Source organism: Dama dama, chromosome 14 (assembly GCF_033118175.1).
Source record: "Dama dama isolate Ldn47 chromosome 14, ASM3311817v1, whole genome shotgun sequence".
Taxonomy (NCBI): domain Eukaryota; kingdom Metazoa; phylum Chordata; class Mammalia; order Artiodactyla; family Cervidae; genus Dama; species Dama dama.
The window spans coordinates 66330951-66452846 of record NC_083694.1 but is presented as its reverse complement, the minus strand read 5'-3'; the positions used below and the strand labels follow the sequence as shown (position 1 = coordinate 66452846).

At 43.7% G+C, this 121896-nt stretch overlaps 1 long non-coding RNA gene across 3 annotated transcripts; it reads left to right on the top strand.

The window, feature by feature from the left end:
* The first annotated feature begins 929 nt into the window (after positions 1-929).
* LOC133069675 (uncharacterized) lies at positions 930-79261 on the top strand. Of its 3 annotated transcripts, XR_009695919.1 has the most exons (4): positions 930-1095; positions 2791-2892; positions 3339-3453; positions 13500-13947. It is a non-coding gene; the product is annotated as an uncharacterized LOC133069675 (long non-coding RNA). The 3 variants fall into 3 exon arrangements; XR_009695920.1 differs by lacking the exons at positions 3339-3453; positions 13500-13947 and adding an exon at positions 79025-79261; XR_009695918.1 differs by lacking the exon at positions 3339-3453.
* The last annotated feature ends 42635 nt before the right edge of the window (positions 79262-121896 follow it).

The following is a 121896-nucleotide window of genomic DNA, read 5'->3' as shown; positions in this document are numbered from 1 at the left end:
CCAGATCATCAATGTTAGCATCACCTGGGAACTTGTTAGAAATGCATAGTCTCGAACCTTATCCCAAATCTCAGCAATCGCTTTCATTTAACAAGCCCTTCAAGGTGATTCTCATGCACAGTGAAGTTTGAGAACCACCGGCTTAGTTCATTGTCAGTTTATCGCCTGTGCTTTGCATCAACACCAACATCCTTCCCTGTGGTGTGTGTTTTGAGTTTGATGACACTTCCCAGCACTTAGCTTATTTCCCAGGAGGCTGGTCCAAGGAGTTTTTGCATCAATGGGAGCAGATGAGAGCAGAAGATAGATAATGAAGAGAACAAGGGGGAAGGGAAAAGGCAAGGGGAATAGCCAACTGGGTGAAGAAAACATCAGAGTAGGGGGCAGAAGGAGGCGTACGTGGTGGGCAGTGATCTGGTATCCCACAGAGACTCAGCCCCTTCTGTCGCAGTTCTCTGGATTGAAATAACTCATCCACTTAACAGAATAAACATTATCATTGCAATTCTTTTGATTACTTGCTGTATGTTGTTGGACTATTTGCTTATTCTTAAGCAGAGCCACAGTGGAAATGTAGTATTTAGACCTTGCATTGTTCAAAATCTCAATGTAAAGAATCTAAACCAAGATTGAGGAAGACACCAAAAGTTCCAGGCAAATTTGGGAGGGTCGCAGAGCCGCTCACTGTTCTCTTCAGAACCGAGGGACTCAGCTGAGGACACTCTCTCTGTAGACTTGGTTTTGCCTTTTGAAAAGGGGCACCAGGCTTCACAGGAGTAAAGAGAAATACATTAGCTGTTCTCTGAAGGCTCTCTGTGTGTGTGTGTGTGTGTGTGTAGAGGTGGAGGGGGGCGTGAAGGGGATGGGGGTGACCCACTATTTTCCTGTTTTTCACTTGAAGGCTCTTTTTGTTTATAAGGTCTCAAGGTTATTAGATGAGATAATAAAGTATATCTTGACCAAATATATATTGACCATGTGTATGCATCTGCCCGATGTTTATATAATTTCGTGTTTTCAGGCGGTGGGATTTCAGTGTCGGCAGTTGCTTCGTGTGTCTCTACGTTCTTGCTGTGGCCGGACTCAGTCTCAGTGGTAAGGTGCTAGCCTTTTTCAGAAGTGACACTGCTGTTTAGGCCACCATTGATAGAACAGGCTTTGAAGAATTTTTTTCACTGGTAGATAGAAAAGCATTAGTCACTCAGTCACGCCCGACTCTTTGCAACCGCATGGACTGTAGCCCACCAGGCTCCTCTGTCCATGGGCTTCTCCAGGCAAGAACACTGGAGTGGGTTGCCATTCCCTTCTCCAGGGAATTATCTGATCCAGGGGTCGAACCTGAATTACAGGCAGATTCTTTACCATTTGAGCCACTAAGGAAGCTCTGGCAGACAGAGGTTCCCCCAACACCTCCTCCTCACCACTAAATTGTGAGCAGAGGCACCACCACGTGATTCTACTTCCTGAATACGGTATCAGATGAACAGAAAACAGCCAGTGTGCCCCTAAGAGAAGCAGCCCTCCCGCTGGCAGATGTCCTCTGGGGCTGTCTCCCAGTCTTCTGACGGTAGAAGGTGGGCTCTTTCCACCACATCGACTCTCATTCTCTTGCTCCTCCAACCTGTATTTCAAGCCTAAGGCCCTGAACGCATCCTGATGGACATGATGGGGGAAAACGGGGCGCTGGGTACAATTGGGGATTTTTAAGAAAGAAGAACCACTGCCTCCTTTTTCTTCTCACCTCTCATTTTGGACCCCAGCCTTTCCTCATGCAGCCCAACCCTCCTGGGCCATACCTCCACCTCCCAGGACTCCAGCAGGATTCGAAGCTTCACTCGGGCTGGTATCACCTTAGCATCAAAAGTCACTTGAAGGCAAAGGGCTGTTTTTTGTCTGCACCCCGTTCCTGTGCTCCAACGACTCCCCCCACAACCCCCGCCAGCCCTGATCACACCTTTCTGGATCGAAAGGATCCCCTGAAGACGGCCAGTCTGAATCTCGCCCTGGCCATTTCTTTGGCTTTGCCGGCGCGGGTCGGGCTTGGCACCCAGAAAGCAGAAAGCAGTAGCCATCCTGGTGTTGCCACCAGTCCCCCAGCTGCAGATCGAAGCCCCATCCGGTGGCTGGTCTCCGCTGTGGGCTCTCACAGTGCCCGGAGCCCGGAGAACGTGGCTGCCTGCTGCAGCTGTCTCCTTTCGAATCAGCCACCCCCACTCCCCAGGTGCCAAAGCAGCTCGCTGGGTTTAGAATGCTCCCCGTCTCTACCTCTCCCGCCCATGGCAGCGTTGGTAGCAGCTTTCCAAGGAGTCTTTTGTTGTGGAGGCTCTAAATCCATGGTAGGGAAATTACCAAGAGACTCTTCCACAGCCTGCTCGCCCTCCCCGCGCCCCGTCTCTTTCTTTCCTTCCTTTGTCTCCTTCCGTAGCTGAGGTCAGAATCCCTAGCCAGACTGAGAACATGGTTGCGATTCCAGGACCCAGATGCCAATATGTGGCAGCATCTGGCTTATTGGCAAGCGTCGCCGGCAGTTGTGCTGGCTGCTTCGAGGCCTGTCATGTGGCTGAGCCTGCTAATGGGGGCCCTGTCACAAAACGGAGTTTCTTTGAGAACATGGTGTGGACCAAGGAGCCCCCCAGAAAACAATGAGCTGCACTGCAAGGGCGTGGATTATTGGGCAGGGCGGCTGCAGACTAGAGCTTTGATGCCGATCCTAGACCTGTTTTGCAGAAATCCCTGTCTCATGTTGTTGGAGTCTGCTCCTCCTGTAACCTTACCTTCTTGTGCTGTTAGTGTTTCAGGTGCCTTAAGGCATGGAGCTCCTTGAAAGAGAAACACAAATCACTAAAAATGTTGAGATAAAATCCTGCTCCTCAGAGGCGCCTGTTTGGCACGGTGAGTGCATGATAACAGCTTGCTTTAGAAAGGTGACATTTCTGCTGAAGGCTGAATAATAAAGCATGCATTTTAAAAACTCAGCTCTTCCCTGTCTTCTGACGCTTGACTTTTGGAGTGAAGGCCATTTCTTCCATGTGAAGGGTCCTTCTGGAGGCTATCCTCTCGAGTCCCAAACATGGGCTGATTAACTTTTGTTATCGCTGATGCGGCCAAGGAACTCTTTAAATTAATAATCCCATAATAGGGCTGTTCGTGCTTTTTTTTCAAGATGCAAGCACTGAGTACTCAGAATGTGTCAAGCATTATGTGAGGCCCTGAAGGGCAGAGACAAGGATGAAGAGCAGCGCAGAGTCGCTGCCCACCCCCCAACCCCAGGATGCAGGCCGTGGATGACCAGATCATATATGCTTCTGTTGTTTCATTTCTTCCCCCACCACCTACAGAACTGAACAGGGCGGTGATACGCCCTGTGTTTTACAAAGGGAGGAACTAAAGTCCCTAGGAGTTGCCTTCCCCGTTTGGCGTGGCAAGCTATTAAGAGCTGTGAATGAAAACCAGGTAGCTATACTTCTGCTTCACTAATAAGTGTGTGTTGGTTTCTTAGGGTATAAACACCTAAGGGCAGGGACTGTGTCTTTAACTTTTTGCAATTGTGCCCCCAATTAGCAGCAGCCTCAACTCATCCATGACCCTGTCTTCATACATCTCAGCTCAACACACACACACACACACACACACACACACGCACACGCACACGCACAGACACTCTAATACAGGGACAAGCTGAAGCCACGTTCTTCCTGTGACAGGCTGAAGGAAGGAATCAAGAGGAAGTACAAAGCAAAAATTAGCTGCAATTAAAAGATGGTGATAATCCCGGCAAGTTGGTGGTGATGATGGCAGTAGCGTACTGCTGTTATAACCCCACGTAGAGCCATAACAGAGCAATTAGATTGGCGAAGTCAAAGATTCATGGACGACATTTACAACAAAACTAGGTAACAAGATACCTGGTACCCCAGAATGCAAGCAGCTGGGGACAAGATACCAGGAACCAGGAGACTCTCATGATAAGTAAATTCCTGTGGGAAACAAAAGGAAGCAACAGTGTAGCCTCTGAGGGGACCAGAGAACAGGAGATTGCCAGCTAGCCAGCAGGTGCTCACGGGGGACTCAGTGGGCCACACCGAGAACAGCAGCAGCAGGTGAAGGCCTGCTGCAACATCTGGTAAATGCAGAGAGCTTGCAGTACAGAATTGACCTGCCGGAGCGGCCTTCTAGTCCAGGACCCTGCAATGAGGAGAAATTGCTGGGAATGGAATAAAAACTGAGCAGAGTAGGGACAAGAGAAAGATCCAGTTCAAAGGTGAGGAAGAACAGCGGGAAAATTGCAGAAAGCAAGATGACATACTTAAAAAAAAACAAACCTTAACAAAAACAACAGAAGGAGCTCTGTGAAGTTAGAGCCTTTGAAAGTTTAACCTGCTTCCTTCTCATAGTTTAAGAAAACTAATTTCACATAAAAATACACAACAGAAAATAATCATGTCCCATACGAAGTTGTAAGAAAAAGAATTAGGGCTAGAATAAAGTCCTTAGAGACAATGAAAGCATCCCAGAAAGACATTCTCACAAAAGAGATGAAAATTTACAATTTCAAAATGAACTGAAAGACGATTATAATTAAGAAAATTATATGACATGAAAGAATGACAGAAATCATAAGTAGAATACTCAGAAATGAGGTGACAACTCAGGAAAGACTTAGAGGTAAAAGAAAAAATTATTTCAGATATGAAGACTAAAGTAGGAGGACCAAAAGAGTGCATAAACATGACAGATAATACCTTAAGAGAAATATAAAATGAAATGAAAAACTGTAATTAAAAAAAATTAAAACATTTTAGTGCAGTTTCAGGTTCATGGCAAAATTGAGGGGACATTGCAAATTCCCTAATGCCCTTTCCCCCACACATATGTAGCCTCCACCAATGTGAACTTCCCCCACCAGACTGATAGATTCATTACAACTGATGAGAGTGGTTTGGCACATCATTACCACTCAAAGTCCAAATTAACATTATGGTTCATATTTGGTGCTGCACTTTCTATGGGTTTTGACAAATGTATAATGATGTGTATCCATCATTATGGCATAAACAGTATTTTCACTGCCCCCCAAATGCTCTGTGCAACTGCCTATTTATCCCTCCTTACCTCCTCCGACTCCTGACATCTGATAACCACTGAAGGTTTTACTGTCTCCATAGTTTTGCTTTTTCTAGAATGTCATAGATGGAATCATACATGATGCCAACCTTCAGATTGGCATCTTTCACTTAGTGATATGCTTTTAAGTTTCTTCTGTGTCTTCATGATTTGATAGTTGATTTCTTTTTAATCCCTGGAGAAGGAAATGATAACCCACTACAGTATTCTTGCCTGGAGAATGCCATGGCCGGAGGAGCCTGGTGGGCTACAGTCCATATAGCCCATGGGGTTGGAAAGAGTCGGACATGACTAACACTTAATACTACACTTCTTTTTAATGCTAAATAATTTCCCATTATCTGGATGTACTATAATTTATTTATATATTCATCTGATGAAGGGCATCTTGGTTGCTTCTAAGATGGTTGGGCCATCATGAATATAGTTGCTATCAATATCCATATGTAGATTTTTGTGTGGACGTAAGTTTTCAACTCATTTAAGTAAATATTAATGAGAATGATTGCTGGATTGTATGGTAAAAGTATATTTCGTTTGGTTAAAAAACAGATGGTCTCCCAAAGTGGCTGTACCTTTTGTGTTGCCACCAACAATGAATGAGTTTCTGTTGCTTTATATCCTCAACATCACTTGATATTGTCAGTGTTGCAGATTTTGGCCATTCTAATATGTGTGTGGTAGTATCTTATTGTTTTAATTTGCATGTCCCCAATGACACATGATGTGGGGCGTCTTTTCATATGCTTATTTGCCATCTGTATATTTTCTCTAGTGAGGTGCCTGTTAAGGTTTTTGGCCCATTTTTAAACTTGGGTTTCTCATTTTCTTGTTGTTGAGTTTAAGAGTTCTTTGAATATTTTGGAGAACAGTCCTTTATCAGATATGTATTTTGCAAATATTTTCTCCTAGTCTGTGACTTGTCTTCTTATTCTCTTGACATTGTCTTTTGCAGAGCAGAAATTTGAAATTTTAACAGAGTCATAAGCTTATTAATTACTTCTTTGATGGAACGTGCTTTTGGTCTGGAATCTAAAAAGTCATTGCTGTACCTAAATTCATCTAGGTTTTTATTCTATGTTATAGTCAAGAATTTTATGTTTTTTTGTTGTTGTTTTATCTTTAGGCCTGTTATTCCATTTTGAGTTAATTTTTGTGAAGGATGTAAGGTCTGGGTTTAGATTCCATTTTTTTGCATGTTCAGTTGTTCTAGCACCATTTGTTGAGAATATTTCTTTGTATTGCTTTGTCCGTGTTTCTACTTCTGGGGTCTCTACTTTGTTCAATAATCTATTTGTCCATTCTTTCATCAATACCACACTTTCTGTTTTTTCCCCCACACTTTCTTCATTACCTTAGCTTTACAGTAAATCTTTGAATTGGGTAGTGTCAGTATCTAACTTTATCCTTCAATATTGTGTTGGCTGTTTTGAGTCTTTTGCCTTTCCATGTAAACTTGAGAATGAGTTTGTTGATATACACAAAATAACTTGCTGAGATTCTGATTGGGATTGCACTGAACCTACAGATCAAAGTGGAAAGAACTGACATCTTGATGATATTTAGTTTTCCTATCCATGAAATATCATAAACTATCTCTCCATTTATTTAGTTCTTTGATTTTGTTCATAACAATTTTATAGTTTTCCTTGTACAAAGATCTTGTCTTTTTATTTTTGTTCAACGTATACTAAAGTATCTCATTTTTTGAGGGTGCTAATGTAAATGGTATTGTGTTTTTTAATTTAAAATGTCAGATTTTCACTGCTGGTATATAGGAAATTGTACCCTGCCACATTGCTATAATTGCTTATTAGTTCCAGGAAATTTTTTTTTGGTGGGTGGGGGGGTCAATTCTTCCAGATTTTCTGCATAGACAATCATGCCATCTGTGAACAAATACAGTTTTATTTCTCCTTTCCAATCTGCATACCTATTCTTTCCTTTTCTTATATTTCCTTATATATTTTCTTAAATTTTCTTTCTTATATATTCCTTTTCTTATATTTTCTTATATATTTTCTTAAATTTTCTTTCTTATATATTCCTTTTCTCATATTTTCTTATATATTTTCTTAAATTTTCTTTCTTTCTTATATATTCCTTTTCTTATATTTTCTTATATATTGCATAAACTTAGAACTTCCAGAAGGACTTTGAAAAGGAGCAGTGAGAAGGGATATTCTTGTCTTTTCCCTGATCTTAGTGTGAAAGCTTTGAGTTTCTCACCATTAAATATGTTAGCTGTAGATATTTTTTTTAATAAGGAATACCTTATTTGCTTTCATCTCTTTTTTTTGTACTTTTAAAAAATGGAAGTATAGTTGATTTATGGTGTTGTGTTAGTTTAAGGTATATACCACAGTGATTCAGTTACATATATATGATATAGTATGTAAAAAATATCTATATTCTTGTTCAGATCCTTTTCCCTTATAGATTATTAAAAAATACTAAGTATAGTTCCCTGTGCTATACAGTAGGCCTGTGTTGGCTATCATTTTATATACTGTAGAGTGTATATGTTAATCCCAGTCTCCTAGTTTACCCCTTGCTATAGACTTTTTTGTAAATGCGCTTTTTCAAGCTGAGGAAGCTTCTTTCTATTCCTCCTTCTCTGAGAGTCTGTATGAGTGTGGGGTAGATTTTGTCAAGTGGTTTTGCTTTTTTTAAAAGATGCACTTTTATTCATTTACCTTTAAGATTTTTGAAATGATTCATTTATTTATTTCTGACTGCGCTGGGTCTTTGTTGCTCTGCGCTGGCTTTCTCTAGTTGTGGCGAGCAGGGCTTCTCTCTAGTTGCAGTGCATGGGCTTCTTATTGTGGTGGCTTCTCTTGTCGCGGCTTAGGTGCTCCACGGCACGTGGCATCCTCCCAGATCAGGGATCGAACCCGTGTGTCCCGCATTGGCAGGTAGATTCTTTACCACTGAGCCACCAGGGAAGCCCCTCAAACGTTTTTTCTTTATCCACTGATACGATCATGTGATTTTTCTTTTTCAGCCTGTTGGTATGATGGGTTCATTTATCGATTTCTTTTAAAAATATTTATGTTTTATTTTTGGCTGTGCTGGGTCTTTGTTGCTGTGCAGGCTTTTCTCTGGTTGCAGAGAGTGGGGGCTACTCTCTAGTTGCAGTGCAAGGCCTTACCGCGGTGACGTCTCTTGTTGGTAAGTGCGGGCTCCAGGCACGTGGGCTTCAGTGTTTGTGGCTCCCCGGCTCTAGGGTGTGGGCTCAGCAGTTGTGGCACGTGGGCTTAGTCGCTCCTCAACATGTGGGATCTTCCTGGATCAGGGATTGATCCTGTGTCCCCTGAACTGGCAGTTGGGTTCTTGATCACTGGACAACCAGGGAAGTCCCCGTTAATTGATTTTTGAATATTATTAATTCCCTCAATTTTTGTTTGAGGGTCTTTTTTAATCTTTCACTTGTGAATGTTAGTGTCTCAGGATGCAAATTTCTAGTCCGATTGTTTTTCCTCTGTACACGTTAAATATTTCACTCTGCTCTCTTTTTGTTTGCGTGGTTTCTAAGGAGAAGTCAGATGTGAATTGTATCTTTGTTCCTCTAGATGTAACTTGCTGGATCTGTGGTTTGATGTCTGACATTAATTTGGGGGGAATTCTGTTATTAGTGTTTCAAATATTTCTTCTGTTCCTTTCCTTCTTCTCCTTCTGGTATTAACATGACATGTACGTTATACCTTTTTTAGTTACCCCACAGTCCTTGATATTCTATTGTTACCCACCTCCCCACCCCCCACCCCGATCTTTGTTCTCTTTGCTTTTCTGTTTTCGAGGATTCTCTTGATACTATCCTTCAGCTCAGAGATTCATTTGTCAGCTGTGTCTAGTCTACTAAGAAGCCCATCAAAGATATTCTTCATTTCTTTTAGTGTTTTTGTTTTTATTGCTAGCATTTCTTTTTGGTTCTTTCTTAGGATTTCCATGTGCCTGCTTACATTGTCTATCTGTTCTTGTATGTTGTCTTACCCATTACCATCCTTACTATATTAATCATGCTTGTTTTAAATTTGCAATATGATAATGTCAATGTTTCTGTTCTGTTGCTTGCTCTGTGACTTCAGATGGTGGTTTTTTTTTTTCCTTTTGGCATGCCTTGTAATTTTTTTCTTAATAGCCAGACATGATATAATGTGTAAAGTGGCCTGCTGTAAATAGGCCTTTAGTAATGTCGTTGTGAGGTATGGAGAGAAAGGAAGCACTCTACAGTCTTATGCTTAGGGCTCACTCTTTTAGTGAAACTATGCCTCTGGATTGTGAACTTCATGGAGTTTCTTAGTTTTTTTCAACCCCCTTAGGTAGGACAGGGTGGTTAGACTGGAGTTAGTATTTCCATTCTCCCACATGGAAGACTAGAGGAGACTGAAGTTGGTTATTTTCCTTCCCCAGATCAGTTAGGCTCTGATAATATCCCAGCAGATTATGCTGGGGTTAACTAGTTTCCCCCAAGGAAAGTCTTGTTAAGAAGAACAGAATGCCATTGTATATTACAAAGTGGTTCCTTTTTTGCTCCTTGCTGGGAACATGAAAACACAAGGGACTTTTTCTCTGGTATGTACTATGGAAACCTGGTTGAGTTTCTGGAGGTAAATCTCATGGTGTTGTGGGGACCCCGATAACTGAGTTCCCTAGAGACTTTAAATCTCAAGCTTGTCCACACTGAGCTCTATCACTTTGTCAATTACAATTCAGATTTTCTTACCACAACCTTGATTCCCACCTGTGAGTCTTCCGTACGTGAATTTCTGCTCTGGTAAGCCATGACTCCCTTTATTCACTTGTCTGTCTCTCCTGTCTTACAGAGAGCAGTTTCCCTGTGTCTTTGCCCATCTCTTACAAATCTAAGAAGAGTTGTTGGTTTCTCACTCTGTATAGAATTTTACATGCTCTTAGGCTAGAGTGGTGACTTCTAAACTCCTTATTTGTGGAACTGGAAACTGAATGCCAGAAAATTTTAAAAAATAAAAAATTTAAGAGAGAAAGTGATAAAAAGGGTGCAAGAAAAAGTCCCAAATATTGAAGTGGGCAAAGGAAATAGAATATATGGTTGGTAGAAGATCACAAAGAAAATCAAAGCAAGGCAACTGAAGTGTAAAAGCTCATTCAAGAAAACTTTCTTAAAAGTTAAAAAAAAATTGAAGCTGAATACAGAAATAGCACACTGCATACCTGAGAATGGCAAAAGTATGACTAACACCAAGAAAAGGAAAAAATCTTTTGAGCTTCTAGAAGAAAAAGTGCACATGACTTACAAAGGAGACAAGTTTATCATTAATCACTTCTCAACAACAGTGTTTTATTGAGGGGGAGAAATGAATCAACATAGAGTTGACCCTTGAACAAGGCAGATTTGAACTCTGTGGATCCACTTATATGTGTTTTTCAATACTAAATACTACAGTACTCCACCATCCGTGGTTCTTTGAATCTGCGGGTGTGGCACCATGGACATGAAGGAACTGTGGATATGGAGTACCAAATATAACTTATACCTGAATTTTCTACTGTGTGGAGGGTCAGGTCCTCAACCTTTGTGTTGTTCAACCTTTGTATTTAAAATTAGGGAAAAAAGAATGAGCCAAGGATTTTACACCCAACAAAGCTAACATTTAAGTATAAAAGGCACAATAGTTATCAACATGTGAGTATTCACAGAGTATTGTTTGCATGAGCTTTTCCTGAAAAATCTACTAGAGAATATATTGTAGATGACTGAGGTGATGAAAAAGACACCAACATAAAACTTAAGCATTAAATAAACAGATGCTTGTAGAATTAGGACTAAGGGGGAAAGTGTATAGTGTATAATGACAATATTTTCTGACAGTGTAGATGTAACAGATCTGTTTTTTACTGGGGAAATAGAAAATATACAAAAATTTTAAAATATTTTAATAATCATATTGGTGGTAATATTACTGCTGTCATTCTGAGATTGTTGCTGTGTAACATGGGATAAAACAAATCATTTTGAGATGTTCTAAGTCTATTGTGCTTTTTGTTTTTAAGAACCAGAATTCTCAGAATGGATGAAAGAAGATTCCAATGTTTAGAGAAGTGGCTAGGTAAAAGCTCTGTAGTTTTGAATTTGAATAGAAGGTGTCAATATGCATTTATGAGATTTTTTTTTCTTTGAATTAATAGTATTTCCTAGTTTATTCCACCGAAAAGTCCTAGAAAATATGTCTAATTTAGCAAAGAACAACTCTAGCACTCAGACTCTGGTTCTGAAATACCATTTTTCTACAAAATAAATTAATCTTAGAGAAATAAGTCTGAGGTAGAAAATTTGTGAAATGAAACTGGAACATCTTTTATAACAAGGAAACTATAAAAGACTTCTAGGATCATGTCAAAAAGACACAGAGCCTCCCACTGGCCAAAGATGGAACAATTTGACCTTCAATGTTGAGAAAAATTGAAGCCCATCATGTATGTTTAATCCATGATTTGATAATGATATTAAAAACAATTATCTTCAGAGAATTATAGAGAACTAATTAATTATCTTGTAAACTAGGAAACAAAGGAAAAGAATCAAGCATTTACACTGATTTTTGTATGAACGATATCTCTGGGTATATCCACATATTAAATGAGGGACAGAGTTTCTTACAGAGTTGTTCTAGCTACAGAATGAAAAAGAAGCAATAAAATTAGATTATCACCCTTTTGTAACCCTCAATGGATGGATACAAGAATTAAACATCAATGGCTGCTAAGATTATGAAAAGAAAGACAACCAGACATTTTGTGACTCTTAATGATGTTGCTAAACACCACCTGTAGTCTTCATGAAGGGGTCCAAAAGTGGTCTGATACTTAACTGGACTGAGCTTGCCATTTGCTGGGAACACAGAAGTCATAGGAATGTGAACTTTTCCATAAGTATGTAGTCAGCAGGGGCTTCCCAGTTGGTTTAGTGGGTAAAGAATCTGCCTGCAATGCAGGAGATGCAGTTTGATCCCTTTGTCAGGAAGATCCCCAGAAGGAGGGCATGGCAACCCACTCCAGTATTCTTGTCTGGCCAATTACATGGACAGAGGAGCCTGGCAGGCTACAGTCCATGGGGTCACTAAGAGCTGCACATGACTGGAGCGACTGAACAAGCACATCCATATAGTCAGCAACGTCAAGACATTGGGAACCTAATATGTCAAACTTTCTGAAGTCTTCAACAGATAATTTATAAAGATATGAAAATGATGGAGATGAATGGAGATATGAAAATGCTAGATGAAAAGAAACATACTGAAGTTTTTAAGGGCACATCTAAACAACAGTATCTAGAGATACACGTTTAGGTGATAAAATGATTCTTTTAAATGCAAAGAAATTAAAATTATAACAGGATAACTGTTCCTTTGGGGGAAGGGAGGGATTATGATTGGGTGGGGTGCATGGAGGCACTTCTTGGGGATATTTCATATATTATATGTGTGTGTGTGTGTGTGTGCGCATTCTGTGCTTAGTAGCTCAGCTGTGTCCGACTCTTTGCAACCCCATGGACTGTAGCCCACCAGGCTTCTCTCTCTATGTTCAAGATTCTCCAGGCAGGAGAATACTGAAGTGGGTAGCCTATCCCTTCTTCATGGATAATATGTATATACACACATAATATATACACACAAATATACTACATAAATAAAAATAAAGTTGCTATTTCTATTTATATATTTTTCTATAAATGTATAAATAGAAATAGAGGATACTGGCTACCTTGTCCTTTTACTAGATGTAAGTTTCTACAGAGCTTCTGCTAGTTTTCATCACATTAGAAAAAGGCAGTGCTTCCTTGGGCATTTACTGCTATTGGCCAGTAAATACAAAATATATAATAATGACTATGAATGAAAAGTGCCTCTTTGATGGTGCTTTTGTATAATGTACAACCTGCGCAACATTATGAGATGGCCTCGAATCTCTGTTTCAGGTTCATCTCTGTTCAGTATTGTTACGGAAAGGGATTTTTTTTTTTTCCAAACATCCTTTTGGTTTTTGAGGGATTTTACTTCAGTGCAATTTAGCAATCCGTTGGGATAGACAAAGTGCTATTCTAGCTAATATTTCAGTGTTAGAAAGGTTTAAGAGGGTTGAGTGGCTGTGGAGGCAGGAAATTTGATGGTATTGTACCCCTGCTCTGGTTAGCACAAAGGCGAGCTCTAGACCCCATCTTGGCCAGGTCCAGAACTTGATTCATCATAATTCATCAGGTTCAGGGGGGTAGATCCACATTAGCAAAGGTTCAAAAGATTGTGATATAAATCAGAATGTCAGCTGATTAATTTCCTATCATAGTAACTGCTAAATGAATGAGGGTACTCACGTTATCTCTATTTTCTCCCTACTAGATAAGTACGTTTGAAGCCAGGAAGTTATGTGGTTTGCAAAGTGAAGTGGATGATCCTAATGGTTGGTGACATTCTCATCCCATTCTGGTCCACCCCCGTCTACTCCAGGGAGATACATGCCAGCTGGACCAAAACACTTGTGTCAACCGTGTCAGCATCGTGCAGTGTACACACTTACAAATTCTTGCTTTCTAGTTTACCTTTTCCTCGGCTCCACATAAAGGGAGAAAGGAAACACCTTCACAGTCAGAACATCTAGGTCAACCCTAGTGACGGGTGACACGGCAGCTGGAGCAGCCTGCTTGCTTCACGTTTAAAGAATTTCAGGTAAATGCATCTAACAGACTTGGACACAAAGGGGAACCAGCAGTGGTTCCTGGTCTTAAGTAGCTTATAGCCTGGTAGGACCAGATTCAAACATTCTTTGCCCATTTCTACTTGGCATATCTCTACCTGTCTACTATCTGTCTATAGTATGTGTGTGTGAGAGAGAGATGGAAATCAGAGAAAGCATCAAAATAAACCTTAGTTTATTTGGCCTGTGTCTGAGCAATGCGAGATTCAGATTACTGGGTCTCTGTCTAAATAAAGTTTTATTGGCTTTCTTTTCTTGGGCTTCTGTGTAACAGGACTGAACTATGCCTGAACTCAATCTATAAATTTTCCTAGATGGGATTCTGATTTACTGGGTCCTTTTGGAGGCAGGCCTGTCAGGTAGAAACTTGCTGTCTGGTCATGTATTTGAAGAAATCACAGTAATTTCCTCTGAGGGTGACAGGCACTGAGGAAGGGGACCAAATCTCTCCACGCTTCCTTTCATAGTGTAGGTCTGTGTGGTTGAGTCTGGCTGCTCTTGTTTCTTGGTGGTTGTTTTTTTTTTTTTTTTAAATCCAGCCTGGGACAAGGAACTATTGGTGCTGCTCTAGGTTTCTGGGCTTATCCTGCTCTGAGCTCAAGTGACCATGATGTGCAGCCCTCTCCTGTTCTTCGAACCCATCAGCCACGTGGCCACTATAGTATCTTCTCACATGCCTACCACCTGGTCTGCAAACAGAGGGTTTAAAATTAAGTGTGCTTTCTGTCTTGGAATTTTGAACTAATCTTTAGAACTCAAATGAGGAGTTGGCTATGACAGTGAAAGAATTAATTTGGAGAGTTGGATGCTTAAAAAAAAAAAAAAAAAAAAAGACTTAAAAGCCCCATCCGTTAAATATATTGGACCTGAAATGGAGATGATAGTGTGTATTTTGGATTTAAAAGAGTTTTGTAAAGAAATTTCTTTTCCATGAGTTTTTTGTTTAATTGCCTGGCAGGGTGGGAAATCCCAACACAACAGCATGGAACTGGGGCATGAAAAGCAGCAAGTGAAACGGATTTATGAAGCCCATAAATAAAAATGAAACTCAGTTCATTGTCCAAATTGAGTGGAAAGGCACAATCTATCCCAAGTCTGATAAGTAGAAGAATGGGACACACATAGAGGAAGTTCTTTCCATTTTAATAAGGCCAAATAAAGGTAACATTACTGAGGAGCTTCAGAAAAAGAGACATTTCCTTTTGCCAAACTTGACCAAGGAGGCATGTTACCCTTCTCCATGCTATGGGGGAAAATTGCACACTTTTCCAAAAAAAAGTACAATTGACTGCATGTTTAAACAGTGCCCCCAAATAAGCATTTTCCTATAAAGGCAAGAACAGTGAAAAGAATGAGAAAAAGCAAAGACCAAAGAGGCGGTCAAGGTAGGAGATTTTCATACTTCTGGAATTTGAGGCATTGCCAGCCTATTACTGTCCTCTCCTAAGAAGCACATTGGTACTTCACTGTTCTTCAAAGACTGTTTATTCCTGTAGAAATGGATCAGATAAGACAGAGGTGAACATCAGCTGTGAACAGCTATAGTTTGAAAAAAAAGTATGATGGAGAGTGCTTGTAACTTGAATGGCAGGATATCTGTGCTCTGTGGCTCATCAGTGAGGCATGGGCCACAGTCTGCTTCCTACTCCTCTTTGATTACCAGCCCCTGCTTATCTTGTATGTCAATTCAGCCTGTTTTCTTTCCAACTAAATTTCTGTGTTTTTTAGATTTTTTTTTTTCTTTGTAGCTTTTTGCTGGTCCATTATCAGCCTCTTCCTGGGCCTGGTTGTGACAAGGGCAGGTATACCAGTTGGTTGGTATAAGTTAAGAACCCAATCACTAGTCATAAAACTAGAGGGAAGCCAGTGGGCTTATAAAGACATCAAACCCAGGCATGAAATTACCATCTTTAACATGGAACTAAAAACTCACTCATCAATCATTTAATAAACATTTTGAACACTTGTACTACTCATCCTGCTAGGCATTTACATGATTCAAAGATAAATTAGACCTGGCTCCCGCCCTCAGTAATCCCATAGCAACGGGCAGAGTCCTCATTTCCTCCCTCAGTGTTCATCAACACCCCCAGGCCACTCCAAGAAACATTCAATCTAGGTAAAAATGGCATGTTTGCTTTGCAAATGTGGCTTCCAGACAAGTTCTCTAAGCTCCTTCCAACTGGATTGCTCCCTAAACCTGTCTTATAAATAGAAATTCTGAAGCTACACTGGGAGTGCACTGAAAATACACTCTGGCAACTAAAGGGCTGCATAATCAAACCATCTCTTCATCCATCTCTTTATTCATGCACAATTCAAGGCTGAAGAAGACCAGTAGATTCCCTCCCACTTTTTTGTGCAAACTTTTGGGAACATGGTGTTACCTTTTGCACACTGGAGAGAAACCACCCCTCTCTGGGAGATGATGAAATTTCTTCCACTGTTTCCTTTCACCCTTTAGCTTCAAGAATTGACTCTACAGCAACTTAGCCCACTGGATTGAGAACATGTCCAATGCAGACTCCTGGATTTGACCTTCCTTGTTTGGTGTTCTATCCTTGGATCACTAAAGACTGGCTGGGAGGAGCTTCTCACATGGTGAGAATTTGACTACTTAAATTACTGCAAAGAGAAGAACTTTACTGGTAGATAAAGCAAGATATGTACCAGTGAAATAGAGGAAGAATCTTCACTGAAAATTGGAGTCCAGAGAGACTAAAGTCAACCTGTTTACACTGAATAAGTGAAAGGCACTTCTTTGCAAAGGATCAGAGTATTTTGACTACAAGAAAGAGGTTCCCTGTTATGTGAAGGGGAAATTCCACTGGGCAGAACCCTCCCACACCATTCTGCTTTCGTGATCTGATTTTGAGTTCACCAAGGAGCCTTCTGATTAATAACTCAGCTTTCTTTCCTAAATACATTGATATTGGGAAGAGGAGACATGAGAATTCCAAGCTCTATAAGAGACTTTCTTAACTCCTCTGTTAAAGATTATAAATTAATACACTGGTTTATTGGCTAATTATATGTGAATTTGGTACAAATATGTTCATCTGTAAGAAAACCTGGTTGGTGAGGTGGGGATCCATCTCTGGAACATGTTGCCTGAGGTGCTTGAGAACCCTTTTCCTGTGACCACCCTATGGCATCTTCCTAGGTGCTGCCCAGAATCCAGTATGCTCCCCATTACTTTTCACTCAAGGAGGAGACTGTCCATCAGACTGTGTGCTAGTTAGGTTGTGGGCTTTACAGGTTTTATGTCTTTCTCCTCCTTACCACCTTAAGATAGGCAATAATTTCCTAAAAGGAAGTGGAGTTGTCAGTAGTAGTATGCAAATTAACATAATCATGAAGAAAAAAAGGAAGAACTGCAGACCCTCTTAAATCATGGTGGGGTAACTGTTTGGATTTGCTGATGTAGACTTGACCAATGAGTACTCCTTATATAGTGTTCTTTGCAAAAGAGGGAAAAAGAGAGAAACCTCACCATTAAAATCAGGCCAACCTCCTCTTTGAATAACTTTGACACAGATGAGGGAAAAACCAGAAGGAAAAATTTGAAAGTTTACTTCAGGTTGAGAATTTCTAATTCTACCACTTTTGTGTGTGTGTTGTTGTTTGATAGACATGACAGCATCTCCTCATTATTATGGAAAATATAGGGTTGGTGGTAATTACTATCTGAATATGAATGGGAGCAGAAGTGGGCATAGCCTGCACTGGCCTTTCTTTGACAAGGTATAACTTTCTTCTGAATTTCTGTGTTAATTAATGCTTATTTAAAAACCACTTTAATTGGTAGTAAACACCTCAACTTTTTGTACTCATTAAAATGCAGCCATTGATGTGTGATGGATTTTTTTTTTAAAGCTTAATTAACTTTCCTTCTGTATATATAACCTATAATAATGACAAACATATTGGGAAAAAAATTACCCCTGCTTTTCCCCCCTACTCTCCCTACCCCCATTATAAAGACATTTTTAGCTATGGATGCCTTACTTTGTTAGGATCAGATGCCATTAACTTGGCATTTTGGAGAAGAGTAGGTGGCAGGAAATCAAAGCTTTTTGAGACATTGGTCATTTCTAAACCAAATATTCATGTTTCCACTGGAGAAACAGGCAATTTTTTTTTAAGTAAAGAAAAAGTTAAAAAAAAAAAAATCAATATTCTAGATGACTCAAGACTTACCTTGAGTAACTTTGCGGAAAACATAGAATTCTAACGATGTTCTTGGAAATCTTTTCTTAGAGTGGTTATAATTGTGTGTGCGTTAGTCTCTCAGTCATGTCTGACTCTTGGTGACCCCATGGACTGTAACCCACCAGGCTCCTCTGTCCATGGAACCCTCCAGGCAAGAATACTGGAGTGGGTAGCCATTCCCTTCTCTGGGGGATCTTCCCAACCCAGGGATTGAACCTGGGACTCCCACATTGCAGATAGATTCTTTACAGTCTGAGCCACCAGGGAAGTAGGCACTGAGTAATACATGCCTACCCTCTTTCATTAGGAGAAGTAATTACTGCTAAGATAATATAATTGCCTTAGAGAAAAAGCCTTAATAGTCTCACTACCCTAACACAACAATGATTTTCAATTGTTCATTATCCCCTCGCATTCTTTGTCCACAAGAGTACAAAGTGGTCAAACAGTAAAACCACAGTCAGCAGGTATAGAAGGAAGTTGACCAGAGCATCAGTAAGATGGGAAGAAGTAGAGGAATGAAGAGGAATAGATTTGTGGTTTAACAAGCATTTTACATTTAACAAGCATGGGAAATTTGGGTTTTATCAAGAATTGGGGACCAACAGCTACAGGGCCATGACATGTGAGGACCACTACAGGAAATTTTTAGTTACTTAGAGTCTCTTAGAATTCTTCTTCTTTGTCAACAGGGAGAGTAAGTCTTATCATTTGATCAGATTGATTTGTTCCCTCAAATTATCTAACTCCTGTCAAATTGCAGTCTCAGACCCATTAGTGAGGACTGCTGTCAGAATTCTAATATTTAATTTAATTTAATATATACAAAATACTGTAATATGTAGTTAATATAAAACTGCTAATGATATATTTTACAGTCTTTCTTCTCATACTGTCTTCAAAATTCAGTTTAGATTTTATGTATTTTAAAAAAACTTATTCATTTATTTATCTTCGGCTGTTTTGAGTCTTCATTGCTGCGTGCTGGCTTTCTCTAGTTGTGGCGAGTGGGGGCTCCTCTTTGCTGTGGTGCACAGGCTTCTCGTTATGGTGGCTTTTTCCTTGTTTCAGAGCATGGGCTCTAGGCATGCAGGCTTCAGTAGTTGTGGCACACAAGCTTAGTTGCTCTGTGGCATGTGGAATCTTTCTGGACCAGAGATGGAACCCATGTCCCATGCATTGGCAGGCAGATTCCCAACCTCTGAACCACCAGGGAAGTCCCCAGTTTAGATTTTAGATTTGTAACACATCTCAATCCAAATACTAATTTTTTTTCAGATGCAGAATTTTCAATAGTTAATGGGAAGCACAGTCCTATCCAAACAATCAAGTTATTGGTAAAATATTTTCTATGGCTTCAGTTTTTTAATTTAAATGATTTAGAATTGAATAAAATGATTATTTCAGTTCTTCGGTAGCAATAGCCACATTTCAAGAGCTCAATAGCCACATGTGCCTTGTGGCCATTGGCTCGAAGGTGGCTCTGTTGGGTGGAGTCCCACCCAGATTCAAGGAAAGAAAATATAAATCCCACCTCTCAATGAAAGAAGGAGCAAAATTTTTTTAAAATGTGAGAACAGAAATATTGTGACAATCTGCTCCAAGTTCCGTTGGTTTATTCTCCATGTTTCATAGTGAAGACTTTCCTCTAACACCTGTTTACTAAAACCAAAGCCCTTAGAGTTTGGTTGCAAGGTCTGTGTGTGGGGCCAGACTTATCTGTTGGTAGACGTCACTGAAGGGTGATTGACGGGAGCAGGTCATCTTACTCGGGATGCATCCCAGATCAGCATCTTTGATTGTGCTTCTTAGTTCGGGTTCTTCAGAGAAGAATCAGTTTCCTTAGTGTGTATGAGCCTAGCTGTCAGCCTTCACCTAATGCCATTGTGTCAGTAAAGCATCTCACCTCTTCCTTCTGTAGCGCCTGGTGTCTTCATGAGAGCCACTCTGATCTAATAGTGTGAAAATTAAATCTCCCAAATTCATGGAGTTGGGGAGGAGTGATCTCTGGGTTGCCCCAGGTAGGACTGGGGAGCAGCCAACTCTCCCCTCCTAACCCCACCCCTCACCCTGCCTCCTGAGGAAGGCCCCTGAGCCTCCCTGGACCTCTACTGTGAAGCAACCCCATTTTGGGGCCTCCTCTCTACAGGCTCTTAGGTGTCATATTTTTCCACTGCACTGAACCAGTTATCACTCATGCATCTAACCTTCCATCCCCAAAATGTTTGGAAAGAGTTGTTGTAAACTGTCTTCTCCTCTCCTGTTTTCTGTGTCTTTTGTTCCTTTGCTCATTATTTTAACAGGGTATAGGGGGAAAGCAGAGGTAGATTTAAGGAAGTAAAGCTCCAATGTCCTGCTAATACATGTGACAATGCCACCAGAAAGAATGTCAGGCCGTTTGGTTCCTCAGAACTTCTGGATGCTGGGTTCAACAGTTGTGCTACTTTTGAAACAGACTCAAAGACTTAGACAACAAACTGATGGCTGCCGGGGGAGATGAATGGAGGGAAGGGATAGTGAGCGAGTTTGGGATGGACGTGTACACACTGCTATATTTAAAATGGGTAACCAACATGGGCTTGCTGTATAGCACATGGAACTCTGCTGAATGGTATGTGGCAGCCTGAATAAGAGGGGAGTCTGCGGGTAGAATGGACACATGTTTATGTTACGACTTAGTCCCTTTGCTGCTCACCTGAACTATCACAACATTGTTTGTTAATTGTCTATAACACCAAAATAAAATAAAAAGTTAAAAAGAAAACAATTTTGCTGCTTTTAAAATTAAAATTTAGCATGACATTTCACTATAAATTACAGTCCATATAATGGCCAGTCAAGAAGTATTCACTGGGCAGCTGCTGCTGCTGCTAAGTCACTTCAGTCGTGTCTGACTCTGTGCGACCCCATAGACGGCAGCCCACCAGGCTCCTCCGTCCATGGGATTTTCCAGACAAGAGTACTGGAGTAGGTTGCCATTGCCTTCTCCCACTGGGCAGCTAGTAGATGCCAAACATTGTCATGGCCCTTGGAGTGCAGGGGCAAACAGGGCAGAAAAGGCATGTAGTTCAGTGCTTCTCAAATTTTTGTGTATGCACATCACCTGGGGGTTTATTGAAAATGCAGATTCTGTTTCAGTAGATCTACAGTAGGGCCTGAGATTTTCCCAATAGATAAGCCTGTCCACCCACACAGAACTTCCAGTCAGCTTCTGAGCACTTCATTCTCAATATGAACGGACATTAGAAGAAAGTCCCTAGCATGCAAGATGTTTCCTTTCATTACGAACTTTGCTCAGGAGTAATATGCCCTGCTCATCTATGCTTTTACAATGTCTCTGCTTGGCCAGAAGTTGGCTAATGGCCATTTATGGGTTTCTACATCTGTTTGCCAACAAAGGTCTGTCTGTTCAAGGCTATGGTTTTTCCAGTGGTCATGTATGGATGTGAGAGTTGAACTGTGGAGAAAGCTGAGTGCCGAGGAATTGATGCTTTTGAACTGTGGTGATGGAGAAGACTCTTGAGAGTCCCTTGGACTGCAAGGAGATCCAACCAGTCCATCCTAAAGGAGATCAGTCCTGGGTGTTCATTGGAAGGACTGATGCTGAAGCTGAAACTCCAATACTTTGGCCACCTCATGCGAAGAGTTGATTCATTGGAAAAGGCCCTGATGCTGGGAGGGATTGGGGGCAGGAGGAGAAGGGGGAGACAGAGGATGAGATGGCTGGATGGCATCGCTGACTCGATGGACATGAGTTTGAGTAAGCTGAGGGAGTTGGTGATGAACAGGGAGGCCTGGCGTGCTGCAATTCATGAGGTGGCAAAGAGTTGGACACGACTGAGCAACTGAACGGAACTGAACTGAACGTCTGTTATATTCACCGGGTCCTAGGACTGGAAAGGACTTAAGAAGTGATCTAAAGACCCATTTGTAGTGCTTATATTCCTGTTGTTGTTTGCTTATGAGTTAAGCCTCAGCTGTTAAGATTGTTGGATCATGTCTTCATAGTGAGCACCCAGCGGAAGGGTTGAGGTGTGCTAGGAGATTATCACGCCAACTGCTCTCACTGTGGCTCCTCTGCACAGGGCACAGGTTTGACCGTAGGCGCCCCCTCTCTGCCCCAGGGGTGTTAGAGCCCCTCCAGACACCTGTGACTAAGACTCGGGCTGGGAGAAACCCAGGATCAGAGCTCCTGTAGGTATTCAACTGAAAGTGGTCAAGCAGGAGATGGCAAGAGTGAACAACATTTTAGGAATCGGCAAACTAAAATGGACTGGAACGGGTGAATTTAACTCAGATTACCATTATATCTACTACTGCAGGCTAGAATTCCTTAGACGAAATGGAGTGCCCATCATAGTCAACAAAAGAGTCTGAAAAGCAGTACTTGGATGCAATCTCAGAAATGACAGAATGATCTCTGTTCATTTCCAAGGCAAACCATTCAATATCACGGTAATCCAAGTCTATGCCCTGACCAGTAATGCTGAAGAAGCTGAAATTGAATGGTTCTATGAAGACCTACAAGAACTTCTATAACTAACACCCAAAAAAGATGTCCTTTTCATTATAGGGGACTGGAATGCAAAAGTAGGAAGTCAAGAGATACCTGGAGTAACAGGCAAGTGTGGCCTTGGAATACAGAATGACGCAGGGCAAAGGCTAATAGAGTTTTGCCAATAGAATGCACTGGTCATAGCAAACACCCTCTTCCAACAACACAAGAGAAGACTCTACACATGGTCGTCACTAGGTGGTCAATACTGAAATCAGATTGATTATATTCTTTGCAGCCAAAGATGGAAAAGCTCCATACAGTCAGCAAAACAAGACTGAGAGCTTACTGTGGCTCAGATCATGAACTCATCATTGCCAAATTCAGACTGAAATTGAGGAAAGTGGGGAAAACCACTAGACCACTCAGGTATGACCTAAATCAAATCCCTTACAATTATACAGGAAGTGACAAATAGATTCAAGAGATTAGACCTGATGTGCAGAGTGCCTGATGAATTATGGACGAAGGTTCATGACATTGTACAGGAGACAGGGATCAAGACCATCCCCAAGAAAAAGAAATGCAAAAAGGCAAAATGGCTGTCTGAGGAGGCCTTACAAATAGCTGTGAAAAGAACAGAAGCAAAAGGCAAAGGAGAAAAGGAAAGATATACCCATTTGAATGCAGAGTTCCAAAGAATAACAAGGAGAGATAAGAAAGCCTTCCTCAGTGATCAGTGCAAAGAAATAGAAGAAAACAACAGAATGGGAAAGACTAGAGATCTCTTCCAGAAAATTACAGATACCAAGGGTACATTTCATACAAAGATGGGCACAATAAAGGACAGAAATGGTACGAACCTAACAGAAGCAGAAGATATTAAGAAGAGGTGGCAAGAATACACAGAAGAACTATACAAAAAAGATCACGATGGTGTGATCACTCACCTAGAGCCAGTCATCCTGGAATATGAAGTCAAATGGGCCTTAGGAAGCATCACTATGAACAAAGCTAGTGGAGGTGATGGAATTCCAGTTGAGCTATTTCAAATCCTGAAAGATGACACTGTGAAGGTGCTGCACTCAACATGCCAGCAAATTTGGAAAACTCAGCAGTGGACACGGGACTGGGAAAGGTCAGTTTTCATTCCAATCCCCAAGAAAGGCAATGCCACAGAATATTCAAACTACTGCACAGTTGCAGTCATCTCACACACTAAGAGAGTAATGCTCAAAATTCTCCAACAGGCTTCAACAGTACATGAACTGTGAAACTCCAAATGTTCAAGCTGGATTTAGAAAAGGCAGAGGAACCAGAGATCAAATTCCCAACATCCGCTTTCAGAAAAATACCTACTTCTGTTTTACTGACTATATCAAAGCCTTTGACTGTGTGATCACAACAAACTGTGGAAAATTCTGAAAGAGATGCAAATACCAGACCACCTGACCTGCCTCCTGAGAAATCTGTATGCAGGTCAGGAAGCAACAGTTAGAACTGGACATGGAACAACAGACTGGTTTTAAATTGGGAAAGGAGTACGTCAAGGCTGTATATTGTCACCCTGCTTATTTAACTTATATGCAGAGTACATCATGAGAAATGCTGGACTGGATGAAGCACAAGCTGGAATCAAGATTTCTGGGAGAAATATCAATAACCTCAGATATGCAGATGACACCACCCGTATGGCAGAAAACGAAGAAGAATTAAAGAACCTCTTGAGGAAAGTGAAAGAGGAGAGTGAAAATTTGGCTTAAAACTCAACATTCAGAAAACTAAGATCATGGTGTCTGATCCCATCACTTCATGACAAATAGATGGTGAAACAATGGAAACAGTGAGAGACTTTATTTTTTTGGGCTCCAGAATCACTGCAGATGTTGACTGAAACCATGAAATTAAAAGACGCTTACTCCTTGGAAGAAAAGTTATGACCAACCTAGACAGCATATTTTTCCAGTAGTCATGTATGGAGGTGAGAGTTGGACTATAAAGAAAGCTGAGTGCAGAAGAACTGATGCTTTTGAACTGTGGTGTTGGAGAACACTTTTGAGAGTCCTTTGGACTGCAAGAAGATCCAATCAGTCCATCCTAAAGGAAATCAGTCCTGAGTGTTCATTGGAAGGACTGATGCTGAAGCTGAAACTCCAATACTCTGGCCACCTGATGCAAAGAACTGATTCATTTGATAAGACCCTAATGCTGGGAAAGATTGAAGGTGGGAGGAGAAGGGGACAACAGAGAATGAGATGGTTGGATGGCATCACCGACTTAATGGATGTGAGTTTGGGTAAACTCCGGGAGTTGGTGATGGACAGGGAGGCCTGGCGTGCTGCAGTCCATGGGGTCGCAAAGAGTTGGACACAACTGAGTGACTGAACTGAACTGAACTGAGACAGCATATTGAAAAGCAGAGACATTAACTTTGCCAACAAACGTCCATCTAGTCAAAGTCATGGTTTTCCAGTGGTCATGTATGAATGTGAGAGCTGGACTATAAAGAAAGCTGAGCGCAGAAGAATGGATGCTTTTGAACTGTGGTTTTGGAGAAGACTCTTGAGAGCCCCTTGGACTGCAAGGAGATTCAACCAGTCAATCCTAAAGGAAATTAGTTCTAATATTCATTGGAAGGACTGATGCTGAAGCTGAAACTCCAATACTTTGGCCACCTGATGCGAAGAACTGAGTCCTTGGCAAAGACCCTGATGCTGGGAAAGATTGAAGGTGGGAGGAGAAGAGGGCAGCAGAGGATGAGATGGTTGGATGGCATCACCGACTCCATGGACATGAATTTGAGCAAGCTCCAGGAGTTGGTGATGGACAGGGAGGCCTGGCATGCTGTGGTCCATGACTGAGTGACTGAACTGGACTGAACTGAGGTATTTAATATTGGTAGCTTGTTTCTTTTTGTATCTATGTCCGAATCAGTGGACATGAATTTGAGTAAACCCCAGGGGACAGTGGAGGATAGAGGAGCCTGGTGTGCTGTTGTCCATGGGGCCACAAAGAGTTGGACATGACTCAGCAACTGAGTGACAACAACCGTGTATGTTTTTTTGCATGTTTCCCCTCCCACTAGATCTTTTGCATATTTATATTTTAAATATATATTTATACATGTGTATTTCTGTATATATTTTTCCCCTCCTGCTAGATCTTGGATGCTTAAAAAATTGCCCAAGTTCTAGAAACAGCAATGTCACCCGGAAGCTTGTGAGAATCCCAGGCCCTACCCTGGGACAGAATTTGTAATTTTCATAAGATCCCTTGGTGATGTGCAGGCATATTTAGGAAGTTTGAGAAACACTACATGATGTGGCTTTTCTGCTTTGTTTACCTCAAATGTTGGGCAGTGATGGCGTGTGATGGCGTGTGCTGGCTGTCCAGGAAGTACTAGTCAGCTGGTCCTCAGCAGGTCAGGCGGCAGCGTGAGCAGAGGGGTCTCCATGCCATGAGCTCCTGGTGAACTCGAAGATGGGTGGAAGAGGAGAAGGTAAGGAAAAATCTTTGCTTGGTGCCTGGGAACTCAAACCTATTTGGAAGCCCCAGGAACAACATCCAGTGTTCCTTACACGATTCATCTCAAAAGTTTCCAGACTGAAACTGACCTTTGAGATTCCTCCCATTCCTAAAGCACTTCTGGAAACTCAGTGCCATCCCAGACTCCTTCCAGCTCTGAGGGGTCTGGGACATTAGGGCGGATTTCACACCTGCTTGGCTGCCGGAACCCCGGCCTGTGATGCAGCCCTAGGGCGGGCGGCCTCTTCACCATACAGGGCTGGGTGTCTCCTGACAAAGGTCAGTGTAGGATGGGCCAAAGGCCTGGAGAATCCAGCACTTTCCTCCCAGCCATGCTGAACTATTTTATGAACCCCTGGATTTCAGAAGAGCTAACTTGAGGATAGTCTTATATTACCAAAAGGTTTTGTAAATAATTTAACAACAAGGCTCTGAATAATGTTTTGTATTTAATTAGTATATCAACTGAAAAAATAAAAATAAAACACCCCTTTGATGGAGCTATCATGTTGCTCAATAAAGACAATTGTTTAGGATTGTATTTAGGCAGTATAGAAGGTTGAGCCAAAGCTTTCCTCACCCTAGAACAGACCCTGGAATAATTAAAATCACTGAAGTCCTGATACAAATTTGGTTTGTTTAAAATAAAAGTTTTCCTCTAATTTAAAATCATATATATTCATTAATAAGAACGTGAAGGGCACCGCGTCCCTCCCACCTGCCCGCCGGCCGGGTTTGCGGCGCCCCCCCCCCGACCCAAAAAAAAAGAACGTGAAAATGTAGACACTTTCAAAGAAGAAATAAAAAGAACTCATCACTCAGAGATAGTCAGTGGTAACCTTTTTAATATATTTTCTTCTAGTCTTTTTATGCATATAATGTGTTGTTATATAAAATTGAGATGATTCTGTTTAGAAGGTTTTGCATCTTTTTGTTTATCTAACATATTATAAGCTATTTTCACATCCTTTGAGACATTCTTTGAAAACATCATTTTGCTTTACCCATGATATTCTCTTACATGGTTATTCTGTTTTTGTTGTTGCTGTTTTCTTAATGACTCTTCTTTTGCTGATTACTTAGACTATTTCCAATTTTTGCTGCTACTAATAATGCTATAGTCTTCTTTCCTGGAGCCTCTTTGGGAAACAGTCTGAAATCATGCAAACTCTTTACTACTAGATCAAGTTAGAATTTAAGATATACTTTGCAATATACTTGCCAAACCACTTTCTAGAGTAAGGTTCCAGAAACTTACTCCTGGAGAAAGTTGCTCTGGCTTTATGGAACTAGTTGCTTGAAAAGTGCAGAGTCAAAAACCCCAGCTTCAATCAGTTGAGAGTTCTGCTTAGCTCAGTTTGACTCAGCGAATGGGAGGCTGTGCCCATAGCTGAGCTTGAGGGAGGCATGGAAACAGAGAGTAGAAGTTAGGAGTGGCAGCTGGGGGCTCAGTTAGATGGCATCAGCGTTTCTGATGTCTTGGGTAAGGCAAATCCATTGCCAAGTGCGTCACCGCGGACTTCCTGGTAATGGATTCTTCTGGCTATCTTTCCTTGTCCCTGCCAACTCCCCTCTTCAGAGTCCCCAGCCCTTTCTACCTTCACCTCTGTTCTGCTTTGCTCTTCCATCAACTGTTTTTTAAAAAAAATATTTATATACTTGTTTGGCTGCTCCAGGTCTTAATTACAGCACATGGAATCTTCAATTTTCTTTGTGGCATGTGGGACCTAGTTCCCTGACCAGGGATCAAACCTTAGCTCCCTTGATCAGGAGCACAGTCTTAGTCACTGAACTACCCAGGGAGGTCTCTCATCAACTGTTTTGACCTGTAACTTTTGAGAATCAGGTTGCTGCTCTTAAATTGCACTGGGGTGAGATTAGGGGACAGGTATTCCATCACAACTGACAGACCTCATCATTACTGTTTTAGGATAAGCTGCTGCTGCTGCTGCTAAATCGCTTCAGTCGTGTCCAACTCTGTGCGACCCCATAGACGGCAGCCCACCAGGCTCCTTGGTCCCTGGGATTCTCTAGGCAAGAATACTGGAGTGGGTTGCCATTTCCTTCTCCATAGGATAAGCTAGGTAATGCTATAGTAACCAGTAGCGGCAAAAGCTTAGTGACTTTACATAATCAGGTTTCTTTCTTACTCAGGTGGCTGTCATTCAATGGAGTATGACCTAACAGTCCAGCCTGCTTGGATTTTATGGCACCTTGATATTAAAACATGATTTCAGGATGACCAAGGCAAGTGATGAGTACACAGAAAATTGAGCATCATCTAAGTGCTTCAACCTGGACGTGACACAGAGTGATAGCTTTTGGGTCAAAACCAAGCACATGACCTCACCTGATTACCTGGGGTTAGGAAAATGTGATTGTCTATATGTTCAGAGGGGAAAGAGAACTGGAAATGTGGGTGAGCATCATGATGTCTATCTGAATTACCAAAAGAGAGAGAGAGAGAGATCTTAAAATACAGTCCAAACACAGTAATTAGAGAAAAACATCATTATTAAATATGTGTAAGCAGCACCGATAAATAATGACTTATGAGAGCATCTATTATATAGGTTTTATATTTCAAATAGAATTTGTTGTTTACAAATATGTGAAGCTGTATGCCCCACAGTGAGAACAACATAAAATTAACTTGGATGTCATTATGGAGCTCAAAGTAACCCAGGAATCTACCTATATTTTCTATACAAATTGCAACATTTAAAGGGAGGGCATTATGATTTAGCTAATTGTGAGGGGACCACAGGCATGTTTTAATCTGTGTGCCATGCTATTTGACTGGTAAACTTCTTAGAACTCAACTGCTGCGCTGAGCAGGACTCTAAGTCAGCCTCTAGGCTCAGGGAAGAAGAGGGCAGGAATCCATGCATTCAACAGATATTTACAAAGCACTGCTGAGCGAGCTCTCCTCCGAGTGCCAACGCCTGCAGCTCACGTCGAGCTATCAGCATCCTTTAGTGGTGTCTGTCATGGGATGCCTGCGTGCACACACACGTGTGTGTGTTTATGTGTGTGTGTGTCTTGTGGGTCAGGGAAGTGGAGGCATGTTATTGTCTACATATTTCTGTCCCTGAGCTAATGTGACTGTCGTTAGTGCCACATTAATTCAAGCAGTAGAAGTAATTGCTAATCGGCTCTCTCTCACATGCACTCTCATGAGAAGGATGTAAGTTTTGAAGTGCTTTCCCCTGATCATGAGGAGTCCCACAGAACTAACCACATGCTTCCTCCCTGTGACATGCGTTTTCAAGGAAAATAAAGGTGTTAATGGAGCACCATCTCCTTTTATGTTTCTCTTTCCCTAGCTTACTCCTCTGGATGCTAAGTAAAACTTTATTCTTATTAGGTCCCAGATTCCATTGCCTTACACAGAATTTTCTCTTGTCTTAAAATACTTAAACTAACAAATGGGAATGATACAAACATCCCTCCTCTGCTTCCTCTAAGTTTTTTTTTTTTTTAATTCACCCAGGATGGATGCCACCTTTCCTCATCAATTGCTTTAGGGGAAGTAGTGTTAAGACCTGCAGGATCTCCAAAGGGGCTCATTCTTGGCCAGGACTCTGGGATGGGTTCCCCATAGAATCTGTACTATGAAACTCAGGTGAAATAGTAAATACGGGACAACAGAGCCCCAGCAGGACCTCCATGGTCAGTTCACCAGTTCCTGTCTCTCTCTGCTCCCATCAGTATGCCTCTGCTGACTCCCCCAGCCTCTCAAATTCCAGAGAGCACGGGACTTGCTTGGGACCTTCTCATGGTGCTGTGGGCAGCAAGTCAATACTGTGTCAGCTCTGAGTAGTAAAGGGCTTTATAATGACCGTGGGCTAGTGCCAAAATTTATAAAGAAAAAAGAATTTATTTACAAGGGAAAATAGTAAGTGCATTGGTCCACATTTTTCTTCATCCTTATTATCTATGTCTATATAATAAATATGATAAGTCTAGGGACAGATTTTCCAAAATATTTTCTCACTTGGAGGTCATGGAATATTTTGGGTCTTAGTTATGAAATACAGACTTAGTTGCCCCAGAGCATGTGGAATCTTAGTTGCCTAACCAGGGATCGAACCAGTGTCTCCTGAATTACAAGGCAGACTCTTAACCACTGGACCACCAGGGAAGTTCTTGCATGGAATATTTAATACTCATAATTATAATACACACACATAAAGATTTGCAGTGTTAGTCACTCAGTCGCGTCCGACTCTTTGAGACCCCATAGATTGTAGCCTGCCAGGATCCTCTGCCAATGGGTTTCTCCAGGCAAGAAAACTGGAGTGGGTTGCCATTTCCTTTTCCAGGGGATCTTCCCAACCCAGGAGTCGAACAATGGTCTCCCCCATTGCAGGCAGATTCTTTACTGTCTGAGCCACCAGGAAGCTAGGTATTAAAATGCCACGCTTGTCTGTTAAATGACATTTCAGACCCATTATGGGAAACTTTTAAAGCTGTCTTATTGGGGTAAGGATCCTTTTGTTTTCTGAGTATTCATTATCTGAGTCCGCAGTTGCATCTGGAAGGAAAAGCCAATCTAACAAAGAAATTCTTGGTAATAATGTGAACACTTACAAAGTCAGTCTTCACTCAAACAACCCTCCCTGTTTAACAGTGGAGTTTTAACCCTGCCCATGGGGTCAATATCTTTAACATTTTTGGCTCTCAGTTCATCTCAGCTAATTTCAGGGTATTGGAAACATTTGACAACCCTAATGCAAACAAAAAATAAATAGACTGCAGAGTGAAGTTGCAAATCTTGCAGGGGATCCAACTTTTCACCAAGTTGTTGTTAGCCACATGGAGCAAAGCCTTTGATGATGGAGACCTGGTAGAGCTGGATTAATTGAAAATGGAAGAAGAGACAATTGAAAGGGATGATGACAGTACAGGTATTTGAAAAGAGAATTATTTGTGCCATAAAAACACAGACGTCGTACCTGAGTATTTAAAAAGGATCTGCTTTATAGTCTTACTTAATGTCAAAAATGAAGTGAAAAATGTCAGAGTCCCCAGGAAATTCAGACATTTTTAGTCTAGCCATCTCACTTTTGAGATGAAGACCCTGAGAGGGTGTCCAAGGTCATGCCGGTGGTGATGGAGCAGGACTGGACCGCGGGGTCCGCTGACCTTGCCGGTTCTTCCGTCACTCCAGCCAGCCAGTCTGCCTCCTTCTCAGCCCCCACCTCCCACTCACAAGCAGTTCCTGTTGGCCTCTCGTTCAAAACACTCCTGGAGTCTGACCACGTCCCGCCCCCCGAGTCTCTCCCCTAGATGGCTGCCGGGGCTTCCTCACTGGCCTCCCACTGCCTTCCTTGTCCCTGTGATGTCTCCTCTCCACACAGCAGGCGTCATGATCCTTTTAAAGCGGGTAATAACCTACACGAGAAAGGAATCTAAAAAAAGAATGAATACATGTATATGTATAACTGGATCACTGTGCTGTTTCACCTGAAACTAACACATTATCAATCAACTAGACTCCAATAAGCTTTTTTTTTTTAAACAAAAAAGGTAAAAAGAAGAAAACAATAGGTCAGACCTTATCTCTCTTGAGTTCTGACCTTCCAGTTGCTTCTGATCTCCCTCAGAATAAAATACCAGGTCCTCCCGAGGTTATGAAGCCCAGTCACGGCTTGCTCTCTGATGTCCCCCATCTCACTCTCCTCCTGGACTGTGTTCCACGCCCCCCCGGGGTTTTTGTCCTTCCTCAACTCCCCAGGCTGCCTCCCTGCTCAAGACCTTTCCACTCCTCTTCCTCTCCCCAGAAGGATGGCTGTTCCCCTAGAGATCTCACTTCTTTTCAGTTCTTTTTGCATGTTCTGAGCACCCGTCTCATTTTTTGACGGGGAGGGGGGCTGCTTACTTTTTAACTTTTATTTTATATTTAGAGCATAGATTTTAGGAGTATAGTTAGGAGTCTAATTGAGTAACAATGTTGTGTTAGTTTCAGGTGTACCCCAGAGTGGTTCACTTATACATACACATATATCTCAGACTTCCCTGGTAGCTCAGATAGTAAAGAATCTGCTTGCAATGCGGGAGACCCGGGTTCGATCCCTGGGTTGGGAAGATCCACTGGGGAAGGGAATAACTGTGTATGCATATATGTACATATGCATATATCTATTTTTTCAAATTATTTTTCCCATCTAGGTTATTATAGAATATCGAGTAGAGTTCCTGTGTGATACCGTAGGTCCTTGTTGGTTATCTGTTTCAAATACAGCAGCGTGCACATGTCCATCCCAAACCCCCAAACTCCAAAACTCCCAGACTTATGGTTTATTCCTACAGAGACAATTTATGGTTACCAGGGCAGTGGGGGGGAAGGGCGGGGGAGGGCTAGATTGGGAGTCTGAGCACCCGTTATAAAAGAGCACTTCAGGGCTTCCCTGGTGGCTCAGTAAAGAATCCACCTGTCAGTGCTGGAGACACGGGCTTGATCCCTGATCTGGGAAGATCCCACATGCTGTGGAGCAACCACGCCCGTGTGCCACGGCTGCTGAGCCGGTGCGCCACGGAAAGGGACGCTGCTGCCCTGAGGAGCCTGAGCGCTGCAGCCCGGAGTGGGCGGGCGGTGGCTGCGTCTAGAGAATAGCCTGTGCTCAGCACAGCCAAAAATAAAGAAATAAATACGACGATTTAAAAATAAATAAGTAAAAGAGCACTTCACATTGTCATCCTCTTCTCCGAAATGTTTCTTCATTGGGAAGATGATCGAGGCCTGACATATATACTGATATGTCTATTACCTGCCTTCCCACATCAGAGCTGAAGTTCTGTGTTCACTGTAGGCTTTTAATCTATGCACCAGGTGCCTGCGTCCCCTTTGTTTGCAGACACTGTTAGAACACGGAAGCTGCTGGGAGATGCTAAATAAGTACTCCTTGGGTAAACAAAGAAATAAGCTGAATGATGAAGTAAGTTATATTATCTGTACTGAGGTTACATACAGGAAAATTGTTTTAAAAGTCAGACTGTTTGCCAGATTTCTTCCCCCAAGAGCATTTCATCTTGCGCTGCATTTATCTGTCCCTGTGCTATTTGACAGGGTGACGCCTCACCTTGGGAATTGGAAGATCATCAGGTACCTGCTTTTCAATATTTTGGTGAAGAAATAGGGGCAAAATGACTCATTTGGAGCTTCAGGATCACAGACTTGCAAGGGCATTGGGGGTCCTGCTTACCTAGAGCCGTTGGGGCTGGGAAGAAATCACCGTACTCACATGGCTGAGGACTTTTTAAAAAATTAAAGTGTAGTTAGTTTACCATGTTGTGTTAGTTTCAAATGTACAGCAAAGTGGTTCAGTTGTATATATACATATGCATACATACATCTATATATACAACTACTTCTTCAGATTCTTTTCCATGATAGGTTATTACAAGATAAATAGTTTAGTTCCCTGTGCGCTGCAGCAGGTCCTTGTTGTTTATTTTATATATAGTAGTGTGTATATGTTAATCCCAAACGAGGATTAAAAAAATTTTTTTTTAAATTTAGAATATCAGCAGCTGTTTAGGTCAGAGATTACCTATGTAGTTTCTAGGCATTTGACCCTTTTTGTTCTCCTGTATTTTGCCAGAAGGAAGAAGGGCTCTTCCCCCTAAGTTGTCAGACTTCTAGTGAGAAGAGAGGTTGAAATTCCTGTTCAAAATCAGCTTCCTTGGATTTCTTTTCTTATTTTTTTTTTTTTTTTTTTTGGTGGGCATGGGGTTGGTGGTGGACTGGAGAGTTGGGCAGAGGAGGGAAGCTTGCATGTTCAGAGGAGTGTACTGTTTGGGGGCATTCATTTTCAAAGTTTGGAAAACATTTAAGGACTGAGAATTTTCTTTCTTTAATTATCAAATTAGTGTGGGATAAAGGAGGGAATGTGTGAGGTGAGGAGATGGGGAACTCAGCTCAGCTGAAGGAGGTTAGGCCAGATGTTAGGAAAAAGCTCCAAGAGAGGCGGGTGTCGGCGGGGGTGGGGGAAGCAGGGGTGTCACCCTCACTTGGAACAGTTGGGTCACTCTCTTCTCAGGGGTGAGGGTGTCTGGGAGCAGAAGGTGACTCAAGGTGACCATTTAGCTTTTATAACCCTGGATCCTGGGTTATTCCATCAAATTTCAGGGTCAGCAATACCTAACTCACTTTGATGGCAATTGATCTGACAAATTGGCACATGGAAGATTTTCAGCAAAGAAACATCTATGGTATTTCCCAAGCACAAAATCAGCTTGGGAGAGTTTGGAGAATGGTGCTAAGACTCCAGCTCCTGCCCTTGGCATTGCCCCATAAACCCTTGCCTATATTGCTCTGCAGCGGGGAATTTCCTTGTGCTATCGAATGAAAGCGAGCTGGCCCTCTCTTCAATCCTCCATCCTGATGGAAAGACGAGGGAGCCTACTAACCGCCATCTCGAGCAGCTTCCCCAGCCCCACAATGTGAGGACAGGGTAATGATGTCCAATTTTGCACACTTCAGATCCATTAGTAGCAATTACCTTTCTCGAGGTGTTTTGAGTTAGTTTTAACATAGCATTCTTACAGTTGGTGGATAATGACAGTAATAATGTACACAACATTTTCAAGTCGCTGTTTTTAGCTACAATAACACCATTAGTAGGTCTATTTAACAGATGCATTTCATGCTAAAAGTTAAGGTTCCGATGATTTCTTTCCCTTCCCCCAGGCAAATCTCCATTGCTATTTTATTCAGTGGAGATTTTTTGCTCCAAATTTTCAGCAATATTTTATTCTAGGTCTTCCTATTGAAACGAGATGGTTGTGTAACTGGTTTGATCTAGAATGATTAATTGTTTTAGCTGTTCTTTTCATCATATGCAAGCAAAACCCGAAAATGGGAAATGTGTGTGTGTTTCCTGAAACTCCTTTGGTAAATCTATGAGAGAGGAATCATGGCTCAGCGGGTAAAGAATCCGCCTACAATGCAGGAGACACAGGAGACGCAGGTTCAATCCCTGGGTCAGGAAGATCCCCTGGAGGAGGAAATGGCAACCCACTCCAGTATTCTTGCCTGAAAAATCCCACGGACAGAGAAGCCTGGCGAGCTGTAATCTGAAGGGTTGCAAAGACTTGAATACAACTGAGCAACTAAGAACATAACAGACACACAAGAGAGATGACTAGGTTTTACATGGTGCCTTCAAGGCAGAGGGATGACCACTGAGCTGCCCAAAGAAGTCTCTCAGAAGGCCAGGAAGTCAATCTATTCTAGTGACTCCATCAAGGACTGTGTGTGTGTGTGTGTGTGTGTGTGTGTGTGTGTGTGTGTGCTAGCTCTTCTGATAATCCAGGCTGTGTTTACTCCTCCCTTCCTCTCCCACCTCCTGGAAGCCATCTCTGATCACCCCAGTCACCAGAGAACTCTTTTCCTCTCAAGCCCTGCATCTTTGTCATCTGTAATCCATTTCGGACACCCGTCTACACCGCCTCCTTCCATCCTCTCCTCTTACTGTGTTACTTAGTCTCCATTTTGCAGTTGGTCATTCATGTTTTTCATCTTCCTGCATTAGATCCCTTGGCTACCATAACAAAGTGACACCAACCAAGTGGCTTAAGACAACAGAGATTTATTCTGGAGGGTAGAAATCTGGATCTAGGGAGTCGGCAGGGCCGTGATCCCTCTGAGGTCTCGGGAAGAGGACCCTACGTGCCGCTTCCAGGTTTCCTGGGCTTTTGGTGGCACAATTCCAATCTCTGCCTCTGTCTTCGTGTGTGTTCTGTCTGCTTGTCTCTGCCTTTTTACATGACCTTCTTTTTCATAAGGACACTAGTCATATTGAATTAGGAGCCCACCCTAATAACCTCATCTGAACTTGATTCCATTTGTAAAGATCTTGTTTCTAAATAAAGTCTCTTCCACAGATAACAGGGGTTTGGATTTAAACATTTCTTTGGGGGGACATGATTCAACTTGTAGCACCCCTCAAGTAAATTGTAACCTTCTTAAAGCTTAGAGTATTTGATGTACTCCCTGAAGCAGTGTTTCCTAAAACCTTGGCTATGGAACAGAAATCTTTAGGTTCTTGATTAAAGAATGTCCTATTGTCAAACATGTTAGAGGTGCATGATAGCAAGAGACGCTGACCTGGGGGCTAAGATGCCTGTGAGCTTATTAAAGGAGCTGAGAAATCTTGCTATAGAGACACTTGCTCAAGTAAAACTTATTTACACTAGCTTTTTGACCACAGGGACTTTTTTTCCCCTTCAGGTTTCTTCCATTAACAGCAATGGAAACTACTTTGGGGGAATAAAGCCCCTTTGAATCTTTTTTCTACCATATGAATTGCCCCAAATGAAGTTAAGTAGAATATTATGGCATTCAGTTGAGTAATGTTTTATATAATATCAAATGGGCACTAAAGAATAGGAACGATTTTAAAAGACTCAATTCTGAGTGATACTCAAATTCAGTCAAAAGTTGGGCAGAAAGTCTGTGAATCCCCCTGCTTAGGGCTCAGTCCACTCACCTGACCCCTGCATAGTGCGTTTCTGCATTTGAAATGGGGACAAGCATAGACCTTAAAAAACATATACAGTGCATAATTACTATTTGAGCCCAGTAATTCAGCCAGGAAAATCAATGAAGTCAGTGAGTCCCTATGCTATTCTATGCTTTCAATCACAATGATTTTAAATGATGTGATGGAATGGTGAGCTGCCTGAGGAAAACTTGATTTTCTGCTTATATTTAAAGGAACATAATGATGATCATTTCCCAACAATAATTTTAAAAAGTCCTCTTTTGACACTTTCAATACCATGTGAGCTCTTTCACTCATCTTTTTTGAAGAAGTAATCAGGTGGGCTTTTGAGCAAACTTTTGATGGTTGTATCTTTTCCCTCTCTGCCAAATGGTGTGTTGTGTGGGGGGTGGAGTAAAAATCCATTTTGATACTAGCCTGGGCAAAATCTAATTAGGAAGGTCAGTCTTATGGCGGAAATGTCACACGTTGTATTGCAGAGTCAAACGAAAATTACTTTGGAATCATGAATGTGTCCCGGATTAAGATAAAACTGGCATATTTATCACAAATAAATACATGAGAGGTCTCTTTCAAAAGAAGTATTGTTTGTTTTTTAAAATATACAACTTGGAATTGATTACAAGTTCCCTTTAAATAGTAAACACTCCTGGTGTATTTCAGTTAAGATTTATTTTACAGGTATCTGAGTTCCACACGACTTTTTGGATTATATCAGATTCATAGAGTGTTTAAGAGCATGGACTTTGGAGTCAGACAGACTTCTGTTTAAATACTAACCGAATTCACTCCTTACTACTTTTGCAAGTTTGTGTAGATAACTCACTCTGAGCACTTCAGTTTTTTTTTAAATTTGTATTTGCATTTTATTTCTTTTTTTATTTTACTTTTTTAAATTGTATTTGCATTTTATTTTTTATTTTTTTTCCCATTTATTTTTATAAGTTGGAGGCTAATTACTTTATAATATTGTAGTGGTTTTTGCCATACATTGACATGAATAAGCCATAGATTTACATGTATTCCCCGTCCCGATCCCACCTCCCACCTCCCTCCCCACTCCATCCCTCTGGGTCTTCCCAGTGCACCAGGCCCGAGCACTTGTCTCATGCATCCAACCTGGGCTGGTGATCTGTTTCACCATAGATAATATACATGTTTTGATGCTGTTCTCTCAAAACATCCCACCCTCGCCTTCTCCCATACAGTCCAAAAGTCTGTTCTGTACATCTGTGTCTCTTTTTCTGTTTTGCATATAGGGTTATCATTACCATCTTTCTAAATTCCATATATATGCGTTAGTATATTGTATTGGTCTTTATCTTTCTGGCTTACTTCACTGTGTATAATGGGCTCCAGTTTCATCCATCTCATTAGAACTGATTCAAATGAATTATTTTTTTTAATCTATAAAACAGGAATAACAGCACCTATGTCAGATGGTTGTGGTAGGGACTAAATTAGGTGATGTACTTAACGCTGTGTTCCTGGTATGTGAAGAGTTCAGTTTAATGCCAGCTGTATACACGTATGATGTATATACAAAGCTTAGCTCATTGCTCAATATCCTTATAATGTAGCTGCTCTATTATCTGCTATCTTATAATAATTTATAATTTTCATCATTTAAGAAATACTTATGAGTGTCTATTATGTGCCAGGCACTACTGAAATTACTGGGGATATAAAAAAGGACAAATAATTTCCTGTCCCCTGTCTTTCTTTTTTTCCTAACTCTAGTCTTTAGCATCCTGCTATGCATTATCCTCTTATACAAAGATGCCCATTTCCCCCGATGGCAGTGTCTTAGCTTAGGCTGTTGTAACAAAATACCATGGTATTAGGTGGCTTTAAGAGAAATACATTTTTATTTCTCACAGTTCTTTCTAGAGGTTGACAGTCCAAGATGAAGGTGCTGGCAAGGTAGGTTTTATTCTGAGACCTCCTCTCTTAGCTTGTAGATTTTTGCCACATCCTCACATGTAGGGAGACAGATAACTTTTTTTTTTCCAATAAGGACACAAATCCTATCAGATCAGGGCCCCACCCTTAGCATTTAACCTTAATGGCCTCTAAGACAGCTCTGTCTCCAAATACCCTCACACTGAGGGTGGGGCTTTAAAATGTGAATTTGGGGGGAACCCAAAGATTCAGTTAGCAGAAGGAAAGAAATCTTAAAAATTAGGGCAGAAATAAATGCAAAAGAAACTAAAGAGACCATGGCAAAAATCAACAAAGCTAAAGGCTGGTTTTTTGAAAAAATAAACAGAATTGACAAACCATTAGTAAGACTCATTAAGAAACAAAGAGAGAAGAACCAAATTAACAAAATTAGAAATTAAAATGGAGAGATCACAACAGACAACACTGAAATACAAAGGATCATAAGAGACCACTACCAGCAGCTCTATGCCAATAAAATGGACAACTTGGATGAAATGGACAAATTCTTAGAAAAGTATAACTTTCCAAAACTGAACCAGGAAGAAATAGAAGATCTTAACAGACCCATCACAAGCAAGGAAATCAAAACTGTAATCAAAAATCTTCCAGCAAACAAAAGCCCAGGACCAGGTGGCTTCACAGCTGAATTCTACCAAAAATTTAGAGAAGAGCTAACACCTATCTTACTCAAACTCTTCCAGAAAATTGCAGATGAAGGTAAACTTCCAAACTCATTCTATGAGGCCACCATCACCCTAATTCCAAAACCAGACAAAGATGCCACACAAAAAAGAAAACTACAGGCCAATATCACTGATGAACATAGATGCAAAAATCCTTAACAAAATTCTAGCAAACAGAATCCAACAACATATTAAAAAAATCATACACCATGACCAAGTGGGCTTTATCCCAGGAATGCAAGGATTCTTTAATATCCACAAATCAATCAATGTAATACTCCACATTAACAAATTGAAAGATAAAAACCATATGATTATCTCAATAGATGCAGAGAAAGCCTTTGACAAAATTCAACACTCATTTATGATTAAAACTCTCCAGAAAACAGGAATAGAAGGAACATACCTCAACATAATAAAAGCTAGATATGACAAACCCACAGCAAGCATCACCCTCAATGGTGAAAAATTGAAAGCATTTCCCCTGAAATCAAGAACAAGACAAGGGTGCCCACTCTCACCACTACTATTCAACATAGTGTTGGAAGTTTTGGCCACAGCAATCAGAGCAGAAAAAGAAGTAAAAGGAATCCAGATAGGAAAAGAAGAAGTGAAACTCTCGCTGTTTGCAGATGACATGATCCTCTACATAGAAAACCCTAAAGACTCTTCCAGAAAATTACTAGAGCTAATCAATGAATATAGTAAAGTTGCAGGATATAAAATTAACACACAGAAATCCCTTGCATTCCTATATACTAACAATGAAAAAACAGAAAGAGAAATTAAGGAAACAATACCATTCATCATTGCAACAAAAAGAATAAAATACTTAGGAGTATATCTACCTAAAGAAACAAAAGACCTATACATAGAAAACTATAAAACATTGATGAAAGAAATCAAAGAGGACACAAACAGATGGAGAAACATACTGTGTTCATGGATTGGAAGAATCAATATTGTCAAAATGGCTATTCTACCCAAAGCAATCTATAGATTCAATGCAATCCCTATCAAGCTACCAACGGTATTTTTCACAGAACTAGAACAAATAATTTCACAATTTGTATGGAAATACAAAAAACCTCAAATAGCCAAAGTAATCTTGAGAAAGAAGAATGGAACTGGAGGAATCAACCTGCCTGACTTCAGACTCTACTACAAAGCCACAGTCATCAAGACAGTATGGTACTGGCACAAAGACAGAAATATAGATCAATGAACAAAATAGAAAGCCCAGAGATAAATCCATGAACCTATGGACACCTTATCTTTGAAAAAGGAGGCAAGGATATACAATGGAAAAAAGACAACCTCTTTAACAAGTGGTGCTGGGAAAACTGGTCAACCACTTGTAAAAGAATGAAACTAGAACACTTTCTAACACCATACACAAAAATAAACTCAAAATGGATTAAAGATCTAAATGTAAGACCAGAAACTATAAAACTCCTAGAGGAGAACATAGGCAAAACACTCTCCGACATAAATCACAGCAAGATCCTCTATGACCCACCTCCCAGAATATTGGAAATAAAAGCAAAACTAAACAAATGGGACCTAATGAAACTTAAAAGCTTTTGCACTACAAAGGAAACTATAAGTAAGGTGAAAAGACAGCCCTCAAATTGGGAGAAAATAATAGCAAATGAAGAAACAGACAAAGGATTAATCTCAAAAATATACAAGCAACTCCTGAAGCTCAATTCCAGAAACATAAATGACCCAATCAAAAAATGGGCCAAAGAACTAAACAGACATTTCTCCAAAGAAGACATACAGATGGCTAACAAACACATGAAAAGATGCTCAACATCACTCATTATTAGAGAAATGCAAATCAAAACCACAATGAGGTACCATTACATGCCAGTCAGGATGGCTGCTATCCAAAAGTCTACAAGCAATAAATGCTGGAGAGGGTGTGGAGAAAAGGGAACCCTTTTACACTGTTGGTGGGAATGCAAACTAGTACAGCCACTATGGAAAACAGTGTGGAGATTTCTTAAAAAACTGGAAATAGAACTGCCATATGACCCAGCAATCCCACTTCTGGGCATACACACTGAGGAAACCAGATCTGAAAGAGACACATGCACCCCAATGTTCATCGCAGCACTGTTTATAATAGCCAGGACATGGAAGCAACCTAGATGCCCATCAGCAGACGAATGGATAAAGAAGCTGTGGTACATATACACCATGGAATATTACTCAGCCGTTTAAAAGAATTCATTTGAATCAGTTCTAATGAGATGGATGAAACTGGAGCCCATTATACAGAGTGAAGTAAGCCAGAAAGATAAAGAACATTACAGCATACTAACACATATATATGGAATTTAGAAAGATGGTAACGATAACCCTATATGCAAAACAGAAAAAGAGACACAGAAGTACAGAACAGACTTTTGAACTCTGTGGGAGAAGGTGAGGGTGGGATGTTTCGAAAGAACAGCATGTATATTATCTATGGTGAAACAAATCACCAGCCCAGGTTGGATGCATGAGACAAGTGCTCGGGCCTGGTGCACTGGGAAGACCCAGAGGAATCAGGTGGAGAGGGAGGTGGGAGGGGGGATTGGGATGGGGAATACGTGTAAATCTATGGCTGATTCATATCAATGTATGACAAAACCCACTGAAATGTTGTGAAGTAATTAGCCTCCAACTATTAAAAAAAAAAAAAAAAAAAGGACACAAATCCTATCAGATCAGGGCCCCACCCTTAGCATTTAACCTTAACGACCTCTAAGACAGCTCTGTCTCCAAATACCGTCACACTGAGGGTGGGGCTTTAAAATGTGAATTTGGGGGGAACCCAAAGATTCAGTCCATAACAGGAAGGAAGTGACATATTAAGAGTTCAGTTTTTTTTTAAAAAAAAACAGAATGGAGAGTATGCTTATTTAACTAAAATAAAATCTATCACCCCTCTCTTAGGAGAAACCAAGCAGTTGCCATCATTTTTCATACTGAGGTGTAACTTAGCAGAGTTGCTCTAGATGTGGTGGTAACATCTACCGGGGGACCAGGACCACACCCCAAGGGTCTCCGGGGCATGCTTTTTACCAGGCCGCACTATGACATGAGATGCTTTCAGAGGAGACAGTTCCCGCAGGTCCTCAGGGCCGTCCCAGGCACTGTGTGTTCTGTGCGCAGGCTCCCACCTAAGCATGGGAACAAGGGCTAAGATGCAGCAGATTCCTCTCGTCAAGCCCTGTGCCCTCGTGGCCATGCTGGCCTGGAGACGTGTGCCCTTTGCTCATTCATACAGAAGCACCCGTGGGCTGACAGCAGTCTCCTTACTGCGTGGGTGTGACTGGACATTGGACAGCATCTTCTCTGTCCTCAGGAGAAATTTCCCTCAGGGAGAGGATCAGAAATGGTTGTGCTTCCCTCGGGCTCCTGGTTGGCTTTGCGTTATAGGCACTGACCGCTATACTTTCCTCCTCCCATGAGAAAGATCGGAATCAGGCTGCAGGCCCCCCTCTAGTGGGTAGGTGGGATTTCACAGAATGCCTCCCACGTGCCATGGGCCCTTCTCCCACGGGATTCCTGGTCTCTCTGGGAGCTACGGGTGGGGTGGGACATCTTATAAAGTTGTTAATTTGAGACTGCGTTTTATGCACTACTCTGTCTGAGTCATACAATGAGTTTTGGTTGCTTCAGGAGATTATTATAAGTTTTCCTTCTTTCCACATATATTTGTTAAGTATCCTACTGTGTGCTGGTCACATAGTAGGGGTGAAGAAGACAGGCTAGGGCTCTTACCTTCAGATGCTTGTATGCTAACTAGGAGGAGGCAGTAAAGGAGTCAGATGATAACGGACTGGAACAGTGCCCTCCGGGAAGCAAGCAAGGTGCTGTCTTGAAAAGTTACTGTGTGTGTGGAGGGGTCAGGTGGGGCACAGGGAGGTTCTTTAGCCAGAGAAAGTAGGCTTTCTAAAAGAAGCCCACCCCACACACAGTTGGAGGAGGGAAAGGCAACCCACTCCAGTATTCTTGCCTGGAGAATTCCATTGACCGAAGAGCCTGCTGGGCTGCAAGTCTGGAAGGTCCAAAAGGTCAGACACGATTGAGTAACTAACATACCACACACAATAACTTTTCGAGACAGCATCTTGTTTTCTTCCTGGAGCTTACTTCTAGAATGGGGGTGAGGGCTTCCCTAGTGGCTCAGATGGTAAAGAATCCAACTGCAATTCATGAGACAGACCCAGATTGGATTCCTGGGTCAGAAAGATCCCCTGTAGAAGAGAATAGGAACCCACTCCAGTGTCCTTGCCTGGAAAATTACATGGACAGAGGAACCGGGCGGGCTATAGTTCATGGGATCACAGAGTCCGACACCAATGAGCGACTAACCCTTTCTTTTCACTTCAGAATGGGGAGAAGGGATAGTTATGGAATTTGGAATGGACAGGTACACTCTGCTCTATTTAAAATGAATAACCAACAAGGTCCTACTATATGGCACAGGGAACTCTGCTCAATGTTATGTGGCAGCCTGGTTGGGAAGGGAGTTTGGAGGATATTGGATACATGTTTATATATGGCTGAGCTCCTTCACAGTTCACCTGAAACTATCACACTATTAATCAGCTATCCCTCAATATAAAATAAAGAGTTAAAAAAAGTTAGAAGGCTTCTAAAAGAGTATTAATTTAGATAATGTAAGTTATGTCCTTTGCTTGTTGCCTGACACCTGGTAAGCCCTTAATTCATGGTAACTGCTATTGTTAACTGTCTCCTTGCCCCCATTGTATGCTGCTCCGTGCACAGAGGCAAGAGGAAACCCTCACCAAGTTCGAAGAACTGGTGATGGCTTTGCAGGAGCACCAGCACCGGAAGGTCGGGGAGCTCTGGTTTCTTATCCCTGAGCATGTCTTTCCCATTTTTCCATCTTGAAAGGCCGGCCTTCCTTGTTGGCCTGTCCTGAGTAGCTTTGCTGGACATCTCAGCTTGGGTTTGTCATTGGAGCCCTCTCTCCAAACCATCATCCTCAAGCATCAGTCTACTGCAACTGCCCAGTATCTTTCGATCTGTATTTTCCTAGTTAATTTGGTGGGCCAAAAAGTTCATTTGGAGTTTTCCTTAACAGTTTACGGCAAAACCCGAGCAAACGTTTTTGGCCAACCCAATGGCACAAGTTTCAATTCTTGTCTATTTTTAACTGAATGCAATTAAATCCTGAATTAATATGGAGGCAATGAATTAATTGCCCCAGAAGGCCCTTCCTTGACAGATAATACTCAGTGTTCAGAAGAGTCGTTCAATAGGTTGAAATATATCTCCTCTAACTCACGTGTCTGAGCACTCTCTAGAATAGCTGGTCTGTCTGGTGGAAGAAGAGGGAAGGATTAGGGCCTGAGGGGCCCGACGCTGGGAATTCTGGTGAGTCTAACAAGTGGGTTTCGCTGTACTCGGAGGAATGGTGAAGTACTGGAGCTAAGCTTGGGGAAATACCTGGAAAAGTGGAGGGCCTCGTCTTGCCCACAACTCGAGGCCTTCCCTGGGTTACCTAAGGGAATCCACTTACGACTCTATTACCCGGTAAATTAGGAGAGCGATTCAGTCAGGTGTATTTATCATGAAGAGAACTGAAGATAATTAATACACTGCATTGAATGCAAATTGCACCCACAGCACTTATCTCATTTTCAATTAGCACAAATGTTACAGCACTGCAGGCTTGTTATGGTTTTACCATGGGCTGGGTAATTAATTTCTGTGAGCCACATAGCAGGCACCTGGTAATGCCGTTTATTAATAAATGTCACCCCAGGTATCGGTTTGTTAGAAGAGGTAAATAAATGGAATGCGCAGTTGTCTGCCCTGTGCAAATCTATTTTTACACCTCGCTGAGTCTTTTCACTTGTTTGTTTATTGACTAGAGTGACTACTGGGATTACAATTGCAAACAAAGGAAAATCCCCACCCTTAATGTGGCCTCAAGGGGGGATTCCTTTTTCTTCTCCCTCAGGGATGCTGAGGCTTGTGAGCCAAGTGGTCTGGGTTGTAGATGAGTTTCTGTTGCTTCAGAAACATGTTCCCAGAGGAGACCCGTGGTGGGAAATGGGGGAGGGAAGAGTCAGAAAGAAGACACACCTCCTAGGCATCCTATCCACCCTCCCTCCCTCATCTGACCAGAGACTCTCACACGGCAGCGCTGGTCACACTTCCCCATTTGAATCCTTGGGGAGTAAGAGCTCTTACAGGCTTCCCCAGTGACTCAGCGGGTAAACAATTTGCCTGCAATGCAGGAGACTCAGGTTCAATCCCTGGGTCAGGAAGATCCTCTGGAGAAGGAAATGGCAACCCACTCCAGTATTCTTGCCTGGGAAACCCATGGACAGAGGAGCCTGGTGGGCTACAGTCCATGGGGTTGCAGAGGCAGACATGACTGAATGACTAAACATGCACAGGCCCCTTTATGGAGCCCCCCGTCTCACCTCATCACTGTCCCCTTTCTCTGGTCTACTTTTCATCTATACTCTTCGCTACCAACCCCCTGCCGTGTGGGCCTCTGACGTGAGAAGTTGGATGGAATTTGGAGGCTTTTGAGAAGTGTGGCTTGTTGAACCAAAATCTCCTATTTCTCTGAGCTTTTCCATATATCTCAACTCTGTTGAGATAAAAGCCTTCTCTTTCCATATTGGCAGGTGACATTAGGTTTTTTGGTTAAAAAAAAACAAAACAACACCCAAAGTAGCAGATCCTGACGGTATATCTGACAACAGTTCAGACACTATCCAGAGCTGGAGGGTGATTGACTCAGACTGTTTTATCGAGTCTCTTGTGATGACATCAGTTTTGTCCAGTGAACAGTTTCCTCTTTTTGTCCTTAACCAGTTGCAACCTTAGTGGGAAGTTAGCTATACCCGCCCTACATTTTGAATCTTGTGGTTCCTTGAGTTCTCTGGAGGGGCCCTAGTGTGAAGACCCACTGTGATTTGCTTAACTGAGTTAACACATGTAAAGCGCTGGCCACAATGCCTGGCTTGGTAAATACCCAAGGACTTGGCTTCAATTAGCAAGATTGTTGGTATCAGCACTGGTTATGTTGTTTCGTTCACTCCAGCCACCTCAGAGGATTTAACTGCCTTCAGAGCAAGGGTCCTGTGAAGAAAGCTGAGCACCGAAAAATTGATGCTTTTGAAGTGTGGTGTTGGAGAAGACTCTTGAGAGTCCCTTGGACTGCAAGGAGATCCAACCAGTCCATCCTAAAGGAGATAAGTCCTGGGTATTCATTGGAAGGACTGATGCTGAAGCTGAAACTCCAATACTTTGGCCACCTGATGTGAAGAACTGACCCATTGGAAAAGACCCTGATGCTGGGAGGGATTGGGGGCAGGAGGAGAAGGGGACGACAGAGGATGAGATGGCTGGATGACATCACTGACTTGATGGGCATGAGTTTGAGTAAACTCCAAGAGTTGGTGGTGGACAGGGAGGCCTGGCGTGCTGCGATTCATGGGGTCGCAGAGTCAGACACGACTGAGTGACTGAACTGAACTGAACTGAACTGAGAGCAAGGGTCCAACTCTTTGTGACCCCTTGGACTGTAGCCTACCAGGCTCCTTCGTCCATGGAATTTTCCAGGCAAGAATACTGGAGTGGGTTGCCATTTCCTTCTCCAGAGCAAGGATCCCCAACCCCCGGGCCAGGGACTGATTTTGGTCTGTGACCTGTTAGAAACCCAGCCACAGGAGACAGCCACTTGGCAGGAGACAAGTGACTGGGGGGTGAGTGAAGCTTCATCTATATTTACAGCTGCTCCCTGTCACTGACGTTACTGCCCGAGCTCTGCCTCCTATGAGATCAGGAGCGTCATTAGTTTCTCATAGAAGAGAGAGCCAAGTGGTCTGGGTTGTAGATGGGACTGTCTGGTTGCAGGAAAACAAGCTCAGGGCTCCCACTGATTCTGCATTATGGTGAGTTGTATAATTATTTCATTGTATATCACAATGTAAGTGAAGTCGCTCAGTCAAGTCCGATTCTTTGCAACCCTGTGGACTGTATAGCCTGCCAGGCTCCTCTGTCCATGGGATTCTCCAGGCAAGAATACTGGAGTGGGTTGCCATTTCCTTCTCCAGGGGATCTTCCCGACCCAGGGATCGAACCTTGGTCTCTGACACTGCAGGCAGAACTTTTACTGCCTGAGTCACCAGGGAAGCCCATTAATAGCGATGGAAACAAAGTGCACAGTAAATGTAATGCACTTGAATCATCCTGAAACCATCTCCCACCCCCACCACCCCTTCCAGGGAGAAATTGTCTTCCTTGAAATCCGTCCCTGGTGCCAAAAAGGTTGGGGACCACTTCCTTTGTTTCCTTAGAAACTGGAGGGAGGCCTGGGAGTCGAAGGGAGCTTTAGTTTTGAGGTTTCATCTTTAAATTGGGCCCTCAAGGAAGGCCTCTCTGAGAAGGTGCCGTTTGAGCAAAGATGTGAGGGAAGTTGAATCTAGTTCTTGATGTCTGGGAAGGAGATTTCTAAACAGCAGGTAAAGCAAATGTGAAGACTCTGAGACGGGTGTGGGGGGTATGGCGGGGGTGCAGCGGGGGTGCTGGGAGCCCCAAGGAGACCAGTAAGGCTGCAATGGAATGAGAGTGAGGCTATGGCAGGGGAGGGAGCCTCTGAAGGTGGTGTGGCTGGGTCGGGCAGGACTGTGCGGGCTTCTGAGAACTTTGTGTTTTACTCTGGGATAGGGCACCACGGGGAGATACTGAGCAGATGAATGACTGAGGTTTTAAAGGAGTTGCTCTTGCTTTTGTGTTTAGAAATAGACTGTAGAAGGACAAGGGCAGAAACAGAAAGGCCAGAAAGGAGGGCATATTCATTTCTTACCACTGTTGTAACACATTATCACCAATTCAGTGGCTTAAAACAACATATGTATATTATTTTACCGTGACGGAGGTCAGAGTCCTAAAATCCAGGTATGAGCAGGACTGTGCTCCTACTGAAGGTGCCAGAGGGAAATTTACTTCCTGGACCTTTCCAGCTTCTGAAAACCACCTGCATCTCTTGGCTCTTGGCTTCTTCCTGCATCTTTAAAGTCTCCCAGTGTCTTGTCTCTCACAGCATCTTCCAGTCTCTCTCCCTCTGACATCTGCTTCCACTGTTGCATTTCCTTCTCTGACTCTGACCCTCCTCTTTCCCGTATAAGGCCCGCTACACAATCCAGGATAATCTCCCTGCCTCAACATCTGTAAAGTCTTTTTTGCCACGTAAGGTTGCATATTCACAAGTTTTGGGGATTAGGACATGTTCATCTTTTGGAAGGCCAGTATTCTAACTACCTTAGAGGTGAATGCATTAGAGTGAAGGATGAAGATGGTTTGGACAAAGGTAGTGAGAAGCATTTGGACTGTGGTGATGTATCAAGCTGCCTTATAATTTGGGTCAGTTTCAGCATGGAAATGTCCATAATTCTCTGGGCCTATGGCATGGGTACCCCCTTTCTCATTATCATTTCAACTGACTTGGTGTGTATTCCTCATCCCAATAGTCTGCCCAGAAACAGGAACCATAGATGATTGTGGGGGGAAGGGACTTAAGAAGCTATCAAATCCCATTATCAATTTATAAATTAGTGCTTTGTCCTGGACCCAGTGAAGACAACTTGGACTTTTTTTTTTTTTTTTACCACTTTATCTGATTATATTACCACTTTATCTGATTATTCTTTTATCCACTCATCAGCATTTTCTGGACATCTGTTGAGTGTATACCACTCTGCGCTCTGTAAAAGTAAAAATAGAAGATGTAAGAGTCATGGTCCTTATCCTTGGGAGATAAGGATCTGTTTGCAGTCTATCTGGAAGGAATCAGGGAATGATTATATGTGCTTTCTTGATAGCTCAGTTGGTAAAGTATCTGCCTGCAATGCAGGAGACCCCCGTTTGATTCCTGGGTTGGGAAGATCCACTGAAGAAGGGATAGGCTACCCACTCCAGTATTCTTGGGCTTCACTTGTGGCTCAGCTGGTAAAGAATCCACCCGCAAGGCTGGAGACCTGGGTTTGATCTCTGGGTTGGGAAGATCCCCTGGAGAAGGGAAAGGCTACCCACTCCAGTATCCTGGCCTGGAGAATTCCATGGACTGTACAGTCCATTGGGTAGCAAAGAGTCAGACATGACTGAGTGACTTTCACTTCGCTTCACTAGGGAATAATTATAGAACTAAATATAAGTGAGTAAAAAATGAAACACAAGATTTATGCATCAATGCCAAAGGAGTGGAGAGGCTTCTTGGAAAGAGTAACAGGTGATGGATTTTTATTTTTTAAGTGAGAACCAGTCAGAGAATTGCCAGATTTTAATTTGGCTAAAAATGGACACTGGAAAAAATTTACCCTTTTGTATTGCTATCATTTCATAGTAGGTAGGACATCCAAGATATAAAAAGGACATGCTCTCAGAATAAATGGAGAGTCCATTGAATTAAACATATTTAGTTTTACACAAATTCAATGCTTTGTCTTTATTTTTCTTCTTTCAGTGAGGGTCATTGTGGATTGGCACAGGACTCTAAACCTCGGTCTAGAGACAAAAGGCTGTTTGGTTGCTTGTGGTTTGGAGTTCTGACTTTACTGGGTACAATTATTCTGCTGTATTTCTTTGGGCTCTGCCTTCAGAGAGTGGGTGACCAGATGTCCAGGATTCACTGTCTTGGTTGTGGATCTTCTCAATCCTTGTCACTGCTCACTGACTCCATCACCAGAGGGAGGCTTGGGAGGCAGAGGAAGGAAGAGAAATGCAAACTTGTTTGTGTTGTGGTCATCTTGTGAGCAAGCGGTTGGCTCCAATGATAATCTAATTTTGCACTGAGATCTGGGGATCCTCTATGGCTTTCAGTCATCATGCTTCTCTTAGTTCCCTGGGGCTACTGTAACAAATGACCACAGACAAGGGGGCTTAAAGTAACACAGACCTACTCTCTTGCAGTTCTGGAGGCTGGATTCTGATATGAAGCTGTCAGCAGGTCCATGTTCCCCTTGAGGGCTCTACAGTAGCCTTCCTCGCCTCTTCCTAACTTTTGGTGGTTTGCTGACAATCCTTGGCTTCCAGCTGCATCCCTCCAATTTCTGCCTCTGTTGTCACTTGCCGTTCTCCCTGTGGGTCTGTATTTGTATTCAGTTCAGTTCAGTTGCTCACTCATGTCCGACTCTTTGTGACTCCATGGACTGCAGCACACCAGGCCTCCCTGTCCATCACCAACTCCCTCAGCTTACTCAAACTCATATCCATCGAGTCGGTGATGCCATCCAACCATCTCATCCTCTGTCATCCCCTTCTCCTCCTCCCTTCAATCTTTCCCAGCATCAGGGTGTTTTCCAGTGAGTCAGTTTTTCACATCAGGTAGCCAAAGTATTGGAGTTCCAGCTTCAGCATCAGTCCTTCCAATGAATATTCAGGACTAATGTCCTTTAGGATGTACTGGTTGGATCTCCTTGCAGCCCAAGGGACTTTCAAGAGTCTTCTCCAACACCACAGTTCAAAAGCATCAATTCTTCGGCACTCAGCTTTCTTTATAGTCCAACTCTCACATCCATATATGACTACTGGAAAAACCATAGCTTTGGCTAGATGGACCTTTGTTGGCAAAGTAATGTCTCTGCTTTTTAATATGCTGTCTAGGTTTGTCATGGCTTTTCTTCCAAGGATCAAGCATCCTTGCCCAAAAAGTTTGTTTAGGTTTTCCATATCTTACAGAAAATGCAAACGAACTTTTTGGCCAACCCAACATTTGTCCCCTCTTCTTTTAAGGACATTAGTTGTTGAGTTAAAGATTCACTCTAATCCAGTAACATCTCACCTTAACTAATTACATCTGCAAAGACTCTATTTCAAATTGAGGTCACATTCTGAGGTTCCCATGGACATGAATTTTGGGGACACACTGTTATAAGCTGAATTGCATTCCATCAGAACTCACCTGTTGAAACCTTAACCCCCAGTATCTCTGAATATGACTTTGGAGATAAAGCCTTTAAAGGTAAAGTTAAAATGAAGTCTTGTGGGTGGACCCCAATGTAATATGATGGGTGTCCTTATAAGAAGAGGAGATTAGAGATGGTAGGAGTGTGTACACAGAGAGGAAAGATCATGTGAACACAACAGGAGGGGGCTGTTTACAAGCCAATGAAAAAGGCCTAGATCTTGGACTTCCAGCCTTCAGAACTATGAGAAAAGAAATTTTTGTTGTTTAGGTCACCTGGTCTGTGGTATTTTGTTATGGCAGCCCAAGCTGAATTACATAGACAATACTCAGCCCAGCGCAAGGCCTGATATCCTGTAGTTTTAGCTTAGATAACCCACTGTATGATGGAGGGATCCCAAAATAGATTTCAAGATGCCGGTGCCATATGTGTACATTTTGTTGTCATTGGCTCTGTGTCTGTTCCTACCTATGCAATAGATACGCGGCACTGAGAGGGTGGGTTGGCGGGAGAGGATGTAAGGACTTTTCTACAAGATGTTGTAAGATGTAGGCATCCAGATAGGATAGGAGGCCACTGTCCCTGGAGAAATTTTGCTTAGGGAAATTATGGATTTGCCACATTGGAGTTCTTCTTAGTCTCAAGTTCAGCCAATATGTGTACATTTTGGAGGGGGGAGGCAGAAATGTGAGGGGAGTGTCGGGGTGAGACAGGGCCTCTAACGACACCAGTTTCCCTGCTTCCAGCCTCATTATCCCTCTCCGGGGACCTCAGTCTCACCCAGGCCAGCCCTGCCCCTTTTCTGCACCCAGTAAACATTGCCGGTTAGCTTTCTCATGAATATGGATTTCCATCATCCCTCACTAGGGATAGATGTTGGGGGCAGAGCTGTTGATTACATTTCCAGCCAATCATTGCCCATTAGCAGGAAAGAGCGGTGGGCATTATGCCTCTTCAGTGAGGAGCCATTTGCATTTGGTTGGGCCCTGCTTTCTTTCTGAGCATCCACGGACCCTCAGCGCACTCAATTACTCCTGCATCCGGCTCTTCCTCTGTGATGCACTTTTGCTTTCTAAGTGTCTTGATTGGATTCGCCAGATAGCTTGGTGCTAACTACAGCTGTTTAGCATATCCCTGGGTGGAGGATGATAAGGATATCAGGGCTTGGGGTGGCTGTAAGCAGCAGGAAACAAATACCTTTTCCTTTCCCTTTCTACCCATACTTCTCCCTGTTCAGAGGGACTAAGCCGAGCAAGCGGTGGGGTACAGCGCTGGTACATGCTGCCTCTCTTTAGGAGAAGGCTGGAGGCCCTTCAGTGCACAGTTCTCTGCCTAGTGCCCTGGCCCTTGGGGATTTGGTTTCCTGGCTGCATTCTGTGGGGTGTGGCTCAGATAGATGTTGAATTTCCCTCACTACTTTCACTTCTGAGAAAGAGGGCATGAGTTGGCCTAAGGAGTGGCCATTGGGAATAGAGTTTTCCCTCCTTTTCTAGATATCCATCAAAGTCATTGTCCAGATGGGAAAAATGGAGGCTTGACCCATGGGACAGGCATTTTCACAGTCTCTTCACAAATCCTCACAGTCAGTAACATGTGAGGACAACTGGGAATGACAGAGGGTCTCTTTCTTTTGCAGGATCGTGTTATTTCTAACCTCCTTCTGCTGCCCACGGTCTTCTGGAAAACCCTTCTTGGAAGTCAGGAATGCTTCTCTGCTCCTCCTAAGACTAGAGCCATGTTCCCTCCGTCCTCTGGGCATCACCTGTGTGCCCCCCTGCCCTCGGCTCCTCCCTCTGCTCTATTACCAGAGATGCTGTTTTGTTTTCTTTTCCTCCTTTGTTTTGCCTCTTCGAGAAAATGAAAGTGAGCACCTTAGAAAGAGAGAGAGGGAGCCAGAGAGGGAAGAGACAGTGGGCACCAGATGATCTGAGAATGATAAAGGAAGGTTACCTGTGTGTTTGTCAACAAGATGAAATAAATAAGAGCAAAAAAAAAAAAAAAAAAAAAAGACAGCAGTCAAAGGCAATCAAATATGTATTTAATTAAAGCAAACATAAAAATAAAAGTTACATGTTGAATCAATAAACAGCACTTTTTTCTACATGCATTTTGAACAAGACAGATCAGAATCTTGCCTGATGAAGACATAATGTGTCATAATAATTAGGAACACAGACAAAAGAACAGCTAATCAGCATGCAAATGTATGCAGTTCTGGTGATTCAGATGAGGCAGGTTTCTACCTCTTTTTTGCTTGATTCATCTTCATTGCTAATCATCTGAAGGCTGCCAAATGTTCACTGACACTAATGTATTATAGGTCAAGAGAGGCAGGTCTTCACCTATTACCCCCCCAAACAATATGCTTCCCTTCCCTGTTTCCTCTTCAGGATTTTCAGCAATCACTGCCAGATGCAATCAGACTCCTTGAATAGGAGCAACTGAGGCTTGTTTGTGGCTCGGATTCATTAGAATCAGGAGGCTGAAGAAAGGAATAAATTACTTAATTGCACAAAAAAGTTGCAGCCAAAGTGATGGTGAGAGAAACTGATTGTGTAGCTACGCATTAGGCCACTCTTGGAATGGGGCGTCTTAGAATAGCTGGTAGTTTGGCCTCGCAGATTCAGACAGATTTGGGTGTCCTCCAAAACAGATGGCTCCACATACCATCTATTCTTCTCTTTGTCAGGTTTTACCATTTATTTGATCTTGGTCCCTCTCTGATGCTGGTTGTATGAGTTGTAACACAAATATGCATTCAGATCATATCCACGTAGTCTGGCCTCTCCCAACTTTTGTTCTTCATCTTTTTTTCCCTTTCTTTCTTTCTTTTTTTTTTTTTTAGGAGATGATCAAGTTGAATAAAACCTTTGTTGTTGGTCTCCTGAATGCTCCTTCGCACGAAAATGCAGGAAATGGGGAGATTGCAGAGACCTGGGGTGCAGGGATGGGAGGCCAAGAAGGAGGGAGGCATTGCTCAAATGGGGCAAAGAAAGAAGTCATTCTATTTTGCAGCCACTTTCTCGCTTCAGACCAGCTCTTAATCTGCTAAAAACAAAAACAAAAATAAAAAAAAACACAACACTATTAATCAGTGTGGTTGATAGAAGCCAAGGGAGATGAAATAAAGTGCTGTGAAAAGTCTCACTGATGCTTCCTTGCTTCTCTCTGACACCCTGGCCTGTGCTTCCAGCCCTGGGGGCCTCTTCTCAGGAATTCCACTCAGGTTCCTGGTCATGTGGACAACTTGTGGGTGGTCTTCTGGTTTTGAAGAAGGAGCTTCATTTTCTCTGGGCAGCTCCTGCATTGCTAGTAGTTGTGTATCTCTGTGTGTACATGTGTGTCTGTGGCAAGGAGGGTGTTGGAGGAAGGGGCTGATGCAAGCTAAGAGGCCCTGGCAGCTCAGAAATTGGGGGAAAAAATAATTATAATTGATTTCTATTGGGAGGAAAAAAGCATGCATTAAGTGAGGGGACTTTTCTGGTATTGCTGAAAAATTAATTGGCGAGACTGATTTACCCAGGTTCGTTCTGACACTTCTTCCCTAATCTCCCTTTGCTCTTGCTGTTTCCCTCTGCTTGACAATCCCTTCTTCCGACCTTTCCAAGCCCGAGTCATCTCCTCATGTAGGTCCCGGCACCAGTCTTGTTTTCAAAGAGACTGGCTTTGTCCTCCAAAGGTCAGTTAGCAGTCACCCGTCCACCCACATATCTATCTCATTACCATGTTTGTATTTGCTTTATACTGATAGTTTTACTGTGGTGTTTAGTTGCTCAGTCATGTCTGACTCTTGCAACCCCATGGACTGTAGCCGGCCAGTCTCCTCTGTCCATGGGATTTCCCAAGCAAGAACACCGGAGTGGGTTGCCATTTCCTTCTCCAGGGGATATTCCTGACCCAAGGATCGAACCCAGGTCTCCTGAATTGCAGGCAAATTCTTTACTGACTGAGCTATGAGGGGAGCCAGATAGTTTTACTACTCTCTGAAATTTATTGGTATAAAAGTTGTTTACTTATTTATTGAACTTCACTTTCATGTCTATTATCTGTTGTCTCTACTAGACAGTGGGTTTTCTGAGGGCAATATTGTTTGTTTTAATACTGTTTCCCCAATGTCCACACCTTCAGAGGTTGTTTGAGACATACTTGTTCTGTAAACAAATGATCTCTGAAAGTGTATGTGGCCTAGAGGTCAGATCATATTAACCATCAACTCTCAGAGGTTGAAAAGTGAAAGTTAGTCACTCAGTTGTGTCTGCATCTTTGTGACATCATGGAATGTAGCCGTCCAGTCTCCTCTGTCCATGGAATTCTCCAGGGAAGAATACTGGAGTGGGTAGCCATTCCCTTCTCCAAGGGATCTTTCCAACCCAAGGATCGAACCTAGGCCTCCTGCATTGCAGGCAGATTCTTTACCATCTGAGCCATCAGAGGTTACTCATATTATTTTCTGGAACTGTGACACATCATAGAATTTGCTGAAGGCAAAAATGTGGACCACTGAGCTCCTTTAGTTATAAAAGGCATTTTGCCAAATCCCCTTTTTTTAAGCCTGGTGCTCATTTGATGGGTAAGCAAAATAGTGACTTCTTGGAAAGCAAAGACATTTCTTTTCCTGAATTCATGGTCTGTGTTATATCCACTCAATGTGAGCTGGGAGTCAGCCATCTTTGCAGTTCTGCTTGGATCTCTGGGTGTGGGAGTACCACTGAGAGGAGGTGAGGATGGAGTCGGGGAGGGGAGAGAAGGAGAGATGAGAAGGGAAAGATCCGAGACAAGGAGGGAGGAAGCCCCTCCGGTCTTGACATTGCAAGTTTAGAGACACTGTGAATGGACCCACATGGCTGAAAGGCTGGGTGAAACTCTTAAGTTGGTTGATCTCTGCTAGTGTGTGGACACAGGCTAACAGCTTTTTTCCAGGAGCTGAATAAGCTAAGAGTCACGAGAGAAGGCATTTCCTCCTCTGATTTGATCACACCCTTAAAAAATTCCTATTACACAGACCAAGATTCCAGTCACTAAGAGTTCCCTCTCCCAATCCTGAGCCCCTTATCAGGGCTGGTTAGGTGTTAGTTGGAGCTATGTGAAAGAGAAGTTCTCCACACCTTTTATTTTTTTATTTTTTCAGTTTTACAGTACCATTACAAACAAAATAAAAGTGAAGCAAGTTCTTTTTCTGGAACTTGCCAGGACTGATAGGAATGGAGGTGAAATTCATCTTGGGATGTGTTTTCCTTTTTCTGTCTTACAGATGGAATGATTCCTTCCCAGGAATCTCAGTGAGGCATCTCTCAATAGCCTTGATCTGGTCTCCATCTTCAGGGAACACATGGGGTCACAGAGTCAGTGGGAGTGGTGGGTGGAGTGGGAGGTATGTCCTGAGGAAGCATTTTAAATTTTATGTGGGGTTGGCAGGGAGAAGGCCAGAGCTAGCCCCCCAGACCTTTTAATCCCTTATCGCAAGGGCCCCAACTCCATGCCAAGAACTCCACTTTGGGAGAATGGCAGTCTTCTTGGAGGGAATCTCTTGTCTCTGTAGGAAGCCAGCAGGCAGAATGGACACCACCAGATACAGCCTTCTGTAGCCAGTCCAGAGGCATCTGATTATTCAGTGGATTTTTTTTTTTTTCTTGTCCAAATAAGCCTCATATCCCTTCATCAGAACAAAGCTGAATTTTCCCACTCTCCGGCTGGCGGAGATAGCTGTCTTAGGCTCCTTGGAAAAAGCTCCATGGTTACCTTTCTTTCCCTTTTCCTTAGATCTTTTTGTTTGTTTGTTTGTTTTCTTTCTCTGAAAGTGAGAAAGACATTCTTCTGTGCCTTGGCAGACAGCTGTCTGAAGTCCTTCCTCTACTGGGGTCTCACCGTTGGACCCCTGGCCCCTCCCGTCATGCAGGCGACAAAAGCTCCTCCTGCCTCCCTTTCACACACCGTGTCTGAGGGAAGAAGCTGGTCTCCGTGCCAGCGAGTGAAACCTTGGCACCCTCTCAAAGGGACCTGAAGTGAGAAGGGTTCAAGAGGGAGGTCGCTTTGTATGGAAAAGCTCCCGGCACGGACCTCTCCACCAGCCTGTCTGAGGGCCTCCCGTGGGGGCACCGGAGAGATGGAAACCCATTCACACTGGGCATTGTGTCCACCCTGGCTCCTTCTGCCACTGCTTTAACTTTAAACAGGCCAAAGAAAAAGATTCCCATGGGACATAGGAGAAACCTAACCCCCCCACCCCCCGCTCCCCACAATGTATCTGCTCTTGATTTGGGAATTCAGTCTCAAAATGCCTCATTTCCCCGAAACACCAAGTTAGTTCACTGACCCTCTCTCTGGGAATGCCATACCTAGCTGGCCTCTCTCTTCACATCTCAGGTTAGTAAACATTTATAGCCAGACACTGGCAACCAGATTATTAAATCACCTTCCTGTTGGAGTCCAGTAGGCAAGAGAGAAGGAAGTGGCAACTCACTCTACTATTCTTGCCTGGAGAATCCCATGGACAGAGGAGCTTGGCGGGCTACAGTCCATGGGGTCTCCAAGAGTTGGACATGACTGGGAGACTGAACCACAGCAAGAGAGGAGAGACATGTAGCGATGAACCTCCAGGAAGCGTGACAAGGGCCAGAAGTTCCCAGAGAGCAGCTCCTGGGCCTGCTCTGTGTGCAGCTGGGGTCATTATAGGCTCATTGATTCTGATGACCGATGGCCTCACCCTCCTTGGTCTCAGGGGTAGGGAACTTGATGGTAAGACCCAGGTGGCATGACTATTGGGAGATCATAGAACCAGCCTGAACCTCTTCTCATTCCACTCATACAGGGTGGTCACCAGTTTGGAGAGTAGAGAAAGAAATTGTCAAGAGATCAGGCAACAGGGTATTATCTACTTTCCTCTCCACTGTCTCGCTTTGTCTTGAGAAGGTGAACAGTGAGCACTCTGTGGTTTGAGTATCCAGCTGTTGGGTTGCAATGTTTTCTTTTTCTCCTGGGAGAAGAACTTTTCAAGGCATCAGCAGCTACCTTGAGAAGAGCTAATTGCTAAAGCAAGACATCAGATCTCTCCTAAGAGTTCACAAAGAAAACTACTGGAAAAGTAGAATCAGAACGTGACTTTTTTTTTTTTCCTTGGCACGTGGAAGAAGGAAGCGAGAAGGAGGTGGTGGTGATTTTTTTTTGGTCATTTAAAGAAAAAATAAAGAGAAATGAGTGTTTAGCCATTGCTTTGTTCATAGTAGGAAGTGGACAATTGTCCCTCACTGGGTACTGATGTCCTGACACATGTGACTCATGAACTTGTGTGTCTGCTTTAATGATGGATTGAGGATTCAGGCCTGAGCAGAAGGTTGGGCTTGATGAATTCTCAGTCTACCTGGTAGCTCAGCTGGTAAAGAATCCACCTGCAATGTGGGAGACCCTGGTTTGATTCCTGGGTTGGGAAGATACTCTGGAGAAGGGAAAGGAGACCCACTCCAGTATTCTTGGGCTTCCCTTGTGGTTCAGCTGGTAAAGAATCCACCTGCAATATGGGAGACCTGGGTTTGATCCCTGGGTTGGGACGATCCCCTGGAGAGGGGAATGGCTACTCACTCCAGTATTCTGGTCTGGAGAATTCCATGGACTATATAGTCCAGGGGGTCACAAATAGTCGGACACGACTAAGTGACTTACACTCACATCCAGCTCGTAAAGTTGGACTTGTCCCTTGCATGCCCACTCTGGGCAAAGGGGACTGCTTCTCCCAGCTGTGGGAGGAATTTGCTCTAGTTGGAGCTGAAAATACAGACCAGGAGATGGGAGCGAAGTGATAAGCATGTTGGGTGGCGTGGTCCAAGCCACTTCCAGTATCCTCTGGTCAAGTATTAACTGAGCAACTATTAATATCTATTATGGGCCAGGCCCAGCGCCTGTGCAGAAATAGTGGGGAGAAGGAGACAAGAGAGGGCAGATAGAAGGCCTGTGTGATGAAGCTGGCAATGCTGGAACAAGGACCTTGCCCCCCTCCCCTCGGGGCCCCAGGGCATTGCTCCCGCTCCACCTCTGTTAACCTCTGTGGGGGGGAAGGCTAGGACAGGCATGGTTGTGTCCCTGGGCAGGGAGGTTGGTGGCGCTGCTATTATTTGGCCTTGAAGGAGGCCATGTCTTTTGTGTAAAACAGGTGAAAGGCTGCGGTCCTCTTGTGTGGCAGGGCCAATGTCGCCCTGAGATTCTCTGCAGGCTCCCGAGGAACTTGCATGGGCCAATGAACTCCCAGCCTCTCTCTTGGCCTCCTCCCTCACTGCCAGCCCAGCCTGCTTTTGTTTTGACATCTTTTGACTCTCCTCTCCATGTTTCCTGTTTTCATGTCTTCCCCCTCTGCCGTATTTTTCCTGTGTCTGTTTGGTCTCCCAGATGTTGCAGGCACTGGTTATTTTGGTAGCTATCAGGGCATCACAAGATCTAAAAAAAAAAAAAAAAAGACAGTGGAAAAATCCTATATTGGAAAAACTTTTTTTTCCATACATGTATCCCAGGTTGCATAATAGACCATTCCAATGTTTCAAATGCACTGCTTAGGTGGTGTTGTCATGGCAGAGTCAATCAACTGAAATGTAGTACATTCAGTTAAAACGTCCACAATGCTTTCATAATATGCCACTTTCATGGAGCAGCCCATAGCACCCCACACATAGTTGGCTCTCACTGAACATTGGCTGAATTAAATTTATTAAGCACTGGGCCCTTCCTGGAGATATCTTCTTAAGTGTGATAGTTCATGGTCCTTTTTCGTGGTTGTTTTTCCACAATAGTAAAAGATGTTTATAGTTTTCACAATCAATACATGGTCCTTTTTAAATAGGAAAAAAAAGATCCATCAATTCAGCACTCCAGTCAGATGGCAGCGGAGACCACGCTTGCCTGTATATGCAAAATAGAAGAAATGCCACAGAAGACATATGCTGCTCCAATGGGGACTCTAATAGATCTCTGGCACCAGGACGGCCAGCCGTCCCTGGGAATTTGGCCTGAGAAAGGCCTATAGGAAGAGCCTCATTAGTTGATTCTGTGTGGGCCAGATCCTGGAGGCAGGTAAACTGTTTCCTTAGATGCCATTTAGTCGGCTCCTCTGCGGGTGGCTGTGGGCGGCCCAGCGGAGCTGCGAGTTCCTCTCCGTGTAGAGGGTGTGTCTTCTCTCTGTCCTGACCAGGCCACACTCCTGTCCAGAGGGCTGACCTCAGATGGGGTGGCAGGACCACTAGACACCATGCGTTCATGCCACTGTGGAATGGATCCAGTGTCATACCTGACATAATGTGTTAGTCACTCAGTCGTGTCCGACTCCGCAACCCAATGGACTATAGTCTACCAGGCTCCTCTGTCCGTGGAATTCGCCAGGCAAGAATACTGGAGTGAGTTGCCATTCTTTCCTCCAGGAGATCTACCTGACCCAGGGAATGAACCTGGGTTTCCTGCATCGCAGGCAGATTCTTTACTGAGCCACCAGGGAAGTGACAAAAGCAAGTAACAAGCGACAAAAAAGACACTGGATTTTGCACCACTCCATGGATGAGGTAGAAGTGGCATTTCTTGGTTGCAAAGGAGCTCACGTCTCCAAGCAGACAAGAGGCAGAGCTGAAAGTGCAGGGGCTGGAAGTCAGGGCCTAACAGTTCTACCTGGATTTCTTCCTGACTTTAAGCCATCACCCATACCCAATCAGTGGGAAAGTCTTAGTGATTCTACCTCCCAAACTGTGTTTTTTGCTTTCCATTTCACAGTCAGAGGTGGAATGTAGGCCTACTCTTAGGCTTGTAGTTAAAGAGAGATAGCCGTTACAGCATTTCTCCCTATGAATGTGTGTAGACCCTTGAGGCTGTACAAGAAACTTGGGAGAGGGGGTCTACCAACTAATTCTGCACATTTCTTGTTGTATTTGTGATCACGGTTCCTGGTGTTTATTTCATTACATGGAGAGCTATATTTTCTAATATTGAAACACTGAATTAAGTGGAGTGGATGTTATAAATTAAGGGAAAAGCCTGATGTGTCATCTGTTAAGAGTATAAGACTTGCTTACCCATGTAGTGATTGTCTCATGTTCAGCAAAAGTATTCATGCCTGTTATCTCCGTATACACAGGGGACTTAAACTGATCTGTGTTGAATAGCTGTGTTGAATTGTCTTGTGAGATGCTTGGGGTGAGATTTGGGGGGTGTGTGTGTGTTTTGGGTGCTTGATTTTCTGCAGCTTCATGAAAGGTAAAGCTGTAGGAATGTTTCTGTACTCTTTTCTGATATTTCTGTGATGTTTCATGTTTCATTTTTGCAGCAAGGACTGGGTTTTTTTGTTTGTTTTTTGTTTCCTAATTTTTAGATTTTTAATTGGAGGATAATTTCCTTACGATATTGTGTTGGTTTTTGCCATACAACAATGCAAATCAGCCGTAAATATACATACGTCCCCTCCCTCCTGAGCCTCCCTCCAGCCTCTACCCCATCCCCCACCCCTCAGCTTGCACAGAACTCCCGATTGAGCTCCCTGTGCTATACAATACAGCAACTTCACACTAGCTATCTAATTTACATATGGTAATATATGTGTTTCAACACTACTCTCTCAATTCATCCCACCCTCTCCTTCCCCGACTGTGTCTGCAAGTCTGTTCTCTATGTCTGGGAAGGACTGGCTTTTTAATGGTGATACACTGGGAAACTTCAACATCAGGCTTGGGACCTCCTGGGCTCCAAAGGGGAAGCAGGCTGAAGACTCCTCTGCTTTTTAGGACCATCTTAAAAATAGCATTTACTGAGGTCAGGCCCCTGTTTAAAGTGCTTCATGTGAGTTAATTCCTTTAATCTGTACAACCACCCCATGAGGTAGATGCTTTAGTTCTCATTTTATGGATGAGGAAACTGAGACACAGAGAGTTTGATTAACGTGCCTGAGGTCACACAGATGGCTTCAAATGTCATCAAATTTGGAAGCACCTCTATTAAGTTTTTCTTATATACTGTTCTAAAATACTCTATGAATTGATGTTTTTAGGAGTGTCCTGGGAGACATTCCTACCTTAGGACCACTAGCAGTAAATATACAAGGGATTGCAAACCACACGAACTTAACCCATAAAACCCAAACTTAAATGTATCACCAACTCAGCTTTCCCTGCACTGAATCCCAGAGATGCCTGTACCCATCCTTTACCACTGGAGGGGAAGTTAGAACCGGGGTGACTGAAATGAGGGAGAACTCTCAATGCTCTGGCTAAAACATGCTACTTTTGGAAAATTTATAAAAACATGTGATGACGTCAACCTCCTTGCAAGGGGCTCTCCTGTGGCCTTTGAGAGTGATCTGTGTGAGGGTGGGGCCTGGAACCTTATGCTCATTAACTTTACAATAAATTTGCTCCTGGTCAAAATATATATACAGGGTACACACATACACACAGATGGTGACAGGATGATTGTCCAAATGTGTTCGATGGCTGTCTTCTGACAATCCTATTGTGTATTGCCATGATGAAAGTGATATATCACTTGGAGATGATATGAAAAGCTATGCTTGAAACCCTTCGTAAAGCTGAGTCTTGGATCAAATGACTTCCCCACCACACCTCTCCCTGTGACCACAGTGTTAGGAATTATTGTCCCCATTTTGCACATGCAGGAGCTGAGGCTCAGAGAAGCACAGAATGAAGAACCGGCTCTGATAGTCACTTTTACTCACATGAACTAATGATGGCTTCTATAAAAAGCACAAATAAGGATCACATTTCATGGCCTCAAGAGGATGGTATAGCAGAGAGCTTATTGCTCCTTAGGGGAAATTAAGTACATAATGATAGGTTGTTGTATTAGGATTAGTTTTGGCTGTGAGTGGCAGAAATCCCCTAAATAACAGTGGTTGAAATCAGATGGATGTTTATTTCTCACCCATGTGAAAGTCCAGGTAGGTGGTCCATCATAGTCGGGGGTCAAGTTCCTTCTATTTTACTGTTCCGCTATCCTCCACATGTGACTTCTGACTCATGGCCCAAAATGGCTGCTATAGCTCCAACCATGAAGTCCATGGTCTAGCCAGCAGAAGAAAAGATCAGAAGGAAGACAGACTTCTTTTCAAGTATATGTGCTGAGAATTTTGTGTTATACACAAGGATACAGTTTCCACCCCTTTCCAGGACTTGGTCCTATGACCACACCAAGATGCAAAACAGACTTAGAAGTGTAGGTTTTATTCTGGGCAAGAGTGTATACAGATAACACTGTGGGAAAAGGATAGAAAGAGGGCAACTGTTTTTATGTACAACTGTTTTATGCTGTATTTTGTCATATTTTGCTTTTTATCTTCCCAAGAAGATTGCATTCTCTTTAAAGGCAGGAATTCTGTTCTATATACAGCCACAGATTCAAAGAGATATTTCAGCATGTGTAAGGCCATTGAGATCAGTGATTCTCAAACTTCTTTTTATCAGTATATTTCCTTTTTCAGAAAAAAGTTTTTATGGGACCCCAAAATGTAAGACATAAAAGCAATAAATTATTTAAATAAATTTCTTAAGTTCAAAGTTATAACATTTTCATGTTTTAAAATCAACAAGATCTTGAGTTAAAGCACCAAAGGTATCTAATGTGCTAATTTTCGGTATGTGATATATTTGAGTGTGTGTGTTTTCCACTGGTTTATAAAGTCCACTTTTAATAACGAAATGCAATACAATATTTTCAGAACCTCTTTAAACTTGAGCTTGAAAACGACAAATCTAGCTCCAATTCTCATTGTATAGCAAGTGTTGTAAGGTCAAAATCAAGTTTATGAGTCAGCAAGTATGAGCTGGGGTTCCAGCACTGTGCCAAGTGCCAAATGCTTCTCATTAAATCCCTCTATGTCAGGTAGGAGACAGTTGGGCACAGAGAGGCTACGTGATACGTATTTGTTGTTAGAGAAAGCTCTTTTTAAAAAGATTAATTAATGTGATTTTTGTTGCACTGGATCTTCGTTGCTGCCTGCAGGCTCTCTCTAGCTGCAGGCCAGGGCTACTCTTTGCTGCAGTTCTCAGGCTTCTCACTGCAGCAGCTTCTCTTGCTGAGGAGCATGGGCTCTGGGGCATTGGGCTCAGTAGTTGCCACATGTGGGCTCAGGAGTTGGGGCACACAGGCTTAGTTGTTCCACAAGTGGAATCTTCCCACACCAGGTATCGAACCCATGTCCCCTGCATTGGCCAGTGGATTCTTATCCACTGTACTGCTAGGGAAGTCCAAGAAAGATCTTAATGATGGAGCATGTCCAATTAAGGAGGGTCACAGAGTCATCATTTGATGTGGAGGGAATGACAATGCCTAAGATTTTTGATGCTTTACATATTTACAAAACACTTTTATGTCCCTTCATTTTATCCTCTCAAAAACTTTCCAACAATTAAGGTAGATATGATTCCTGTTTCACGGATGAGGAACCTGAGGCTGAAGAGGAAACACAAGGCAAGTGAGTGATGGAGCCAAAAGTTATCAACTCCAAATGCACATCTCTTGTTCTAGCTGTCACCCTGCTTATTTAGTTTTTCTGACACTTACTGCCTTTTCCTGGGTGGCACACCTCTGGGGGATACCATGGGCTTCCATAGACTATGCTGCAAATGGTGTCTTTATAATGACAGGGGTAAACTCTGCCTCCCCTTCCCGTGTAAGTCCCGCCCTCCTCATTCTTCCTGGCTTAATATAGGGTGGGGTTCAGAGTTCCATTGCAGCCGGCCCATGTACGAAAGCAGCAAGTGCAATAGTGGACTAAGATCTGATCTGAAGCCCGAAGACTTGGGTTTGAGTCTCACCTTCATCATTAATGCTGTGTGGCCTTGGAGAAGTCCCTTTGTCTCTCTGAGACTTAGATGTCTCCTCTGTAAAACTGGGGATGCTCTATCACCATTTAGATTTTTGTTGATAATTCTACGTACCCAGCTCTGAGTCTCCACACAGCACCAGCACTGACTACATGCTGGGTCCTCACTACCCCCATCAGCTTCTGGAAGACACAGGCAGCAGGAGCAGGAAGTGGAGTGGAATGCAAGCTGGCTGATTTTCCCTCCACGGGATGCTCTTAGGGGGTGATCATTAACCCCCACACCATTTCTTCCAGCATCTCCTGATCACTACAGTTTTTGATTTTGATGCTGTTCTTGGTGAAGACTGGAGCCAGCTGATTGGTTCCTGGAATATAGTGTATATTCATTCCACAGATATTTGTTAAGAGTCTGCTACATGCCAGGTGTATTCAGATGGGTGGAGATGATAGAACTCCACACAAAATGGATCAAGTTCTTGCCCTCATGCAGCTTACAGTCTTGTGGGGGAAAGGAAAACAGACAGACAAAAAGCAAAGAATCACAGAAATATGTAATTACTGTGTAAGGCAGTGACATTTTTCTGAAGGCAAAAGAGCAGAGAAAGGGGTTAGTGAGGGGTGAGGCTCTGTGCATGTGTTTAAATGGTGTGTGTGTGTCTGAGAATGTGTGTGCAGGATGGTTGGGAAGCCTTACCTGGGAAGGTGACCTGAATTAAGGGGAGTGAACAATGTGGTTATCTGGGGGAAGAGCTGAGTTCCTAGATTCTTGGGAACCATTCGCTTAATGTTAAAGAAATAATTATTCATTGATCTTGGGCTTACTCTGTTTAAACCCCACCTTGCTTTCTCATACTCTAATACTTTGGCCACTTGATGCAAAGAACTAACTCATTGGAAAAGACCATGATGGTGGGAAAGATTGAAGGCAGGAGGAGAGGGAGATGACAGAGGATGAGATGGTTGGATGGCATCACCGACTCAATGGACATGAGCTTAAGCAAGCCTCGGGAGTTGGTGATGGAGAGAGAAGCCTGGCGTGCTGCAGCCTGTGGGGTTGCAAAGAGTCAGGCATGACTGAGTGACTGAACTGAACTGAACTGCTTTCCCATGAACTGTCAAAGTCCAGATGCTTCCAAAGTTCTTTCCAGCAGGAACCTGACTCTCCTCTGCATCTGACTGTCTCCTGGCTTCCCATATGAAATCCCTTCTCACCACCTTGCTTTGGCCTGGCCTAAGAGGCTTGAACTGAAGAGGCTCCGTGAAGTCTTGGGTGTTATTATTGTGCTTTTATTGTAGCCTGCACCTCATAGGTTCACATACTTTGTTTCCCTTTCATTCATGTTTGCTCACTTTGCCTCTTCAACTGCATCTCAGTGGTTTGGAAGGGAGCTGTGTTGGACTGCACCCTGCAGGTCTACCAGGCCTGGACCAGCCCAGGTTCAAACCAGAAGAAAGATGAGGAGTCAGCAACAGAGACAGCAATGATTTAATGGATGGGGGAGCCTAACATCTGAAGCAAGGTCCTGGAGCGACACCCCACTGTGTACGGTGGACGGCTGGCAGGACATGGCAGCAGTCTTTGCTCCCAGGGCCAGGCGGAGGTCATCAGTTATAGGGTCAAAACTGACATCAGGTTGGCTCATCGGTTACTAGGGAAACCAGCAGAAGGGCATGCCCCTCACTAGCCCTTTGATCAACATAGAGGAGAGCTCTGATTTAAAGTTAGAATAATCACTAGCTGCAGCCTGGGGCAAGGATGTAAGAAGGTCTGTCACATGAGTAGGGTACAGGTGAAACAGGCATTGGTCAAGCAGGGAATGTCCAGAGATCAAGACAACAGCCGTCTTGAATGGTCTGACCATCTTGCTGTCTTTACTTCTTCTGGACCCCCTGTGGAATCTCCCACAGTGCAAAGTCCACAGCAGGTGCTCAACAAACCTTTGGTTATTGATCAGTTGAAGGGTTATTTTCCTCTTGGAAAGAACAGGTTGGAGGTAAGCCAGGTGTGATTGATGGCAAACAGTGGCACAAGCTCCTCCCATCAGGATGTGGGGTCTCTTTCCTCAGTCCTTGACTCTGGGCTGATCCTGTAAGATGCTCTGTTGAACAGAATGTGGGCAAATACATTGTGCAAGTTCTGGGAAGGAAGCCTTGTAGATTTTGATCTTGGGCTGGAAATGCTTCCAACATGGAACATGAGAAGGCGAGCTGGGAAGAGGGCAAGAGGCCACAAGGAGAGAGGTCTTGGCCACGCCTGCTGTGGCCCCAGTCATGGGCATGAGTCTGTCCAAGAACAGCTGAGCCAGGTTCAGACCAGAAAGATCACCCTGCGGAGACTGAGCCAAACAGCCCAGCTACATACACAATCATGAACTAAAAAACTTACCTGTGGTTTTAAGCCACTAGATTCGGGGTAGTTTGTTATGCAGCACTGAGTAACCGATACATTCTGTGGGAACACCTTGGTGGCAAGGCAAAGTGGTGTTAGAAGCAATCCCTTGTAGTCATACACTGCATTCGTGATATCCTTCAGAGTTTTTTTCATGTCCATCACCTCATTTAATTCTTGCAGAACTTTCTAAGGAGACAGGTAGTTGTCCCTGCACCTATTTTACAGATTAGAAAATCAAGACCTAGTGAGGTTGCATCAGACATGTGAGCTCAAAGGGGATGTAGAATTAGTGTTCAGCACCCCTGTCATGCAGAAGTCCCAGGACAACTGGTAACCTTCCCTGTTGAGGGCAGGTTAACCCGAGGACAGTAGCCTGAAGTGGATGAGGAAAGTTGAGACCTTGGGGCCTCACTTGGAGGCTGCTTGTTCTAATGAGCCCCGCTACTCCGGGCTCCTCTCACCTCCAAGCAGGAAGGTTGTATAACGAGAGACTCATAATGAGGCTTAGCAAGTCCTTGTTTTTTCCAGTAGCTCTGAGCCTCTGCTTTGCTGCTAGATTGGGCTGCTTGTGAAGGTTTCTAATTCGGGGTCTTAATTTTTGTAAAGCGTGAATTACAAGAAGTCAGAAGAATGATGCAAAGAGCATTAATAATGCACATTCACAAAAGAAGTGGTGTAACTACATTAATTAGGCAAGTCTTGCGTAAAGATGCAATGTAATTATATATTTGAGACAGTTAATTAGGGAGCTACTTGGAAATTTCAGTGAATATTAAGGTAATTATACATAAATACTATAACCATTAAGACTGCACCCATAATGAAAGCAATAACTAATTACATAAATAACAGCATACTTATGTTTTTACATTACCAACACCTAACAATGCTTCCTCTCTCCCGCCTCCCTTCACCATGCAAATGACAAATCTTCCATTTTAAACTCAGATATTCTTGCAAATGGTGGAGAACAATGACCTTTCCTCTTCTTTCCTCTGTTTTGATAAAGCTGGGCCTGCTGCAGGAGCTTCCAGTGAATGGACAGAAATGTGGGTCATCAAGGCTGATTGGCCCTGCCTGACTCCATCTGAGTGACTGTGGGCAGAAATAAATCACAGCCAAACCATGCAGTGTCTGGAAAGGGGTGGAGGCAGGACCATGGACAGAGTCAAGGTGTGTGCTGGAAACACTTGGACTCCAATTCTCGGCGGGGGTGTGGGGGGGTGGGGTGGGGTTGGGACCCTTTGTCAGTTGGCTCACCTCAGAGAAGTCACACAGTGTCTCTGAGCTTCAGTTTCCTTGCTGTATCAAGTGGGGATGATAGTAATCCCTGCCTTTCAGGACAACAATGGTGAGAAAATATGAAACTGACAATTGCTATCCTATGTGACTGGTGAAAGTTTGCCTTTAAAGCTTCTAATCTTTGACCTCTGTGATTTTGCTCCTTCAGCATGTCCCCTTTATTGTTGGGGTGCTTAGATACTTATTAAACTGCCTATCCTGCCCTCCCAATTAAGAAATGCTTTCATGAAAGATGGAAGAGGAAATGGTAACCCACTCCAGTGTTCTTGCCTGGAAAATCCCATGGGCAGAGGAACCTGACGGGCTATGATCCATGCGATCACGAAAGAGTCAGGCATGACTTTGCAACTAAACAGCAATAACATGAGAGAAGTATTCATACTCAAGCACAACTGACTGATGAATTGAAGTTTGAGGAGAGTCAGAGTGAGGGAATGGGTTTATATTTTAACAGGAAGCAGTCTTCAGCTGTCTGTAGAATGTTTGGGCAGGTGCATTTCTGGGTATCCTGGTATCTTTCCATGTAGGCATTTGCTATATACTACGTGAGAGGGGTCACATGGAGTGATGGGTAAGAATGTGGATCAAGGGGCCTGAGATATCTGGGGTTAATGTCTTGGCTTGACAGCTAGCAGATTATTTAGCCCCTCAATCATAATAAAAACTTTAGTTTTTATTGACCAGTGACTATATTGTGGGCCTTCCCTCGTGGCTTAGTGGTAAAGAATCTACCTGCTAATGCAGAAGATGTGAGTTTGATTCCCTGGGTTAGGAAGATCCACTGGAGGAGAAAATAGCAACCTACTCCAGTATTCTTGCCTGGGAAATCCCATGGACAGAGGAGCCTGGCTGGCTACAGTCCATGGGATCACAAAAGAGACACAACTTAGCGACTAAACAACAATGACTGTGTTGCAGGCACTGTTTAAAGGTACTATTTTATGAACATTAATTAAATTATTTTCATAACCATCCTACAAGGTGTATGCTATAATTGTCCTCATCTTATGAGTGAGAAAAGTGAGGCGCAGAGATGATAAGTAACTTGTTCTGGGTCCCTGGCTCTGAAGTAGAGGAACTTGGATTTGATTCTCAATAGTTGGCTCAATAGGCTGAATTCTTTGCTTCTATGATGTAATTTTTTCTTTTCAAATGCAAAAGATGGCGGCAATCATTATACTTCCTCAGTGAGGCTGTTGTAAGTATTACATGATATAGCATGGGTAGCCCATACACTGTAAATATTCTATCCTTTCAGAGTTTGTTTCTTACTCCAAAGTCAGTAAATGTTCATTTCTCTGTTCGGTTCTTCTCTTGACAAGTCAGTCTCTCCCATGCTCCCCACTTCCCACTACCTTTCATTATTTGTAGCTCAGCTGATTTCTCACCAGGTGGTGTAAGGTGTGGATGTGAGGGGTGAGTCTGATTCCACCTGGTCCATCAGATGAGTGCTGTCCATTTGAAGGCTTCGGAAGGAAGTCACACCCTTGGTCCAGCATCACTCCCACGACCCAAGGTCTGACTGGTACCTCCTTTTCCTGTCACAATCTGTTGATTCCTTGGAAATCACACATCATTTTTTTTTTTTACTGGGGAAGTTTCATCATCTCACTTATTGACCAGATTTAGATATTAATTTTTTTTTAACTTTTAAAAGAAAAGCAAATCTTCTCCATTGGAGTGAGCAGCAGTAGTGGTTGATCCATACAGGCTTGTTCTTTAAGGAAACGTGAATGTCACATCTGGAATGGGAAAGGGTCTTTGTACAGCTCTTGGTGCCTCAGCTCTTTCTTAATTTGGTGAGGATTGGAAACCAGCCTGTTTTCATGCTTCTACCCATGTCCCTAACATAGTCAGTTAATTACCAGCCTTCCCATATATTTACAGCTTGTAATCAGTCTTTTCATTCAGAGGAGAGGCATCCTGGGAAAGACACATACAATATCAGAGGAAAGTTGTACTATCTACCTATATTAGCCAAACTTCATTCATAGTATAAATAAGACCTTTATTTAGTGTAATATAGACTAGGTGGTCTCTAGACATTAAAGGGGGAAAATGTAAAACACAAAAGAGAAGAACCAACAAATCCCAGAGGAAACAGAGATAAGTTAGAGAACAAAACAGGACTTAAGTGATGTTTAGTTGGTAAGAAAGAGAGACGTTCAAGAACAAGAAAGAAGCTTTGGAATTAAAAAATGTGAATACTGAAGGATTTCAGCAAAAGTCCTGGAAGATATTAATAACACTGGGGAAAAAAGATCTCTGTTTACAGAGAAAAAAGATGTAAGATGCAAATGAAAAGTGAAGAGACAGAAAAGGTCAAACCAAGAGATATAATCCTGTGCAATTAAAGGTCCAGAAAGAGATAAAAGAGACATGAAGAAGAGGAGCTAATCAAATTCCCAAAGTTCAAGGAACAGAACCTATTTTTAAAGAATTAAATTAAAAGAGCTTATTAGCTATCGGGGTTTCCCTGATAGCTCAATTGGTAAAGAATCCACCTGCAATACAGGAGACGCTGGTTCAATTCCTGGGTGGGGAAGATCCCCTGGAGAAGGGATGGGCTATCCACTCCAGTATTCTTGGGCTTCCCTGGTGGCTCAGCTGGTAAAGAATCCTCCTGCAATGCGGGAGACCTGGGTTCGATCCCTGGGTTGGGAAGATCCTCTGGAGAAGGGAATGGCTACCCACTCCGGTATTCTGGCCTGGAAAATTCCATGGACTATATATTCTGTGGGGTCACGAAGAGTTGGACATGACTGAGGGACTTTCACTTTCATTAGCCATCAAACAAATAAATAAAATATATCACATCTAACAATTTATCATCAGATTTCAGGACATAAGGAAAAAGAGAAGATTCTAAAAGCATCTAGAGGGGAAAAATAGGGTGAAAGTGAAAGTCGCTCAGTCGTGTCCGACTCTTTGCGACCCCATGGGCTATACAGTCCATGGAATTCTCCAGGCCAGAATACTGGAGTGGGAAGCCTTTCCCTTCCCCAGGGGATCTTCCCAACCCAGGGATCGAACCCAGGTCTCCACACTGCAGGAGGATTCTTTACCAGCTGAGCCACAAGGGAAGCCTAGGAATACTAGAGTGGGTAGCCTTTCCCTTCTCCAGCAGATCTTCCTGACCTAGGAATCAAACTGGGGTCTCCTGTATCGCAGGCAGATTCTTTACCAATTGAGCTATGAGGGATGATTAAATAGCTTACCACCTAAAAAAAAAAAATCAGGTTTCATATGATTCTCATTTGCAGCCCTGTTTGCTAGAAAAGAATTGAGCAATACCTTTTAACTTTTAAGGGAAAGTGATCTTGAACCTAGATTTCTAGTACCTTGACAAAGTATCATTCAAATGTGAGGTGTAAGGACACTTTTCAGAGATGCAAAAATTCAAAAACTTTACCTCCCACAGAAACAAAACAAAAACACAAGGCAAACAAAACAAGGCAAAACTAAAACAAACAAAAAACCCTGAGCATGCAGTCTAGCAAAATAAGGAAAGAACTGAAGAAGGGGGTAAATACAGGAGCCAATATGCAGAGAGTATTAAAAAGAAATCCCAGTTTGACAGCTGTCCAGCAGACCGCCCCCCCCCGCCCACAAAAAAAGCAATCAGATCAAGTTAGAACTGGATGTCAGATAACTCCAAGAAGAATACTTTTAAGAAGAAAAGTGGATTACGTTCAATAAGTAGTATGATTATCTTATGAATATGGTTTTTAAAAATGTATACTTCTTTTCATTATAGGAAAACTAAGAATTCAGAAGTTTCAGGAAAACCAAAAGCTATACCAGAAATCATGGCCCAAATATATAGTCAGCTAAAATGAAGCATGATTTTGAATTATTTTACAGATAGCTTTTTCTTATAGCACTTAGCATCTTTTAATACTCCTTAAAATCGAATTATATCTTATAAATCTATTATTTGTTTTCTGTTTTGTGTCTGTTTTGTACCCCCAATAGAATGTGAACTTCATGAGGGCAGAGAATTTTGTCTATCACAGTCACGGGTCTATTTCTTGCACCTAGAAAACCGTGTAGCACACAGTAAGCATTAATTATTTGTGAAATAATTGAATGGAATAAGAAAATGCCAGCCCTTTTGATCCTGACTTTTAGTTTATTTTTTTCAAATTACATAGGTTTAGTGACAAGGTAATTTTCCTTTGATTTCAGTCACATTCTTTGGTTCTGCAGTGAATAATAATTATATAAACTTAATATTATAAATACTGCTTATTTTCAATAGTAAATTATTTTATTGAAATATAATCTATATTCACAAATCAAAGGGTACAGCTTGATGAATATTATTGCCCAGATCAAGAAACAAAATGCTACCAGCATCCTAAAAGTGTCCCAATTACTGTCTGTTTGATGAAATTATCAGTCTTCTGTTTTCTTGAGCATAATAATCGGAGTTACTTCAAAGCTCTTATCTGATAATTGCAATATTTGGATTTCCCTTGGGTATGTTTATTTTATTTTTTAATAGATTTTATTTTTTAGAGTAGTTTTAGGTTCACAGAAAAATCGAGTGGAAAGTACAGAGGGTTGCCATATACCCTCTCCCCTCAAATACCCACAGACTCCCCATCGTCAGTGTCTGGCACTAGAGTGGTGCATTTTTACTTTTAGTGAACTGGTATTGACATGTCATCATCACCCAAAGTCCATAGCTTACATTAGGGTTTATATTCTTGGTGCTGCTCATTTTATGAGTTTTGACAAATGGATAAGAAACATGTGTCAGCCACGGTAGTTTCATGTGGAAGAGGTTCACTGCCCAGCTCTTCATCCCTCCCTCTCTGTAAGGCCCTGGCAATCTTAATTTTTCCCTTTCTAGAATATCATATAGTCGGAATCATACGGTATTTAGCCTTTTTAGACTGGCTTTTTTTTTACTTAGTAGTATTCAAGTCTCCTCCATGTCTTTTCACGGCTTGATAGCTCAGCTTGTTTAAGCACTGAATAATATTCCATTGTCTGATGTACCACAGTCAGTACTATGGGATAAATCCATCCACTTACTGAAGGACACCCCAATTTCTTTTAAGTTTTGGTGATTATGAATAAAGCTGCTATTAACATCTGTGTGTAGGCTATTCTGTGGACCTAAGTTTTCAGCTCCTTTGGGTAAACACTTGAGGAGTGTGGTCACCAGATGGTAAAAAGTATGGTAAAAGTATTGATATGTTTAGTTTTCTAAGAAACCATCAAACTTGTCTTCCAAAGTGGCTGTGCATTCAGCTTGCATCCCCATGGGCAATGAATGAGTTGTTGCCTTCCATCTTTGTCAGCATTTGCTGTTGTCAGTGTTTTGGATTTTAGCCATTCTAATAGGTGTGTGGAGGTATTTCACTGATTTAATTTGCAGTTCTCTGATGACATAGGACACAGAGCATCTTTTCATTTGTTTATTTGCCATCTGTACCCCTTCTTTGGTGAGGTATCTGTTAAGGTCTTTGGCCTATCTTTTAATTGGGCTGTTTGTTATTTTACTGTTGAGTTTTAAAAGTTCTTTGTGTATTTTAGATAATAAGTATCTATCAGAAATGCCTTTTGCAAATATTTTCTCCCAGTCTGTGACTTGTTTTCTCATTCTCTTGTTGGATCTGTTTTTATTGTTTATTTTTTTCCTTTTTTGATCATTTAATTTTGCCTGTTACTATACCAACTACTTTTGCTTGAATAATGGATGTTGTGAAATAAAAATTGTACATGTGATCTGTGGATGATGTTTTTAGAGATGGTAGGCATTGCACCTGAATCTAGAATTTAGTTTATTCAAAATTGGACTTCAGTCTTGGGAAAGACTGGTCTCTTTTGATTTGCTTTTATTTCTAGGGAATTTCCCATCTAGGACATGACTGGAATGTTCTCCTGGGATCCTCTATCTTGATGGGCCCTAAATTCCATTTTTTATTCTTCCAGCCACTTGAGGACGCCTAGAATTCTGTCTAGCCTCTCAGCTTTGTGGCTGTCACTTTCTCTTGTGCTTTTTTGACTCTGCTTCTTGGTCTCGTATCTGCAGCGTTAAGCACTGGCAAATGCCTTGAGGCTGAAACCTACATGGAGAGCTGACTTTCTTCTGTGCTTACTTCTTTTTGACATATTGGCCCTCCGAAATCTTCCTGTCTTGGCAGTTTTCCAATGCCTTCAAATGTCGTTTTCTTTTAATAAATGTTTTATTGTGAAATAATTTTATACTTGCAGTAAAGTTACAAAAATAGTAGTTTTCATATATCTCTAACCCAACCTACCCTAATGTAACATGTAATATCTTATATCACTATGGTTTACTTGTTTAAACTAAGAAGTCAACATGGGTACATTACTATTAACAAAATTTCAGACTTTATTTTTATTTCATCAATTTCTCTAATAATAACCTTTGAAAATGACTGGGTTCAATCTAGTATATCACATTGCATCTAGCAAATAATGCAGCTCTCAGTTATTCCTGGCAGGAGGGCTGATCTGTTATTAGCTAGTATGCTGTAGTCATCGGTAAAACTCCCATTTACTGGTGTTTAGTTTTTTTTTTTGTAATTAACCTGTAGATAATGCATGTGCTGTGTGCGTTGTGTCCCACTCTTTGCAACCCCATGGACTGTAGCTCACCAGGCTTCTCTGTCCATGGAATGTTCCAGGCAAGAATACTGGAGCTAGTTGACATTTCCTTCTCTAGGGGATCTTCCTGACCCGGGTATCAAACCCAAGTCTTTTGTGTCTCCTGCATTGGTAAGCAGATTCTTTACCACTGTGCCACATGGGAAGCCCCACAGATAATGCACAGATGACTTAATATTGGAGATTCATCATTATAAAGGTAACCAGCAGAACAATGAACAATACAACCAATAGAAATATGGGAATAGTGGTGAGGTAAGACGTAGTATTAGAGAGTTAAATTTTATCATTTTTGATAGAGGAAAGTCAGTTGATACCATCAAGTTCATAAGTCATGACGCAGAAGTGTAAGAATTATGATGGAAGTGATTAGAAAAACAGAAAATAGAACTGGTTATCTCAGGAGCAAAGCAGAATATTGTGAGGATGTAAGAATTCTGCTTTATTTAAGCTCATTTGCTTATATGATTTTAAACCATATAAAGTAGAATTTACATGTGCTGACATAGTGTAATGCCCATAACACAGTTCAAGTGGAAAAAAGTTGGGCGATACAGCATGTATGATATGATACTCTACATGAAAGCTCCGTGTGCAGAGGGAGGTACCGAGTATGACTTTACAAACACATGTGCTCTTGCGCTGCTTTCATTCCCATGGAAAGGACATCTCTAGGTTAGTTTGCTGGTCCCAGGAGGATGAGTGATACATAAGGCAGAGCTGACCTAGAAACTTCTTACAGGAAATTTGGTCTGAATATGAATTATCTAGAGTCCTTTGTTATCAGTAGCAGAGGTCAAGAATGACAAATACGGTTATTACAAATTTCTTACAACTAACAATATAAACAAAGGAATAATATTTTCAAGTGTTGAACAATAAAAGGCACTAACCCAGATTCCACAGTCAAAAACCCCGCTAATATTTAAGGTTCATGATGACACACAGACCTCTTTACTATTACAAAAACCAAAAGAATTAACCCTCCAAGACCTTTCCAGAATAGATTAATAAAGGGTATATGTAAGGAGAAGAAAAGTGATCCCAGAGGAAAGAGTTAGATGCCACAAAGCTGGTGAAAAATGAAATTATTATCTGTTGGTAATAAGATTAATTATTGTAAAAACCTTTTTTTCCTATTTAACAAAGGTGCAACAAGAAAATTAAAGTTACCTGTTCTCAAGAGATAGTTAAACAGTTTTTATTTTGTTTTGGAAGGAGATGAGAGACATGGAACAGCTTTAGAATTAGGAAAATATATAGTATGTATGTATATTAAAATGTACAGATAATTGGGATAAAAAAATAAAAATTTAGCTTTCACATCAGAAGAAGGAAAATAAAGGAGTAAAGAAATCTCGATCAGTTCTGTAGTGGGTAGGAAATGGGAAAGAAACAAAGGCAAAGGGAACTTAACCACAGCTGCCAAGTTGTTGAACACAATCCCAGGTTATGGGGACAGTTTATGGACATCTTTGGGGTGGCGGTTATCCAACGTGCTCAAGAACGTAAAGTCAAAGGTGAGAGGTTAATAGGAGACCGGCATGTTCTGGGAGGTCAGTGTAGCTGGAATGAGGTGGGGGGTGGTGCTGGAGCAGCTCTGAAAGGGCTAGTAGACCACACTAAAGACCCACATCATCTCTTACAGGGTCTGAGGATGTATTTTAATATTCTCAAAGTCACCGAATTGCAGAATCAGTTGGGGAGCTTATTAAAGCACACATTTCTGTGCAAATCAAAACTATCACCTCACATGGGTCAGGATGGCCATCATGAAAAAGTCTATAAGTAGCAAATACTGGGGAGGGTGTGGAGAAAAGGGAACTCTCCTACACTGTTTGTGGACATGTAAATTATAGTTAGAACTGGACATGGAACAACAGACGGGTTCCAAATTGGGAAAGGAGCACATCGAGGCTGTATATTGTCACCCTGCTTATTTAACTTATATGCAGAGTACTTCATGTGAAATGCCAGGCTGGATGAAGTACAAGCTGGAATCAAGATTGCTAGGAGAAGTATCAAACCTCAGATACACAGATGACACCACCCTTATGGCAGAAACCGAAGAGGAACTAAAGAGCCTCTTGATGAAAGTGAAAGAAGAGAGTGAAAAAGCTGGCTTAAAATTCAACATTCAGAAAACTAAGATCATGGCATCTGGTCCCATCATTTCATGTCAAATAGATGGGGAACAATGGAAACAGTTACAGACTTAATTTTCTTGGGCTCCAAAATCACTGCAGATGGTGACTGCAGCCATGAAATTAAAAGATGCTTGCTCCTTGGGAGAAAAGCTATGAGCAACCTAGGCATCATATTAAAAAACAGAGACATTACTTTGTCAACAAAGGTCTGTCTAGTCAAAGCTATGGTTTTTTGCAGTAGTTGTGTATGGATGTGAGAGTTGGACCATAAAGAAAGCTGAGTGCCAAAGAATTGATGCTTTTGAATGGTGGCATTGGAGAAAACTCTTGAGAGTCTCTTTGACAGCAAGGAGATCCAACTAGTCAAACCTAAAGGAAATCAGTCCTGAATATTCATTGGAAGGACTGATGCTGAAGCTGAAACTGCAATACTTTGGCCACCTGATGCGAAGAACTGACTCATTGGAAAAGACCCCAGTGCTGGGAATGATTAAAGGCGGGAGGAGAAGGGGACAACAGAGGATGAGATGATTGGGTGGCATCACCGACTCGAAGGAGATGAGTTTGAGCAGAGTTGGTGATGGCCAGGGAAGCCTGATGTGCTGTAATCCATGGGGTCACAAGGAGTCAGACATGACTGAGTGACTGAACTGAACTGAAATTGGTATAGCAGCCACCATGGAAAGTAGTATGGAGTTTGCTCAAAAAAGTAAAAACTGAATGCCATATGATCCAGCAATCCCATTCCTGGGCATATATCTGGACAAAACTATAATTCAAAAAGATACATGCATGCCTATCTTTGTAGTAGCACTATTTACAATAGCCAAGATGTGGAAGCAGAATAACTGTCCAACGACAGATGAATGAATAAAGATGTGGTATCTACATACAATAGAATGCTACTCAGCTGTAAAAGAGCCATTTGGAATAATGTGGATGAAACTAGAGATTATCATCCTAAATGAAGTCAGAAAGAGAAAGAAATACCATATGATATCACTATATGTAGAATCGAAAATATGACACTAACAAACTTATTCACAAAATAGACTCAGACATAGAGAACAGACTTTATTGTTGCCGAGGAAGAGAGGGTCAAGGGAGGGAAGGATTGGGATATTGGCTTTAGCAGATGCCAACTATTATATAGAGTGTATAAACGATAATGTTCTATGGTATAGGACAGGGAACTGCATTAAATATCCCATGATAAATCATAATGGAAAAGAATGTGAGAAAGGATGTATATATGTGTAAGTTGAATCACTTTGCTACACAGTAGAAATTAACACAACATTGTAAATCAACTGGACTTGAATAAAATAAAAATACATACATTTCTGGATCCCAGAGATTCTGATTCAGTGGTTCGGAGGAAAAGCCCCAGAGACTGATATTTTCTAAAGCATCCCAAATGATGTCACCGATGTTCCCGGTGATCTACCTGTAGCTCATAACTACTTACACCAGATGAAAAGAGCACCAAGAGGTGTGACAACACACACCCCCCATCTATTTCTTCTCCTTCTTCTTCATCTTCATGTTTGTTTGCCTTCCAGGTGACGGGTTTTGGAAAGGACGTGTGACCTGATTTTGGCCTAGAAGATGCGAAAGAAGTCTTCCAAAAGTGCTTCTACAGATATTGTCCTTGCCCTTAAAAGAAAAACTATTTGAATATGATAGTTGGTATTCTGTCATCTTGAGGATGAGGCCGGCATGAAGAATGGCAGAGAAGAGGGGTAAAGGACATGGAACTTGGCACTAGTTAAGGTGCTGAATCCACCCATCCTGAGCTCACCCTGTCTTTGGATGTTCTGTTGTGGAAATAATAAATTTCCATACTGTTTAAGGCATTTGGAGTGGGAATGTCTGCAGGTAGAACTTAGCCTGAGGTCAATGCTAAGGGTCATCGGACTCTTAGGGGGAATCCTAGATTGGCAAGTAGTTCCCAAAGGGCAGAGGGGGACTCTCCCAGGGAATTTATGGTCATTTTTATTTTATTTTTTTATTAAAGTTTTCTTTTAAAAATTTTAGTATTCCTAACTGATATATCAAGAACTGACTGCAGATCTTCTAAGTGGCTCCATAGTTCTCCTGGGTAGAATGAAAAGCTGAATCTCCTGGCTTCTCCCCCTCCTCTGTAAAACAGTAAGCCCTATTGGGCAGGTTTATGAAAGGATGAGGAGCCTGGTGGGCTGCTGTCCTTAGGGTCGCACAGAGTCAGACACGACTGAAGCGACTTAGCACGCATTGGAGAAGGAAATGGCAACCCCCTCCCGTGTTCTTACCTGGAGAATCTCAGGGACAGAGGAGCCTGGGGGGCTGCCGTCTATGGCTGCTGTCTTTGGGGTCGCATAGAGTGGAACACGACTGAAGTGACTTAGCAGCAGCAGCATGAAAAGATGAAATGAGATAATGTATGCATAGCCCTCAGCACAGCGTTTGGTACAGATAAGTGCTTAAAAGTGCTCCTTGAATTGAACAAATGAGTGAACAGGTGATTGCCTTTTTTGAAGGGCTGTGAGAAAATGGAAATAACACCACCACACCCTAGTCTTCATGCTTAGGGTCTCTTTCTCAACTCAAGTTGAAGATGACTTTGGCTTTCTTTGGCCAAATTTGTTAGAATTTTGTTAGTAAATTTTTTTTTGTAAAAAGTTTGTAAAGATTTTCTGTTAGCTTAGGAAAGTACTTCTTTTTTTGTTTATACATTTTTATTACCCATACGCAGGTCTTGTGGATGTTTTTCCCCTAACCCTCTGCCCGTACCCTGTGCCATTGGTCACCACCAGCATTGACCTGGAGGAGGGCAACATACCAGCACTGGGAGGATCCAGGGTAACCAGGGGAGGTAGGATGGATTTAGGCCATCTGATACTTGGGTGTATTGTCAAGGTGCTTTATGTGATAAGCCTGCTTTCTCTGCCCCAGGGCAAAGGTCCCCCAGGTTTCTACATTTTGCTGGCTTCCAATAATTTTAGCAGGCAGAACTCAGCCTGAGATCAATGCTGAGGGTCATCAGATTCTAAGGGGGAATCATAGATTGGCAAATAGGTCCCAAAGAGCAGAAGGGGACTCTCCCAGGGAATTTACAGTTGCTCTTTTTTTTTTTTTTTTTTTTTTTTTACTGTGCTGTGGGGATCTTAGTTCTCAGACCAGGATTGAACCTGGGCTCTTGGCAGTGAAAGCACAGCATCCTAACCCCTGGGCCTCCAGGGAAATTCCCCTACAAACACTTCTTATTTGAACTCAAATTTATAAAACCTGAAAACCTTCTCAAATACAAAACCACCACAGACCACATGGGAAACAAAACAGTACTGTATTTCAGTATTTCAAAAATAAAATTGGAGAACAGGACTTTTATCCTTTTTAGTAAAGTTGCTTAGAGTTAGCTGTGTCCCTGGACTTGGCAGTAATGACCAAACTTGCCAGGGTCATGAGTGTGTGATAAAACATGGCATTATTAACGTTTCTCTCCCCAGAGACAGAGGATCTCATCATGAGAAATATAAACATTTAGTTTGGTTGTTAGACTGTTTTCAGATTGAGGGCTGTGGCTCTTTACCCATCCTTTCTCAAATCCTCACCCAACTCTTGCTGACCTCTGGGGGAGCTCCTGTACCCACAGGTTTGAGAATGGGCAGCTTGGGAGGTGTGGACTTAGACCTTCAGCAAAAGTTATGGGGTGGCACGTTGATCCATTCTGCCTGGCTGAAACCTTGATCCTGGATTTTGTGCCCTCACCCTAAGCTTGGGGATGGTTATGACTCTAAGTTTCTCTTCTTCGTGTTCTCTCTTTTTTCCACCCTCCTGAATTAAAGTCCTGCATCTCTAGGATCACCTGTGGGTGGAAAAGCAATCAGAGATGAGTTTCACAGCTTAGCAATCAGAACTGACCTTGTTCTTGCTTTTCATCATATGCACGTGCAGCTAGATGGTAGGTAGTGTGATATTTTGATCTGGGTGCAAATAAAAGAGCATTCTCTTTTATCAACAAAAGAGCAAGTAGAAGTCCTGGTGGATAGGATGGGCACTTCTGTGGCAGATGTGGCTGAGTGTGTGTGTGTGTGTGCCTGCATGTGTGTGTGTGAAAGAGAGAGCTGCCTCTGAGAGTTAGAAATCAGATTTCCCGAAAGTGGACACCTGGAAAATCCTGTGCCATATTGTCTATTGCTTCTTAAGAATGACATAATGGAGCTGGAGAAAACCCAGGAAAGGACAGCTGAATTAATTAAAGACTTGGAATGGTTTTTAAAAACACTTGCAGTTTCAGATTATAAAAATAATATGTATTCATCATGGAAAACTTGGAAAATATTCAAGGTAAAAGAAAATAAAATTATATATTATCCTACCACCCAGAGGTAACAGTGTTTAAAGTTGTGTTGTATTTCCTTTCTTTTTCTGTGTACACAAATATACATATAACAAAAGCTATATCTGTACACATTTATATATACATATGTATTTTTTGGGCTTCCCAGGTTCTGCTAATGGTAAAGGACACTCTGGCTAATGCAGGTAGATGTAAGAGATGAGGGTTCTATCCCTGGGTTGGGAAGATCCCCTGGAGGAGGCTGTGCAACCCATTCCAGTATTCTTGTCTGGAGAATCCCATGGACAGAGAAGCCTCATGGGCAACAGTCTATAGGGTTGCAAAGAGTCAGACGTGACTGAAGTGACTTAGCACACATACATTTTTTAAGTATCCTATTTAGTACACATTTTAAATCATATTTGATGTGTTTGTCATTAAATAATTTTGAAATATTTTCATGACTGTTATATAGCAGTTGGTGGTTTTACAAAATCGTATTTGACTTGTTGTTTAGTCGCTAAGTTGTGTCTGACTCTTTTGTAGTCCTCTGGACTGTAGCCCACCAGGCTCCTCTGTCCATGAGATTTCCCAGGCAAGAATACTGGAGTGGGTTGTCATTTCCTTCTCCAGGGGATCTTCCTGACCCAGGGATCAAACTTGTATCTTCTACTTGGCAGGTGGATTCTTTACCACTGAGCTACCTGGGAAACCCTTTATTTGACTACTCTTGCATTACTTAGATTTTGTGTGTTTGTGTGTGTGTGTATAATTAATATACATAATTAATTAAGTGTATATATATATTAATATACATAATTAATTTGGGGGGCTATGCTGGTTCTTTGTTGCTGCACGCAGCCTCTCTAGTTGCAGAGTACAGGCTCCAGGGCATGCGGGCTTAGTTGTCTCACCACACGTAGGATCCTAGTTTCTGACCGGGGCTTGAACCTGCGGCCCTCACACTGGAAGGCAGATTCTTAACCGCTGGACCACCAGGGAAGTCCCCTTTAGATTTAGTATATTTTTAGATTATATTTTAATTGCATATTTATTTTTATAATTTAAACTATGATAACATGTTCTCTCCCCACACTTTCATGGGATTTCTGATTATTTCCTTAGAACGAATACTTAAAATTATGGTTTTACATATTTTACAAAAGTTTTACATATTTTAAGTTTTTTTGTGTGTGCCAGATTTCAGTAGAGACATATGAAAAAGAATTTAGAAGTTGAGGACTTGTCAGTATGAAAACTTAAACACCAAATGGAGTGGATGAAGTTCATAAGAGAACAAAGGGTTTCTTTTAATCGGTCAAGAAGAGATTTGCTAAAGACTGAAATTTTGTAATTACTCAGCTATTTTGGGCATTCAATGAGTGTAGATTAGGGGCCAATGCAAAGAAGGACAATTTTCTGTGGGAGGAGCAAATGGAGGAGTAAATGTGACAGGAGCAAAAGGAAGAAAGGTCTGTTTTCTAAAGAAATTAGACAAAACAGTTGCAAAAACTAAAGGAAACTCACCATCCTACCAACATAGGCTCTTTGAAGCTGCTCTGTTGAGAGGTGGCTTCTGCAGTTCCTGGCTCAGAATGGGCAGGAAAACACATCCAGAAGGTGGCTGTTGCTCTGAGTTTAGTCTAACTGGGTTTAACTCATGTCTCCCCGTGAGTAATACTTAGTCCCCCTGTAAGTAATACCAAGTGATGCTTGAAGCCTCCCTAGCCTTATTATTATTATTATTGGTGGTGGTGCTGTGTGGCATGCAGGATCTTAGTTCCCTGAACAGGGATTAAATTAAAGTTCCCCCTGCATTGGGAACTTGGAGTCCCAACCACTGGACTGCCAGGGAAGTCTAAGCCTCCCTGACCTGATAGCTTATCCTCACCTCTGTCAGTGACAAAAGCCCACTAGGGTGTTTTGAAGAGACTTGAAGGCCTACCCTGGTAGTCCTGTGGTTTAGACTTAGAGCTTCCAGTATGGGGGATGTGGGTTTGATCCCTGTTTGGGGGACTAAGAACCCATATGCTGTGTGGTATGGCAAAATTTAAAAAAAGGAGAGAGAGAGAGAAACTTGGATAGCAACAAGAAAAATAACAACAACAAGCTACCCTGAGCTGGTCCCAGTACGTGAATGGGCACAGGCAAATACAGCTCTGGATCTCTGACCCAGGTCAGCACTCGTGGCACTGACAAGGTGTGCAAAGTATGGACTGTTGGGTACTTATGCTATCTATTTAAAAATCAGTCAATCAATTAAATTTACTGTGCATGCTTCAGGTTCAGGACCCCATAAATGCACTGGGGGAATTATAAGAACAATGTACAGGCAGAAATGGATGCCAGGGGTCAAGAAGTCCAAACATCCAATTATAAAATAAATAAGTCCTGAGGATGTATGGTACAGTGTGGTGACAATAGTGAATAAAACTGTATGGTAATATTTGGAATTTGCTAAGAGAGTAGATCTTAAAAGTACTCATCACAAGAAAAAAATTGTGACTATGTGTGGAAATGGATGTTAACTAGATTTATTGTGACCATTTAAAAAAGAAGTCAGTGTGATGTGAGAGGGCTGTCCTCAGGCACTTATAAGATGACACCATTGGGACTCCTAAAATGACAAGCATTCTCTGTCATACTGTAGAGTTTACTCATTATGTTTCCTGTCTGTCACCACCTGCTAGAATGTAAGTTTATCAGGATACAGACATTCGTTTCATTACTCCCAGTGTCTTGAACAATACTTGCCACAGAGTTAACTATCTTTTGAATGAGCGAAATGCTTTGGTATGCTTCTCTAATAGTGCTCACTGATTTATGCTTGTAAAAATACACTTACGTATCACTTAAAATGTGTCTGGCACTGTTTCAGCTCTAAACATATATTAAGTTGTTTGATCAATCCTCTGATGAAGGTACTAGTATTCTCATCCTAATTTTACAGATGGGGAAACTGAGGCAAAGAGGAGGAAGTAACTTACCTAAGATCACCCAGCCAGTTAACTGTTGAAACAGCAATTCTAATCCAGGCATATGCTTCCTGCCTTCACCTCTTCACACTCACCTTCTCAGGGACGTGGGTCTAAGGTGTCCTCTCAGCATTACAGGTGCAGTTCTGTGGCTGTGAAATGGAGTTCAGTGAACTGATCAAGTCCTTTCTGATTCTTCCTACCAGGAGGTTGCCCTTAAAGCTTACTTCAGCCCAACTAAATTATTAGATCTCTCAGTGTTGAGCTTTTATTATGAGCCTGACATAATATTAGTTTCATCTTGTAGATTAAAATGATAAGAAAAAACAGTAGCAACTTTCTGTAACTTCTAGAAAGTGGAATCACGTGTGAAAAGGACAGAAAGAAAGGTTATGGAAATTCAGAGGATGGCGCTGTTGTTGCTATATGTTGAATGGAGGGACAAGGGAAAATCAGGTGGAAAGGCATTCTGGGCAGGGGGAACAGCATAAGCAAAAATGAGGAGGGCCCTCTAAGAAGACCTCTTTTAGTTGCTCCTCGGGATCCTCCATAGCCAGAACTCTTTCTCTAGTGGGCCAGCAGCTCGCCCCCGAGTCCCCTGTGTCTGTGCATTGAGCAACCTCAGGATGAAACTCAGCACATCGACTGAGAGACCCTTAGCTGTTGCCTCCACTTCTATCTCCGGCCTGCTGAGGAACTACTCTGAACCTCGGTTTCTTCATCTATAAAATAGAAACTAAGAGGTCCTACCTCAATTGCTGGTGGGAAGAATCAAGAATGGTCACATGTATGAAGTTTCTAGCTTCACCTGACACCATGACTGCCCACTAACCTTTTAAAAGTTTTTTTTAATTGGAAGATAATTGCTTTACAACCAACACAAGTTGGTTTCTGCTGTACAAAAATGTGAATCAGCTATAAATATATGTATGTATATATCTCCTACCTCTTGAGCCTCCTCTCCCCATCCCATCTGTCTGGGTCATCACAGAGAGCTGGGCTCGGCTCCTTGTGCTATATAGTGCTTCCCTGGTAGCTCACGTGATATGGAATCTGCCTGCAATGCAGGAGACCTGGGTTTGATCCCTGGGTTGGGAAGATGCCCTGGAGAAGGAAATGGCTACCCACTCCAGTACTCTTGCCTGGAGAAGTCCGTGGACAGAGGAGCCTGGCGGGCTACAGTCCATGGGGTCACACAGAGTTGGACACGACTGAGTAACTAGCAAACACACACACATCTTGAGTCTCCTCGCCCCACCCCATGTGTCTAGGTTGTCACAGGGCACTGGGCTGGGCTCCCTGTGTTATCCAGCAGCTTCCCACTACCTATGTAGTTTACACGTGGTAGCGTATATATGTCAATGCCACCTCTTAGGTCATCCTGCCCTTTTCTCTCCCCCATGGACTGTGTCCATGAGTCCATTCTCTACATAGGTTTCTCTATTCTAGCCCTGCAAATACGTTCATCCATATCATTTTTCTAGATTTCATATATATGTGTTAATATATGATATTTTTTCTCTTTCCGACTTATTTCACTATGTATAAAAGGTTCTAGGTTCATCCACCTCAGTTCAGTTGACTCACATTCGAGTCAATTCCTTTTTATGGCTGAGTAATATTCCATTGTATGAATGCACCACAACTGCTGTTGTCCACGCTTGCTGTCTGACTACTGATAGGTGATAATAGTTGGTGTTCAGTCGCCCAGTCGTGTTTGACTCTGCAATGCTATAGACTGCAGCACCCCAGGCTTCCCTGTCCCTCACCATCTCCCGAAGTTTGTCCAAGGTCAACAATCCCCTATAATTTTCCAAGTTCTTTTAGTTAAAATTTTAATCCCAATTTACAGCTGAGGCAACTGAAGCTTCAGGAGGATAAGTGATTTGTTGTATGATTCTACTTGTTTAAGTGTCAAAGAACAGGAGGAACCAACTGAGAGGGTTAGAACGGAAGAACGGGTAACCTTTGGGAGGAAGGGGTGGGGAATGACTGGGAGGAAGCAGTGGGGTAAACTACTTGCTGGTAATAATCAACTTCTTGACTGTGTTCACTTTGTGATAATTCATCTATCTCTACTCTTATGATTCATGTTTATTTTCTGTTTGTTATACGGACATAAGTATTGTTAAAATGCCTCAAAAAAATCCCCTGCACTTCTGGGGGGCTCAGGAATTCAGATTCTTCCATGTACATGAACGCCTTGAAACCTCACAACTGCTCTCCTGAACTGGCCTGGGAAAAATTGTCTTGTCCTTTCCTTTCCCAACAGATACTTTAATTCTGATGAGTTTCCTCCAGCTGTAATGAACAGTTAGGACAATCTCAGAGAGAGAAGCAAGTCTGGAAGTCGTGGCCGAGGGCACCAGTAGGAGAAGGCTGGGTAGGATGTACAGGTGAGTGTCATTTCCAGGATCAGCCGGAAGGACCCCTTCTTGCCACTCCTACCCCTCCCCAAGGCACAGCCCTCCTATCACAGTCCTGGGGCTGGGGTGACTGTTTGGAACCACTGGCCCTAGAATAGGGGGCTACAGACTAACACAGACACGGGCGACAGAAGATTGGAATGTCCACATCCAAGGCAATCACTTCTCAGGGAGATTCTGAAATCATTTTCTATGATAAGCAAGTTACAAAGTATTTTTCAAAATCATACTCTGGAGTATATTTGCATAAATGAATGTACTGTATTTTTTTTTATAAACCATGAAAGCTTTAATTACCTAAACTCTAATTAAGCTTGTCTCTTGCAGAAAACACAGGATATTAGCTTATTTTGTACTTGACTAGACTTTTTTTTTTGTTTTCATATGTTGGGTGATCTTCTATGTAAGTCTCTATTAAACTCAGTGGAAACACTTCAGGAGTGTTTTCAAGCCAATTAATATTTTATTGAGCACCTGGTAAGTGCCAGCATGGTTTAGCAGTTAAGAACAGAGGTCCTGAGAGTAGGGCTACCTGGGTCCATTCCAGAGTTAAGCTCTGGCTCTTACTAGCTGTGTGACCCTGGGCAAGTTATTCAATAGTCTCTGGCCTCACTTTCCTCAACTGTAAAAGAGGAATTATAATGGTGCCAATCTCATCAGGTTGTAAGGAGAATTAATGAGACAGTGTAGGTAAAGAGCTTAGAATGGGGCCTGGACACGGTAAATAGTATATGCTGTGTGCATGCATGTGCTTAGTCATTCAGTCGTGGACGACTCTTGGGACCCCACGGACTGTAGCCTACCCGGCTCCTCTGTCCATGGGATTTTCCAGGTAAGAATACTGGAGTGGGTTGCCATTTTCTCCTCAGGGCATCTTCCTGACCCAGGGATCAAACCCAGGTCTCCTGTGTCTCCTGCATTGCAGATGGATTCTTTACCCGCTGAGGCATCGGGGAAGCCCCACTATATAATACCCAGCTCTCATTATGTAGGGGACACTGGCCAGGAAGTTTGGAGAGCTGCACTAGCCAGTGTCCCTGAATTCTTAGAGCTGGAGGTCAGTGGAGAAGCCAGACAGCTCACAATTAATCAGCAATCAGGGTGATGCCTGGTATAAAGGACGGGCAAGGTGTTCTGGGAGTTTGCATGGGCTGTTATAACTCTATACGCTCTATCAGAGTTCCTGTAGCTCTGTAGATACTTTGGATGTTTTAATTTTCCTGTTTTATAAAAGACTGATTTGTTTAGCGTCATAGGTCCTCAGAGATTAAAGGAGCTTTCAAAGGTCGCGCGTCCCTTTCAGTGACCCAGAAGAATCCTTCCTTCACGTGACAGCGTGACCGCATCTGCTTCCTTCTCCTGCTCCATTACCGTGCCAGGGGCTGCTGTCTTCACATTCATGGACTCAGCCTGGCTGGCCTGCTTTCAGGACCTCCCTACACGTGGACTCAGAGCCTGTCTGGGCAGGTGTGCTCAGCTCATGTCTTTAGGAATGGAGGCACTCTCTGCGTCCGCTCATGGCCCACTCCACCTGGATTCTCGGACTCGGGTACGGCTCCTTGGCAGTTTTCTGTGCCTGTGATGGTTGGCAGCGCTGCCTGTGGTCACCAGGGCTGCTGTGAGCAGCAGGACGAGGGCGGACAGAAAGCAGGGCCAGGACCGGGGGTTCCCTCCGGTGCTTCTCGTCTGTGGACCACCTGCAGCAGGCTCACCCAGGGTAACTGTTTAAAATGAAGACTCCGCAGTGGTCTCTTTCTCAGCCATAAAAAAGAAAGAAATGATGAAACATGGGTGGGCCTAGAGATGATTGTACTCAGTAAGTCAGACAAAGACAGTCGGACAAAGACAGATGTCATATGATATCACTTACATGTGGAATCTTAAGAAAAATGATACAAATGAACTTATTTACAAAACAGAAACAGACTCACAGACATAGAAAACTTGTACTTCCCAAAGGGAGAGTAAGTGAAAATGTTAGCTACTCAGTTGTATACGATTCTTTGCAACCCCATGGACTATAGTCCGCCAGGCAACTCTGTCCACAAAATTCTCCAGGCAAGAATACTGGAGTGAGTAGCCATTCCCTTCTCCAGGGGATCTGCCTGACCCCGGGGTTGAACCCGGGTCACCCACGTTGCAGGCAGATTCTTTACCATCTGAGCCACCAGGGAAGCCCCAAAGGGGAAAGAGGGAGAGGGGTAAATTAGGAGTTTGTCAGATCACCAGCCCAGGTGGGATGCACGAGACAAGTGCTCCGGCCTGGTGCACTGGGAAGACCCAGAGGAATCGGGTGGAGAGGGAGGTGGGAGGGGGGATCGGGATTGGGAATACATGTAAATCCATGGCTGATTCATATCAATGTATGACAAAACCCACTGGAAAAAAAAAATAATAATAATTAAAAAAAAAAATTAGGAGTTTGTGATTAACATATGCACACTACTATATATAAAATGGATAAACAACACAGGGAGCTGTGGTCAGTATTCTGTAAAAATCTGTGCTTCAGTACAGCCTCATTTCCAAAATAGGCAGTGGCTGGATTTGGCCCATAGGCCATAGTCTCCAATACCTGATTTTTGTAGTGATTTTCCTACAATAATCTGCTGTTGAACCCATTGTTTTAGCCACAACGTTGCTCTCATCAGCTGGGGGTGCAAACATACATGAAAGATGAAGGGTGGAGAGTGGGTCTCACAAGATGATTTGGTGACCCCAGGGTTGATGCTCATGGCTGATAGCCTAGAGGAGTGGCCCATCCATTCTGCATCACTCACTGTGAGTCCCTGTCTAAATCACAGGTCAAAGAGATGACCAAGGGACACCCAACTGGGGGAGAGAGAATCGTAGCTGCTACAACTAAAACCTGAGGGTAAGTGGGAACATCGGAGTCACTGAGCACCATAAATATCTGTTGCCATATTCCTGAACTCTTTGATACCCAGAGAATAAATTATTAACAGATATTTGGGGTAGGGTTTAGAGAAAGCCTCTCTAATTTTCTTAGCCTCCCCAAAATTTACATTTGTATCTGGCTTCACCTTTGCTAGAGTAGAACCAGTATTGAGACAGTACGCATGACATAATCTCACATCAAACCTTTGTGTTTATCATAAAAAATATGGCAACATCTTTGTGGTTATAAACAGAGTTACCAAGGAAACCAGTTTATCACAATTAGCTATTTATTCCCTCTTTTTTTTTTCACACTCTCTCTTCCTTCCACCTGAGCTTTCTTTCCGCTGAAAGGTATGATAAGCAGTCATCAGCCCAGGCTCAGTGGCTAATTAGGTTCTAATACTGATTCATAGAATTACATTGCTTTTTTCCATAACCATGCTGTAGTACATTGTCTGTGCTTTTTACAAATTGACACAATGATGGAACAATTGGTTTATTATATGTGTTTTAAATAGTCATAATAGCTGTCTCCAGGGCAGTGGTATATCAAAACCCAACAGATAGAAGGTAGAAACTTCTCATCTATAGAAGATTTGTGGCTCTTTCTTCTGCATTAGGAAGTGGTTATGAAAGGAATTGCTTCCTGGATGGAGTTCCTGGTCCTGCAGGGTTTTTCTTATTTTTATTGCCCATTAAAATGGAGAACATTAGCTAGTATTCATGCTCCACGCTGATGATCTAGAGCTGGGGTCGGGCAACTTTTTCTGTAAAGAACCACACAATAAATGTCTTAGGTTATGCAGGTCATGTGGCTTCTGTTGCAACTATAGAACTATCCCTTTGTAGTAGGAAAATAGCCTTAAATGATATATAATGAGAGAAAACCTCTCTAGAAATATTACCTACATCTCATTGGAGAGAGAAGTTTCACATTGCCTGCTTTACCCAGTCATGGAGGAGGGAAAAAGGCAAGGCTGCATTCCAATAAAGCTTTATTTAGGGACTTCCCTGATGGTCCAGTGGCTGAGAGCCTTCTAATGCAGTAACTGTGGGTTCAATCCCTGGTTGGGGAGCTAAGCTCCCCTATGCCTTGGGGCCATAAAACAGAATCAATATTGTGACAATGTCAATAAACATTTTAAAAATGGTCCATGCTAAAAAAAAAATCTTTAAACAAAACAAGAAAAAACTTTATTTACATCAACAGGTGGCAGGGGTCATAGTTTGCCAACATCTGTCTAAAGCCTCATCCAAATGTACCCAAGGGGACGACCTTGTGTTTGGGCCTCTTAGAATGGGGACAACACCTGGAGAAGGCTGGACAACCCACAGGGGGACTGATGGGCTCCTATGCAGTTGTCCTGTGTGTGGCAGGGGTGTTCCCGCTGGTCAGTCTCTCATCCAGAGTGGAGGTTTCTTAAGGTGATTCCCCCATGGAGGGCTGGACTAGGGATCTAGTGACTTGGGATTGATCCTGGCTTGGATGCTTAAGTGGTTAACAGTGTTTCATCTGTAATCCACTCTGTCTACTCCAAAGAGCTTGAGAGTCAATGGAGATAATGAATGGGAGAGGACTTTGTGAACCGTAAATTAGGAAACCGTATAAGACGTAAGGTGCGGCTGTTAAGATATTGCTGTAGAGCAAACGTCACAGAGTTGCAAGATGGGAATGTCTCCTCCTTTAGGACTTAGTCCAACGTCATCTGGGCCTTGAGCCCACCCCACGCTAACCTTCCTGGAAGCTGTCCAGTCTGAGTTTTAATCTCCCCCCTCCAGTGGTCAAGTTCATGACCTTCCAAGATAGCTGCTTCATCTGGAGACTCTTCTGATTGTCAGATATTTCTTGCTGATACTGAGCACAAATCTGCCTTTTCTAAACCTTTCACCCATTGATCCTGGTTCTATGACTTAGTATTTTCTATAACAAGATTAATCTCTCTCTTCACTTGATGGCTCTTTGGATATTTGAAGATAGAGGTCATGGTCTCCAAGTCTTATCCTCACAAGGTTCTCATCAGCAGTTCCTTTGACTATTTCTATATGATGTGATTTTGAATCTTTTCACCGTCCAGGTTGCTCCCTGCACAAATTTCAGCTCTTCAACATCCCTCCTCAGCGGTATATTCACACTTGGACACAGAGTTCCATGCATGTTCTGACTACTGCAGAGCAGAATCACCATCTCCTTTGTTCTAGATGTAATGCTTCTATTGATGCAGCCTAAAGTTACATGTGACCACATTACAGGGTTAGATTTTCTTGAGTTGAAATTGGCTAAGACCTTTAAGTTTTTTGTCAATATTCCTAAGTCATGGCTACCTCATCCTGAATAGTGTCAAGTAATGTTTTTCTTATGGGATTTCCCCCTGCCAACTTTTTTTGGCTCATTTTTACCCAAAGTCCTTTTGAATTGTAATTAGATTTTTTTTTCAATTTGGGTAGTCTGTTTCAATGAGAATGTTGATTGTGATGTAAAATCGATGTTTTCACATAGCCTACCATGAGTTCTGTTATTGTCAAAAGTACAGTCTCTAAGTGCTACTCAATTCTTGTTGTTGTTCAGTTGCTAAGTCACATCCAACTCTTTGCAACTCTGGACTGCAGCCTACCAGGCTCCTCTATCCATGGTGTTTTCCAGGCAAGAATACTGGAGTGGGTTGCCATTTCCTTCTCCAAGGGATCTTCCTGACCCAGGGATTGAACATTCATCTCCCATGTCTCCTGCATTAGCAGGCTAATTCTTTACCACTGAGCCACCAGGGAAGCCCCAGTTCTGACTGGTCTGCAAAATAGATGAAAATAAAAGCATTGCATTGAGGAGGTCTATGCTGAACTAAACGCAGGATAGTTGATTTCTGGTTTGCAGACAGGCAGCAATCCTTACACCTCACTTTGACTGGTGTGGCTCTATATGACACTCTAAGGTCTTGACTGGAATCCTAGAAACTGATTTAAGGAGAGTAGATGAGAAGAACAAAATCCTCAGAAAGACTAAAAAGGATCATGGTGATTAGATGAAAATTAGCCTTGAGATTGAGTCTAAGTTAGGGACCTAATGAAAAGTCTCTTCAATCTGTATTTCCATGATTATTCAACACACATCTGTTGATTTCTTAGTCTGTAAGAGGTGCTCTGCCAGGCACTGGGGGGGTTACAAACTTAAATAAAATATGTTCTGAGTCACTGTTGCAGAGCCTTAACTACAAACAAGTAACTAACAGTGGCTGCTAGGGGCCTCCTCCAACAACACTCTCCTTCCACCTTAGTAACAGGGTCCTGATTTTACTCTTGGCAGCAATGTGCTCAGTCACTAGGTCGTGTCCGACTCTTTGCGACCCCTTGGACTATAGACCGTTATGTTCCTCTCTCCCTGGGATTTCCCAGGTAAGAATACTGGAGTGGGTTGCCATTTCCTCTGCAGGAAAGTCTTCTTCACCCAGGGAGCAAACCTGCGTCTCCCACCTGCGTCTCCTGCATTGGCAGGTGGATTCTTTAAGACTTGAGCCACCTGGGGAGCTTGGCGGCAATGGCCTTCAGTAAAAGATCACACGTCCCAGCATCCCTTGCAATTAGACTTGATCATGTGGATTTCAGCAATCTTCTGCTCTCTTCGGGGAATGTTAATGATGGAAATTTTTTATGCTACAGGGACGGAGCAAAATAATAGAAGGAGCCTGGCTCTCTGATGATTCTGTGAAGCCTCAGCCCTGCCTAACTGTGGAATCCTTTTCAAGAGAATAAATCCTTGTGTTCTAGCTTCTGTTCTATGCAGCTGAACTGCATCCAAAGTGATGGAGAATTTGACACTTGGTGTTTGCTCCAAGAAACAGAATTGAAAGTGTGATATTGACTGAGTGGAGGAGGTGGGAAGCCAAATATTTAGGACTCAGATGTTGCAAAGTGGAAAGCTGGGGATCCTAGTTATGCATTGGTGGAGCATTTGATTGAGTTGTTGCCATTGGTAACTGGGAAAGAAAATCACAAGTTGACTGAAGCTCTTGCTTTAGGGGAAATGGCAGGAGAAAGTCAGCGTTGGTTTTCTATCTTTTTCTTTCCACTTCTAAGAAAGTCCTGCAAAGGCGAGCTTGCCAGCCTGAGCACAGATACATACAGAAATACCGCTCTCGGTTTGCAATCTAAGTATGCTGAGAATCTTATAACATGTAACTTTTCTGGCTTTTTATAGTGGCTTCAAAACCAACACGTTAGCAGGAAATAAGGCTGGTACCCACCACAGCAAGGACAGAATTAAAAGAGCCATCCTCCCTAGTGTGGACTGCCTGCCTCTGAACTAATTTAGGTGGGGGAGTAAGTGTCTTTAAGCTTCCGAGAATTTGGCTTAAATGGACTTGATCCTAATTGATACCCTAGTCTGGGGGCTGATTGTGACAGTCTTATTCTGTCATGCTGCTGAGGACTTGGTACATTATCCTCTGGGCAGTGGGGGTGGCCTGATAAGACCCAATAAGCGTGGGTTTCAGGAGGTAAGGAGTGAGTATCCTCTAAAATGGAATAGATTATAAAGGTATGAGCAAGTTTTCCTATTTTGTATCTTTCTGCAGCTCAGCTTGTTTGACTCCAGACCGTTCTACCATTACACTGTATTCCTTTAATTTTTGAATGCATTTCAAATGTTGGAAATCTCTTAATGAATTTTAAATACTGAGTTGGGGATGGAGGTAAGAATGCTCCAGCCCTTGACAGCTGCCCAAGATCCCGGCCCTAGGGGGCCGAGCTGCCTGTGAGTGGGAAGGGCACTGAAAGGGCGTGGAAGGGGAGTTGCAGAGAAATAGAGCCAAGCTCACAGTTTCCCCTCAAGGCTGGTGCCGCCTGGGAGGCCAGGACCCTGGGACAGTTTTTCAGTCCAAGCCATTCTCTAAGGCTGAACCTGCACGGTGTCAATGAAGTGGAATTTGATCCATGCAGACAGCTGATCCGGACGTTTTTTTGGCCCAGATTATTTGTTTGGCTGTCTCCACTGATCAAATTAACTGGATAATTGCCAAATCTCCTCTCTGCTGTGCTCCCCTAGGCAGCTGGTACGGCCAGCAGGATGGGGTGGGCCTCCAAGGAGAAGCCAGATTAGAGAATTAGCACATGCTTGCTACCTGGTCGACCCAGGGAAAGGGCCATTTAATCAGGGTGAGAAGTGAGGGCCTGGGTAGGAGGAAGTGGGTGGAAGATGGGCCTCTGCTCTCCTGCTTCACACGCAGGAGACTGTGACAGCGATACAGCCTGGCTTTCCCCAAGTAGCCTCCAGACCAGCAGATAAGATGGTGCCTAATGAGAATTAGGGAGCTGCCCGCAACTCTGCGCCCACTCACGTGGTGTGTTTGTCGAGGATATCACAAGGGCTCATCTCTAAGCAGTTTTTGTGTGGGAAGATGAGTTTCTTAAACTCGAGGGCCAAGAAAAGCTTAAAAGAGGCTGTGAAAAAGCCAGGGAGAGAGGGCTTTCCCCCCTTACTCCTTTCTCCAGGTGGCTGGGATCCAGGCCCCCGGGAGCACACTTTGCACCTTGACTGGCAGTCCCATTGTTTGGCATGTGTCTGGCCTCCCCGGGTGGAGCACCTCGTCTCTAAGAGCATGAGTCTTTCTTGGTTGCTTGAGCACCTACTGGAGGGTCTGGCACATAGTCAGTGCTTGCTGAGCTGCTTGGCCTATCACTTAATTCAGTAAGATTTATGTACTTATTTAAAGAAAGTAGCCACTTATTATTATTATTTTATTTATTTGGATGCTCTGGATCTTAGTTGTGGCTTACAGGATCTTCAATGACACATGCAGGCCGTTTTTCACTCGTGGCAGGTGGAATCTAGTTACCTGACCAGGGATCGAACCTGGGCCCCCTGCTTTGGGAGAGTGGAGTCTCAGCCACTGGGCCACCAGGGAAGTCCCTCAATTCTGGAAGATTTATTGAGCGCTTGTTATGTCCTAGGGCTTCCCTGGTACCTCAGTTGGTAAAGAATCTGTCTGCAACGCAGAAGACCCTGGTTCGATTCCTGGGTCACTCCACTGGAGAAGGGATAGGCTACCTGCTCCAGTATTCTTGGGCTTCCCTGGTGGCTAGCTGGTAAAGAATTTGCCGGCAATGCGGGAGACCTGGGTTTGATCTCTGGGTTGGGAAGATCCCCTGAGGAAGGGAAATGTTACCCACTCCAGTATTCTGGCCTGAAGAATTCCATGGACCGTATAGTTCACAGGGTCACAAAGAGTTGGACATGACTGACTGACTTTCACTTTCTTTCTATTATGTCCTTGTATGCTCAGGGGAGAACAAAGGTGGTCAAACCTAATTTATGAATCCCACCCCCACCCTCCACCTCTAATTTCATGAAGTGACAAATGATCATAGGGCAGGATGGCAGGAGAGATGACAGCTTTGAATGGGAGCTTACTGGGGGCACGGGTGGTGTAGGATGGTGTGGGAGGCCTACACACTCACTGAACCACAGCCCTATAAGGGCTGAAGAAACAAGGGAGGTGTTATTGGCCCCATTCAACAGAGGAGAAAATTGAGGTTCAGAGAGACTTGCTTCAGTGACTTGCTTGAGGTCGTGCCACTAGCAAGAGTCAGGGCCAGGTTGGAGACTCAGGTTTGCCGACTCCCTCTGTGTCTCCAGACTGGCCCTCTTTTAATGGATTACATCCCGGCCTTCAGTGAAGGAGTGGGGGCTTTGGGTACTGAGATCAGGCAGGGATCTCAAACTTGTCCTCTGCAGCCCGAAGCCCTCTGCAGATGGATTTATTAGGTTCAGATGGCGGTGGTGTTGTTTTCAACCAAACCGGTAGCTAGAAATCAGGACGTTTCACAAGAGATGGCTTCACTTTGAGAAAGAAGAAGACCCACTGCTCTCAAATCACAACAGTTTGCTGGTGCCCAGGGATGATGGGCTTTCTGGTTAGTGCGTGATCTGGGGTGAGGAAGTGAGTCTGTGGGCCTGGGGTTGAGGGACCAGAATGCTGACCTCTCCCCTGACTCTTATCCCTGCGTGGTCTTCGTGAGCATATTCTAGTAGACAGAGCACCGGACCAAGAGTCCCACCCGACACTGTGGGTCCTGCTCTGTGATTTTCGGTGGATCACGCGACCTCTTCCTCACTGCAGAGTGACGTCCTGCTATCACCTCTGTGTGGCCCCCGGAGTGTAATGGAAGGAGACAGCGGAGGAGAAAGCTCTTCATAAATTGTGGACAGAGGCAAAAGGACAGGCAGGTGGTTGTGATGAATGAATGGGGGGGAGGGTGGTGCAGAGAGGGGGAGTGTCTTCTGGCATCACCAACTCCCCAACCCTGCTCCCAAGCCAGAGCCTCCAGGCTGCCTTCAAACAGGGTACCGGCAAGTGGATGGAAGTGTGCCCAGCTTCCGGCCAAGTGACCCAGATGTTTGCCTTCAGACCCACTGAGAAGACACCAACCAGCTGGGGAGGTGGGGCAGGAGGCTCCCAGAGGCCTTGGTGTCAGCAGACTCCTCGGCCCTGCACGTGGTCCGGCCCTGAGGCAGGGGCAGTGGGCTGGGGGTCTGCCCTTCGTTTCCAGCTCTGTTCCGTGTGAGTTCCACAGAGATCGCCCTCAAACCATTCCTGTTGGACTCCTCTGGGGAACTTCTGCTTTGTCATTTAAAATAGCTTGGGAACTTCAGATTTAGCTGAGTGTCAGAGCAGTTTATTTGGTCTGTAGGCGTTTTTGTTTTTAAAATTCATGACAAGTTCCTTGCAACATGTTTTATTATATTTTCACCACCTGTTCTACCTTGGGGGTGGTTTTAAAATCTGGGACTATCTGTCTCTCTTTTTTTTTTTTCAAAGTTTCCTTATTTGCCATTTATATGTGTCTTGCAAACATACACACGTGCACATGCACAATGTGAATTTAAATATGGGTATGGGTATGGAGATATATATATTTATATATATATCGCTCTCCCTCTGTGCCTTGATTGACTTTAAACTGTGGTTGCAGTGTTGAAGGTTTGCCAGGCTAATTACAGAGATTTAAATGATAAATTTGTAAAACAAATAAATACTTGGAAAACCCTTTGCCAGTGTAAATGCTGTCTCCCTGAACATTAATAGCAAATATATATATATATACCTATATATATATATGTATGTATATCACAGCATTTAATCCTTTAAGGTAAATAAGCTGTTTAAAACTTTACTACTTACCTAAGCTTCCACTGAAGTGAAAAAAGAGTAGTGTGTCCATTTTTACAGATGGAAAAGTCAAGTCTCAACAAGAGTAGCTGAAGGGTCAGTGGTGGAGGCAGGAGTCCATCCCCAAACTCTTAACATCCATGTAATTATTTACAGCATCTCTCTCTGTCAGCCAGAACAAGGGACCAAGATAGATTTATAGCACTATATTCTATTTATTTTCCCTAAAAATACAAGTACCATCCATTCAGGTTTAATGATGGTTTTCTTTGAGCCCCTGGATCTCACCTGTGCCTGAAGCTATTATTTTAAGTTACATGAGCCAATAAACTATTTTCGGATTTCTTCTACTTGAAAAACATTAAAAAAAAGGTCCAAAAGTCCAAAAAACAACCTATGTTTTTATCATATTATGTACTTAAATTTGACGTAAAAATGCAAGGTGGGTATTATAATCTCCAGTTTTTAATAGATGTAAAACTCCCCAGATATTCTTGTGGAATATCCTAATGCTTATAAACCCAGATTAGTAGTAGTAGCAGCAGTAATGGTGTTAGTCACTCGGCCGTGTCTCACTCTTTGCAACCCCATGGACTATACCCTGCCAAGCTCCTCTGTCCGTGGAATTCTCCAGGCAAGAATTTTGGGTGGGTTGCCATTCGCTTCTCCAGGGGAATAAACCCAGGTTAACAGATATATACAACTCAAAATAAGTCAAGCTTCTTTCATAAGAAATTAAACAGTAGTCTACTGTATTTTTCATAATTATCAGTGGAAAGTTATGTATTAGGTTCCCTGATGTGGCGTCCCATCATGGCCCCTTTGCTGAGATTTTCAAGAAGGATTTTGTTTGTGGCGTTGAAATACTGACGCTCTCTCTATTGTCATGGAAACAGAAGGCTCCCAAGGGTGGTAAGAGAGCTCTCTGTATCCTCTGTAGGTTCCTGTTCTTCCTGTTCCATGGAGAGATGATCTGTAGGACTGCATGGCTGGTACTATGGGAAACAGGTAGAGTGATGTGCATTAATTGCATAGTTTATGCAAATGGACCCTGGAAGAGGGAATGGCAACCCGCTCCAGTATTTTTGCCTGGGAAATCCCATGGTCAGAGGAGCCTGGAGGGCTACCGTCCATGGGGCTGCAAAAGAGTCAGACACGACTGAGCACACATTGACTGACTGATGCAAGTGGAATTTACAGAGCAATGTCCTGGAGCAAGTATAAAGCTAGGATCTTACAAAGTTAAGAACATGGAGTTTGGTGTCATATAAACTTAAGTTATTTGACCTCTTTAAGCATCAATTTCTCCATCTATAAAGGACAATACTATAATTGATGTATGTGGCTAGTAAAAGTATGATCAGGTAAATCTGAGAGTCACTGTATGCTAAAATCTTATCTTGAAGATCCATAATATTCATCAACATAGTAAAGAGTTAGAGGGGTCCTTTGATAAAGTGAACTGATTGCTTTCATTTATTCCAGTGTTTGCAAATCTAACTTGAGCATAAAATGCTTGTCCTCTCTGCTATTTTCCTGCAGAGCTGGGAGTCCCACGGAACAAACTTTGAGAACCCCCAGGAGTTCGTAACCTGTAATAATTGAGGGGTATTCATTAGGCCACCACTAGGGGGTGCGCCCGTCAAGTTTTCTGATTCTCTGTCAGAAAAGAGGGTTTGCTCTAGGCTTCCAAAGCATAGAGCTTTTGAAGGCTTCCTTGGGGAGTAAGGAGAGCCCAAAATGGCAACAGTTTAGAGGAGCAAGCGAAGTAGAAAGAAGTGGGCATGCCATGTGCAAAAATGGACATTTTCCTGCCCGTCCTTTTTGTTAAGACATGTATATGGTTGACCTTTGGATAATGGATCAATAGAGCCCAGAGTGGCTGAAAGGAGATGTGACTTGGAGGCCAGGCCAAGGCAGCGGTGGGGACCCAGAAGGCAGGGACACAGTGGAGCACCACCAGAGGCCTCGGACAGCGAGCCTCAAAGAGACTAACACTTTCCATGAGATTAGTTCTTACGTCTAATGTGAAGACTGTATATTATATATGATATATTAATATATAAAATGAATATATATTTTCTCTTAATTAAAGGTTTTCTCCTAACCTTGGGCACATAGTGTTGGACTAGAAGGTGGACACTAAATATTAAATGATAAAAATGTTCAGAGCAGAAATTTTGGACAGTTCAGAAGAGCAAAAAAAAAAAAAAAAAAATCACTTGCCATCAGCAGTAACCTTCCCCCAAAACAGATTGAAGTATGTAGGGAGATCTATAAATAATTGGGTGTTTGAGGGAGCCTGTTTGGTTAGGATTCTTTCTGTTACAAGTGAAAGAAATTCAAAGCAAACGGGTTTATTATGAGGATCTTGGATGGTCTGTCTCATTGATGCTGAGGGCAGGGAACTGGGCCAGGCCTTAGGTACAAGGATGAAGGCAGGACATGCTGTCAGGACACTGTTTCTCTGACTCTTGTTTTTTCCTCTGCGTTTATCCCTTCCTGCGTCTTCTCTCTGTGGATCAGCTGCTGGGTCTCTGGCTCACAGTTTAGGACACGTGGGCCCACACGTGCAACTCCTGGGTGCTCCGTACTATCATTTCTGCTGCTGCAAAGAGACAGATTCTCTTCATTCCAAATCCAGGATTACTGGGGAGGAAGACGATTGTCCTAGCTGGGGTCAGATGTCCACCCTGGACATATCAGCTGTGGTCAGGGGCCAGCCATACTGTACATAATGACTCCTCTATGGCAACTCTGTGTGTGTGTGTGTGTGTGTGTGTGGTATATGTAGTGTGTGTGTGTATGTGTGTGGTGTGTGTGTGTGGTGTGCGTGTGGGAATGTGTAGTGTGTGTGTGTGTGTGTGTGTGTGTGCGTGCGTGTGGTGTGTAACATGTGCGTGCATGTGTAGTTTGAGTGGCATGTATGTGTGTGGTGTGTGCACGGGAGTGTGTAGTGTGTGCATGTGCGTGTGTGTGGTGTGTAGTTTGCATGTGTTCAGTTCAGTTCAGTTCAGTCACTCAGTCGTGTCTGACTCTTTGGAGCAACGGACTACTGGCAGACAGAACATTACCTAGTACTGTGTATATTTTCTACATTTACAAAACTGAGATTAAACTGTATGTAAATGTATCCTGTTTTTAATCAAACCTTATGTCATCAGCATTTCCCCAGGCCTCAAAATCTTTGTGAACAGCTTTTAGATTATTGCATTGATTTCAATTATTTGGATGTACTTAGAGAATTTCCAATTGTTAGATATTTAGATTTCTTTCATTAATGTTTTTTGGGGGTGTGTGTTAGTAATGTTATGATGGAAGGGAATTTTCCTGACTGCATGCAAGGATTAGGTACATTACTATGAATAAAAACAACTAGGAGTTGGTCTCACAGTCTCACCCCCTACTCTGCTTCACTTTTCTCTTCCAACTTTTTCTAGGGTAAAAATGGCAGTGGGAATTGAGTATTGGGAGCATGAAGGAGAGAGGCCAGGAAGACAGGTAAGTTGGCTCCTCACGTCTGCACCGTCCTGCCTGTTTTCTTTCCAGATGGAGGTAAAGTGAATAATCTGTGAATAAATCCTTCCATCTAGTAACCACTCTTGCTTGTTAGAGCAAAGAGGTCAGAATCCCCAAAGGGGTCAGTATCCCCAAAGTCAGGTGTCTCAGGAGTGAGGCTCTGTTTAGATCGGGCTGGGTGAGTTAATACAGGAGCATTCAGGAAGGAGACCCCCAGGGAACCCGAGTGAAGGCCAGCTCCTCGTTCTGTGCAGAGTTCACCACCACCCTCTCTGGGAAGCAAGCAAGAATGGCTCAGCCACTAATGTGCATTGTCTCCCCCTGGGAAAGGCAGTCTCGGAATGTTGGTGGTTTTCAACATCCCGTGATTTGTTTCCAAACGGAGTTAAACATTTGCTCAGGTTGAAATGTGCTTTTAAAGGCCCTTTGTGGAATCATGAGAGTTCCTGGAAGTTGGGTCGTTGGATGTTTTCTTGTGGAGAACAAAGAATTCCTAAATGTGATAACCTTATCTGGAGAGTTTAGACTATTTGAAGGAAGCTCTGTCGAATGCCTCTGGGAAGGGAAGGAAGCTAAAAATGATGTCCTACTGTGCACTAGGCACTTTGTTGGGTACTTTCTGTTTTATCCTTCTGAGGTTTGGAATGGCCCTAGGCAATATTCTCTGTGTCAATGTGACTGGATATTTAGAGTTGCTGTATTATTTCAGGTGATCTTTGTTTGGGGGGAAGGTTCTACATGTCCTCTGCCATTGTTTTTCTGCATTTTCTAACACTTTCTATTTGTGGAATACTATGGTTTTTATTAGATATTCCAGTTCCTTCTGTCCTGGAGTGGCTCCAACTGATGTTTTATCATTCTTATTTGTTTTGAATGATAATAAGTGAATAATAATACCAAATGCCATGACTCTAGGAGGTGGAACATTTCTCAAGCTAGGACTGTATTTAATTTTGTTTTGGAAACTGCTGTGCAGGCGGGCCAAGAGGCACTCCATTTGTGACTGGGGATAGGGACATAGGAATAAAATACTCTTGCTTCATTTAGAAGGATGGGAGTCTGATACCTGAATATGGTGTTTTCTTTCATGGTGAGGTCATAATGCTAAGCTTGAGAGCAAATCTTGAAGGTAGAGGAAAATCCCATTCATTTTGACTTTCTATTAAGGAATTTGGGAAGTAAGAGCTGGAATTTGGGAACGTCGATCTATACTTTTATACTTTCTAGGGAAGCAGTGTTTGGCAAACAAAGAATGAATGGGGTAGTAGGAACAATGTTTGACTCCCCATAAAATAGCTCTCTTTAGGGCAGCTCTCTCAGGCCCTTTTTCTGATTAACTGAGGGATTGTCACCTCAGGTTAAATGAGGTATGCCGTCTCCAGCCATTAAAGCTATATTTTCTGCCTCGACACTCTAGACAACCATACTTTGACTTCCTTCTAATTCAGATCTCCCTCTGAGTAAGTAACTCTAGTTAGTAAAATAATGAGTTCTCTACATTATTTGGCTTTGCCTAAGAAATTATTTGAAATTTGAACTGTAGTATTGGAGAAGACTCTTGAGAGTCCCTTGGACTGCAAGGAGATCCAACCAGTCCATCCTAAAGGAGATCAGTCCTGGGTATTCATTGGAAGGATTGATGTTGAAGCTGAAATTCTAATACTTTGGCTACCTGATGCGAAGAACTGATTCACTGGAAAAGCTCCTGATGCTGGGAAAGATTGGAGGCAGAAGGAGAAAGGGACGACAGAGGATGAGATGGCTGGATGGCATCACTGACTCAATGGACATGAGTTTGAGCAAGCTCTGGGAATTGGTGATGGACGGGGAAGCTTGGTGTGCTGCAGTCCATGGGGTTGCAAAGAGTCGGACACGACAGCGAGTGAACTGAACTGAAGAAATTATAGCAAGTCATTTAACCTTTCTCTTCTCAGTCTCCTCATTGATAAAGTAGGAATAGTAATGGGTCCTCCTTATGGGATTGTGAAGAGGATTAATTGAGCTAATTGATGTTAACTGGTTGAACAGTGCCTGTCATGAAGTAAATGATCAATAAATGCTATTTATTTATTTAAGGGATGGTCAGGTACACGGTGGCTGCCTGCTGAGTTGCACTGGTGTTTTCTCAAATCGATATAACAATGAGCTTGTGTTCCCTGAGCAGACAACAGTGATAGTGGGGAGAAAAAGTTTGGAGGCGTGTTGAAACAGGAAATGGGAAACTGACATTTACTGAATCCAAACTATGCAGCAAGTGCTGCCTCACCATCATTTTATTAACGAATAATAAACAAATACTGGAAAAGACCCTGATGCTGGGAAAGATTAAGAGCAAGAGGAGAAGGGAGCGACAGCGTATGATGGTTGGATGGCATCACTAACTCAATGGACATGAGTTTGAGCAAACTCAGGGAGATAAGTGGAGGACAGGGAAGCCTGGCGTGCTGCAGTTCATGGGGTCCCAAAGAGTCAGACACAACTTAGCGACTGAACAACAACAGCAAATACAGACCATGAAATGAATGCATGATGAAAGAACAGAATATTATGTCTCTTTTAGAGCCCAGGAGAAGCAAAGAATCTTCCCCAGCAGGACTGTGTGTGGATAAGGGAGCCTTACACACCCTGACTCCCATACTCATCCAAGGCTTGGCACCCACAGACCACCTGCCACACTCACTCTGGAGAAGACAGAGTGTCCTTAATGGTTTATGTAGAATCTGATGGAATCAAGTGACCCTAGGCCAGGCTACTGTAGACCAGGTGGAGAAGGCTGAAAGGGAAGCAAAGACCTTCTTAGCAAAGGTAGGGCTCTTGCATTCAGGTGGCCCTGCTGCTGTTGAGTGGTTCGGTCATGTCCGACTCTTTGAGACCCCATGGACTGTATCCCGCCAGGCTCCTCTGTCAGTGGGATTCCCCAGGCAAGAATACTTAAGTGAGTTGCCATTTCCTTCTCCAGGGATCTTCCCCACCCAGGGATCCAGCCCACGTCTCCTGGTTGGCATGTGGATTCTTTACCACTGAGTCACGTGGCCCTACTGTTGTCTAGCTTCCGGCAGAGTGTCCACCTAACCTCTCTTTCCTCTCCTGTCTCCCCACTCATTTTTCTACTCCTCCTCTGCCCACGTGTTCACTTCCTGCCCATCTGTGCCATGGGGTCTCAGAGAGGACTATTTCTCTAAGTCCCAGCAAGGATCCTGGATCTGCCTGGCGTGGTGGAGGGATCTCGGAGAATTGTCATGACAACTCCCTAGGTTTGGGAAAGGCTTCTGCAGAGCGCCTTCTTAGCTATTGGTCCTTGGAAGAATCACACAGGGCAGGCAGATACATGGAAGAAACTAGAGTCAGGAAGGTGGGTGGGTGGGTGGTGGAGTGGGCAAGCAGTGAAGAACCTTAACGAGTGAAGAGCAGGAAGCAAGATGGTGGGATTATGATTACCTTAAAATGCGGTGAGCGGAGGCGTGGGCAAGCAGGGACTGAGTCTCTTGGTAAGGCATTAGGTTCTGGAGCTCACCGAATCCATTTTTCTTTTCTCCTTCCCCCTTCCTTTCTTCGCTCCCTGTCTTCTGCGCACTGCTTTCCTCGCCTTCTTGCCTGGATGCTTATGGGTCCAACCTTATGTTGCACCCGCCGAATCCTCCCATTCACCTGATCAGCTTCCCAATGTGTGATTTAGTGGTGTGGCGTGCCCTGAACGCAAGCAGTGGGGTGGCAGGAGGGGAGAAAAAGGAGGATGGGGGGAAGCGTTTGATCAGCTGAAACGCACCTTAAGAGCAAAACCCATCCACATTGCTGAAGGTATCAGCTGGGTCCTGCCTACAGTTATGTCAAACAAAGTGCGCTGCAAAGTGCCAACCCTCCCTTTGTGCTGTGACACCAAGAGCTGCCAAAAGATATTAAAAAGCTTGCATGAACTAGGTGATGGCAGCTGTAACTATCTAAGTTATTGCCTGGCAGCTGCAGCGCTGCCTCACTGCTGCTGGCCGCCTTTATGGTCGGTTCTCCATTTGTTTGCCCTTTCTCTCGCAACTGAGAGCACCAAGCCCGCAGTGGGCGAGTCGCTGCCCCAGCCCCCTCGCGCCTGCAGGAGAGGATGCTCGCAGAGTGCGGCTGTGGAGAGACACCCCCTGCAGCTTCTGGGAGAAGTTCTGTTTCTCTTGGCCCGGCCCCAAGCCCGGTTTTGCATCGGTCAGCTCGACTCCAAGGAACCTTGGACAAGCGGATGGCACAGCGGCGAGCATGCACACCCAGGCGCACACACCAAATGCGGCTTTTTCTGTCTGTGTGTGTGGCTTTTTCCCCCCCTTCCCTGTTGGCTCCGAATGAGCTAGAACAATATCGCCAGCTCCAAGCCCTGCCAGTCCTACATCTGCTCCCTAAAACCTCCAGCAAATAAGAATACGGTGGGGTTGTTTAACCAACACTTACAATATACACACTTTTCAGCTTTTCTCCCTCTGGGTTGCCCAGGCTCGGAGATCTGGATGCTGGTGGCAAAGGGTTGCGAGATAAGGGGCTAATGATCCCTGTGGGCATCTGTCTCGGAAGCCTCCTTCCCTGGCAGGTTGATCTGTGGCATAAAATACATTTCATTGTCATGGGCTTCGGGGAAGGTGTCTGTACCGAGCTGGTTTTTGTATTCTTCTGTTGAGTTTGGTCTTTTCAGCTGTCTGTTAAATAATTCATACAGCTCATGAAAGTAATATTTCTGGGATGTAGGGGGTTCCATTTTTCCAATTCCCTTTCACTTCATCTTTTTTTTTTTGAAGCAGTTGTGGGGAGAACTTGGCAGGCGTGGCCTGGGTGGTATAATAAAACCTTCTGTCTTTTCCTCTCACCTCTCCAGCTCAGGCTGGGATGGCAGGAGAGACTGCTGACCTTCAGCAGGATAAGTGAAGGTCAAGACCGGGGTTTGCATATGGTTTTTATTTCAGAGTTGAGCCATCAGAGGATCCAAGGGCATGGGCCTTTTTCATTGCAGTCAGAGCCATTTTGCTGTTGGAAGGAAATTTCTTTTCAATATTCTCCCAAATGCTTGCCCAGTGCCTAGCATGGGGTTTTGCCGCTGGTAGACAGTCAATGAGTGTCTAACAAAATGGACTGTGTTGAGGCCATTCTGGCGGAAGGCAGGACTCAGCATTCTTAACCTCTGCTACGGTCAAGTCAATCACATACCCACACTGGCCATTTTGTTTATCTTTGCATGTCGAGTTGGTGTGTAGGCTCTGTCAATGCAAAAGCTAAGCCTTTTGTTCTTCAAAGAGTAAAGCCTCTTCATTCCAGCCCTACAAAGCTCCCAAGCTGGGTTGTGCGTCCCACCCAGTGTTGGCCGGAACTTTCACACTGGATTGTGGTTGCCCATTTGTCTGTGACCCTCCACAGCCCTGAACGTTCCTTGGGAGAAGAATTCAGGTCTATTTGTTCAGTACTGGATGTGTGTGTATACTCAGTTGCTCAGTCGTGTCTGACTCTTTGTGGCCCCATGGACTGCCAGGCTCCTCTGCCCATGGAATTGTTGAGGCAAGAATACTGAAGTGAGGTGCTATTTCCCACCCCAGGGGATCTTCCTAGTTCAGGGATTGATCCCTGGTCTCCTGCATTGCAGGCAGATTCTTTACATCTGAGCCTCCAGGGAAGCCCCAGTACTGGATACACAAGCATCCAAAACAGTGTTGTACACATAGCGGGTGTTCTCTGTTTGCTGAATGAATATGTAAAAATATATTTTCTGTAAACAAACACATTTTATGGTATCATGTACAACTTTCCTGAAAACCTGAGGTGGGAGGGAGGTTTCCTAGAACCCTTCCATCCCACTAGAACCACCCCTTTATTCTGGATCTCTTTAATCCCTGAGGGGCTCTCGGGGAGCTCCATGTCCAGCTCCTGTGGTCTTCATGAGGCCCTTCTTTAAAATTCACATTCGATCTTTGGGAAGGCTAAGACTCAGGCTCTGGAGGTGTATGACTGCCTACTTATTGACTGTGTGACCTGTGGTAAAGATCCCACATCATCACTGGTAAACTCTATACCCACCTCAAAGAAATACTGGCATGTATTACGGACTGCATGTTTGTTTCTCCCAAAATTCATAAGTTGAAGTTTTAACTCCCAGCTTGGCTGTATTTGAGATGGGGCCTCTCAGGAAGTATTAGTAATAAAAGTTTAGATGAGGTTATAATGGTGGGGCCCTGGTCCAAAAAAATTAGTGTCCTTATGAGAAGAGACACCAGAGAGCTCACTCATTCTCTTTCTTCATGTGCTCAGAAGAAAGGCCATGGGAAAGGAGCATGTTGGAAGTTTCCCCCTCCCCGTATTTGTGGCCTTGTGTCAAGGACAAAAGGTTGGGTGAGGGAAAGCAGGCAGAAAGCCCAAGGAATTTCTCCATGTCCACGCTGGGAAAGGACTGGGAATGTCTTTAGATGAATCTTGGAAGCCTTGTGGAGGAGGTGGGATTTTAGTGGGTGTGAGTGATGGTTGAGAACCATTGGTAGAGAGACTCAAAATGAAGCCTTCTGATCTGAGGTACAGACAGAGGCATGGGAAACAGAGGGACTGTCATTTGTCAAGGACTGAACGTGTGTCCGGAGAAGGCAATGGCAACCCACCCCAGTACTCTTGCCTGGAAAATCCCATGGATGGAGGAGCCTGGTAGGCTGCAGTCCATGGGGTTGCAAAGAGTTGGACATGACTGAGCGACTTCACTTTCACTTTTCACTTTCATTGGAGAAGGAAATGGCAACCCACTCCAGCGTTCTTGCCTGGAGAATCCCAGGGACGGCGGAGCCTGGTGGGCTGCCGTCTATGGGGTCGCACAGAGTCGGACACGACTGAAGCGACTTAGCAGCAGCAGCTGAACGTGTGTCAGGCCAGTGCTCTGCATGTCACACCTGTCACCTGGCTCAACCCTGTCCCCACCCCTCAACACTGCAGGTACCACCACGCCCAGCTAGAGACACAGGAAGTAAGGAGAGAGGTTAGCGGATGTCCAGGCACCTGTGTGTCCTCTCAGTCCTCACGGCAGTCCCGCCAGGTGCCTTGTGATGTCACCCCCGCTTCATGGAGGAGGCCACTGAAGCAGGCCCTGCTGAGTAACTCATTCAGGCTACACGGTTAGTGGTGCTGTAGGGGGATTTAAACCCAGGCAGGCCGACTCTGAGCCTCTGCCCCGAACACTTGCTTCACTGCCTGGGTCATGCTGGGGCTACATTATGTGTCCAGATTCCACACTGGCAGGACTGAGGTGTGAACTGGGTTCTACTTTGAATCCAGACCTTTCCACTCTATTACATGGCCCTGGAGGTAGGAACAGGAGCCTTAAATGGTGGGTGTCTGCTGCCACACCCACCCAACATTGAAAAATAGACCAGGAAGGGGGACTTCCCTAGTGGTCCAGGGGTTAAGAATCTGCCTTGCAATGCAAGGGATGTGGGTTTGATTCCTGGTTGGTGAACTCAGATCCCACATACTGCGGAGCAACTAACCCTACATGCTGCAGCTACTGAAACCTGCATAATCGCAACTAGAGCGTCCACATGCTGCAACGAAAGATCCCGAGTGTTGCAACGAAGACCTGACAGCAAAATAAATAAATAAATATTAAAAAACAACAGGCCAGCAGAGAGGCTGACAAGCGACGTGGAGAGAGTCAGTGTCCGGGCTTTGTGGGGTGGGCGTGTTTGTAGGACAAGGCGGATGGTGAATCATCACAATCACCCCTGGAGGTTGGTGCTTTTCTAATCCCCATTCTATAGATAAGGAAACTGAGGCACAGAAGGTTTAGAAATCTGTCTAGGACTACATGGCTGCTAAAAGGCCAAGTTAAGGTTTCAGGTCAGGTCATTGGGCTCCTGAATCCTTCCTGCTAGCTGTCCAGACATGTGGCCTTCAGTGGAGACTGGAAGGTATTATTTGATAATACTGGCCTGGTGGAGGACCTTATAGACAAGACAGACAGAGGGACAGTACTGCATCTCTGCTCACTGGCTGAGGACTTGAGAGAGCGGGGATGTGAGGGATGCCCGTGTCCCCCGAGGCAGGGAGGCTGGTGGCATGATCAGCCTGGTACTACCTTGTAAGTATTCGCTTTGACTTGACTCAGTGCTGGACAAACAGATATGTGGTGATCATAGTAGACCTCGCCAGACAGGTCTGCCTTGGGGTGTTCTCACGAGGCCCCCATTGCACTGCTCACACCCTGCGGGGCTCTGTGCAGTATGGGGACACGCTCCTTTGCTACTGCCCTTCCCAGGGGCTGACCTCAGCTGGTGGCCTTCACAAACCGCTGTGGTTCAGAGCACAGCTGAGGGCTTAAAGTCCAGCCAGCCCTTCACTGGCTGTGTAATGATAGGCACGTTAATAAATCCCTCCGTGCCTCAGTTTCCTCATCTGTGCAGTGGGTACAGTCCTCACCCCACCTCCCGCAGGACCGTGGAGAGGCTGGAATGAACGAGGTGCTCAGAGCCTTGTTTCACACACAGCGCCTGCTGGGTCTCTTGTCAGCGCTGTCAGATCCCAGGCGCTGTGGCCACCTGCGTGCTGGTGACCGGCTCACACTGAGCCTCGAGGGCTCCTCAGGACGAGTGCTCATCCGGCCTCTCCATCGCCGTTGTTCAGGGATTGGTGGGAATTCCCAGTGCTGAGTCCCTGGAGGGCTGACCGCCATAAGGAAGGGCTGAGGTCAGAGACCAAGCCTGACTCGGCTCTCGGTTCCACCCCTGGCTCTCAATGACAGACGAATTGCCTTGTTTTCTCTGGTGTCACTGTCTTTTTCCTTTCTTACCATCTCCTCAGACATCACAAGTGAGGTCCTCAAGGCCTTCAGACAAAACGAAGAGAAGGCATCTGAGTGAGGGCAGAGAGTCAGGTCTTCTTGTACCTTTTCCCCTCAAATCTCTCTTGACTGGAGCACCTTTTGTGCAGGGCTCTGGGGATCGAATGGACACAGTCTCAGCCCTCACGGGGCTTTCAGCCCAGGAGCGGGGATAGTTAAACAAGTGTTTAGAGGGCCTGGTAGGTGGTTAATCAAGGTGCCTCAGACAAAGCTCTGCTGAGGGGGTTTATGTAAATCGGGGTTGCTAGAGGGAATTGTACCCAATATGACAGACTGACCGAGGTTTGAGGGACTCTTAGGGTATTTTTTTTTTGTGTTGGTATTAATAAATCCATTTTGAGGTTTAGTAAACCCCACAGATTTAAGTTTATTTTTATTATAGTTGCCTGGCTTCCAATTAACTGCAGGTGATTAACCCACTTTGTAATTGCCCAGGGCCAGTTTTTAGTCCCTGACTGACCTATTCTACCACTTCAGTTTTCTCAAGTCACCGATGCTGTCTTCCCAGGGACTCCATTTTGGACCTTAAATCGGTCCCATTTAATAAACAATGTGTGTAATGAGCCTACCGCATGTTGGCCTGGGAACTGACAGCTGAATTGGACACAACAGCATCAAATCTGATTCAGTTCAAATGATTTATCATCTTTTCCTGAAAAGTTGAGCAGAAATTTATTTTTATAGATCTGATATCAAATGAATTGAGAGTGTACATCTCAAAGGAAGCGTCATAATCAATGTTTTAATTTATATACATTGAGTATCTTTAGACTGGGGCATACCTCAACTCATATTAGCCAAAGTTCAAGAAAATTAGGAAGGCGATGACACAGACTTGTAGAACTGAAGGGACCCAACTTCTGGATTTTTATGGGAGAGACCATTCAGACCCTGAAACGTGACATGGATGCCTGGTCCTGAGCTGATCAGTGTCAGAGCTCGGATCACTGTCAAATGTCCCCCTGTGCCCTGCAGCTATTTTATACTCCTGGGGAGGGGTTATCTAGGCTTTCTGGGTTGTCTGCTGGTTTGCACTATCCGTCCCAGGTCTCCTCCTTCCCTGTAAGAACTGGTGGTGGAACATTTCCATGAACACCACGGGACTTTTTAGTCTTGGGCCAAATTGTCCCCCCAAAGCTCTGGACCTCAGGGACCCAGGTTCGTGCACTCTCCTTCTGCTTGGAGCTTATGTGCCGAATTTCAGCCCTGCAGTAACATTTGGCTCCTTGAATTCACTCCACTCCAAGAGTGTGTGTGAGGCTGACAGACCTCTCCCTCGTATGCCCAGAAACCGCACTAAAGAAGCGAGGACAGATGCAGCCACCACTGCCCTTGGTGGGGGAGGCCATTGAACAGAAGGGCACGCGCGCGGGGACATGGCACGTGAAACCTATTGTCCCGGCCTCGGCAGCCCCGGGCACGGAGGCGCCTGTCCTCACGGGCGGCTCCCGCTGGAGGCGCGGGGAGCGTGGACGCGGGACGGGCACGTGGCCCTGGAGGTTGCCCCTGCCAGCCGCGGCCCTGGTGGGACCGGGAGCCCGGACGGGCCTCGCCGGCTTTCGGAGCGATTCCTCATCTGGTTTCGAGCCACCAAGTACTGGCTTTGGCAGTTTGACTCCTCTTGCAGATGGCGGCGGGTGGGCTTTGGTGAGACGAGAGATGGGCCAAACGCAGAGGCTTTCTTCAGAGTGGCCCCCATCTGTAGGGGGTGACGTGGATTTTGGCCGTGTGCTCGTCACCCCCAAATTGTGTCCCGGCTGGGATCTTAGAAAAGGCGGCGTCCTCACCGCACACATTCAGAGCGGAAAAAAGCGGGGATGGTGGTGGTGGGGGGGGGGGGGGGGGGGGGGCTGCGGTCTCTCTGGGAAAATCTCAGGGGCATTGGGAAGATGCTGATCTTCCACTGAGAGCCTGTAAAACGATAACGCGCCTGGGGAGAACGGAGGACAAAACCAGATAAGAGAAAAGACCCAGACATAAAGCGTTCATTGGGCTCCTCTGTCTTCTTTCAGGGGAAGACTAACGCCGTGATTGTTGGGGACTTAAGAGTTGGGACTAAGGGGAATGGAATATTCTCCACTGATTTTCTTTCTTGTTCTTTTTCTGTGCAGGGTTGTGTGGAGAAATAGTGGGGTGAGGAGAAACTTGTTGAAGAGAGCCATGCAAACAATGGCTGGTGGATGCCAAAGCTGGCAGTCGGCGCTTCTTAATGTTTGAATGGAAGTGGCTGGAACTAGCTTCTTTTTTTTTCCCCTTTTTTTTTTTTTTTTTTCACAGTCAGTGTTGCCAAGAAAACAAGGAGTAGCTGTTTTAAGCATTTACAAATGGTAATGCACCAACAGCTGGTCTCAGTCCAACGGAGCTATTGTAGGGGTATTAAAAAGACAGGCCAGAGTTGGAGATGTACTGCCAACCTCCCTTGCAGAGTTGGGGAACATTTTCCTTGGAAAAAAAAGGTCTTATATTCCTGCAGAGATCGACAGGACGGTTCTCCCGTGGAGTCAGTGCCTTGCTTGGCAGAGGAGGCCGCGCGGGCATGCGAGCCAAATGCTCCGGCGACAGGGAAGCGTGGAGTCAGGGGGCTTGCGGTGGATTTATCCGCGCATCCCTGCCGCCTCCCTGCCCAGTGCGCGTGTGCGCGTGCGCGCGGACACGGCTGTCCCACGTGGCTGGGCGCTCACATCCTCCGACCACCCCCTTGGGCGTGTGAGCTGTGGGGCTAGACCCGTGTACCCCTGCTGCCCTGAGGCTTGGCTTTCTTGTGTAAACCCATCACTGCTTCCTTTGCCTCTTTACCCAGGCCAGGATGAGGAAGGAGAAACATCTCCTCAAAACCCGGGCTTCCCTCTCCTCCTTCCTCATCCTCTGCCCCTTGGATGGCGGTGGCTTGGAGAGGCACCCCAGGAGAGGGCAACCCACCATTTCCCTCTTCTTTTCATTTCAAACCCCCTAGTCTGGGGGTGTTCTTCAGGGTTTTGTTCATTTCAGGAAATTGTAATACACAGAGCATGCTTCTTCGCTAAATGCAATTACCAGCGGCCCTGTGTTTATGGATGAGGCATGGTGGAAAGTAATAGAAAATGATTATTTTTCGTTCTGAAGGCCTTCTTTATTAGTGGTGCGGTAGGGACGTCAGCTGCCTTCTCTGAATGGCAATGCAGTGTTTTGCTTTCCCCAGCAAGATAAACGATCTTATTTGTTGATGTTTGGTGCTTGAGATGACATTTATGTGAAATAAAAGGGACCAAATTAATAATAAAAAAAAATGATTAGCCAGACACAAATGAAAAATGTACATCTCTCCCCACCCCAGTTAAGTTGTTTGTATTTACATGCTATTCACAAATAATGGCAAAATGCCCAATAGTTGGATGGCGAGGATTTTTTTTTTTTCTTTTACAATCATATGGCTTGATTCCGTTTTCCAGATCTTGTCTGAGAGCTGCTCTTTGAAATAAAAATGTTTGCATCCATTTCCTCATTAATCCTTCCGTTGTAATACAACCTGCTGCAGAGAAATGGCAAAACAGATGCAACAATGAAAATTAAAAGGGATGGACACTTATCTTGGGCTATAAAAGCTGCTAACCATGGAGGAACTAGAGAGGGTTTTGGACAGAAAATATGGCAAATAATAGAAACAATCATAGGACTAAGAGTTTGCTATTTGGAAGACTCTGGTGGGACATTTCTCTGCTCGTAATGACTGGAGGATCACTCCTGAGTTTAGTGTGCACCAGAGAGAGTGTTTGTATGCTTTGCCTTGAGGCATGTCTTCAGTTTTTGGTGCGTCTACCCATCTGATTTCTCATTGGGCTGGAATTTTCTCGACACAAACAAGCATTTTGCAAAGAATCTTTGAACGTCTTGTTTTAAGGGCTCTATATTTCGCTTGGAAATACTGTTTCTTGCCCTCCTGGGAATCAGAGATTCAGTTCGAAGCTGTGTTGACCTTGGTCTTTATTTTTGCAACCAAATGCATTGTATACTGGGGAGATGAAGGCTTTATAGCATGTGTTGATATCATGATTCCCCATTGCTCAAACAATTTGGTAAACAGGAAAAAGAAGGTTCAAATGTACCTTTTTTGGCATAGGTGATCCCAACCTTTATTTCATTCTAGTTTTTTTTTTTTTTTTCATTATAGTTGTTTGATGTTATCTTATGATTATAGCCAACTCCTGAATTCACTGGAATTGGGGGTCATAAGTAGATTCAGCCTTTTTGTATGTATTTATTGTGCATCACCTCTTTGCAGTCTTGGAATAATAAATAGAATAAGAGAAATATAAGCACATGGTCTTTGCCCCTGTACAGATTATAAACCTCTTGGCAGAGACTGGATGGGCACAATTAATACACATGAAGACAAACAGCCAACCAGAGCCTTGTCCATGGGAGGTGATGCGTGGGATGTGAAATGGGAACATGGCTGGGGTAGAAGATTTATTTGGTGGGGTCCCTGCAAATAGTGTTAAGAGCATGAGGCCATTACTATTTGTTGATGGGCTGATCAGACTCTAACAAGTGCACTAAACAAATGAAGGAGATGGGAGTCCACGTGTATGGAATATTTGTCCACATATATCAGATCTCCAGTGACTAGCCCCTAGCTTGAATGACACAATGAAATTACATTTTGGTCGGAATGGAGGTGAATTTCAGACCTGTCTAGTAGGTCTAGTAGAAGAAGACTAGTGGTAAAGAGGTTCTGCATCTGGATCAAGCCTTGGCTCTGCCACTAACTAGCCAAGCATCCTCAGCCTTAATCTTTTAGTGCCTCAGTTCCCAAATCTGTGAAATGGGTAGAAACATAGTACCTACTTTATAGTAACAATATGAGGGTTAAATGATAGAATGTAGCATAGAGCCTAGCATAAACAAAGGATTGTTCTTATCCTCTCTATATATTTGTCTTGTTTTCCTTTCTGTTCTTGTATAAAAGATAAGACCAAATGTGTATTAATTGTTCTACTTAAGATCATCCATTGACAAAGAGAATTCTTATATTTTCACTTAAAAGGAGGCCTACTCCTCCTTTAATAAAGGAGTTGAAGGCAGAAAGTTGGGCTGAATAACCTCTCATAGTCAAAACTTCTAGGAATTTGATTCTTGAATCTCTTGAATTCTTCTGCTTCAAAAGCCTTAGCAGGGCTTGGCCACAGGGAAGTATGCCTTTGGGGAGTAGGTAGGCAGGTAGAGGTTAATCTGCTACAGCCCCAAGTACAGAAAAAGTCCCACCCTGATGTAGTTGGGAGCCTGGCTCTGTTGAGCCATCACATCTAGAAGCTGCTTCATCAGAGAACTTATTCACAGTGCTACTGAAACTTGCTACAACTAGGCTGGCATCCACACACATGCACAACTGCTGAGAGTGATGAACAGCAAAGGCAGTAATTCAGTAACTCAGTTCCTGGACGCAATCTCAAGTTGTGCAGTTCTGCCAACCGTGGCAGCAGAAGGACCGAGCTGGCACAGTGCAAGCAGAGACAGATTAGTGGGTGGGAGGAAGAGGGTCAGGGCTGGGGAGACGGTCCTGATCAAGCTGAACCTCAGGGCAGCTCATAGGGGAGGGCCCTGAGTGATGTCCTCCTTTATCACGAGCTTGAACGAGAACATCAGTTGACTATACCCAAATTACAGCAAATGTTGAAGGCATTAACTAATGGACTCCTCAAGGGCAAAACCCACATGTTATGCATCTCTGTCTTTACTTCCGTGACACTTGCAGTCCCTGGCCCGGCGTAGGCTCTTGGTATCTGAGTTGACCAACTGTGTGAATACTGCACATGTGTGGAGCCCAAAGGAAAACTGCTTTCACAAACTAATATTTTCTTGCCAAGTTTGGCTTTAAGATCAATATATATAGTTTTCACAGCTAGAGAGAAAATTCAGGAATTCTGATTTCACAACTTTGGTCAAGTGAATCATTTCTGGAACGATTTTCTGTGCCTTAAGTGTGGATGTCAGTGCATGAAAGGGCTAGCCGGATCTTTCTTTTCCTTTCTGGGATGGGAAAGATATGTGAAATTCAATGACATCTGCTGAAATTCAAACATATTTTTATTTATTCATGGCCATGATCAGGGCAGAACCTCTAATTTCAACCAATAATTAGACTTGACAATAGATGTAGAAATAAAACATTTTTGCTGAATTCACTTGTCATTCCTCCCTGCTGTAGCTGGTGTAACCCAGATGTCAGCTGTCCCCTTATTTTTCTCTTTGAGCTCCCCCTCCCACAGTCCATTCATGCCGATGCATTAGTGAGCCTTGTGGCATTTACTGAAGGTTTCATGGGGGAGGCAGAGACAGCCAACATTGCATACTTCATAATCACCCATTAAATATCTCCTGAGGTTCAGGAACAGTTTTCTAAAGGCATTTTCATTGCCATTCCACCAAGACGTCCTTCTTCTTTCTCCCTGAAATACCCAGAGCAGTAGGTTCAACCTTGCACCTTCTCTCCAACCTCCAATTCTTCCCCTTCCTATTATATACCCTTGTATTGTATTCTTGATTTAACGCCATTCTGCCTGCTGCTGTTCACAGCCAATTTAAAGAACTTCTGAGTCAAATGGCCCACCAGCCTTTGCAACTTGACTAGCATTTCTCCTGGAAGGACTTGGATAATTGCTATTTTCCACATGGATTGAGTAAAGCGTTTGATTTTTTTTTTTTTTTTTTTTTTGCCATTTGGTGCTGGGAGTGAAGATAAGAATTATGAGATGTCCATATCTGTGGAAAGTCCTTGCTGGCCTTTCCCTGAGCTTTCAGGGGAGTGATGAGGCAGGAGCCAAAAGGTTGGGACGTGGGGATTGAATGGGACATGAGGAAGGATGGGCAGTGAGAGCAGACCACACTTTGGAGAAGTTTGCTTGTGAAGGAGAGGCGAGGGATGGGGCTGGGATGAAGGATCAGGAGAAGTTGGTTTAATAAAAGAGGACGATACTAGTACATGTTCAAACACTGATGGGAAGGACAAAGTAGAGTGGGGGAGGTTGAGGATGGGGAGAAAGAGGGCATACTCAGGGACAGATGTCTCTGAGCAGGAGGGAGGGCTCCGGGCCCAGAGCACGGGAGGAGGGTTAGCCAGAGCAGAGGGCAGATGTGACGGGAGGAGAGTGGGCAGAGGGTACGGGCTGTAGACAGCCTGGTAGTGTGGCTGAGGGTGAGGGGGTACAGGTGAGGCTGGGTGGCTGGTCCCCTCATGATAGGCTCTCTGAGCGCAGGGAGAGGCAATTCTGTTGGCTGTTGTTGCCGTTTACCATGCACATTCCTGGAATCCCGGTCTGCAAGCTCCCTGTGGACCGGTGTCTTCTCAGTGGTCTGCTGAAGCCAGCTCATGAAGATGCAAACCAGTTGTGAAACCACGGGTAGCTTAAATCAGCCATGATGAGAGAGCGTGTACGCTATAGAAATCGCCAAGGGCTAGACATCAGGGTCTTTCCTTCTCCCGGGAAATCTGTTCAACATTCAGAAGCACGCCATGCTTTGACCTCTTGCTCCCCACCCGTCCCCCCACCCAGCTCCTTTGGATGCGCTCTTTGTCCTTGTCCGCCCTGTTTGACACACGGCCTCCCCCCACAGAGCACACGGGCCGGCGTTGCCCTGCTGTCCCTCAGCCTCCTCCTCTGTCCCCAGGTAGAGATGGGACGCGTGTGGAGTGAAATGTGGTTTCTGAGCGGTGCGGTGCCCGTCACTGGGGCAGTGCCTGTGCTGGGGTGTTGCTGGTGCTCTGCACCTGGAGATGCTGCTCTTTGGAGATGCGGCTGCTCTCTCCTCCCCCAGCAAGGCTGGCAAACTTCAGCTTTAATTTATTTCTGAGCCTGCATGCTGGTGGAAGAGGGATTGGCCCTTCCCTCCCAGCCCCATAAAACCCACACACAGAAGCAGGCTCTGCAGCCGCCCCTCTCAATGAGGACAGGGCGCCGGCAGAGTGGTGGCAGCTGGTAGCTCATGAACAGTGTGCTGGCGGGGGCTTCCATGCCTGACTCTGTTCTTCCCAGCTCTCTAGCAGAGTGCTGTGCCTGTCTTCGTACCCCTCTTCCCCTGATGGCTTCTCCCAGCTGTTCCTTCCCTAGCTGCTGCCGGCTGATGGCTAAGATTGGGGAATCTGGAACTCAGGACCAGAAATGTCAAGAGTCTGACATCCATGGAATAGGATACGGTGGAGAGAAAGCTTTGGAGCTCAAAAGCCCTGGGGTTTGAGTTTGGGCCCTGATAGGTCTCCCAGTGTCCTTGGGCAGCCTCAGAGTACTCCTCCGGCAAAGACTTAACGTGATCATGTTTGTAAATGCTGAAGCTGAAGCTCCAGTACTTTGGGTACCTGATGTGAAGAGCTGACTCATTGGTAAAGAACCTGATGCTGGGAAAGATTGAGGGCAAGAAGAGAAGAGGGCAACAGAGGATGAGATGGTTGGATGGCATCATTGACTCAATGGACATGAGTCTGAGCAAACTCTGGGAGATAGTGAAGGACTGGGAAGCCTGGCATGCTACAGTTCATGGGGTCCTGAAGAGTCAGACAGACTGAGCAACTGAACAACAACAACATTGTTTGTAAAGAGTCTGGCAGGTGGTAGGATCTCAGAAAGTGTAGGTTAAAGGAACAATGTGGGACTGAGGAAGAGTAATTATGGATTCAGTGTCTCCCTCCTCCAGGAAGCCTTCCTGGACTGCTACTCTCCTCCTCTAGTCATTAGTCACTGGTGCTTATGATGAAGGTTCACATTTATATGCTTCCATCACATGCTGACACTCATATGAGAATGAATACATGTTATGGTGCAAGAACCTGGGCTGAGGGGCAAGGCAGGAAGCAAAAGTTCAAAGCCTCCATGTGCTATTGAATGTTTAACAGCCGGCTTTCTTGGGGTTGGGAGAACCCTTGACTGTAGCCCTTGCTGATTTCTGTAGTGTACATACTTTCTCACCATGGTTGTTTCTAAGCTACTAATGGCTTAACAACCAGCTTTCAATCTTTTTGAAGACTTAATTATGGGCACCAGTGTGAGCTGAATCCAGCAGACCACTGAGAAGACACTGGTCCACAGGGAACTTGCAGACCAGGATCGTAGGCGGGTTCCGGGAATACATATGGTAAATAGCAACAACAACCAACAGTAAGACATTTAAGCATAGTTATAAAGCATCAGTACAAAGAAACCATTCGTATTTGAGGGCATTCCCTAAAAGGAAGGATCAGAGCCAAGTTAGGGCTAGCTTTTCAAATGAGAAAGACTTTGATGGAGGGAAGGTAGATCTCTCTTAGTAGGCAAATGGCAATGGTAAATGGATGAGATGGTTAGATGGCATCACCGGCTCGATGGACATGAACTTGGGCCAACTCTGGGAGATAGTGAGGGACAGGGAGGCCTGGTGTGCTGCAGTCCATGGGGTCAAAAAGAATCAGACATGACTTAGTGACGGAATACAACAACAACAAGAGGCTCAAAGGAGGAATCTAGAGAGTGAGACTCGGGGGTGAGACGAGAGGAGTCTGGAGAAAGACATATGGTGAATTGGTGGCTTAGACCAGGGGCTCTGTGGTCTGAGAAAGGCAGCTTTGAATCTTGGTTCCATCACTAACATAGGAAGTTTTATGACTCCCCAAAATAAATGGAGATAAAATGGAAATGCTGTCTACCTCTTAGTGACCCAGTGAGGATGAAATGAGACAGCATGGGTAAAATGTTGGCACAGTGCCTGGTCTTGGCGAGGGCTCAATGGACGGTAGCCATTATTATTTCTATTTGTCTTCTTTCTTCATTGCCCAGTGTCCCAAGAACGGAAATCTTTTCCTCCTTGCCCAGGACAGGGTGTGGTACACAGTGTGGGAGCCTATCTCAAGTACTCTGACTGATGCCACGTCTCTGGGCCAAGGCTGGACAGCTGGGCACTTGTGGATTGCTTTCCCTCCCAGCCGGCCCTTCCTGGCTCTGGGGTCATGGAGCAGCTTTGAGAAGCTTCGGGGTCACCACTTTGTTCTGTGTGGTGGAGCCTGTGACCTGAAGGGTTCTAGAAGACGGCTGCTCCCCAGGCCCTTTCTTTTCTGCTCATTCTTCCCACCACTGAGTGGTCCCATCAGGGAAGGTGTGGCACGTGGGGACCCCGGGGCTTGTCCTGTACCTGTTTGTTGAGCACCTGGGTGGGCCTGGCACTGTGCTCATCGCTGGGAAGTAAGATGAGTTTGACAGAGACCTGCCCTCATGGTCTCAGCGGATGGTGGGGGTGGGGACGCCCAGTGATGTTTTCCTGCCGTGATTAAGGAGTATGTCCACACCATGGTGACTTAGGCGGTGGTTCCACCTCAGCCTGGACAACAGGACTCTTTATGCCATTTGCTGGGGTCTCCAGAAACCCTAGAGGCTTCCACAGAGCCCTTTCTATATATTCTCAAAACCTGAGTCCTTTAAAGCCAATTAGTGTAAAATCTGTCCTCATCTTTTGGGGAAGGAGTACTCACAGTGTCCAGTATATCAAGTAAAGATGCGGGTGCTGTGAAATGGTGGAGACTTGCCTTGGGGCAGCAGGCCCACCTCCATGCTCAACCTCTTCTCCCCCATCTCCATGGAATAGTACATGTGCTACGCATGTGCCTCATGCTACATGTGGGCACCTGGGCAGCCCGCTGCCCTGATGATCCAACTCTTCCATCAGCTAGCATTTGGCAGAAGAACATATCCCTACTCTTTCTTCTCTTTTCTTCCTCTTTTCACATTTTTTGGTGTTACTCCCCTTCTTTTTTTTAAAAAAATTGTTCTCTCCTCAAGCCTTCAAAGGGCTCATATAAGCACCCTTCAATCCCCAGGGGTTCTAGAGTTAAAGAAATGGCTCCTTCTCAAAGTTTTTGGCACTACTTTTCAGCCTGTAGAACAAAGTACTGTTTCCAACTGACCAGTCTTCCACTGAGAAGGATGGTCTGTCAGCATGAAATGCAGTGCTGGAAAGATAGGGAGTCTGAGGTGTGAGGGGTGCTGAGGCCCACTCAGGAGCCAGGAACACTCACACACACTCACACACACACACACACACACACTCACACACCCACACCCACCCACCCACACACACTCACTCACACACACACACCCACTCACCCCCACACACCCTCACACACAGGGTAGGTCACCAGAATTCTGAAGGTGAAGAATTCACCTGAAATTCTGGAGGTCAAGGCAAAGAGGCAGAGAAAAAACCAGAAAGGCATTTAAGAACCACAAGGACTCAAGTTTCAAAGAGCTGAGCAGGGCGACCGCTAAAAGGTAGCGAGGAGCCAAAGATGCCGGGCCAGAGGAAGG